Source organism: Choloepus didactylus, chromosome 4 (assembly GCF_015220235.1).
Source record: "Choloepus didactylus isolate mChoDid1 chromosome 4, mChoDid1.pri, whole genome shotgun sequence".
NCBI classification, from domain to species: Eukaryota; Metazoa; Chordata; class Mammalia; order Pilosa; family Megalonychidae; genus Choloepus; species Choloepus didactylus.
This window is the reverse complement of record NC_051310.1, coordinates 135540044-135673404: the sequence shown is the minus strand read 5'-3', so window position 1 is coordinate 135673404 and position 133361 is coordinate 135540044. Positions and strand designations below refer to the sequence as shown.

The following is a 133361-nucleotide window of genomic DNA, read 5'->3' as shown; positions in this document are numbered from 1 at the left end:
GCCTTAGATAGTGATATCCATTATCCAGCACTTAGCACCTTTATAGCCTAATTAGCCAAAGACCAGGAACAAGCCTGTAGTCTGGCAAAATCAGTCTTGCTGACTCACAGTGCGGGAGTGTACTCCCAAACTGTAAAATACCGCCCTCAACAAGAGAGCTCCAGCCAACTCTAGAAATATTCGGATTATTAAGAGAAAAACTTTCCCCATGTGTCTATGAATGAGCTATTGCAAGAAATATCATTTTGAGACATTGGAAACTAACTTCCAGAGAGCAGAGTCAGGGCTCCAGGGGCTCCTGGTGTCTAACTCCTGTATGACTCCTGTACCCTGGGACTTTGTTAGTCACCCAAGGGAATGACCTATTCCATCGGTAGCCAGGAGTTCCTCTCTCCCCAACCACTCTTCTGTCTCAGGATCTGGTTTCAGAGACTAGCCCAAAGACTTAGACATCTCGTGCCTATACCCATAGGCTTCCCCTATCACACTCCCTGTCCCCATTCAGACTTAAATCCTCCTCCAGGCCAAAGCAGTGGAAGCCTCTATTGTTACCACCAATGGTAGCAGGCATCCATTTCTCCTGCTTCTGGCTTCTGGTTCCGCTTCAGGATCTGTCTTTTTTGGGATGCATGAGAGACCAATGTAACCCAATTGCTGATTCAACCTCCACTCCTGGTGGCACCCCCGTTCCATCTGACCTCTTAGGGGCTGAAACCTGAGAAGCTGCAGGGCACCATGAGAAATCCTGACCTGTCTGCCCACTTCTCTGCCCTTCTCCCCAGCACCCATCTCCAGGTATGACAAAGATGGCTAATGGGAAAAGCACTAACGGTACTGATTTAGGCATGATTGAATTTGATCCTCTTACACGCCTGTGAGATAGCTGTTATTTCCATTTGAAGGGGCAGGAAACCAGGCACAGACAGGTTAAGTAATGATCTCACAGTCATGAAGTTAATTGGCAGCAGTGCCATGATGTTAACTGAGGTATTCTGTCTTGTGGAGGAGTTTAGCTGTACTTAAATCCAAGTTCTTACTAAAGGACTATGTTTCTATAATTAGAATATTATTTGTAGCACACAAAGTTGTGGTATACCACAAAAGATGACTCATTATTAGCAGCAGGTTGAGATTGTTTAAGCCAAATGTCATATTTCATTTTGTGTTGAACTCACTAGTCCAGGCATCCCTAATTTTTCATCATGAGGAGTTGATAGATAGTATCTACAGTTGATAAATCAAGAAAAAGAGGAATAATTATATTATATACAGTTTCAGTGGTAATCAACGGAAGAACTTAAAAGCAGAAACTGTTAAAACCTCTGGGTAATGGGTGTGGAAGTAGTGGTTGTGGAGGGGGTGGCGAAAAATGTTTGTTTTTCATTTTAGACCCTCTGTACAGTGTGAATTTTTAAACCATGTACATGTATTGCTTTTATAAACTAATCTATACTAGTTTAAAAGTAGAAAAAGGAAATATAAAGTATCCTCACCAATGAGTGATTGCTTAAAATGCTATATGTAATGCCAGGCAGCCAGTAGTAAAACATCAGGTACATCTATAAGAAAAAAAGCAAATTGCAGAACGGTATGGTTAGGATAATATTTTTTAGTTAAATATGTGTGTGTGTGTATGTGTGTAGGTATATGTTTTAGTTTCCGGGTGCTAAATCAAATACCGTGCATTGGGTTGGCTTAAACAACAGGAACCTTTTAGCTCATGGTTTCGAGGCTTGGAGAAGTCCAAAATCAAGGAATCATCAAGCTGATACCTTCTCCCAGAAGACTGTGGCATTCTGGGACTAGCTGCTGGCAATCCTTGGTTCTTGGATTTTCTGTCATGTGGTAATATACATGGCAATCTCTCCTGGCTCCTCCCTTCTCTTCCAGGTTCCCTTGACTTCCAGCTGCTGGCTGCTCCTGTGGCTTTCTCTTCCTGTGGCCTTCTCTATAAGGCCTTCAGAAATAGGAGTAAGACCCATCCTGATTGAGGTGGGCCATGCCCCAACTGAAGTGGGCCACTCCCCAGCTGAAGTAACCTCATCAAAATGTCCCATTTACAAGGGTTCACACTCACACGAATGGATTACGTTTAAGAAGTATTTTTCTAGGATACATATCTCCAAGCCACCACAGTATATGTGCATACCAAACTGGAAGGAGATGGTCTGGATGAGAAGTGGGGAGGAGAGAAAGACGTGTTATATACTTTCTATACTTCTAAAAATTGTTTGAATTTTTTTACAAGGAATTTTATTTTAAATATAAATATAGATGGAATATTCTGAGGTTTCAAAGCTAAAGTAATTCTGAGTGTTTCCCTTTTCCTTTTTGTCATAAAAGACCTGAAGTGTGATTGTTTTGTGGTATGTATGAGAGTCAGGGTCTTATGCTGACTTGTAATGAGGAAATTCATTGATTCGCTGCTTCCAAGGCCTCCATAATATGTTTCAAAAAGTTCATGAATTGAATCACTCCACTCTCCTGCCTTAATATTACCTCTAAACTGACCAAAAGCCTGATTGATGCTTATTCTTTTTATATTGCTGGATTTTCTTTCTATATCTGATTTTTAATGTAATTTTATTGAGATATAATCAGATAACATACAGTCATTCAAAGTGTACAATCAGTTGTTCACAGTATCATCATATAGTTGTGCTTTCATCACCACAATCAAACTTGGAACATTTTCATTACTCCAAAAAATAAGATGAAAATTAAAATAAAAAAGAATATCCAAAACATCCCATTCCCCTCCTCCCCTCTTTGCTCATTTACTTTTTTTATACAGTTTAATTGAGATATATTCACACACACCTACAGTGTGTGTTGAATTAATTATTCACAGCACCATCAAACAGTTGTGCAATTAATTATTCACAGCACCATCAAACAGTTGTGCAATCACCAGAATAAATTGTTGAACCTTTTCCTTACTCCAAATTAAAAACAAAAGCAAAAAAGAACACCTAAATCTTTCCATCCCCTCCATCCCACCCTATTCTTCATCTAATTTTTGCCCCTGTTTTTCCACTCATCTGTCCACATACTGGATAAAGGAAGTGCGAGCCACATGGTTTTCACAGCCACACAGTCACAGTATGCAATCTATCTAGTTATACAATCATCTTCAAGAATCGAGGTCACTGGGTTGCAGTTTGACAGCTTCAGGTATTTCCCTCTAGCCGTTCCAATGTCCTAAAGGAATACCCTCCAGAGTGACCTCTTGACTCCATTGGAAATTTCTCAGCCACTGGAACCCTACTTTGCTTCATCTCTCTTCCACCTTTTGGTCAAGAAGATCCTCTCAGTCCCACAGTGCTGGGTCCATGCTCATCTCCAGGAGTCATTTCCCGTGTTGCCAGGGGGATTCACACTCCTAGGAGTCACATCCCATGCAGAGGGAGAGGGCAGTGAGTTCACTTGCTGAGTGGGCTTAGAGAGAGAGGGGGCCACATCTGAGCAACAAAAGAGGCTCTCTGGGGAGGGGGACACTCCTCGGCACAATTATAAGTGGGCTCAGCCTTTCCCTTGCAGCAACTAGCTTCACAGGAGAAGGGCCCCAGCTTGAGGGCTTGGCCCACTAAATTGGCAGTCCTCAGTGTTTGCGGGAAAATCAGCACTAGCCCAGGTGGGGGAGTCCACATCTGCATTTCTCCCCAGTTCCTGGGCAGGGGTGGGGGTGTGTGCAAATACACTGATACTCTCTGCCAATGTCACTCTGGAATGTGTTGGGATTTCACCCCAGCCTGAACAAACTCAACAAATCCTACTTCCCATTCACCACTCCCTGCACCTATGGTGTTCAAACAAACTGTATGAGTTAGATTATCTAGTGAGCTACAGAAAATACAGATCCTGCACCAGGCAAACATCTCCTCCTTTGGTCTCACACGTAAGTTGTAGTTTTAAAATCCAGTCAGTATCCTCCTTTACCCTTGAGCCTGATTTGCCTTAGTCTTAACCAGATAATCTTCGTTCATATCTCTAATTGAAGTCTGAATTGTTTTTCAGCTCTTTCAGCAGTTGCCAAATGGGGTAATATATATCTGGTTTTGAACAGATGTCACTAAGAGTGCATGGGAACAAGGTACCTGTCCCCGACCTGGACTTGGGGTCTTAAGTGACCCTGACACTTGTTAGAATCCTTTTGTGACCTTGGCAAGTCACTATTCACTTTCAGCCTCAGTATCTTTGTCTGTATCGTGGGGGTGCTCATGGTATTTATTCCACAGGGTTGTCATCAAGATCAAATGAGATAATCTGTGTGGAAGCCTTTGAAGACAATGAACATTATACAAATAGATGTAAAGAATTATTATTTTATTAGTGCAAAAAGGGTACTTAAATGTCCACTCACCACAGGGTTAGAAAACTGAAACTCCTGCCCTAATTCTTTCCATCCCCTATTCACACACTCTTTGTTTCTCCATTCCACCAAAAAAGGATTTGCTTGATGTGACAGTTTTGATTGCTTACTCTTTTCACAGTGGTACACTAGGACTCATAGGCAAGTCCAGGAACTTCTGGTGAAATATATCCTTTTTCTACCTCTAGTCCAGATTTGTCCCCTGCAACATCAGTTCACTTACACCTTTTCTTCCTTTTATACTTGGCTCCTATTAGAGCTAAAGTCCATGGCTTTTACAGTGTTTCATTAAAGTATTTCCGAATGAGACTGTAGTGGTTTTAAAGATGGTCACAAATTCTTTGACACTCCTCCCATTAAGAGTGGGTTCTATATCCCTTTCCCTTGAATTTGGGTGGATTCATGGTTGCTTCAACCAGTGAGTTCAGAAGTGCTGCTATGTGCTTTTTGAGGCTCTTGGAACCCTGTTGTCATATAAGAAGTATAACTACCCAGGGGCAGCTGTGCTAGGAGGCCAAGTGTAGATACTCTGTCACTAGTTCGTGCTGAGCCCAGGCTTCTAGCCATTATACCAAGGCACCAGAATATGAGTAAAGCCAACTTAGACCTTCCAAGCCACCCCATCTGCCAGATGAATGCCAAGTATTCTGCATCAATGCTTGGGGGAAGTGAAGAATTCTCCTTTTGAGCCCCGCCTAAATCCTGACCTACAAAATTGTTTAGGGGTAGTTTGTTAGACAGCAGTGAATAACCAGAGCAGGGACCCTTGACCTCTGTTATCTACTCTTTTCAGAATCACTTCTGGGCAAAGAAAGCAAAATTATGGGCCAATTTATCTTTTCATTCTTACTGAATTTTTTTCCTTTCTTTAATTAACTTTAGATTTAAAAAATAATTTATGATTCTGTCAATCAGAAACAGTGAATATACATTCATTTTTACCTATTCTAGATTCATTGATGCATATTATTTTCTTCTCCTTTGTAATCTAATTTTATTTTGATATTTTCATTATATTGATAGTCATCTACTCTGTTTAAACAGCTATATCATTCCATATGCCATAGTAGACTTAACACCTTTGATGGGTTTTGAGTTTTTTTCCCCAGTTTGGGGTATTGTAGCACAGACTGCTTTTTCTTGTCAACATCTATGTCAGAGTCAATGTCCTGTTGTTTCCTTTGGGCATATAACTTGCAGTTAGGTGACACCTTCTGATTAAATTCTAGTCAATAAAATGTAAGTTTAGTGATACGTGCCTCTTCTAAACCTGCCTCATAGAAAGTTGAGCAAGTAATCCTCACTTTCTTTCCCCATCCACCAGGTAAATGGAGAGGACTCTGAGGATCTAGAAGAGGGCACGGCACACAGTGAATGTCCAAGTGGAGCAGAGCTGCCCCCTCCCCCGCCCCAACCTGTCGACTTCCATAGGGTTGTGTGGTGAATGATAAATAGACTTTTATTTGGTTAAGCCTCAGAGATTCTACAGTGCACCTGTTATAGCAGCTAGTGTTATTTACCTTGGCTTATTTAATTATTATAAATACTTCTGCTATATCATGTGCATTTATCCAGATGATAGCGTAGGATTCCTTTAAGTAATTAGTAACTTTTTGTTTGTTTCATTTTCAGTAAATTAATTTTAGGGCTCCTGCTAGCATTGATGGGCATTTGAGTTATTTCTATTGTTTGGCTATTATGAACAATGCTGCTATGAACATTTGTTTACAAGTTTTTACGTGGACATATGTTTTCAGTTCTCTTACATATATACGTAGTTGTGGAATGACTGGCTCATAGAATAACTCTATGTTTTTCATTTTGAGAACTTGCCAAACTGGTGTCCAAAGTGGTTGCACCATTTTACATTCCTACTAGCAAAGCATGAGGGTTCTGATTTCTCCACTTCCTTGTCAATACTTAAAATTTTCAATTATAGTCTTTTTGGTAGGTGTGAAGTGGTATCTCATTGTGGTTTTGATTTGTATTTCCCTAACAACTGATAATGTTGACCATCTTTTCATGTGCTTTTGGCCTTTTGTATATCTTCTTTGGGGAATTCTATTCAAATTGTTTACCCATTTTTCGTTGGGTTATTTGTCTTTTTTGAGCTGTTAATGTTCTTTATATATTCTAGATAATAGACCTTTATCTGATATATGATTTACAAATATTTTCTCCCATTCTGTGGACTGGCTTTTCACTTTCTTGATAGTGTCATTTGAAGCACAAAAGTTTTTAATTTTGATGAAGTCTCGTTTATCGTTTCCTTTGTTGAATATACTTTTGATGTCGTATCTAAGAAATCATTGCCTAATCTCAGTGCCTTTGTTGAATATCAATTGGCCATAAATGTATGGGTTTATTTCTGGACTCTCAGTTCTATTCCGTTGATCTATATGTCTAGCCTTGTGCCAGTAGTTCATTGTAGTTTTGATTTGCATTTAATTTATGTTTTCCTGATGACTAATAATCATCCTAAAAAACTCCTTGTTGCTCCTTCCAGTCAGTCTCCTTCCCCACCCTTAGATATAACCACTGTCTTGATTAGTTTCCACCATAGATTAGTTTTGACTGCTCTAGAACTTTATATAAACAAGAAACCACACAACATGTATATTCTTTTCCATAAAGCTTCTTTCATTCAGCATAATATGAGATTCATCCATGTTATTATGTGGTATCAGTATTTTATTCCTTTCAGAAAAAATTTTTGCCACAGTAAAGATTTATTTCAAGTTACTTCTTTTTCATATAATTCCTATGTGGAAAATTCTGGCCTGTTTTCCCCATTTCTCATCTAATTGCTAATTGCTTTAATTTGGGGTATAATTTTAGGTATATCCAATTTTGGATCTCTAACTTTTCATTTATTCCTGTTTTTTATTATGCTCATGTAGTTGCTACCTTGCAGTTTCTTAAAGTCTCTTGAAGGGCCATGTGTGAATTGTTTTTCCTTTCAAAGCTCATATACATTGACATTTTTTTTACTAGCTGGCTTGTTTAAGTGTATATTTATCGAAACATCCTATTTACTCCTACTGTAAATTACATTTTTGCTGTTGAGTTAATCAAATTTTGCTTAGTTTAGAATACTTAATAGTTTCTGGAAAATTTGCCAGAATTATTCATGGTATTTAGGGAAACATTCTAGATAGAGAAGGAACCCAATTCCCTCTCTTCTCTTCTTTTTAATTTTTTTTAAAATCTTTATTTTATTTATTTATTTATTTTAAGGTATTTAACTTTGCAGATGAGTCTGGAAGCATTAGTTGGAAAGGTATGCTTTTGCTTCTCTGGTTACAAGAAAGAGTTGAAATGCACAGAGAAGCTAAGGTGAGTTTGTGGTATTCTGAAGAACAACTTTCATGCCATCTGCAGATACCAGGCTCCATTCGAAAGTCAACATTCCCCCCAACCTCCCACCCCTGTCAATAACTAAAGCTGCTGAAGAAGAGTGAGTTTGTCATATAGAAAATCTCACTTTTCCACCTTTACTCTTTTCTTTTTTTTAAATTGTATTTATCAAATAAAAAACATTTACAAACAAAACAAAGCAAAGCAATGGGAAAAGCAAATATCCTGAAATAACTTCATTCCTTCCAATATATTCCTACTATACCCAAAGAAAATTAATGAACCATAGTCACACCTGAGCATTCCCATATCATTAAGATCATCCTCAGTATCTTATGTGTTCTTACTAGATTATTGTTCCCCCTTCACTAGCTGCTGTCTATCTCTAGGTCCCCCATATTCTACAATATAAGACAGTTATTTTACATTTTTCACAGAGTTCCACCTTCACTCTTACTCTCAGTCTCCACTGGTTCCTTTCTTTTCTGTCCTTTCTTTCATTCTTCCAGACAAGGTCTGTCTTGGGCAGAGTTGTCAAGTTTACTCCCCTGTCACTCCCTTTTCTGTCTATTCCTCCTTTGCTCCTCTATGCAAGCCTCCCCCTGCCCAACCCACATGTATTATTCAGGGTTCAACCGGAGAAACATAGCCAGTAGGAGATATGTATTAAGAGATTTATTGCAAGGAAGTGACCTACATGCTTGTGGGGGCTGGTAAGGCAAGTCCAAAGTCTGAAGGGCCTGCTGTCAGGAATGGCAGACTGAAACTCTTGGGCATGAACTGAAGCTGTTATCTGCAGAACTTCTTCAGGGAAGCCTCAGTTCTGCTTATAAGGCCTTTCTACTAGGCCCACCTAGATTATCTTGGATAATCTCCCTTAACTTAAAATCAATTGATTATGGACTTTAATCACATCTACAAAATACCTTCTTGGCAACACAAAGTTTAGTGTCTGATTGAATAATTGGGGCCTTTAGCCTAGCCAAGTTGACCTGCAAAACTGACCATTACAATCTATGTCCTGGAGGGTTTTGACTTTACTGGCTTAACTGGTTACTAAAATGTTAACTGAAGGGAGATGTATGGTTCCCAGAGGTATTTTTATTTTACGAAGATCTCTTCCAGAGCCAAAGGAGTGAAAAGATAATGAAATAAAAATAGCTAAAGTATATATAAGTTGGGGTGGTATAGGAGTGGGAATGAAAACCACTACCTGTTCAAAAGGCCACTCTGCCTATAGATATGGTCACTCCTCGTTATTCCTCATCTGCTCTTCAATCTCCTGGGATGTCAACTGTTCTTAATCTATTATTTTATCGCCACACATTCCTCCACCACCCCACCAACACACGTACTCAGCATACCCACCACCACCTCCATGTTTCCTTCCATGGACAAACCTTGAGATCTATACCTAACATATCTATATTTGGGCTTCCCCATCCCACAGACCTATGCATATATTTATGGATGAAACTTTAATATGCCTCCTATGGAGGTCTTTATGAAGATCAAATTATTCATTCCACTATCCATCAAATATTTATCTAGAGCATTGGCAGGTGGTACGTATTAAATGAAGAGATTAAATTCCTGGGCCAAAGGTCCTTGACTCCTAGTGCAGAGGACAGAGGCAACAAGCCCAGAACCCAGGGGAAGAAGCAGTGTATCCTGATTGGTGGGTTTGGGAAAACTTAACAGGGCTCTTCAGCTGAGACTTGAAGGTTAGAAAGGATTTTGAAGGGTAGAGAAGGGTCTTTCAAGTTGAGTGAACTACAGAGCAAATGCAAGGATGCCTGAAGTTGCAGGGGGTATTCAGAGCCTGCTTATGGGTTTGGATATAGAATGTAGATGGTTGTATGGTCATGTTTGAGATACCAGGTGATCACTTTCATTTAAGCGAGATTGAAGCCTACTGATAATTAGGAGAAAAGAATAAGGCTTAGGACAGACTTAGAAGGGGTGGTCAAAAGGTAGACAAAGGACATAGATACATCAGAAAAATCAAGGGAAGAGAGAGTTTCAAGAAAGACAGGGGATTTAGCAATGCTGAATGCTGCCAAAGTAGGGAAAGAAACAATATTATTATAAATTATGTTGGTCCCATGGGGAAAGGACTAATGGCTTGCTACCTAGTTTTCTACTTTCCTTCTTGTTAGGCTACTCCTTTCCAGGTCCTTTGGCTGGAGAAAGCAGAATTTTCTAGGGGCTCTTTAAATTGAGATACATGTCTGTGCTCATTGGTGCAGGCTTCCCCAGCACCCAGTATAGGATATATGATACAAAAAGTAAACTCAGGGAACTCACCACTGTGTTAGTCCCTGAGTCCCAAGATCCCTAGCTGGTCCACCTTCTCTTCACCATCCAGAGTCCTCTTATGCTATACTTAGCATGAAGAATATGGAGTAATGTGCCTACTTCATCTTGCAGGGAAATGGAAGTATTTTTCTACTTAAAAAAAACACAACAACACATGGCTACTAGAAAATTTAAAATTATGTGCATGGCATTTTAAAAAATGTTTTAATTATAAAATATATTTATTTTTTAAAATGCAATTTTATTGAGATATATTCACACACCATATAATCCATCCAAAGTATACAGTCAGTGGCTCATAGTATCATCATACAGTTGCACAGTCATCAACACAATCAATTTTAGAACATTTTCATTACTCCAAAAAAGAAATAAAAATAAAAAAGAAAACCCAAAACATTCCATAACCCCCCTACCCCACCATTATTATTTTTTAAAACAGTTTTATTCACATACCAAATGTATAATCTTAGGTGTATACCATTCTAAATATAAAGTCAATGGCTCTTAGTATAATCACATAGTTATGCATTCCTCACTACAGCTAATGAGAGAACTTTCTCATTTCTTCCAAGGAAAAAATTCCCATATCCCTAATATCCCCCTATTATTGACATTTAGCTTTGGTATAGTGCCATTGTTACAATTAATGCAAGAATATTACAGTGTTACTGTTAACTATAGACCTTAGTTTATATTAATTGTATTTTTCCCATAAACCATCCACTTATTAACACCTTGTAATAGTGACGTACATTTGTTCTAGTTCATATAAGAGCTTTCTTATATTTATACAATTAACCATCATCATTGTCCACTCTTGATTTTGCTAAGATATACAGTCCCAGTTTTTATCCTGTAGCTTAACTTCTAGTGACATACATGACTCTAGACTTCCTTTTTCAGCCTACATTCAGCTTTGTTAATTATATTTACAGTATTGTGCTACCTTCACACAGTATTTGGCTACCCATTTCTGAACTTTTTTTGAATACTCTGTAGTCCTTAAGCATTGATTGCCCAATTTCTGTCCCCTTTCTATCTCTTGATAACCTGTGCTCTCTAATTTAAGTCTGAGTTTGCTCATTTTGTTAGTTCATATTAGCAAGACCATACAATATTTGTCCTTTTGTTTCTGGCTTATTTTGCTCAACACAGTGTCCTCAAGGTTCATCCATGTTGTTGCATGCATCATGACTTTATTCTGTCTGACAGCTGCATAATATTCCATCATATATATATGTGTGTGTGTACTATGTGTGTGTGTGTGTGTGTGTGTGTGTGTGTGTGTGTATGTATATATATATCCCACAATTTGTTTATCTGCTTATTAGCTGTGTCTACCATTTGGCAATTGAGAATACTTCCACTATAAACTTGGGGTTGTGCATGGCTTTTTAAAAATTCTAGTACCAAAGATTTGAATTCATTTGGTCTGGTCTAGGACCCATGCTTTGGTTTTTTTAATAGCTCTCCAGGTAATTCTAATGTTCCATCAGAAATGAGAATAAATCCAATCTAGTAATTTCAGAAGTGAGGAAATCAAGACCCAAGTTAAATGAGTTGCTCAGGGTTACATGGTTAATTAGTACAGAGCACTTTTTTCTTTTAAAAAGCTTTTTCTCCATAGCACTTTTAACATTTGGTTTTACTTGTTTTTTGGTGTTTTTTCAATGTTTGCCTTTCTGGGGGATCCATAAGAGCAGGAACTGTGTCTGTCTCTCTAGTGGCTCGCACATAGGAGAAGAACACTACGTATTTTTTGAAGCTTTAAGAAATGAATGATGTGTTCATCTGATTTCTGTGTCACTGGTTTTTTCACTGTGATGTTCCTTTTCTACAGACACAGGAAAGAATTGTTTATTGAGTGCCCATTGTGAGTAGAAGTATTATTCAGGGGAGAGGAAAGAGCAAGTGCAGACAGAGCTAAGTGGGCATGGTACATTTGAGGGACTGAAAGAAATTCATTGTGGCAGGATAATTCAGTCCAATGGGGGTTGTGGCTATAATGATTTACAGAGGTCAGGTCATGAAGGGCCTCCTCATACACCATGGTAAAGAAACATAAAATTTATATTTCAAATGTATAAGTAAATCTAGTGAGAATCTGTTTTCAGCTAAAGTTGCCAAGGTGGTAGAAACTGCATAGCTAATTATGCATGGAGTTCATGGATTCTTACTTCCTTTACACACATTTGTCGTCCCATTATTAATAGCAACCTGATAAAACTAGAAGCTCTTTACATTGTTTATTACAAGAAGAAGGTTAGTGTGTCTAGAAAGCAATTAAATTCAATATTTTAGATAACAGCTTATCATGTAGTAAGCAGTACAAACATTTATAATCCAGTTATGAATAGCACCCTGATAAAACTCTACATTGTTTACTACATAATAAGCTATTATCTAAAAATACTGAATTGTTTTTGTAGACGCACTAATTACTTCTGAAAAATTTAAAAATGACGCAGGGATTTTAAATATAGGTTATAGGTATTCCTCCTTTTAAAAGTTTTAAATAATTTTTTTGAAGTATAACTTACAATAAAATGTAGTCACTTTAAGTGTACAGTTCAATACCTTTTGAACAATGCCTACACCCATGTAACTATCACCACAATCAAGATATAGAACTTTTCCTTTGTTGAAACAGTTTCTTTGTGCCTTTGACAGTCAAACCCTTCCCTCCTGGCCCAAGCAATCACTGATTTGCTTTCTATCACTAAAGATTAGTTTTAACAGTTCTAGGGCTTCACATAAATGGAAACATAGAGAATATACTCCTTTGTGTCTATCTTCTTTTGTTCAGCATAATGAATTTGAGATTTCTGTGTGTTGTATGTACCAGTAGCTTGCTCCTTTTTATGTGCCACAGTATTTCCACTTTATCTGTTCTCCTCTTGATGGGCATTTGGGTTGTTTCCAGTTTGGGGGTATGCTTCTTTTTAAAAAATATTACTAACTTTTATAACAGTTGGAGCCACCAATTTACTTATAGCACAGAAGAGGGAGAGGGAGAGAGAGAGAGAAAGTTATGAAAGGGACATTGAGGATCTCTTAGTCCCACTAATAAATGTACCCTTTAAATTTGGTTAACACAGAAACTAAGGCAGAAGCAGGGAGGGCTAGCAATTTCTCCCTAAGCCCTTCCTGTCAGCGGCCCATCTTCCCATTTCCTGTCCTCTTCCTCCCTAAGTGGAAGGGAAAATACAGCTACTCTTGAAGATTTTGGGAAAATAAGATTTGATAGAAAGATGACTCTAAGCAGATGAGATACCTAGTTACTCAGAGTCACGTTGGCTGGAACAATCTTGAGTCATTTTTTAATTTCTGATATAAGTCAGAAATGTAAGCCCAGTTGTAAGACCCTAGCAACTTTGAGGGGGGCCTTGTTGAGGGAAGAAAGGCCATCCTATTGGGAGGCCATCAAATGGTAATGCCAGCTGGGGAGGGTCACGCTCATTCTCTCTTTACCTGCTTCTCTCTCATCCTCTCTGTTCTGGTTTCCCGCTCAGCAGTTATCTTGTTCCAGTTGTGCTTACTTCATTTTTTCTTACCCATTCGCTTTCCCAATTTCCTAGCATATTTCTGGAAGTGGTGTGAATGCTTGCAAGCACCCATTGATTCTGTGCGAGACTGCTAATTGCTTCCTAATAGCCATTCCCCCCTTCTTGCCAGTGTTCTACCTGAGCACTCAGTTGTTCCATGAAAGACTACATTTCCTAGCCTCTCTGGCAGCTAAGTATGACATGTGGCTAAGTTCTGGCCAAGGGGATTTGGGTGGAAGTGATATGCACAATTCCCGGCCATGGCATAGAGAGGGTGTGTTCTTTCCCTGCAGCTGTTCTCCTTCAACCTGCTGCCTAAAACATGGACATGGTGGGTTCCTCTAGGACCATACAGATGAGACCCACACCCAAGGGATGACAGAGCTACAGTTACAAGGAGTCTGTAAGAGAGATTTGTGTCGGTTTGAGCCAATAACACTTTGGTCTCTGTTACAACAGCTGAATACGTATCCTAGCTAATACAAATTCTACAATTGACAAGAGACTGAGCTATGCAATGAATGCATAAAGATGAGTGAAACAACTTGAGTGAACCAACTTGACAGTACATGTCCTATGAGAATTCACAACCTACTGGGAAAGGGAGATACCTAATAACTATAATATAGGATAGACTATGGTAACTGCCTTATTAGAGGTGGAAACAGAGCCCTGTGGCAAGGATTAATTCTGATTGTGGTAATAGAAAAAAACTCCTAAATAAGGTGACATGTAACTTGGGATTTGTGGGATGAGCTGAATTCTGATAAATGGAAAAGGATAAATAAGGCATTCCAGGTGGAAGGAACAGTATGCATAAAGGCACAAAGACTTAAAAATGCACAATATCCAGAAAATAATAATCAGAAAAGACAGCATGTCAGTGAATTTAGGTGAAGGATATCCCAGTTAGGTAGGAACCAGACTGTGATGGTCCTTAAGTGTTATATTAAGCAATCTGATTTTGAATGTGTTAAATTTGAGGTGCTTATGGAAAGGATGGTCTGCAGGCAGCAGGAACTCAGATTCTGGAGCTCAGAAGTGAGGAGAGAGCTGGAGGTGTAGATCTGGGAGTCATCTGTATATAAGGGACAAAGTGAGGTAGACAAGAAAGTGCACAGTGAGCAGAGATCTGAGGAGGAAACTCAGGCCGTATTTTTAGGGGTATGAAGAAAGGGAAAATGGCAGAAAAGGAGTCAGTGAAGGAAACTTGGGAATGATAAGATAGGTAGGAAGAGACTAAGGGAAAGATGGGGTCATGAAAGTCAAGGAAGTCATAAATGGCCTCAGTTTATTCCCTTGTCATTTCAAAGTTGTCCTTCATTGTTAATCTTTCATTGTTTCCAGTATTCCTCTCTTAGCAACAGATCCCTTCAAGAATGCATCATTTATCCCATCACTTTCAGACTGCTTCAATACATCTCTCTTTTCCCTTGGCTTGTGTATTTGTTTACTGAATGAGCTGGAATCTGTAGGGTATGAGTAGAAACTAACTGGGTAGATGCTGTGGTGTGCTGCCCAGATGCCTTCTGCAGGGCACAGGCACTCATCCTCCTGGCATGTCAGTTGCAGAAGGCTCACAGCTGAGTTCCTTTCTGAGGGGTGCTCACTTGCCCAAGTTTACACCTCTTCCCAGGGGATGCCTCCATCCAATGATTAGTTGATACAAGCATCTAAAAGTTCAACCACTTGTCTCAAATTGGAACAACTCGAGGAACCATCACTGCTCTAGAGCTTTCCATGGGATCAGCTGAAGTCTCTGATGCAATACCTGAACAGTTCAACTCTTCTTCTCCCTACTTCCTTAACTTCTTTATGGGTATTATTCCTGAAAGTACTCCCCAATAACCTCCTGCATGCAAATCTCTGCCTCAGAATCTGTTTCTTGGGGCATCTCAACTAAGACAGATGGTGCCAAGGATTTTGGAGCTGAATTATCCACTGATTGGCTAGCAATGGTGATCCCACCACTGGCACCAAATGGAGCAGCACTTGGCATGCTGCAAAATTGTGCTATGGCTAAAACTTTCACTGGTGATTTCACTGCAAGGTGTAAAAACTCAGGACTTTGAGATATTTGGCAGAAGTACTAATTATAGGGATTATGGAATTGAATGGCTCTTACTGTATGCTATTGAAGTGTTGGAGAAAAAAATAATGCAAGACTGAGACCAACTAGCTTCCAATTTAAGGTGAAATGTGAAAGCCAGAGGCATCCTTGGCAGCATAGAAGTAGATTCAAATCCTGCAGCCAGATGGCAGCAAAATTGAAGATCAGATGCAGGACTTCATAAGATTAGAAAAGCTCCAGAGAAAAGTGAATTCTCAACCCTGCCAAATCAGTGACACCAAGATCAAGGGGATCCTGATTGGAAGGGAGTAGGACCTTGAGACTTGAAATGGGGAAATCTGGGTTGATGAACTTGAAAATCTTGAACCCCCAGATTCCTCTGGACCCCCTGGGCCTGAAGAAGTGGTCCATTCCTTCGTGCTACAGGCAAGTGATCTCTCTTTTCTTAATGATGATGTGGAGGCCTTGCCTTGTAAGACAGCATGCACCCACTCCCCAGAACCAATCCCCATCTCCCTTCCTGGTTACCAGGCCAATAACTATGGTCAAATGACAACACAATCCAGGACTTCCTTGAGCTGCTAAGAGAAGAATTTGGCCACAGACTGAAGGAACTGCAGGATCTATTCAACATGTTTAAGCTGGATCTGGGAGAGTATAGAATCTTTTGAGAAACTTGGTGGTGATGTATCTTCTGTAGACCAGAATTATCAGTAAGGTATAAAGTTATAAAACTTGGCTTCCTGATAGCCATGAGGATGATAGGATCCTAAGGTAACGGAGGCCAGGTGATGGTGTTTAAACTGTCAAAGCAAAGGCATGCAATTATCATAATGAATAGAAAGGACAGAGAGGCAGCCAGAGGAATCTGTCACACAGAGAGCTGAGGAGATGGCTAACAGACCAGGGGCCTGCAGCAAGATGGATAGATAACCAATAAAGAGTATTGCTCAATCTGAAAATAAAGAAGAAATCAAGGATGGGTGATCAAGGAGGCTGAGGGCAGCTTCCCCAGTGACTGGGTAGATCCTATGATGTTGGAGGTAACTGATAGAAAAAAAAGATGCCTTATGCAGATGACAGCAAGCCCCAATAGGAGGATCACCATGTAGACCTTAGGTTCCAGAACAAAAACCCCACCCTCTACACACCTCAGTCCCCACCCTGATTTTGAAAATCAGCTCCTGGTGTGCTACTGGGCCCTGGTAGAAATAGAATATCTGATCATGAGACATCATGTATCTGTGTGCCCAGAACTTCCTGTTATGAGCTGGTTCTGTAAGACCCAATAAGTCATAAGGTTATGTGGGCCTACCAGCAACCCTGTATAATTTAGACGTGGTGCATCTAGATTGAGCACAAGCAGGCCAGAGAACACAAGTAAACTGCATTGGTAGGTGGTCCAGACCCCTGTTTACATTTACCAATTTCAGCACTTTTACAATTTTATCCCAGATTGCCTAGTTGAAAAGATACCAGCAAAACCTTGTCTCAGTAATTGTCTAGCTAGAAAAACAGAAATTATTCTGAATATTTGAAACAAAGAATTTAATACAGGAAATTGTTACAACAGGAGAAGGTGAGGCAGTACAGAGATTAGCAATGGTAGGCAGCCACCTCCCCTTAGCTAGAGAGGAGGTGGTGTTCCTGGAACCCAGAGGTTGGGGCTATCTGAAGAGCCAGTTCTTAATTTATGGCCTCTCCAGTCCAAATCCACACTTCATTGCCTGCTCTGCAATAATGGAGATGACCTCTATGGTAGGCATAATTCTCAGATCGTCTCCAACAATCCCCCACCTTGGTGTACCTGTCCTGTATAATTTCTTCCTCTGGAGTGTGGGTGAGACTGAAGGTGATGGATTTTGCTCCTAAGATTAGGTTATATCAGATGACAAAGGGAAAAGGCTTTTACAACTGTAATTGAGCTCTGAAATCAGTGGACTTTGAGTTCATCGAAAGGAGGATTTTCCTGGGTGGGGCTGAGTGATCAGGTGATCTAAAAGGGACTGGGCTCTTCTTGAGAGAAGAGACACAAAGCATGAGAGAGTCTATGGAGGGGGCTGCACGGCAAGCCCAGCCTCTAGTTGCTGAGCATGGTCCCCAGACAACAGCCAGTAAAAAAATGGGAACATCAGTCCTACAACTATAAGGAACTGAATTCTGCCAACAACCGGAATGAGCTTAGAAGTGGATCTTCTGCTAGTTGAACTTCCGGATGAGGATGCAGTCAGCTGATACCTTGATTTCAGCCACGTGAGACCCTGAGCAGAGGACCCAGCCAGAACGTGCCAAACTCCTGACTCAGAGACTGACAAGAGAATAAATCTGTGTTGTTTAAAGCCACTGAGTTTGCTGTAATATGTTAAGAAGCAATAGAAAACTAATGCAGGCCCTGTAAATGTTTCTGCTTTGTCAGCTGGCATAATATTAAGCTTTGTCAGTAGAGAGCACTGGAGAGACATTGCAGGAGGAAGTTTCTGTTTTGTTTTTTTAAAATCTCCTCTGTTCCAGTGTGCTCCTCTCACCAGTTCTCCTGCAGAGTGTGCAACCTCTGCAGCAGCAACATCTGGGGGCCTCCAGTATGCAGCACCCCCCAGTGGGCAGTTTTCCCTAGCATCCCCGCGGTTGGCTTTGCAGCAAGTTATGAGGTGCAGCACCTCCCTGTAAACATCTTCCCTCAGTACCCCAGCAAGTTCCACCAGCACAGCCTCTCAGTGAACTTCTCCACCATCCAGTGAGCCACGGCTGCTCCATCTCTAATAAGATTTGGATCTTAGTCTTGGTGGGTCTGGAGAGGATCTTCCTCGGATGCTCTATCCCAGTCCTAGGGTTGTGATGGCTCCCTATATCTGCTCTTCCTGTGTTTTTTAATGTTCTTTATTAATTTTTATTAGAGAAGTAGATTTACAGAAAAATCATGCATAAAATCATACTGCCGTATGATTAATATTTTGCATTAATGTACATTTGTTACAACTGATGAAAGGATATTATATAATTAATTATTATTATAATTAACTATTAACTATAGTCCATGGTTTACTTAGCGTTAGCGATCTCTTTATTTTTTACTAACCAACCCTGCTGTCTTGGTTTGCTAAAGTTGCCGAAATACAGTATACCAGAAATGGGGTTGGCTTTTACAATGGGGATTTATTAACTTACAATTTACAGTTCTTAGGCTGTGCAAATGTCCAACTCAAGGCAACAACAGGACATAACCTGGACTCTGAAGACAGGCTGCTGGCATTGGGGCTCCTCTGTCACATGGCAAGGCACATGGTGATATCTACTGGTCCTTCTCTCCTGGATTTCATTGCTTTCAGCTTCTGGCTTCAGTGGCTCCCTTTCTCAGCTTCTCTGGGGTTCTTCTCTGTGAGCTTCTCTTAGTTTCATATCTCAGCTTCTGTGCCTGCTTTATCCTCTCATAAAGGACTCCAGTAAGGGAATTAAGACCCACCTTGAATGGGGTGGGTCACATCTCAATTGCAATAACTTAACCAAAAGGTCCCACCTACAGTAGGTCTGTAGCCACAGGAATGTATTAAAAGAACATGGCATTTTCCGGGGTACATAACAGCTTCAAACTAGCACACCTGCATTACTCCCATGCCTATTATAGTCATAATTATTTATATTAAGCTTTCCCTATTCAAATTACTGTGTGGTTTCTTTCTCCTAATGGGACCCTGACTAATATACCCGGCAAACGTGGAATCATGGAGAGACTCTTCATTGAGGGGCTGGGGCCAGAGAGGAGAGCCAGTCACTGCTCCAGTTGCCATCTGAGGCAGAGGGAAGAGGGAGTATTACCCTGATTTCTCCTTTACTCTCCCCTTTCCATCTTTCAACCTCCATTCCTACCAATGTCTCCCATTGGCCAAACCTAGTTGGAAGCCACCTGACACAGGAACCAGGGAACACAGGCCCCAGTGATACAGAGCAGAGCAGGGGATGGCCGAGGAATGGATCTGAGGGCAAAGAGGATTGGCAGAAGCCTGCAGTTTTCTCATTTATATTAAAGATTGAGCTCTACTAATTTTATTGATGAAATATAGACTATATTTATCTCCTTAATAAGTAAATTAAATTGGAGTCTATTTCCACTCCCCAGGAAACACATAATGGAAAATTTTCTGAAACCTTAGAAGGGAAAATGACATCCTGAAATCTTCAGCTGTTAATAAATATAATGCCTTTAAATCTGCTCTTTTCGTCTAATAAATTAAGTGAGCGGTTTAGGAAAAATACTTTAAGATGAAGGCAACTGAATAATTAATTTTAAAGACAGCGCTTCATAAAATAATGCAAAAGATGCTGACAAGAAATTTACTGGGGGACCAAAAACTAAGGCAATAATTTAAAAATAACTTGATCCACTGGCATAAGTTGAAAAAGGAATTGGAGATTGAACTCTGTTATTATTGACCTCATCACATTACAAAGACATTGAATTTTTATATATCATCTCACCATCTGGTCTGGAGATACTTTGGAAATTGTTCATATTTAGCAATGAAACACTTTGAAGAGTACATTGTAAGTAAGAAATAAGGACTATTTTTCAAAGATGATGTGAGTACTATTTTTGGCAATTTTAAATGAAGCATGATTAATTTACTCTAGCTAATTTAAATAAAACTAACTGAAAAGGAAAGTCGAGTTTTGGAATTATTTATGCTGCCTATAATCATTAAAATCACACTTGCTGCATCATTTAGAAAGAGAATAAAGCGATAGTGATTAGTGGCCACCTTGATAGATAACGCCATAAGATTAACAAAGGAATTTTGTGAAAATCCCCAAGTGGAAAAACCACTGAACAATATAAGCATATGAAAAGAGAATTTTAAGAAAATTTAAAGTTTGTTGAATGAATAAAAATTTGGGCACCAAGTTTACTAATGGTCCCAAAGCACTGATGGTATTTCAATGATTAGAAAACTCAGTATTATACATTTTCATTTACTGTTAGACAACATAATGCTAAAAAAAAAAAGATGAAGAAAATAAGAAACCCTTTCCCCCCATAGAAGCAGAACACTGAAAGTGTTTTGATGGTAAAGAAGACATTGAGGTCTGTATTGTCTATACTTCACATCTTGCTCTTCTAACCTTGCAGGGCCGGGAACTTCAGTTGCCAGCTTAGCTAGTAGAAATTTATCCCTGAGAAAACTAGCTTATTGGATGATATTGATTTGTGCCAAGTCCTCTGGTATTCATTTTTTTTAATTATTAAATTCAGTTTTATTGAAATACATTCACACACCATACAATCATCCATGGTATACAATCCACTGTCCACAGTATGATAACATAGTTATGCGTTCATCACCACAATCTATCTCTGAACATTTTCCTTACATCAGAAAGAACCAGAGCAACAATAAAAAATAAAAGTGAAAAAAGAACACCCAAATCATCCCCCCCATCCCACACCATTTGTCCTTTAGTTTTTATCCCCATTTTTCTACTCATCCATACACTAGATAAAGGGGGTGTGATCCACAAGGTCTTCACAATCACACTGTCACCCCTTGTAATCTACATTATTATATAATTGTCTTCAGGAGTCCAGACTGCTGGGTTGGAGTTTGGAAGTTTCAGGTATTTACTTCTAGCTATTCCAATACATTAAAACTCTGGTATTCATTTAAATCAATTATTCTCTCTTATCGTAACAGGGAGGTCTCATTAAGAAACCACATTAAGATTGAAAGGTTACTTAAGAAACCTGAAGTCCACTTAAAAAAAATTAAGGTTGGTGAATATATGTATTCAAAGCATTAATAACAGAAATAATATTTCTTCTGGCACACAATAAGTGCTCAGTTAGGCTGCTATTATTTGCAACAGTGCTTTACGTATGATTCTTTTCATATGTCTTAATGGGTGTTTGCTTTTTACAAGAACTATGTCAAGTAATGGGTCCAGTATTACCATGCCTCATTTACTGATGAAGAAAACAGAGGCTCAGGTTAAGTGATGCAGCTGAAATCTCATAGCTGATATAGTTGACATCTGTTGTTTTTTGGTGGCTTAAATTCCTTCCTCCTTTTGGTAACAGGACTCTGATTTTCCTTTAAGGAACTACCCCTGTGCCTTCTTACAACTCTTAGCAGGACCTTCAGTCAAAGGACTCTGCCTTTCTTTGTTACATGTGACCCAGACTGGCCCATCAGGGTCCTCTTTTCCTGCCTGTCTGCATCCCACCCCAGCTCCCCCAACCCTGCCCCAGATGCTGATATTAATCTACAGGTGGGCATGTGGTCCAAGTAACCTGTCTTTTAAAAGTGGTTGAAATGAATGCTGGGAGAGAGTTGGCCTCATTCAGGAGCTGTAAGGACCATGAAAATCTGGAGCCATTTTCTTACTGCACTGAGAGTGCTGGAGTAAAGCTAAAACAGAGAAAAGCAGAGTCGAGGACCAGAGGGAGAAAGAGAGAGAGATTCTGGATTTCATCTGAGGAAATCGATTTAGCTATCCCTGAAGCGAAATCTATTCCTGGACTTCGTATTTCTGTGACTCAACAAATTACTTGTTTTGCTTTAGTAGATTTGGACATCTTCACTTGCAACCCCAGATTCCTAAATAATACAGCTAGTGAATATCTTAGCTGGACCTTAAAGGCTTTTGACTTCAAAGCCTTTGCTATTTCCACAGCCATATACTTCATGAAGGTGTCCATGACTATAAGTGTCAAAACTGATCAGGTGCTTCTGTGGGAGATTTGAGAACCTGCCCTCTTTTCATGGAAATAAATTCCTAGGTTCCCTTCAGATTCTCTTTTAAAAAAGTCTATTACCTGCTTTTTTCCACATTGCCTCAAGAAGAAAGACCGTTGACACCTGTGATAGTCAACTGTGCTGTTCACAAACATTCGGCTTCTTCCACTTTCCGAGCACATGCTAGGATGACGCTCCCCTGCCCTCTTGAAGTTGGTTGTGACTACGTGACTAGCTTTGCTCAATGAAATGTGACATGTGTCACCTCTGGGTGACAGTCTTCAAGAATTACTGTGCAATTTGCCATGTTTATTCTTCTCATTGCAGTGACTGGGGATGTTCTTGATGGTGGAGGCTGTCAGCTTAGGTCTCTATGTGAAGACTTTGTGGAGCAGGACCCTTTATAAGATGATCATGTGCAAGTGTGTTGAACCCCTGAGAGGTGAAGGTTGTTAGTGGAGCATAGCCTTGCCTGCCCTGACTGATAAAGTTTCTGATACAGTATCTAAGCTCATGTTGAAACAGGCTTTTACTTATTAACATAAATAAAACAGAGAAGGGAAATTGAATTTCCATCTGTCACTTAAATTATTTTAATGATTTGAACGGGACTTTGTTTTTATTTTCATATGTAAAATGTTTATAATGTGTACATTTTCTGAAAATTTCAAAAGTCATTACTTTTAACTTCTGCATATATTTTACTGCATATATATTTTCTGCATATATTTTTGATGGCAGGGTTAGGAGAACATGTTGATGAAATAAATGCATGTAAAAATATGTTACATAATTCAAGAAAGGAGTGATGGAAATTGTAGCAGAGTTGTAGTGGGTGGAATTATTTTAGAACTTTGCTAATGTGAAAGAATATTCCAAATGTAAGAAAGAGAAAAATGTTTACAATTGTTTGAGAACATATTATCTTTTCAAATTGGTTAACCATAGGCAAAATGGTAAATTGATATTCTTTAATATCCAAACTTCCCTGATTTTTTGCTGTAATTTTATTCCTTCCTTTTTATTGTTGTAGGAGAAATTCCTGTTTGCAAGGGTATCACCCTATGTGAATGTTTTCATATTCTCAACATTTTAATCCACTAGAAGCCTAAGCTCATGAATTGAAACATCTTTCTCCTTTCCCATCCCTTTTCTCTGTAACCCTTGGAACCTCTGTCTTTCTCTCTCAAATCTTTTTGTCCCCTATTCTTCAATTCTTCTGATTCTGGAAAAGAATTTAGAGATAAAAGGGAGGGTGAGAGTGAATTTCTGTGAAAGAAATAGGTCAAACTGGGAGTAGATTTTTATCAAATCATAGTGTTTCTAAATATAGGGCATCCCTGAAAATAATAGGAAAATAAAATATTCATGGATAAACATTTACTTTTTCTTTAATTTAATCTCCTACCTACCTCCTCCCTTTCAGTTAGCAAAAATATAGGCTATAGGAAAATTGAAGGAAAACAGCAAAACTGAAAGGTAGATAAACAATTTTGATATATTTATTCCATTATGTTTGCTCTTCTGTCTTTTGGATTTCAAGGTCCCATAAAGATATGGCCTTATTTTTTTTCTTCTCTCAATATATAATGTATTTGACTTTCTGGATATTGTTTCTTTGAATTTCCTAGAACTAATTTCTTCAGAACTATTCAATTACATTATTTTTTGCCTTCTAAAGTTCTTTTGGTCTAAAAGACTGTACATCACTTTTCTTAGGTTCTTTTAGTAACTATTTAATGTTTTAGTTTTATCTTCTCCCTAAAACTGTTAGCATCTTGAAGCCCTTGAGTCTGAAGTATATTTTGCTACTTTGGTGTTCTGTCCTGCCTGGGAGTCTTTCCTCATTTTGTAATCTGCTGATTATATCCTACCTTCCTTCTAGGCATGGCTTAAGTTCCATTTCCTCTATTAATTTTTAAAAAATTTCTCTAGTTACTTCCTGCTTATGCACTGTACAACTGTACATCTGTGGTAAGCCAAATAATGCCCCTCCCCAAAGATATCTCTATTTGATTACCTTACATGACAGGTATGGATAAATTGAGGATCTTGTGATGGGATGGGGCAATTATCCTGGATTATCCAGTTGGGTCCAATGTAATCACAAGGATCCTCTAAGAGGGAGGCAGGAGGATTAGAGTAGGAAAGAAAATGATATGATGGGGTGCCATGAATCAAGGAATATGGGCAACCTCTAGAAGCTGAAAAAGCAAGGAAACAGATTCTTCCCTAGAGTCTCCAGAAGCAACCAGCCTTCCTAGAACTTTGACTTTAGCTCCCTCAGAGTGATTTTGGACTTCAGACTCCCAGAAATATAAGATAATACATTTGTATTATTTTAAACCACTAAGTTTGTGGTAATATGGTACAGCAGCAATAAGAAACTAATACAATATTATTATGTCTTTTAAAATTCTCTAGGTCTGTTCCACATAATTTAGCACCTTACTATCATGCTCACTAATTCTGCTATGTATACATGATAGGATGTAAGTTCCTGATGGACACGAACCAGTTTTTTTAAATCTCTTTTTAACCCTCTGTAGTGCCTAGTGCAGTCTTTGGTACTGAGCTATTTAGAGAGGATTGTAACTTGGGTATATAAAAGGGAATGGCCACTACCAGTGGGGAAATAAAGGGCATTTTGAAAGAAATAATAACTCAGTGAACTGTATTTACTTCCTTGGCATCAAATTCCATCATTTTGCTTTTGAGCTGTGTGTCAAAGTGGTATTAGGTGCATAGTAGCTGCACTTGATGCATTGAGCTGAAATCTGTGGTGTTAAAAAGGAAAAGGAGAAACAGAAAAGGAACATGGGTCTGGTAAAAAGCCCTTGTCTGTTTAGCTGATTTTATCACATTAAGTAAAGTTTAAATGCTGAAAAAGAACATTCATCAAGTTTCTAAGATGAAATTTTTCTTAAAGCAGAATAGAAGGGAGAGAAAATGATAAAAACAGGCAGGATATGACAAATTTCATCTATTAAATTCAAATGACTAGTATGTTAAAAATCTATGTGATATGCTTAATACTATGTTAAGAGGTAAAGAAAAGAGTTACAGACATCTCATTGGACATAATCTTTTCTAAAGGGCCTTACTATCTGGTTGGGAAGTAATACTAACACACAACTAAGGTTACTAGACAGTTTATCATCAAGTGCCATATTGTTTGATTCAGACTATGGAGATTATAGAGATTTGGAATTGGGAGGAGAGAGTCAATCAATACTTCATTTATTCACCAACTCTTTATTAAGAACCTATTATGCTTATCTGTGAATGACAGTTTCTGTAAGGAGTTTGCAGTCTAATAGAGGAGGTAAACAAATGACTGACTAATGCAAGGAAGAAGTACTAAATAGCAGGAGGATGCTTTGCAGCTGAGAAAAGGCTATTACTGTACTTCTGAATGGAAGGGGAGGGGAGATTGTGAATGATTTTAAAATAAGGGTATTATTTAGGCTGAGCCTAGAAAGATGAGTAGGGCTTTAAACAGAATATTCTAGGCTACAGCATCAGTAAGATCACCACACACATGAAAGGGCATAGTTTTAGGGGAATGCTTGGATGGGACAAAGAATTTGTAAAGTGTAGTGCATTGGTTTCCTATTGCTGCCATAACGAATCACCACAAACAACACAAATCTACTCTCTTACAGTTCTGTAGGTTAAAAGTTCGATTCAAGTTTCACTGGGCTAAAATAAGTGTCAGCAGGGCTGAATTCCTCATAGGGGCCCTAGTGGGGAACCAGTTTCTTTGCCTGTTCCAGCTTCTAGACTAGGTCACCCACAACCCTTGACTCCGGGGCTCTATCTTCAAAGTAGCAGCACTGCATCTCTGACCTACCATTCTGTAATTACTTCTCCCTCTTGACTAACCTCTTCTACTTTTAGAGACCATTGTGATTACACTGGGCCCACTTGAATAATCCAGGATAATCTCCCTATTTTAAGCTCAAATGAATAGCAACCTGAATTCCATCTACAGCATTAACCCACTTTTAACATGTAACCTAACATATTCGCAGGTTCCAGGAATTAGGAGGTGGATATCTTTGGGAGTGGGGTTAGGGGGAAGGGGTATTATACTGCATACCACAGGTAGCAAGGAGGAGCTAATCTTGACAGGAAAGAAGGACAGAAGCGGAAGGGGTGTGAATGCCATACTAATGACAATGGGAAACTTGTGCAAGCTTCTTAGGCCTGACATACAGTATTTCATTTTTTGAAGAGAGCCCTGGGTGCAGTGTAGAAAAATGTTTGGACAGGCAAAATCGTAGAGTCACATTAAGAGGCCACCGCCAAATTAGAGAGGAGGGTAAAAGTTGATCATTTTATTTGGTCTGAGGCTGCATCTACTTATTTCTAAGTGTTTTTCATCAAAATCATGACATAAATCCTCTGGATCTCAGCAAGTGCAGTTTCTGGTCATGTGGCTGAATATGTCCAGTAGATACTGCAAAGGAAACCTTAAATCATTCATCTGCAATTAAGGGAGACCGAAATTGTGGTAAACACCCCATCAGCAAGGCTGAAGCTCATAGAGAGCAAGATATCGATTTTTTTAAGGGTCCAAACAGCGGGCACTCAGTTGTAGTTTTTTTTTTTATTAAATTCAGTTTTATTGAAATACATTCACACACCATACAATCATCCATGGTATACAATCCACTGTCCACAGTATGATAACATACTTATGCGTTCATCACCACAATCTATCTCTGATCAGTTGTAGTTTTTAAGGTTTTTCTTTAACGAGGGCAAAAATCAAATTGAAAAACTGCTGCGTTAGGGCTGGATCCTTTTTTGACCAGGCTTCAGTAAACAAATCCTGACTTCTCTCCCGCGTGCAACACAAAGCCCTTCCCGTCTTCTCCACCCACTGGAGAACAGTCTCTCCCCGATATCACTGACATACTGTTGTAGGATCCAAGCTCCACATAGTTCAATCTGCTAACAACTCTTCCCACGCTCGATAATGACGTCAGCGCGGGGGTCCCGGGAGCACCGAGGGGGCGGGCCCACGGTCAGGTGCCCCGAAGCCGCCTTATTCCGCCTCCGTCACTTCCGGGTCCGACTACCGCTTTTGTCCGGTCGCTCGCTGGAGGTATTCGGTGCCGCTTTTCTGCTTCTGACGGTCTAGCGGCCTGCTCCTCGCCTGTTCCCAGCGAGACAGGCATGAATGTCCCTGGGCCGCCGCCCCTGGACGGGGTCCTGGCAGGAACCCCTGACGGCCTCGGGGTCGGGGAGACTACTCCGGGTGCGTGCTGTTGGCGGGGTTGGCGGGCGGGGCGGTCGAGGGGTGGGGGCCGTTAGTGGAGAGGACTCCCGGGCGGTTCCGCGAGAGGATGCTGTACGCGGTCGCTGCGGCCACCCGCTGACGGGGAGATCCCGGGGCTCGGACCCCTGCCGGGAGCTGGGAAACCGCACTGGCCTTCCTGCCCAGGATATGGCCGGCACCCGAAGTCCGGAGAGAAAGCAGTGTTTGGGGGTGCGGTTGGGGCGATTCATGGTGAATTCACTTTGAGTTTGCTGCATCTGGCGGGTCATTAGTTATTCGTTATACGGTAGTGGCTGGAGATGAATTTGTCAGAAGAATGACCTGATTGTAATTCAGAGAATTGATGTATCCGATATTGTCCACCCATTAACGAAATACTGTTTTGCTTGGTGACATTATTGTATTCCTATTTCTCCAGAAGTTTTTTTCAACCCAGGTTTCAGGAGAGGTTTAAGACTTAATGCGCTAAGACTTCCATTGAATGCAATGAATTAACTTGCTGTGTATCTGGAGCGTACTCTTGGGAGAATTGAAAAAAATAGTCACTCATCGTTTTCCATGTTCCATGGTTCGAATAAGGAACACTAGACGAGAAAGGCTGCAGGGCTTTGGATGTGCCATTTCTTTTACCTCCTGTTCTAGAAATACAGGGGTTACCCCAAAATAGTGTCCTCAGCTCTTTCCGGGTCATGCTTTTCCTCTATGAGTCTCCCGCTCTTCAGACCCTCATGAGTTGCTTCTATAAATATGATCCCCTTGTATTTATTTGCAGCTTGGGACCCTCTCCTAATTCCTGTTTCTCCTCTAGTCTGATGGATTCCCTTACATGGTTGTTCTGCACTAACCTCACATACAGCATATACATAAATAAAAGCAGATGTCTGATGTTACTAGCAGTGCCAAGTAACTCTCACTTACCTTGACTGTCCCTCTCTCAACTCTTTCTCTGTTTAGTGTAGAGGATTGTACTACACAACATCATTCTCCCTTTTTGTAAATTTGCTCTTACAACCGCCATTGTATGGCTAGTACACCTCCAGTCTTACTCTTTCAACCCATCCTTCTCATTGTCATCACACGACTGCCCCCAAGATAAATCTCCGATCATGTCACTCCTTTGCTCAGAAACCTTAAATGGCTCCTTACCACTTACTGAATAGCAGTCCAGACCCATTAACTGGAAACTGAAGAGCCCTCACAGGTTGGCCACATGGTCTTACAACACACTGCTGCATATAACCCATCCTCTGGCCACCCCAAACTGTTACCACTTTCTAGAGCAATCATACATTCCCACCTTTCCTCATACTGCTTCCTTTACCTATATTGCATCCCTTCCGCTCTTGTCTTAGAATTTGAAAATAGTCCTGATACATTATTGGCAGGAGTGTAAATTGGCACTGCCTCTTTAGAGGGCAATTTTGTGATGTCTTAAAAAAAAAAAAAATATATATATATATATATATATATATATATATATGCTTTGTCCCGGCAATCTACTTCTAAGAATTTAACCTGCAGAAACCATGACACAAATATACAAAGATAAGCAAGGAAGCTCACTCAGCATTGTTTGAAATAGTGAAAAACTGAGAAGAACTCATCCATAGGGACTGGTTAGACAAATTATAGTAGAATTCAATTCTGTTAAAAAGAATGCTATAGATCCATATATGTTGAAGTTCAATTTACCAATTTTTTCTTTTTCTTTGCTCATACTTTTGATGTAAAGTCTAAGAATCCATTGTCTGATACTAGGTCCTGAGGATACTTTCCTCTGTTTTCTTTTAAGAATTTTATAGTTTTAGTTCTTATATTTAGGTCATTGATCCAGTTTGAGTTAGTTTTTGTATATGGCATGAGGTAGGAGAGCACTTTCCTTCTTTTGTTTGTGGAAATCCAATTTTTCTAGTACCATTTGTTGAAGAGACGATTCTTTCCCCATTGAGTGGACTTGGTACCCTAGTTAAAAATCAGTTGACCATACATGTGTGGGTTTATTGCTGTGCTTGCAATTCTATTCCATTGGTCTGTATATTTGTCCTTGTGTCAGTACCACACCATTTTAATTACTGTAGCTTTGTAATAAGTTTTGAAATTAGGAAGTGTGAGTCCTCCAACTCTGTTCTTTTTGAAGATGGCTTTGGCTATTCAGGGACCCTTGCCCTTCCATGTGAATCTTAGCTTTTCTGTTTCTGCAATGAAGACTCTTGGAATTTTAATTGGAATTGTGTTAAATCTGTAAATTGTTTTGGGAAGTATTGACATATTAATGATATTGTCTTCTAACCCATTGTATTAGTTAGGGTTCTCTAGGGAAACAGAATCAACAAGAGATATCTGTAAATATAAGATTTTGTAAAAGTGTTTCACGCAATCATGGGGATGCACAAGTCCAAATTCTGTAGGTCAGGCACCTCCAATGAAGATGTTTGATGAACTCCTCAGGAAATGCTTCGCTGGCTAGCCGAAGAAGAAGTGAAGGTCCTTTCTCTCTCCATTAAAAGTCTTCAACTGATTGGATTAAATCCAGCTGATTGAATTCTCTCATTGTGGAAGACACACCCTTCATTGATACATTCAGTCACAGGTGTAGTCAATTCATTGATGAGTTAATAAACCAGCTACAGATGTCCTTGCAGTAATGGTTAGGACAGTGCTTGCTTGACCGGACACCTGGATACCATCACCTGGCCAAGTTGACACGTAAAACTAACCATCATACCCATGAAGATGGAATCTTTTTCCATTTATTAAAATCTTTTTAATTTCTTTCAGTAATGATTTGTAGATTTCTGCCTACAATTCCTTTACATCCTTGGCTAAATTTATTCCTAGATGTTTTATTCTTTTAGGTAAATGGAATTGTTTTGTTGGTTTCCTTTTTGAATTATTGCTATTATCTAGAAATACCTCTGATTTTTATGTGTTGAGCTTGTAGCCCATCACATTGCTAAATTCATTTATTAGGATTAATAGCTTTCTTATAGATTTTTTGAGATTTTGTGAATATAGGATATCATCTGAAAATAGGGAAAGTTTACTTCTTCCTTTCCAATTTGGTGCCTTTTATTTATTTTTCTTGCCTATTTGCTCTGGTAAGAACTTCCAGTACAATGTTGAATAATGGTAGTGACAGTGGACATCCTCGTCTTGTTCCTGATCTTAAAGGAAACTTTAAGTCTTTCAATAAGTAGGATGTTAGCTGTGGGCTTTTCATATATATCCTTTATCCTGTTGAGAAAGTTTCTATTACTAGTGTTCAAAGTGTTTTTAACAAGAAAGGGTGCTATATTTTGTCACATGTGCTTTCTGATTCAGTTGAGATGATCAGTGATTTTTATCCTTCATTCTGTTAATGTGGTGTATTACATTAATTGATTTTCTTAACGTTGAACCAATCTTGCATACCTGGGATAAAACCCACTTGATCATGGTGTGTAAGTCTTTTAATATGCTATTGGATTCGGGTTTGCTAGTATTTTGTTGAGGATTTTTACATCTATAATCATAAGAGATATTGGTCTGTAGTTTTCTTTTGTTGTACCTTTATCTGGCTTTGGTATGAGACCAATGCTGGCCTTGTGGAATGGATTAGGGAATATTCCCTGCTCTTCAGTTTTTTGGAAGAGTTGGAGCAGGATTGGTATTAATTCCTCTTGGAATGTTTGGTAGAATTCCCCTGTAAAGCCATGTTGTCTTGGGTTTTTCTTTATTGGGAGTTTTTCATGACTGAGTCAATCTCTTTACTAGTAATTGGTTTATTGAGATCTGTTTCTTCTTGAGTCAATGTAGGTAGTTTATGTGTTTCTAAGATTTGTCCATTTCATCTAGGTTATCTAATTTATTGGCATACTGGTCATGGTATTCTTTCATAGTCCTTTTTATTTCAGTGGGCTTGGTAGTAATGCCCCCCTTTTCATTTCTGATTTTAGTTATTTGTATCCTCTCTTTTTCTTTGTCAGTCTAGCTAAAGGTTTGCAAGTTTAATGATCTTTTCAAAGAACCAGCTTTTGGTTTTGTTGATTCTATTTTTTGTTTTCTATATCATTTATCTCTGATTTTTGTTATTACTTCCTTCTGCTCTCTTTGAGTTTAGTTTGCTCTTCTCTTTCTAGTTCTTCAGTTTTGAGGTTAGGTCTCTGATTTGAAATCTTCCTTCTTTTTTAATGTAAGGATCTAGAACTATACATTTCCCTCTTAACAGTGCCTTTGCTTCATCCAATAAGTTTTGGTATGTTGTATTTTCATTTTCATTTTCATTTTCATTCACCTCAAGATATTATCTAATTTTGCTTCTGATTTCTTCTCTACCCCATTGGTTATTTAAGAGTATGTTAATTTCCACATATTTGTGAATTTTCCATTTCTTCCTTTGTTTTTGATTTCTAGCTTTATTCTATTGTGGTTGGAGAAGATATGTTGTATGATTTCAATATTTTTGAATTTATTGAGACTTGTTTTGTGACCCCACATATGGGCTATGCTGAAGATCATTCCACATGTATTCAAGAAGAATATGTATTCTGTTTTCATTGGGTACAGTGTTCTATATATATCACTTAGCTCTAGTTGGTTTAGTGTTACCATTCTAGTCCTGTACTTCCTTACTGATCTTCTGACTAGCTGTTCTATCCACTATTGAGAATGGTGTGTTAAAGCCTCCTACTGTTAATGTAGAGCTGTCAGTTTCTCCCTTGAAATTTGCCAATATTTGCTTCATATATTTTGGGGCTCTGTTGTTAGGTGCATATATATTTATAATTTTTACATCTTCCTGTTGAATTGTACCATTTCTCAGTATAGAATGATCATCTTTGTCCCTCATAACTGTTTTTGACTTGAAGTCTATTTTATCTAATATTATATAGCTACCCCAGCTCTCTTTTGGTTACCACTTGCATGGTGTATATTTTCTATCCTTTCACCCTCAGCCTACTTGTATCTTCAACTTTAAGGTGAATTTCTTGCAGACAGCATATAATTGGGTCATGCCTTTTTATCCATTCTGCCAGTCTCTGCCTTTTGACTGGAGAGCTTAATCCATTTACATTTAAAGTCACTACTGATAATACAGGACATTCTTCCGCCATTTTGCTATTTAGTCTTTTTTGTCCCTCATTTCCATTAAAGCCTACTTTTATATGTATTTGCTTTCTTATGTTGTGCCATATTGACTGCCTTATTGTTTTTATCTGGATATATTTTTCATCTGTTTTCCATGTAGTTACCATGGGGTTAAAATTCAACATCCTAAATATATAATAATCAGATTTGCTTTGATCCCAGCTTAACTTCAATAGCATGCACATATACTTTTCCTATACCCATCTGTCCCTTCACTGTTTTTTTTCTACTTTTTACCCCTTATATCTTTGTATGTCCAAAAACTTAGATTTATCATTACTTTTTATGTGTTTGCGTTTTAGCATCTATAGGGAGTAAGAGTGGCGTTACATATCCAACAATATAAGACAATAATACTGGCATTTATAGTTACCCAAATGGTTGCCTTTACTGCAGTTCTTTATTTCTTTCTGCTGCTTTGAACCACTGTCTAGTGTCCTTTTCTTTCTGTCTGAAGAACTTCATTTAGCATTGCTTGTAGGGCAAGTCTAATGGTGATGAACTCCCTCAGCTTCTGTGTATCTGAGAATGTCTTAATCTGTCCTTCATTTTTGAAAGAGAATCTCACATATAAAATTCTTTGCTGGCAGTTGTTTTCTTTCAGCTCTTTAAGTATTTTAACTCACTGCCTTCTTGCCTCTATGGTTTGTGAAACCATGAGTGAGAAATCAGTGCTCAGTCTAATTGGGACTCCCTTGTAGGTAACACGTTACTTTTCTCTTGTAGCTTTTAGAACTCTTTCTTTGTCCTTTGCATTTCATAGTGTAATCAGTGTAAGATGGAATGTATTTTTCTTCATCGTTTATCCCTGGTGTTCTCTGAAATTCTTGGATGTGCATATTAACATCTTTTGCTAAGTTTGGGAAGTTCTCTGTCATTATTTCTTTGAATATTCCTTTTGCTCCCTTTTTGTAACTCTTCTCCTTCTGGGACTCCCATAAGGCATATATTGGTGCTCTTAGTGGTGTCCCATTGCTGTCTTAGGCTATTTTTGCTTTTAATGCTTCTTTTTTCTTTCTGCTCCTCAGCCTGACTCATTTCAAGTATCTTGCCTTCAAGTCCACTGATTGTTTCTTCTGCCACTTCCAGTCTGCTCTTGAAACTCCTGGACAGTTTTCATTTCAGTTATTGTAGTCTTCAATTCCAGTAGTTGTTTGTTGTTCCTTTTTTAAAATTTCTGTGTCTTTACTAAGTTTCTCATATTGCTCATTCATTGTTTTCCTGATACCGTTTATTCTTTCTCTCTACTTTATTTCATCTCCTTGAGCATTTTTAAGATCATTTTTCCAAAAGTTTTGTTTGGTAAGTCCACATTCCTGTCTTCTTTGTTGGTGTTTTCTACATCTTTATCCTCTTCCTTTGGATGGGCCATCATTTCCTGATCTTTGTTTGTCTTATACTCTTTTGTTGTACACTGTACATTTTAATATTTTTAATATTTAAAATATTTTAAAATGTCTGTGGGTTTTACTCCCTGGGATGTATGTTTCCTGGTATTGTAACCAGGTGGTGATAAGAAAGATTTCCTTGAGCTTCAGCCCTCCTATCAGGAAGGTCTGCCCAAGGTGAGTGCAGTGTGCAGGGTTTTTCCTGTCTTTCTGGGCCTCTGTCTTGTCCTGGGCTTTTGCTTCTTAGTTTTTTGGAGCTCCCCCTGTTTACAGGAGTTTGGTTGTCCCCTTTGCTTCCCAGAAGACATACCTGCCTTTTCCAGGTATTTGAAGCCTTTGTTCCAGACTGTCCGACTGTATAGTTTTTTACATTCCTTTTGTTGTCTCATGCTGCTTTTGCCTGGAGGGCAGATTCTGGGAGGAGAGTCACCCAGAGAGAACTTTCCCAAGACAGTCTTTCTCAGCTTAACACAGGACCAGTCATCCATAATGAGGGCTCAGACTGGCTCTAAATTGCCCTGGGGAGGGGGTAAGGAAGGATGCCAAAATCTTCTCTAATGGTTTCCCAAAGGTGAGCTTTCCTATCCTGCCCAGATACAGCTCTTCAGCTAACTGTCCCCCACAATCCTGAGGAAGTGCTGTGTCTTTAAATCTCTACTACCTCTGCTGCTTTCCAGGGAGGGTTGAAAGAACTTGTGCAACTGCCTTTTCAGAGACGGGTTGAAACAATAGCTGCCTTCAGAGCTTGGTCCTAGGGATCTGAATTGGCTAATCAAAAGCCATGATCAGTGATTGGCCATGCCTACCCCCATTCTTCGAGAAGAGGATTTTCACGTCCCTTTCTGTAACCAGAGAGCTAGCCAGGGACTGCACCCTGTGGTGGCCTGCCACGAGAGTGCCCTCATAACCTGTTTTTCAGAGGAAGCACCCAGAAGGTAAAAGTGAAAAAAAAAAAAAAAAAGAAGAAAAAGAAAGAAAAGCATTTCTGTATACCTGACGGTTGGCATGTGTTCTGAACCCCACTGTTTGCCTCCTTCTCTCCTTCATACGTATTCCCTGTTGCCCACTTTTAGTAACTGTAGTTTAAAAGCTTCCTAAATTTGAGTTTTTGCTTGGATACAGGTTTAAATGACATCTCTCCAGATGAAGGGTTAATAGAGGACTTGAGTGCAGAAGACAAAGCTGTGGAGCAACTGGCAGAAGGATTACTTTCTCATTATTTGCCAGATCTGCAGAGATCAAAACAAGCCCTCCAGGAACTCACGTAAGCTAACAGAAAACCGAATGTGTACTCATTTCCTCTGTGGCATAAATCAGAATTTACTGTAGAAGTATAATTGTTTACTGTATTAATGTATAATGCTGGCTAATATTTATAATCATAATCTAGCATTTCTGTGTCTTCAGTGATAGATTGCAGTAGAGGATGTATATAGAATCTAAATGTGAAAAATGAAATGAATGCTCCTAGAGTATTTGATCTCTCCTAAGAAGTACTCCAAAATCCTATCTAGACTGATTTGTTTTGGTGTTTTACCATTATTTTATGAAGATATTGCCTATTAGGGATGTTGAAGGGTTAGTATACCCCTGTCTCTGAGTAGAGTTGAGAAATTGCCTCCATATAAGTCAAGTTTGTTTTCAGTTGCTGGTTCAAATGAGTTGCCAAAGATATGTAAGTATCTTTTTTGAGGTGAATTATTTCATTCCTGATAGATAACTCTACTTGTTAAATAAAGGATAAGAGAATATGTTAAGAGAGGACCAGATAGAGTAGAGTAGAACCCATTGAGTAGGCTCAGTACGTAAAAACAATACACTCAGATTTTATCAGCTCCCACTCATATGCGTCAGACTTAGCTTCTGTTTCCTACTGGTAAGAACCTCTCTGGATTTCCCAGATGGCCTGTATGTCATTGTTTTCTGTGGTGATCACTTTAAATTGGCTGTGAACTGCCGCTGCTTCTAGGACATCCCCTTTGAAAACTTACCTCTGAAGCCTTTGGAAGTTATTCACGATATTCCTTTATTTTCCTTTTAATATCCATGGGATCAATAGTGATGACCACTTATTTATTTCTGATACTGGTAATTTGTGTCTTTACTCTCTTTTTTTGGTTAGCCTGGCTAGGCGTTTATCAGTGTTACTGATTTTTTCGAAGAACCAGCTTTTGGTTTCGTTGATTTTCTCTGTGTTCCTATTGTAATAGCCTGTTTTTGCTGTCCTGCTGGGTTCTCCTATCATCCATTCTGAATTTCACCTACTGTGGTCTCTGATCAAAGTTGAAGAGGCAAACCTGTGACCTGTGGGATATGCCAAACACAGTGCTGGATGGTGGAAATGTTGTCACTGCCTGTTCTGGTTTGCTAATGCTGCTGTTATGCAAAATACCAGAAATGGATTGGCTTTTATAAAGAGGGTTTATTTGGTTACAAAGTTACAGTCTTAAGGCCGTAAAGTGTCCAAGGTAAGGCATCAGCAATAGGTACCTTCACTGGAGAAAGGTCATTGATATCCAGAAAACCTCTGTTAGCTGGGAAAGCATGTGGCTGGTGTCGGCTTGCTACCAGGTTGCATTTCAAAATGGTGTTCTCCAAAATGTCTCTGTGTCAGCTTCTTTGGGCAAACTCTGGGCTAGTACCTCCAAAGCATCAGCAAAACTCTGCTTTCAATGGCCGTCTTCAAAATGTTTCTCTAAGTTGAAGCTTCTCTGAAGTCCTCCTACTTCTGAGCCTTTGTAGGGCTCCAGTAAATTAATCAAGGCCCATGCTGAATGTGCGGGGCCACATCTCCATGGAAATTATCTAATCAGAGTTATCACCTACAGTTGGGTGGGTCACATCTCCATGGAAACGACTTAATCCAATGATTCGAACTTAATCAACACTCATATGTCTGCCCCTGCAAGATTGCATTAAAGAATATGGTTTTGGCAGAATATAATATATCCAAACTAGCATACTGCCCTTCATTCTCTTCATTGCTATTCCTCTTTTTCCTCACTGTTCTCCATTTAGCTCAGTTTTGCAGATAAATAATATCATATTTTTCTTTGTTTATAGCATTATTGAAAATATTCAAATAGGTAACCTCTCGTTGTTACTTAGCCATGTGATCCTAACCTTGATTGATCTGTAGAATTTTGGGGAAGTTGGCTTCTTTTCTGTATTAGAGTTTTGAATCAGAATTTTAATGAGGCCCTTTAGAAGTTATCTAGTCTGACCTTCTTACTTTATGAATGAGGAAATTTAGGCCCAGAGAAGTAAACTGAATTTCCAAGATCACACAACTGGTCATAGGTGAGAATTGCTGCAAATAACAAGAAATAAAACAATTTTAAATGATTCCATTGTTTTAGTTGTTAGAGTCTGAAATTGAGCCAAGAGTAAAGATACTTAGTTATCAGAATGTAGCTTTGGAATATTATTTTGAAAAACAGATTATGCTAAATCAAATAAGCCTTGAAGAGTCAATACATTTCCAACTTAATTTCTAACTTTTAATATTAACCAAAATAAATGTGATTCCATTTAACGAACTGGTGCTTACAGTATATAATGTTTATTTTGGCTATATACTTTTGTTTCAGACAAAACCAAGTTGTATTATTAGATACACTGGAACAAGAGATTTCAAAATTTAAAGAATGTCACTCTATGTTGGATATTAATGCTTTGGTAAGTGTGATTTAGTTCATGTAGCTTAATGATCTCTTACTTTAAAAATTGCTAGGTTTAGCCTCCCAACATAACTTTGTACTTGAGTATGTTTAGAATCTTTTCCTCTTAATTTTTCAAGTTTGGAATTTCTCTTTCAATAGGAAACTTTGATTTACTTTATTAGAACTTCCATTGTCTTGAATTGTTGTCTTTAGACTGTTGAGATTGTAATAGGAAATTTAACTGATTTATGAAGTCTGAAATAGATCTATAAAAGAGAACTGAAAATAAGGGAACCTTTGGGTACTATTTTTAACCTTAAAGAAGGACCAATGCTGTTTAGCTATCAATTTACATATATATTTTTTCAAATTAGCATTTTATTTAACTGTATGGCATATCCACAATGCCATAATAAATTCATACTGTGAACTGAAATGGACTCTTTGAGAATGATCAATTATATCTTTCAGTATAAATGACAGTAGAAGAATTCCATCACCATCTCTAGCTTTTGATAAGAGGAACTGATTCTTTTTATTTTAAGAAACAGGGAATTAAAAAAAAAAGAGGAACTTGTGGCTATCTTTCTCCTCCCTTTGAACGTTAGAAATGGCTTGATTTGCGTGATTTTGTGGCCATTCATTTATGTCTCAAAGAAATGGACTTTCCCTTGGGCAAATGTGGCTTATTAATGTTTTCTTTTTATAATAAGCAAAAGCAAAGTCCATATTCTCTAGCATAAGAAAGAGGCCTGTGATAGTGTATGCAAAATCTTCTCTCTATTCAGTAGTTCCTAACTTTTGGTGTAGGAGGTGGGCAAGACTCACCCACTTTTGTCTTCCCCACCGAGTTCTTGTTGCAGCAGAACGAATGAATGTTGAATGAATGTTGAATGAATGAACCAAGTAGAATTAATACTGTTGTCACTGTGAAGGGGCAGGAACTAAGGCTTCCTCTTCTTTCTTCTCTCAGCCCAAAAGTGGCTTTGATTAACAGCAGGGAACTCAAAACTGGAAAGCCCAGAGAGGTCTTAAAGGGCATATAAGTTTTAGAGCTCATCAGACTGTAATTCATCTGGCAGCCACATTAAGGTTGCTAATCTCTCCACTGATCTCTCTCTCTTTCTTTTATTTCTGTTACCTTGTTCGAGAATGAGGTTCTTTTTCCCTTCTTTCCCAGCTACCTGGGCCTGTGTCTTCCTCCTGTTTTCTCTTGACATGGGACTTTGTTTTAGACCATGCAGGATGGCTGAGATATAAAGTCTATCCTTAGATTTTCTTCTTGGGAAGAAAAGTGTCCTCTGCTTAGTCTAACCTCAAAAGCCCAAGGAATGTGACTAAACTTGGTCTACATTCCTCTCAGGGCTCACTTTTTTTTTTTTTTTTAATTGCTTGCTTTTTTTTTTTTTTAATTAAAGTCAGTTTTATTGAAATATATTCACATACTATACAATCATCCATGGTGTACAATCAGCTGTTCACAGCACCATCATATAGCTATGCATTTATCACCCCAATCTACCCTTGAACATTTTCCTTACACCAGAAAGAATCAGAATAAGAATAAAACATAAAAGTAAAAAAGAACACCCAAATCGTCCCCCCCATCCCATTTTTCATTTAGTTTTTTGTCTCCATTTTTCTGCTCATCTATCCATACACTGGATAAAGGGAGTGTGATCCACAGGGTTTTCACAATCACGCTGTCACCCCTCGTAAGGTCCGTTGTTATACAATCGTCTTCAAGAGTCCAGGCTACTGGATTGGAGTTTGATAGTTTCAGGTATTTACTTCTAGCTATCTAATACATTACAACCTAAAGTGTTGATTATATAGTGCATAAGAATGTCCACCAGAGTGACCTCTCGACTCCATTTGAAATCTTTCAGCCACTGAAACTTTATTTCGTTTCATTTTGCATCCCCCTTTTGGTCAAGAAGATGTTCTTAATCCAACGATGCCGGGTCCAGATTCATTGCTAGGAGTCATATCCTGCGTTGCCAGGGAGATTTACACCCCTGGGAGTCAGGTCCCACGTAGAGGGATGGGCAGCGAGTTCACCTGCCGAGGTGGCTTAGCTAGAGAGAGAGAAGGCCACATCTGGGGCTCAGTTTTTTAAATGGTCAGAGACACTTGATTTAAACTGTCCTGTGAACCTTGGCAAGGTCTTTGCCTGGAAAAGGAACTAGAGAGTTTTACTTTCCTTGAATGAGACTGATAGTATTATTGAATAGTTGAAATTTTAGGATTTTATTGCATATTTTAAAAGCAAAGGGCCTGTATACAATATAAAATAAATGTCTGCTCTATGTTTAGTAACTTTGTAAAATCAATCCAAACTGAATCATGGATTTTAAAAATGCTGCTAATAGTTTAAATAAGATTTGTGTTTTGGAATTAAGTGGGATACTTTAGGCTTTTAAAAAATTGATCAATTTAGGAAGAATAATCTGTAAGCATTGACTTATTTATTTATTTTGATATTTCAGCTTATTTTAACTTGAATTTTTACTTACTTTTCCATGTTAAGTTCACTGAAGCTAAACACTATCATACCAAGTTGGTGAATATAAGAAAAGAGATGCTGATGCTTCATGAAAAGACATCAAAGTTAAAAGTGAGTTTAAAATTCTTCTTTCACATTCTTTATAAAATTAGAGGTTTAATTTTTTTTGTTTTTCTTCAGTATTCACTTTTTGACTTTTTATAAATCCATATATAATAATATACTTAATTCGTGGTATATATTTTCTTTTAAAAAACTTGTCCTTTTTCATACCCCACTCTGGGCTTCTGTACTAAAAGCTGGGCTGGTGGCTTACGTTCTCTGGCCTATAGGCTCATATTCTCTCGATTTGTGGCTGTAATTCTCATTTAATAAGAGCTTGAACTAGCACATTTTTGGAATCAAGGGAACCTTAGATTACCCAAAACTAATTTAAAAGTTAAATATGAAATTTACTAATATGTATTGATTACCTCAGATCAAAGCACTGTTACTTTTAAGTGAGGCCATGACCTAAAATACTTGATTATTCTTTTGGCTTTTAAAAATTTTTGACACAGAAAAGAGCACTTAAACTGCAGCAGAAGAGGCAGAAGGAAGAGTTGGAAAGGGAGCAGCAACGAGAAAAGGAAATTGAAAGAGAAAAGCAGTTAACTGCCAAACCAGCTAAAAGGACATGAAAGGTTGACTGTGTCTGTGTTTGTGTTTTCTTTCCCAACCCCAAATTTTTTGGATTTAAGATGACCTAAGTGTAGAATGATGTTAAGGTAGTGCCTTATACCATTGTGTTAGGTTTTAAAATCCATTTCTCAGCATTGCTGGGTCTCTATATCTTCATTTCAGCCATTCAACAAGACTTCTGTCTATGTAGCAGACATAATGTTACTTGGTTTTTATATTTATATATATATTTTTTTCAACTTTTGTTTTACTTAATTCTAAATTTCATTATTTTGGCCTTGAATCATTTATAACTGGAAAATGGTTTGATTATTGTAACAATCTGCTCTACATGGTTAAAAATTAGTATAAAATTTTTGGCTTCTTAACAGGTGTAAATTTAAAAGTTCCAGTTTTGCATTTTAGGAGTTGACTTGCCTTTCTGGTAATACAACATTGGTTTTTGGTAATTGCCTTTCCATGTCTTGGTTAAGAAGAAATGCCAACGTTTAAACACATGTGCCACTGGAATAGAGGTGGTATAGGCCTTTGTGAAGAACGTGAAGGAAAAGTGGGCGCACGTGAAATAACAGCATCTTAGAGGTAGGGTAAGTGAGCAAGATGCCAAATAGCTTCCACTAACCTTATACTCTGTCTGCTTCCTGGAGTCTGAAACCACAGTTCACCTTCTTGTTGTTATTTAGTTCTTACATAGCTTCTGGGTTCAAAGTAGATTACATCTATTCTTAAGATTTGCGTAGGCTTGTGGAACACTCATTCATATATGCTTTAATATTTATAATACTTAGTAACAGTTGTGACACACTGAGATAAGATGATGAACCCAGCTTTCCAACTTGAAAGTGTATTCACTAGTTCTTTGTATGTTCTGATTTGCTGTGTGGCCTTACGTGTAGTTTCTATTTCTGTGCTTTTTAAAAATTCCTAAAGTGGAATGATCTATACCAACTTCCTACTTTATAGATAATGACAGGAATGGTAGAAAATTAGTAAATAGTTTCTTCACAAAAGAAGGCAGCATGATAACCTTTAGTGTTTTCTAGAATTTTTCTCCCAGTATTATATGTAGCAACCTATTACATGAGGGAAATATTATGAAGTTTCATTGTTTAAAATTCAAAGCACATTATTCACTGTTTTAGTATTAATATTCAACTGGTCTCCAATCTCTATTACATAGGGAATATATGGGACTTATAAAGGTATAAGATTAGAATGTGTATCTTTTATAATTCACATTACATTTTTGGTAAGCTAGAATCACTACCTCTATCACATATCAGGTTAATGATTGAGATAGCGTTAGATTTAAGTTGACTGCTAAAAAACCTGGTCTGTTTAAAGGTTTATGGTTTTTTTGAAAGAGCCTTTCCCTTATTTAATGGATGAAAATGGTCTCAAAATCCACATAACTTCCATCTTTTGTTTAAGAATGTAAAGACATTTACTTAAAAAGTGTTGCCCTCAAACACTTGATAAAACTGCCCATGGCAGGATTCATTAGAGCTTGCAGGACAATGTCATCTAAATTGCTGAATGTACTCATTTTTAACCTGGTAAAGTCTGTGCATTGTTTCTCAGGGTGGTTTGTGTTACTGGCTGGAATGATTTTTTAAAGTGCTGGTTCCTGGACATCACTCTAAATCTACTGAATCAAATCTGCTTTTTGTTTGATTGTTTGTTGGAAGTTTCCTCAAGTGCTTTTGAAGCGTTCTGAAGTTTAAGAGCCACTGGTCTATGTCAGAGGATTTCTCACTAGGCTGCATATTATTATCTCCTGGGGAACTTTTAAAAAAACCACAGATGGTCCAGGACATTATTATTCAGTAATTATGAGTTAGAGCCCATAATCTGTATGTTAAAAAAGAGCTCCCCAGATGATTCTGATGCAAGGAACCATTGGTCTAGACTATCTAGTGATTTTTATTTGTAAGCAGTGAAATAATTTAAAAATGTCCTAGTAACTCTTCAGATTAATGTTATGAAATAAGAATTGAGACTGAACTCTAGCAAACAGGAAATAGGTACAGAATTCTGGTTAATTAAATGAACTTTTGTGACTGATATTAAAATAAATGTTTATTGAATGAATGGCAAGGCACACATACTTTTAGAGTTACATTATATAAATTTTGAAGACTTAAAAAAATGTCTAAACTGGTACATATATACATATACATGTGTATATTATATATATGTATATATATAAACATTCAGTATTTTAAGGTCAATTATGCATCAGAGTACTGTTATCTTGGTAGTTAAACTTTAAAACATTAGTTGTATTTCATTAACATAGAAACGCATTATTGACCAAATCTGAATGGGAACCCTCATAATTAGTCTTCTGTATTTTTGAATGAAATAGTTAGTTGGTGCCTGGGAGGCTTTTGGTTTGGGGTTGAAAAAAATTGCCTTTGTTTTGAAACTATACGACATGCACTGAACGAAATGGTGAGAATTCCTTTTGTATTTACTTGGGAGTTGTAATCAGGTAAATATGCAGATGTAGAATATAACATAGATTGTGTCTGCAGTGAGTGTGGATGTAGTTTTACAAGTTTGCCAATTATATACCCTCATATATTAGTGTGTTTTTGAGCTTGGGTAATGAGGACTACTTTTTACACATTTAATAAAATACAAGGGCCTCTGAATTACTGATATTATTTATCAAGTGCCACTCTATAAGTACTACATGTACTTTCCTTCCTGTACACTTTTCAGACATGCTACTCTTTTGCTCTCCTCTCCTGCTGTCTTTCTCTTAATATACTGTGTCACAATATGATAGGTCCACTCATGAAGTCCTTTTCAGAAAGGTGATAGAAAGTGTTGTGAGAGGATTCCAGTTGAAATAACCCAATGTCATAAAGTTGTTCACTGTTCTTTGAGAATAAAAATGATAGCTAGCACTTTTAGTGGTTTGGTAGAAAGTGTTTTATAAGGATCCCTACATGTATAGTCAGTAAATAATGGAAATTTCCAATTAATAAAATATTTTAGGCCAGGGTTTTTTTTTTTTTTAAAACCTGGGAGTCTTTAGACCCCTGGGCGAGGAACTTCTGTGGATGGTTATTGGAGGGGCCATGAACTCCCATAAATTTGTTACAAATCCATGTATTTTTCCAGGATTGGGTCTATAGATTTCATCAGATTTTAAGATAAATATCTCCATCTATATGCTCCAAAGCAATGGATCTTAATTGCTTCAATTGTACATATTAAAAAAAAAATACTTAGTTTCTATAATTTGCTTTTGGATGAAGATATTTCCTATTTTATATGTTCATTCAGATTAACCAGATGTTCTGTTGTGCTAACTCATTCATATTTTAGTTAGCCTCATACATGGTTGGCATTTGGGTGAGACTGGGTTTATCTTCAAGGCCAATAAGAGAGTGAAGGGGGTAGTCTAGGGAGACAGTTCTTATGACCTTCATTTAAAAGGCACTTAAAGCAGAAATTCCAAAGGCAGTGGTAAAGAAGAGAAATTAAAGAGAAGCTAGGTAAAATATGGAGGGGTAGGGGTAGTGGTAATAGAGGGGAACTGAGAAGGCCAAGACTGAAATGGAAGGGAAAGGCAAATCTATTCTTCATGTACCCTGAGTAAAGAACACTATAAGCCTGTAATGAAGAATAAATTAATAGAATCGACCTATTTTAGGATAAAAATAGTGAAAGTTCGCCCCCTACTGCCATTTCATTGTAAACTGAAGAAAAGGCTGTAGCTGTTCATTTTGGTTTAGACCATAAATATATTCCTAATATGCTCCAAGAAGCCTCCAGTGTTCAAATCCAGTTGAGAATGGACTTGAAAAAATTACTCTGAGCATATACAGGTGCTGCTCACTCTTATTCCTAGACTTGACTTTTATTGGTCTATTGGAAAAGACAATAAAAAAATATATTGAACACCTTGTGGAAGGGAATACTAAGAAATAAAATCATTTCGATAGACCTGAGGGTTCCTCACCTCCTCTTTGACTGTAAAAGTTTAAATTCTGAGGGCCCTAGTAATATAGTGATTAGGATTGTGGGCTCTGAAGTCAAACTGCCTTGGTTCTCATCCTGGTTTAATTTGAGACTGGACAAATTATTTAAACCCTGTCTACCATAGTTTCCTAAACTGTAAAATTCCTAACTTCATAAGGCTGTGAATTTTCATGATATCTTTATAAAGACCCTTAGCAAAATAGAGCTCATAGTAAGAGCTCAAGAAATGTTGGGTATTATATTATAGTATCTGGAAGTCACATATCTACATGGGAGGCTAGTTATTTTCCCCCAAACCTTCCAGGCCTTTTTGTACCTGTTTTTGCTCAGGGGTTTCCACTGCCTAGAATCCTTCATCCTTTTATGTCTGCCTGTTGGACACCTGTTCATTCTTTACAACTCAAATTTCACCTCTTTAGGGTTTTTTCCTCCCCTTCCCCCTGAAAGAATTCCTATTTTTATTTTCCTGTAGTATGTCATTGTACTTTTTCTTAGCAGTTACAGTATTAGTTATGCATTCATGTGTTTCTCAAGATCATGGATGTTTCTTAATCATCTTTGTATTTCATGGTGAGTTGCCTCGTCTGGAGTTAGTTTTCAGTAAATATTTTGGAACTGAATTGAAGCTAGTAGGAAAGAAGTAATATGTATATATTAAAAATAACTATTAAAAAAAAACACTGGACTAGATAAATGCCAAGTAAGGAATACTACAATAAAAAATTATAATTTCTGCAATTCAGACATAGCTAGGGAGCCTTGTAATCCTTGGAATATCCAAGCCATTGCTTTCATGCCTATTACATATTTAATTAGAGTCAGACTAATGATAGCAAGGCCTGAGGTCTTGGGAATCAAATGAGCTAAAAATAATGAGTGGGCTGTACAATAGACAACACATCTACTGTCTAGATTTATACCCTCTCCACCAACTACTGGATGCTCAGTTCTCTTAAAAATTGCTTCAAGTAAGAGGAGGGCAGTTTTAGAGCAGTCTCAACCAAAAGAACACATCTCAGGCCTTTTAACAACCTGATAAAGCACAAGTGGGATAATGCTGCCATCTGGTGGTATTTGCTCCCCTAGGTCTACGAATTCTGTATTGTTTTTATTGGTTTGATCAAAAGTTTGGCATAAGTATAATTTTTAAGATGAATCAGGATTTTCTGTATGTTCTGAACATTTGTTTAAACAGTGAGATGTTTGCAAGTTCTCTATCTGAAACATTTGATCAAGTTTAGAACTACATTTTTCTGACTTTGAGACTTCTAGTTTGATGGTGGATGTTCTGGTTTGCTGATGCTGCCATTATGCAAAGTACCAGAAATGGATTGGTTTTTATAAAGGGGATTTATTAGATTACAAATTTACAGTTCTAAGGCCATAAAAGTGTCCAAACTAAGGCATCAACAAGAGGATACCTTCACTGAAGAATGGCCAATGGTGTCCGGAACACCTCTGTCAGCTGGGAAGGCTTGTGGCTGGCATCTGTTGGTCTTTTGCTCCCAGGTGTGTTTCAAAATGGCTTTCTCCAAAATGTCTCTGGGCTTCTATTTTTGTTCTTCTCAGTTCCTGTGCTTCCTTGCTTCTTTCTCTCAGGGCACTTCTTTTTAAGCATCTGGGGGGTCCTCTCTTGGCTTCTCTGAGGCAAACTCTGGGCTTCATCTCTTAGCTCCAAATGTCCTTCTGTCTGCATCTCCAAGAGTCTCCAAGCATCAGGGTCATTGTTGGCTCCTGAGCTCTCTTAAGTATTCCAGTGATGTGAACCAATCAAGAGCCACCCTGAATGGGCTGGATCCACACCTCCATGAAAGTAATGTAATCAAAAGGTCTTAGCCACAGTTGACTGGGTCACATCTCCATGGAAACATTCAATCAAAACGTTCCAACCTAATCAAAAGACTAGTAAGTCTGCCCCCACAAGACTGCATTAACGGACATGGCTTTTCTGGGGGACATAATATATCCAAACTAGCACAGTGGACCTGACATTAAGAAAAATTTCTCTTTTTCCTATTTTCTATCTCCAGTCATGGCATTAATCTATTATCATCAATCATCATCAATCATACTCAGAATTCTTTTCTAAGAAAAACATTCCAGGCCAAAGATCTTGATGTGGACAAAGTCCCTGGGCATTCTATATTTTTAATTCACTTGACCCTACCATGTTGAACCTCAGCTGATTGGATCTTGGGTGGGCATCTGGCCAAGGGTAGCCAACTGATGGGTTAGTCAGTGATGAGTCGGCATGGGAAAACTCTGCCTAGATGGGGGCTATAGAGAAATCTCATTGGCCAGTCAATTACTGTCTTGGAAATTTGCATTAGGACACTCACTCTTAGAGAATTAGGTTATTCACTTCAGTCATTGAAAGAGAAGTGAGAAGACACACAGAACAGTGGAGTGTTAAGTGAGAAGGAGTAGGGATCTGTCTGCTGATGGAGGACGAAGTAACCAGACTGCTCCAAATACCTTGGATTCTGAATGAGTTTCCTGCCCAAGGCTCTGTGAAACCTGGGTGGTGGGCTTTTTTTGGATTCCTATGGGATTTAGTTACTTGATTAAGATACCTCTTTTCTACATTTCCACAAATACTTTTACAACACCACCCTCTCCCACCCTGCCCATTCATGAGGTAACCTTGACAAATCTCTTTTTATTTCAGCTATAAGCATCTAACGTTATTGTTGTCTTTTAGGTCATTGCAGCCTGTTATATTTTCCAAAGTGTTTTAATATGCATTATCCAATTTAATTAAAGGAAGCAATTAAGGAGCTTTTGTATTTCAATGCTGCTAATTCAGGAATTCAAAGAAGAAGATGTCAATGACCAGCACCCAGATGCATTTCTGTAGTCATCTGCTGTTTTCCTTGCTTTCTGGGTTTTCCCTTTGTTTTGTTCAATTTCTTTACAAAGAGTGTTCTCGTGTCTGGCTGGATTTCTAATCCCAGATTTGCTTTCAGTTTATTCCCAAGTTTAACTTTCAGAGTTCCAGCTCTTAATTCGTGAATTCCAAAGTCATAGAGGATAAAAGAACTCCAGTAGGAGCTGCCTACAAAAAAGAAGTGAGTAGTTGTGTGGACACTAGGAGCTCCTGGCTATATATATATATATACACGTATATATGTATATGAGGGAATTAAATTTTAGCTAAGAAACAAAACTTGTTTCTTTTTTGTTCTTACAGATGCATAAGTTTCTTTTAGAGCTGACAGATAGGAACTAATGTCAACAGAAAACACTAAAGTTATGGGGAAGGTTTTGGTTCCTATTGGCCTGCCCTGCCGCCCTGCCCAGCTAGGGGGACGAGGGAGTTACTGCTTCAGGTGTTTGGCAGTAAGCCAAAAGACAGGGGCAGTGTTCAAAATCCAGACAGACCAACTACATATGGAACATTGATCTTGAGACGGAAGTGAGAGGAACATGAAGTGTCATGACCTGGGCAGAACTAAAAGCAAACATTTTCTCATTGAAGTGTACAGAATGTGAAAATCTTTTCTTAATATTCTTGGAAGATTTAGGAGATGTCAAATCCAGCTCTCTGTTTGGAATTTAATCATTTGAATAGTCTGACCTGAAATGCAACTAAATAGATTTTCATTGAACATCTATCACATACAAAGCATCATGCTATGTGTTCCAGGGGATCCAAAGATGAAAAGAAGAAATAAAAGAATGAACTTTACATTACCTCAGGATGTACCATGTGCTTTACATATGATATTTCATTCAATTTTTATAACAACCCTATGAGTAAGGTATTTTTATTCATCCATTCCAAGTCATGAGGAAATTGAAGCTTAGAGAGTTGGTGTAACATGCTCACCACCGGGAACTGGCAGAGCAGCGTTATTGCACAGGTCTGTGTGGCTCCCATTCATCATACTTTTCCTCCCTGTCTCCAAGAGAATATTTCCAGTTTCTCATGCTCTGAAAATCTCTGTATACCAGGTGCTTTATACATGTTATAACAGCAACCTTAGGAGGCAGCTATTGTTATCACCATTTTACAGAAGAGTGAGCTGAGACACACTGAATCTGAGTAACTGCCTAGGATCACACAATTGTAAGTGATGGGACAGGAATTTGGTTCCGGAAAAAAACCCAAAGTTACCACATTGCAGGGGAGTTTTTTAGGGCTGGAGATAGAAATAGGCTTTAGGAGTTTTACCTTAAATCTCTTGATAAAACTACACCTATTGGGGGATGTGGATGCATCATTTCATCTGCTAATTCTCTTAATCCAGTCTGATAATACTGGAAGAAGAAATGCGAGGGAGGAATGAGTTTCCCTGTTGGGAGAGAGCCTAGTGGTAAGGATGCACAGAACTCTTTGATTTTCCTGCAAACCTGCTTTAATTCTAGAGAGAGCCTGAAGCCCCATATGTCTCAGGATGAAAACAAGCAGCAGTAAGACTGGAACTGGGTGGAATGTGGCTTAGGAGGCCTCCCTTGAGAGAATAGTGATTGAAGAAACAAGTCAACCTCAGAATGGCCAGGACATTCCCATAAAGCAGGGTCGTTTTGAGACATTTTGTCACCACCACCACCTTGAGAAAGCTCTTAGTTGCCTTTCTGGGCTTGCACCCTTACACTTAGCTCTGTCTCTTCTGCAACTTCCCGACTTTTGGAGAAGAGCACAGCTAGGACTAGAAGCCAGGTTTCTCACTGGGGAGCCCTGAGCAATTCAGTTTCCCCCAGGGATAGATGTGCAGGCAGGAGGTGATCCCTAAGACTCTTCCAGTTTGTGAGTCCCTTGGCTTTCAAGGAGTATTGGCTGATGGGCTGTTTTCAGCCAACAATAACACAAAATCATCTGCTCAATGCATTGGTAGCACTGAGGACATATACTTGTCGCAGATGGATTTAACTACTAAACATCCTGGACCTCAGAAGGTGAATCTTGAGGTCTGAGAAGTCACCCTCTCAGAATGAGGGAGCAGGGAAGAGATTGCTTCTGAGTTAGGGCAGATGCTCCTTTCCTGTCTGGATTGAAAATATAATGGCAAGGAGAAAGGAGGTGAGGCACGCATTAGTCACCCTGCCCCTCTGTACTCTGCCCTGGAGCCCTTGCATTCTACTGACTTACCCACCCACCCACCCCCACCTCCAAGAGAGATGCCATCCTGAGCAGCAGCTTGTACCACTTTACAAGTCAGACCTGTTATTAAAGATGCCGACAGCGTTTTCAGCAGGCTGTGTCACATCCACTCTATCTTTGTTCTGGGCTCGTATATGGTGGCCATGAGATGATGCCTCACACATTTTCAGCCTCAGAGAGCACAACTGACCAAGGGCCCAGCTGCTGTGCTCTTGAGACCCAACTGCATTTGCACAGAGGCATGCTTCCCATCGGCTGCTCTTAGCCAGTAGCCGAGTGTGGCAGGGATACTAATGCAGTTCTGCTCCTGAGACAAATGGGACTTCTCTGATGGCTGATACTGGCTCAAGGACATCCCCATTGGCTTTGGTGAAACACTGCTCAGCAGTCTAGGATGCTTCAACCTAACCTTCCTTCTCTCTTCTTCACTTGGGATCAGATTTGCATTGCAGGCTGGTGGCTCTTCCAGTCTTCTCTGACTTCCTTCCCATTTTCTGTTAGGTATTTCCCCTAATAGAATTGTTGCATGTTTAATCCCATTGTGACATCTGCTTCCTCAAAGGATCTGGACTAACACAACATGCTGGTGAGAGGGGCACCAGGGTTACTAAGAAGTTCTTTGGGTTCAGGGATTATGGTAGGAAAGCAATTACAAGCTGAGCTTACTAGCATCTTGGGAATAATAGTGGCCAGGTGGTGGCACTTAACTGCTGGAAGCCCAGAGGCCACAATCTCCAACCAAAGACAAGGTTGGAGGGGCAACCAGGCTTTACCAGCAGGGGATTGTGGAAATGGTTAATGAAACATGGCAACCAATACGGGTTCTGCTTAACGTTTTTAACAGGGGTCTACAAACTTTATAGGTAATGGGTGAGATAGTAAATATTCTAGGTTTTGAAGGCCACATATTCTCGAAACTACTCAACTCAGCTCTTTATAGTGCAAAAGCAGCAATAGATAATACATAAATAAGTGTAGCTGTGTTTCAGTGAAACTTGATAAAAACAGATGGTTGGCTGGACTTGGCTCATGGGTGATAGTTTACTGACCCTTGATCTATTAAAAAAAAAAAAGGCACAGTAGGAGGAGTAGGAGGCTGGGGGAGCAGGATCAGGAGGGGGAGGCAGGTCAGTTCAATAAAAAGTAATGATTTTGCTCAGTTCCCAGACCGGAGTCAATTTTCAGATCTGGAACCCATTGACTGAAGAGATTTCTGGAGGAAGGACCCTGCAGCACTGGCAAGTACATGCCACGATGATTCCCCTAGTCCTCCTCAAGGGGACCTATGGCTATTTACTTGGGTGACTACACACTGGGGAAGAGTGGATAATCAGGTATTACCCTATTGAATATAGGGTTTGAGTTGACAGTGATACCTGGAAACCCAAAGGAGCGTAACAACATTAGAGAGAGGGAGCAGGTGAAAAATGGGGTTCTGAATAAACTCCAGCTTACAATGGGCCCACCGAGTCTACAGATCCATCCAGTGGTCATTTCCTCAGGCCCAGGGTGCATAATTGGAAATGGTAATACTTGGCAGTTGGAATAACCCCACTTTTGTATCTCTGGCATATAGGGTAAGAGTTCTCACAGTGGAGAAGGACAAATGGAAACCTCTGAAGCTGCCACTCCTACCTTCCTGACCAAGATAGCAAATCAGAAATAATATTGTCACCAGAGATGATGACAGAGAGTAGTGCCATCCTTAGAGACTTAAAGGATACATGGTGGTCATCTCTCTCTCATCTCTGTTTTATGTTCTGTTCTCGCCTCTGAAGAAACAGGACAGATCCTGGAGAATGACTGTAGACTACCACAGACTTAACCAAATAGTTGCCCCAATTGTAGCTACTGAATCATTGCTAGAGCATAGTCTTAGGTGCATAGTATGCAGCCACTGGTTTGTCAAATGAATTCTTTTCCATTCTAATTAGATGAGAGGACTACTGGCAATTCACATTAATGTGGAACAGACAACAATACTTCACAGTTTGTCTTAGAATTATGTTAACTCTCTCACCTTCTGTCAATATAGTCTGAAGAGATCTGTACCTCTTAGACATCAAACTGATATCACATGGATCCACTATATTGGTAACATCAAGCTGATTGGTCAGCAATAGGGAGCTTGTAGATTGGAGGCCTTGGCAGGCTGCAAGCCTGTCAGAGGACAGGAGATAAATCCTATGAGAAGTGAGGAACAGGCCACTTCTGTGAAATTTATAGGGCACCAGTGGATATCCTCTTCTAAAGTAAAAGACAAATTGCTGCATCTTGCAGCCCCTGCCACAAAGACGGAAGCACAGTGCCTGGTCAGGTCTTGTTGGGTTCTGGAGACAAAACATTCCACTCCTAGGGATACTGCTTTAGCCCATGTACTGGCTGACACAGAGGGCTGCCAGCTTTGAGTGGAATTTGCACCAGGAGAGGGTGTTGCACCAGGTTTAATCTGCAGGGCAGTCAGCCCTGCCAGCAGACCCTATGGAGTTGGAGGTGTCAGTGATGGGAAAAGTGGCAGTATAGAGTTTATAGCAAGCTCCAATGAGAGAATCACAGAACAGGCCCCTAGAATTCTGGAGCAAGACATGCCGTGCATGGCAGAAAGTTGTATATTCTTTGAGAAACTGTTCTCAAAGTTATTCATGGGGTACCGAGTGAACACGCATTCAGGTCAAATAGTCTGGAGCGAGAATATATATATGGATGTCTGGGTAATTACCAATGGCCTGCTCAGGGGCCTGGAGGGAAAATAACTGGAAGATCAGAGACAGAGAACTTGGATACACATGTGGATAGATGTGTGGCAATGGGCATGAAATGCGAAGATATTTCCCTCATGTTAATGCCCACTAGAAAGCATCTTTTATGGAAGAGGCATTAAACAATCAAGCAGACAAAATGACTCTGCCAGTTGTCGTTAGTCAGCCTTTGTTGGCATGTTGGGCAAATGATCTCAGTGGCCACAGTGGCAGAGATGGAGACTATGTATTGGCGCAACAATATGGACTCCCACATACCACAGTCAGTCTAGCTATTGCTGCCTGTGAGTGTCCAGTTCACCAACACTGAGACCCCAATATGGTGTTATTCCTCAAGGAGAGCAAGGAACCACTTGGTTGCAAGTTGACTACACCTGTCTCCTTCCATCCTGAAAGGGCCAGCAGTTCATCCTCACAGGGATAGATACCTATTCAGGGTTTGATTTGCCTTGCCTGCCTACAGAGCCTCATCAGCATTTCTATCTGGAGGCTTAAGGAATGCCCGATCCACAGGTATAGAATCCCACCCAGAGCATCCTTCCGGGGACTCACTCCAAGTGAAGGAGGTGTGAGCATGGGCCATGATAGCTGGCCTTATAAATTGCTTGAACGGCCTTCTAAAGATGCAGCTGAAGTGCTAGCTCTGAGAAAGCACTCAGAAAGCATGGGGCACCATCCTTCAGGGCTTGGTGTCTTTGTTAAATCAGAGACTTCTATATGGTGCCATGTCCCCAATAGGAAAGATACAAGGGTCTGGAAATCAAGGGGTGGAAGCAGGAGTGGCTCCACTTACCATCATTCCCAGCGGCCCACTGGAGTCATTGTGGGGGATTTTGTCGTTCCTTTCCTTGCAACTTTGGGGCTTGCGTGGTTGGAGGTCCTGGCCCCCAAAGGGAACATACTCTTGCCCGGGACATAATAAAGATTCCATTGAACTATAAGTTATGCGTGATGGTGGGGCATTTTTGACTTTATATGTCCAGGGACCAGCAGGCAAGAGGAACTGCCATACTAGCAGGAGTAATTGGCCCTGATCATCAGGAGGAGGTAGGAGGGGATGCTTTTACACAGTGGGGACAGGAACGAATGTGTGTGGCACCCAGGTGATTTACGTGGGCACCTCTGTATTCCCTAGCTCCATTAAACTGAACAGACCCTCTGTGTGATCTGCATCACACCTTTGAAATTGGGTCATTTTAGGGACAACAGACTCAGCAACCGTAGACTAAGAAGAGTGTGATTATCAAGAGTTCAGACCACTCAGGAATAAGATTTTGGGTCATGCTACCAGGTGAGCAAACGACCTGCTGAGGTGATAGCTGAGGGTGAAAAGGATTTAGAATGGATAGTGGAGAAGAAAGACGGTATTAGTTGTGGCCCTGACAACAACAGTGGTGATCTTGGGGGGGGGGGGGGGGTGTGTGTGCTGCAACTCATCCAATAAATTCCCTCTTCAGAGTTGCCCCTCAGGAAGAAAGGCACACAGAACTATAGAGGAGCTGTTCCCTGGCCCTGTGTGGAAAAGTACATCAACATGGTGCAAGGGTGGACTGTAGTGGCCACGAGAACGTCTTCCCTACTTTCAACTACAGGGAATCTAATTGACCAACGGCCCCAGTTGCTTCACTCTGAAATCCATTGCCACATTTGTACTGAGATGGGCTCATGGGGATACTCAGGCAGGCCTATCCTTAGGAGCAAGACCAGCTACATAATTTGCAGGGCTCAGTGTAAAATGAAATTGCAGTCCCTTGTTCAAATATCAAAAATTTCAAGATGGTGTCAGGAGAGCATTAAACCAAAAATGGAACCCTGTACAACTGTACAGGTTGCACACCCATGAACCCAGTTCTGCCTGGGAGATACAGGACTTGTCTGGCGGCTAGCTTTGGTTTGAAGTCTCTGTCAGTGTTGCTAAACCTTCCTTAGACTATACAGCTGTTTAAGATGCTTCTACCCAACTTTCATTCCCTCTCTCCTTCGTTTGGGGTCAGACTTTCATCACAGACCGATTGTTATCCTAGCTTTCTCCAGCTCTCTTCTCATTTCCTCTCCCAGGAGTTTCCCTAATGAAATCCTTGCATGTTTAAGTCTATCTAGGCATCTATTTCTTGGAGAACTTAGACTGGTGCACCCCCTTAATCCTATTATACTATCATTTATGTATATAAAAACTTTTCAACCTAGCTTTGAGTTTCTTCTCCCCAACAATAAAAGCAATTTAGGTTACCGTATCCTGGATCCTAGCTGGATCCTAGCTCATCCACAAAATAACCCAATTTCAGAGGTGCAGTCGAGAGGTTAAACTTCTTTTTATCTCATTTTCATCATGACATCTCCCCTGACTGACAAGGTTGACTGTAACGTGGGCATGGGGTTGTAGCTAGAACTTCTGGGAGAGGAAGATACATCTGGGAGAGAAAGGTGAGAAATCATTTAGAGGAAAGAGAATGGCAGTAATAAAGAGGGAGAATAGTAGAGGGAAGTTGAGAGGAAACTAAGAAGCTCAGAGAGGAATTTGCTAGTAGGAAAGACCTTGGGTAGGGGCCCCTCTGGATCTTCTTTACTTGGCAGTCCCAGACCAATGCTATTGACTGGCAGAAAGAGACTATTTGCTTTTACTCAGTCACTGCTTTGTTTGGGTTCCCAGCAAAAAGTTTTTCAGGGTTGTGTCAATTGCCCAAGTATAATAGTTTCCTCTCTAGAGAAATTCTTACTGGTCAGAATCTTGGCTAGGAAACTTCATAGCTACCTAGAGTTCCTTTCTAGACTGACTTTTTCAGTGTTATTCAAATCATACATAGAAAGGAGATAGATGAAGAACTAGTAGAAGAATTGTTACCTGCTCCAGAGGCTAGGAAAGTCTTAGATTCCTGTATCATCCCCAGCACCCCCAATCGGAATTTTTTCATTGAAGATTAATCTCCCAGGTGCTTATCCAATATGAGTTATAAATTTATTGGTTTTTATTTTATTTTTAAAATTAATTTTATTTAAGAATTTCCAAAATTTACAAATGCTCTATATCCACTGTTTTAGTTTACTAGTGCTGCCATTATACAAAATACCAGAAATGGATTGGCTTTTATAAAGGGGATTTATTAGGTTACAAATTTACAGTTCTGTGGCCATAATGTGTCTGAACTAAGGTATCAACAAGAAGATACCTTCACTGAAGAATGGCCGATGGTGGACGGAATACCTCTGTCAGCTGGAAGGCACGTGGCTGGCATCTCTCTCAGTTCCTGTGCATCCTTGCTTCTTTCTCCCAGGGAATTTCTCTCTAAGTGTCTAGGGGTAGTTTCTCCAGGGCAAACTCTGAGCTTCATTTCTTAGCTCAGCATCTCCACACGTCCTTCTGTCTGCATCTCCAGTGTCTCCAAGCATCAGCAAGCATCTGGGTCTGTGTTGGCTCTTAGCTTCTCTTAAATACTCCAGTGAACTAATCAAGCCCTATGCTGAATGGGCAGGGCCCATACCTCCATGGAAATAATTTAATCAGAGTTCTCACCCACAGTTGAGTGGGTCACACTCCATGGAAACATTCAGTCAAAAGGTTCTACCGTAATCAAGGCTAATAAGTTTGCCCCCACAAGATTGTATAAAAGAATATGGCTTTTCTAGGGGACATAATATATCCAAACTGGCACACCCACCAAACAACAACTCCTTCTTTCCCCCTCCCCCATCTCTTGGTAATTTCTAATCTACTTTCTGCCTTTCTGAATTTGCTATTTCTAGATATTTCATATACATGAAATCATACAGTATTTGTCTTTATGTGCCTTCATTATTTCACCCAGCATAATGTTTCCAAGGTTCATCCACGAAAACTGTCTTAGAACTTCATTCCTTCTTATGGCTGAATAATATCTCATTATGTGAATGTACATATTTGGTTGATTCATTCATCTATTGGTGGACACGTGAGTTGTTTCCCCCTTTTGGCAATTGTGAATAATGCTGCTATGAACTTTGGTGTACAAGTATGTGTTTGAGTCCCTCTTTTCAATTTCTTTGAGGATATACCTAGAAGTGGAATTGCCAGATCATATGGTAATTCTATATTTGACTTCTTGAGGAACTGCTTTCTACAGTACTTGCACCATTTTACATTCCCATCAACTATGCACAAGGGTTTCAGTTTCTCCACATCCTCTCCAACACTTATTTTCCATTTTTAAAATAATAGTGATACTTTGTGTGAAATGGTATCACATTGTGGTTAATGATGTTGAGCATCTTTTCCATATGGTTATTGGCCACCTGTATATCCTCTTTGGAAAATTGTGTAAGTCCTTGGCCCATATTTAAATTGGGTTGTTTCACTTTTTTTGTTATTGAATTGTAGGAATTCTTTATATATTCTGGATTTTAAGCTCTGTTTCAGTTTTCCTTGGCTGCTTAAGCAATACCATGCAATGGGCTGGCTTAAACAATTGGAATTTAATGGCTCACAGTTTTGAAGTTAGGAAAAAGTCCAAATCAAGATGATGCTTTCTCCACAAAGACTGTAGTGTTCTCAGGCTGGCTGCAGGCAATCCTTGGTCCTGGGCTCCTTTGTCACATGGCAATGCCATGGCAGCCTCCCTTGGCCCCTCTCGGTCTCTCCTTTCTCCATTGATGTTCAGCTTCTGGCTGCTCCCTCTGTGGCTTTCTCTCTCTCAGTTTTCTTCTGCTTATAAAGGACTTCAAAAATAGGATTAAGACCCATCCTGGGGCCACACTTTAACTGAAGTAACCTCATCAAAAGGTCTTAGTTACAATAGGTTCACACCCACAGGAATGAATTAAATTTAAGAACATGTTTTTCTGGGGTACATACAGCTCCAAACCACCAGAAGCCCTTATTGGATATATGATTTGCAACTATTTTCTCCTATTCTGTAGGTTGTCTTTTCACTTTCTTGATAATGCCTTTGATGCACAAATGTTTTAAATTTTGATGAAATCATGAGTTTATCTGTTGTTTCCTATTTAAAAAAAAATCTAAAATAATTTTATTTTACTTATAAATGAAACAAAATGTTGTTCTCATAAACTATTAAAATCAATAATGTTACAAACAATGAGATTGAAAATACTTCAGTATTGTTTAATTTTGGGTAAAATGCTGAATCAAAGGGTTCTTCCAAATTCAGTTGATTTTGGCACTTGATTTTTAATGTCTGTCACAGCTGGAACAAACTCACAAAGACACATATATCCAAGTGTAGCATGCTATTGGCTGGGCTCGTTAAAACTTTGATACCCAGTTTGCAATACTACTTATAAAAATATTTTCATAGAAATCTTCCCCAAACCCATCAGTTGTTCTTGCAAACTGAATGGAAGGTGTTATGTCTTTATATTTTTAACAAATAAGTTCATTTTGTTTGAAAGATTTTTAAGCAGTTTAAAATTCTATTTTCTACATTTAAAAATCTACAGAAATGAGTTTTTCTAAGTGCCTCACTTATATAATTTTGGTCACAAAATAGTACATAATAATGGAAATGTGTTTATAAACATCTGTTTTCAAAATGTTCTTTCTCCAGCAAATTGTCTTTTCAGAACAACTACTTTCATATTCATTGTTAAAATGTTGTCTTTATTTTGAAGAAACACAATGTATTTTGATATCTTCCAGTAATCTAGAATATTTGTTTTTGTCTGAGAGAAAAATGTGAAACTGATTTCAAAATTCAACAGCTCTTTTAAGTACTTTGTGAAAACACCAGGAAGCCTCCTTGTGATATAAAATCTCCATCTTACAGAAAGAGTCACTGGGGTTCTAGGATGGGCTGTGAGCTCTTTGCACCCCACTTTTCCCTCAGGGGCCTCAAGGCCATTTGCTAGTGTCCTAGGAGGAGCTCTGTGTTACTCCCACCCTGGTGGTGGTGATGGGAAGGGGTGGGGGCTGTTGGACTAAATCCTGTCTGCTCAATGTTAGAGCCCAAATCCTTTCTCACTGTGTTAAGATAAAAATAAAAATCAGCATAAATTCTAATATAGTCTCTCTATATTCCAAAGAACCATCTTGCATACCTCACTTTGGAGACAGCTGTTTCATAATAAAAGAATTGAAACAACCAAAATATCCAATGATAGGGAGATAATTGAAATCAACCCTTGGGCATCTACATTATGGAATACTAAGTAGCCATTAAAATGATGATAGAGGTATAAGGGTACATGGAATGAAAAAATGACAAAACAGTCCTGTGGTATGGTCCCAGGCTTACAAAAATGTTATATGAACGCACATGCATCAAAAAAGTCTCAAGAAATATATCTCTCAAAATAATAACAGTGGGTGTGCTACCTGTGATTGTTCTTTTCTTCCTTTTGTTTATCTGTATTTTCTTGAGTTTCTATTAATGAACATTTCACCACTGTAACTCTTGTAAGAAAGGGCCAAATACTTGAATTTAACTATGTTTCTTCTTGGTAGTGGAAGGAAGGCCATATTTGGCAAGGAAGCCAGCTTTATTTCTTTAAACTTTCCCACTTCAAACTCTTTGAAAGGGATCCACAGTCTGAGGAAAACATTTTAGATTTTCCAATAATATTCCCAAAGCATGGTTCATGGCTGGAACTGGTTCCAGCACTTCTTGGAGATCCTTCATTAATATCATGAACAAAATCAAAAGAAAGAAATATTTTTATTTCAAAAAGCTTTGGCTATTTAGAGGCTATTAAAACACAAAATAAGGTGTAGTGTCAATGCATCTATCTGTGGCAGACTGAGAGATGCTTCAGAGAGCTGCAGGATAACTGGCTATGGGCCATGCCAGAGTCGCCATCTGTGAATGAGCCCAAGCAAGGGCTGCACAGCACCTGCAGACACCTGGGCTGCCCAACTCGTTCTCTGTAACTCCTTGGCAACTACACGGCACCTTCAGTGCCCCACCCACGCTCTCCAAAGAGCCGTGTCTATTGTTTCTCTAAACTGCACAGCAGTTTCAAGGGCATGTTTTTTTGGAGAATGTTTTGGAAAGAGGCTTCTTTCACATAACGTCTCACTGCCTACCTCTGCCTCAGCCCAGACAGATGCCTTTGCTAGTAGAGAAGAAATCAGGGAAAGTTTGACTTCCTACAGTTAGCAGAACTCCAGGTAGAATCCTTTCTAGAACTGATTTTGGAGATCTCGTACTTTGCTGGCCCGGGCTGGTTCGTCTGTAGTCCTCTCCTGGGATCTGCATTTGAGTGAGTTTGGAAGCTCAGGAGGAACCTCCTTATTTCCTGGTTGCAAGCTGAGAGTATGGAGAGAGACTCCACCAAAATCCTGGGTAGTTTTGGAGGAAACAGGTTTTGAGAAGCATGTTCTTGGGCAGCTGCTTGTTTTCTATTCCAAAGGTAGCATGGTGTGTACAGTGGTGAGGGGGACAGTGGTCATTTGTGAGGGGTGCAGTGTGGCTTTCTCCACCCCCTCCCCAAATTCTAGAGAAGAACAGATTTTTATAGTTCTTCAAGCTCATGAGATACATTTTATTTGCACTGATGGGTGCCTCAACCATCAAATTCCCTGGGCAGGATGATGACACCGTCCCATTAAAGAAGCCACCGTGAAAGGGGCTGCATCAGGAAGAGACTAATTTGGGTTCATGGGACAGAAGGACCAACTCAGCTGGGGGGCAGGTGACCAAGTCCTTCAGCTACTTGGCTTTGGTCATCACATCTGTCACAGATGGACCCAATTTGTGAGCAGTCTTTTTCCATCAACCTAGTTTCCCTCCTGGGAACTTAACCATACTCCTTGTCAGCTGGCTGAGGTTTTCTTCTGTCCATTCAGGTGCTGTTTTTTTCTGTTCTTTTCCTGTTTTCTAGCCAATCACCCATTTGTTCCTCAATTTCTTTAGAAAGTCCATGATCATTAGATTGAGTATGTGTACTTTCTGAAGGCATGCATACAGGAAATTCAGGTTTGGGGTTTTTTTTTTCTTTAACTTTCTTTGGTTCTTGAAGGGTTTCAAGTTCAGTTCTAGTCACTGCCTCTTACTTTTCCTTCAGTTTTGTTTCTTTATATTTGGCATTAAAACTGCCCAGCATCCTGGATTAGATGAGGCAATGTTTTAGTGTAAGGCAAAACCAAATTAATTTCCAGCTTGCATGGAAGCAAATCCTGCTATTGTGGTTTCATCAGCAATCTCTCAGTTTTTTCTGAAGTACCAGGTTTTGATGTGTCCACACTCTTATCCCTGTCTTTTTTTTTTTCTTTTTCCTTTTTCTCTTTTTTTTTTCCACCAAGCAGTTCATCCAGTTGTTTCTCCAGATAGATGGACCAAACCAGAGCATAATGACCTGCAGAAGAGTAATGAACAAGAGTAATGCCAGCTCAGCATTGCTCATTTTACTCACCAGCCTGTAGTACAAGATGGACTGTCACCAGGTGGCAAGGCCATTTATCAGAATATCATCATGCTTCTGCCTTCACTCATCATTCTTTAAAACTTCATAAATGGTCACCGATTGTCTAAACTGAGTTTCTGCATTTTCATCTTTATTCTTGTCTGGATGTAAGGTTAGCAAAAGCTTACGGTTTGCTTTTCTGACGTCTACAGATGAAGCATCCTGCAGCACCCCTAGGAACTGGTAGAAGTTGAGCTGTGCCTCTTCCATCATGCACGCACCTGGCCCATGGCTGCCAGCACCAGCACGGGCACCAGCACTGGCCCAGGCACCTGCACAGGAGGTGGGCAGCAGCAGGGGCTGCAGCGGGCATGGAGCTGGCATCTGAGGGGTCACTGCCTCGCAGCCAGCGGCCAAGACTGGGTGGCCAGGACCGGGCTTGGGTTCGGGCTTGGGTTCGGGGTCGGCTGGCTGGCTCTCCTGGGCCTGCGCCTGGTACAGACACTACACATAACAAAAGCTTCCCTCTGCCTCCTATTGTTTCTTTTGGTGTCATATCTTAGAATTCATTGCTGAATTCGAGGTCATGAAGATTTGTTATCTTCTAAAAGTTTTATTATTTTAGCTCTTATATTTAGGTCCTTGATTCATTTTTGAGTTAATTTTTGTATATGTCCAGAGGTAGGGGTCCGACTTCATTTCTTTGCATGTGAGAATCCAGTTTTCCTAACACCATTCGTTGAAGAGATTATCTTTCAGTTTATTGAAATAATAATAAATAATAATAATAAAAAACAGCCTCTTTCAGCTCTTTTTTAGTCCTTATACGCCTACCTAGTAACTATTCAGTTGAACTCAGTGCACTTATGGGTACAAGACACAGTGCCAAGTCCTGGGGACAAAAAAGATGAAAGACACAATTCCTGATCTCAGTGGGTTTATATTTTCTTGGAGAGACTCAGTGTGTCACATTATACATAATTTTATTATAGGGAGTAATAAGTAACCATGATATAATGTACCAAAGGAACAGTAATTATGGGACTCACTGGTGGCACTAAGGCAGGTTTGAGAAGAAAGAAGTAACTTGATCTACATGACATTGACCAGGAGCCAAACATCAGCTCCAAAGGACTCCCTCCTTCCCACCAACTCTTGCTCTTGAGGCAGAAAGAACACTAGCTTTCTTTCTTTTTTTTTTGCCCCAAAGGAGTCTGAGATAGATTGTGCTCTCCCCAACTTTTTGCTTCATCCTTTGTGCTATTGCTCCCATTCCCAGGTTCAATTTTATGGCAGTAGGGTCACTTTGCAGTGCAGTACATCTGCCCATACTGTAAATAGTTAGCTTTTCCGCATCTCAACTAATTCCCATATTTGAGAAACTACCTTCTTTCTCATGCACTGGGCCCAGAATTCATACTGTTCCATTTGTCTTAGGGCAGGTTTGTTGAACTTCTTTCTCTTCAGCACCTGGTATAACATCTACATGAGCATTTGATAACACACCAGAACAACAATAACTATAATACTAGCACCTGCCATTTGCTGAATATTTATTCTGTGTTAGATACAGTACCAATCACTTTATATGTAGTAATTCATTTAATTGTCATAAGAATCCTGTGAGGTAGGTTGCTGGGGACTGAATCATGTACCCCCACAAAAGACATGTTCAATTCTTAATCCACATTCCTATAGGCGTGAACCTGTTCGTAAATAGGACTTTTGAATATATTATTAATGAAGGTGTGAACTCATTTGTGAATAGGAATTTCAAAGATCCTATTTAGATGAAGCCAAATTGAATCAGGGTGAGCCTTAATCCATATGGCTGACATTCTTATAAGGAGAGGAAATCTAAATAGAGATACAGATGACTGAGCAGGAGAAGTAGAAACCAGAAGGAGAAGCCACGTGACAGAGTCAGAGATGCAAACCAAGGATACCTAAGGATTGTGGCAAGCCAGCAGCAGAATGATACAGACTCCAAGAGAAAGCATGGTATGTCAAGACCTTGATTAGGACTTCTAGCCTCCTACCCTGTGAAACAATAAATTTTTGTTGTTTAAGCCAACCTATTTGTCATAGCAGCCCTGGCAAACTAAGATATTAGTACTTTAAAAACCTGTTTTACTGATGCTGGAAACTGTGAAAAATTAAATACTTTGTCTTTGAGAGGGATACTCTGTAAACCTTTGTTTTTCATAGTTCCAAAAGTTCTGAGGTATTTATCACCTATGAGACATAGTGTTTATTCTTCCAGCACACCCTTGAGGAAGGACAAAGTTCACCTCTGTTTTATAGATGAAGAAATGCAGGCATAAAGAATTGCCCAAAGCTGAGTTTGGGTCTAAGTTTCTGAGAAAGACTGGATTCCAGGTGTGGTGTATTTCTTTTTTCTTATGTCCTAGGAGACCCCTCTGGATGGAGATTCTAAGCGTGTGTGCCAGTTTGAATGTATTGTGTCCCCCAAACGCCATTATCTTTGATGCAGTCTTGAGGGGCAGACGTTTTGGTGCTGATTAGATTTGTTTGGAATGTGCCCCACCCAGCTGTGGGTGATGACTCTGATGAGATATTCCCATGGAGGCATGGCCCCACCCATTCAGGGTGGGCCTTGATCAGTGGAGCCATATAAATGAGCTGACTCAAAGAGAAGGAACTCAGTGCAGTTGTGAGTGATGTTTTGAAGAGGAGCAAGCTTGCTAGAGAGGAACGTCCTGGGAGAAAGCCATTTTGAAACCAGAACTTTGGAGCAGACGCCAGCTACGTGCCTTCCCAGCTAACAGGAGTTTTCTGGACGCCATTGGCCATCCTCCAGCGAAGGTACCCGATTACTGATGCGTTACCTTGGACACTTTATGGCCTTAAGACTGTAACTGTGCAGCCAAATAAACCCCCTTTTTATAAAAAGCCAATCCGTTTCTGGTGTTTTGCATTCTGCAGCATTAGCAAACTAGAACAGACTGCCAGAGCCATACCACATCCTCCCTCTATGGCCCTCTAATATATATTATATAGCTGATATATTGTGTTAGCAGAAACCTTTGTTGCTCTAGTATTGAGGATTTTCACTATCACACTGTATTGCTTATATCTGCAGGAAACAATATAAGAGGAAAGACCTTTTATTTGTGGAGCCTATGGTAGACATCAACATTTTTCGCTGCCTGGTATTCAACTCCCTTCCTCATTTGGGGAGACTGCCCCATTTTAAGAGCCCTGATAGAAGCCAGAGGAGCCAGGTACACTCTCCTTGCCCTGGCAGGTGTGATATTGACCTTTGACATTGATTGGATCAGTTGGACATTCCCACTGAGGACTCAAATTCTCATCTCTCTTTGTATTTGTATCACTTGCTCTAGAGTCAGTTATGACTGCAGTGGGGGTGTCCTGGGGACATCCAGGCCATTTCTGATAAAAGATGGTGTTGTGCTTTCTGTATTTTGATTCTCTAGAGCTATCTTGATTGTTGTCCACTCTTTCTGCCATTGTTTCTCCATTTGTTTTTTTGCTTCTGTGAACTCCTGAGAGCCTTTCACTATCCCTTTTTTACTTAAGGCATCTTGCAAGAACACTGATTGAGATGAGCCCGTTGTAGTTTATGAAACACCTGCATATATATTAGCGTTTCAGTTCTCAAAAATGACTTTATTTTCTGGTTAACGGGAGAGAAAAAACTCGAGCAACCCTGTGGCCTGAGAGCAATTTCAGTTAATATTTTATATTCAGGTTGGATGTGAGGAAAACAGACTATGTGGGAGGAGTTGGGGTTGCCTTTAAAAACTGGGCATAAGTCATGAGTTATAATCATTATCATCTGTTCATCCACCCTTCCCCACTCTGGTTCCAAAACTGTCTAGTAGTGTGGCAGGACTGTGTGTGCTGCTTGGTCCCTGGCACATAGTAGGAACTCATCACTGTTGGTTGGATGAAAGAATTAATGGGCATGAAGTCTCTGGGGGATTTGAGTCCAGTCCCACTCCCTAGCTCCCTACAAGTCTCACTGTAGATCAATGGAAGCCATTGTTGCCTTTGCCGGGCTGCTCTTTCTGCTAGGGAGAGTTTGCTCAGGCTGGATCTGAGCCCCTTCTCTAGCTACTCCTTTCCCAGGGGAGAATTTGCTGCAAAGAAGGTGTGCCAGTTTGAATATATTATGTGCCCCTAAATGCCATTATCTTTAAGGCAATCTTGTGTCAACAGACCTATTAGTGTTGATTATATTGTAATTCTTTGGTTGAGTGTTTCTATGGAGATGTGACCCACTCAACTGTAGGTGATAATCCTGATTAGATAATTTCCATGGAGGTGTGGCCCCGTCCATTCAGCATGGGCCTTGATTAGTTCACTGGAGCTCTATAAAAGCTCAGACAGAAGAAGCGAGCTTGCTACAGCCAAGAGGGACACTTTGAAGAATGCACAGGAGCTGAGAGAGGAGCTGCAGATGAGAGACAGTTTGAAGGTGGCTGTTGAAAGCAGACTTTTGCTCTGGAGAAGCTAAGAGTGTACAAATGCCCCAAGAGCAACTAAGAGTGACATTTTTGAGGAACTGCAGCCTAACGAGGAATGTCCTGGGAGAAAGCCATTTTGAAACCAGAACTCGGGAGCAGACACCAGCCATGTGCCTTCCCAGCTAACAGAGGTTTTCCAGATGCCATTGGTCATCCTCCAGTGAAGGTACCCAATTACTGAAGCATTACCTTGGGCACTTTATGGCCTTGAGACTATAACTTTGTAACCAAATAAACCCCCTTTATAAAAGCCAATCCATTTGTGGTATTTTGCATTCTGGCAGCATTAGCAAACTGGAACAGAAGGGATGAGGGTGGGGCTTGCTGAGAGGGCAAAGAAGAGGGTGCTATTTAAAGCTGTAGTGCTGGCAGGATCAGGATCAGCCCTGATCTTCCTGTGGCGCCTTCTCTTTCCTGTTGTCCAGAAGGGCTCTTTCTGTCTATTCCCTATTTCTGCCCATTTCTGTTGGGAGCCCTTCCTGTTCAAGAGCCTGTATGCCTTCCTGGAGCACTGTCTGTTTACTTTGCCTCCGCTTGTACATTCTTAAATTGAGGTGTGCTCCTCTGAGTGCCAGCCCCTCCTATCACTACTTCTTCCCATCCTTTAATGATGCTGCTTCTAGTTTCCCAGTACTTCAAGTGCACATTCACTCCTTTGCAAGCCCCATGTAGATAGGAGCTGAGTCTGATTTATTTATCAATATATGCCCAGGCAGCAGACATTATGCTTGACACTGCAGGCAGAGCTCAGGGAATATCCATCAGATGAAAGAATAAAAGGACGAGTGAGTAAGTAAACTCTCAGACCCCTTCCTCGCTGTCTGATGGACAATTTACCATACCTGTCCTAGCTTTTTATGCTACTACCTGCTCTTGGTAGTGTTCTCTGTTGCAGTGGAAGGAGTGAGGTTTTAGGTGAGGTAATAGAATGAATACATGAAGAAGCCCCAAGCATGTGGGATCAGCTTAGAACAAGTTCCTTAACTCTAAATCTGATTCCACAGTCACTAACCTCAAACCATTCAGCAATCAGCACATCTCCTGTGATCCTTCCCTGCCTGAATCCTTCTCATCAAAACTGGGGCTTCCTAACTGGGGTGGGGATGTTGGCGGGACTGGAAGGTGGGGTGGGGCATTTTGGAAATATGGGAGGCATTTTTGTTGAAATGATTGGGATGCAATCTATTGGCTTGTCGACATCCCATGCTGTGTGGAAAGTGCCAATTAACTGTCCTGACTCCTGCATGTTTTCTGGTGTCCCACACCTCTTGCCCCAACATTCAAGTACATGGAAAACCAATTTTTTGGGGGTAAAATAAATTGGGTTCTAAGATCAGATAATTATAAACACCAAACATTTTTGCATGGTTTTAAAATATGGAAATTTAAAGAAATGGATCTATTGGGAGAGCCTAGAGAAGATTGTACTTTATTTTGTTCAGCGATTCCTTACCCAAGTTGTTCACCATTTCAGAAAATCGTGTCACGGAAGCAGTGTTGCTGGTGGAATTGTGTTGCCAATAAAAGTCAATAGTCTGCATTGTAGCTATGACACTTGTAGTGATTTTACTATAGATGCAATTAGTCCCTCTGAACATAGAAAATGTTGATTGAAATAAAAAATATTTCAAAACATTAATTATTCACAATTCACATGGCTAAATAAGTGTAAAAGAAACTTACATAATTAAACTTTCAAGGAATATTTTTTGTAGTGTTAAATAAAAATAAAACAGCCACCTGCACTGGGAGTTGCCAGGAGCGGCCCCCTTTCCTTTGGAGATACCACAGGGACTTTCTAACAGAATGGAGCAGTCTCAACAAAGTTGCAATTTTTGCAAAATTTAGTGATTAGCTGGTCTAGGTCAGGTAGGGATATCCTATTAAAAATGGACAAATATGCTGTACTAATATATACAACTGCTCTTCACTTTATAAGACCCCTAAATAAATTGGAAACTTAATGTCAGCCATTCAAAGCGTTCACTCATTTGCTTCTGCGTTTGCCCTATATAAGCTCTCCTTTTCCACACCCTGGATGGCGAAGCTCCCTTCTGCTTTCTAGACAGGAAATTTTACTATAGATGCAATTAGTCCCTCTGAACATAGAAAATGTTGATTGAAATAAAAAATATTTCAAAACATTAATTATTCACAATTCACTTTATAAGACCCCTAAATAAATCGGAAACTTACTGTCAGCCATTCAAAGCGTTCACTCATTTGCTTTCGCGTTTGCCCTATGTAAGCTCTCCTTTTCCCACACCCCGGATGGCGAAGCTCCCTTCTGCTTTCTAGACAAAAAATTGCATGTCTTTACTGAGATGGCTCAGTAAAGCTGTGAGATCCTGAACTGTATAAAAAGCTTTTCTTTTATCAGTAGCATCTATACTTTGATGCTATTAAAGCTTAAAATTGCAGTAAGATTTTTGGGGGCACCCTGTATTTAGTATGAAAACGGGCCGCTGGATCTAATAGTGTGGAGAACCACCTAAACTTTGCACCCATCTAGAAGGAGCAGCCACTTGAAAATCTCCAGTCATGAACGTGGAAGGGAACGCGGTGTGGAGACTAGCGGCTAAAAGCCAGCTGACCCTAGTCTGTGCCCTACGGTCAGAGCACGGCCCCAGCGTTTACCAGGGCAAGTCGCTGAAGTTCTCTGAGCCTCTGTGAAATGGGCGCAGGAAGAGCTGTTTCTGGACAGTAGCGGGAAGTAGGTGAGAAGCACGAGGATGGCGACAAGACCTAAAGCAAACTCCAGAGCCTCTATCTGCAGCGCCCAGCCTCCACCTTCACCCTCCGGGTTACGCAACGCTGCTGACACCCATGGGCGGCAGCGCCCTGTGGCCTTCCTGCCCTCCGCTGACGCGCGCGAGGTCTGGGGGCAGCGCTCTGGGGCGGGCTGGGGTGGGGACGACTCTACCCCGTCCGCCCGCCCCGCGAGTCGCGCCCGGGCGGGCTGCCCCTGCCACCCTGGCTCTGGCCTCCGGGTCTATGCGAGCGCAGAGCCCGGGTGCAGGGTACACTTGGTCTTGGTGCCCAGGCCGCGGCGCCGGGCGGGGCGGGGCGGCGGGACCTTTCCGTCCCTTTCCGGGGGGAGCCTCGCTCTCCCCGCCTCCGGCCTCCGCCCTGGGGAGCTGGGCTGGCGGGCGGGGCCCCAGCCAAGGCCGCGCAGCCGGAGCGGGGAGCAGCAGCTGTTGCTGCGCCAACACTGTGGCCCGAGGCTCCGCTCGCCCCTGGGTAAGAGGCATCCGGTGGCTGATAACTGGCCGTCCGCCAGGGAGGGGGGACAGGTGGGGACACATGGTCCTGAAACCGGTTGTTGTGTCAACTCCGCCCCACAAATGGGACTCTGCCGAGCCTGGATTCCGCACTCCAGAACGGTTCACACTTCGCTTCCCCACCCGCTTGACACCCGCAGCTCCTGCTGCTTTTGTCTAGGAATCCGGGTCTAGGGGCTCTTGCTCCCTTCTCAGAGTAGTGAGGGTCCCGGGCGCAGAGAGGTCGACCTGGAAGGGGTTGTTAAAACCCAAAACATCCACGGTCTTGGTGTGTGGGAATTTCTTGGTTTCTTAGTGTGTGGGAATTTCTGGCGGCTTCCACTTGTCGACTTTGTCACTCGGCACCGTCCTGGGGCTGGAGTGGGTGCTCAGCCTCCGGAGGTGAAGGGCTGGCGTCGGCGGCCTGCCCATAGGGGTGACATATTTATCCACCGACGCTACCCTGGAGACTGACGGGACCTCACGGGGTTAGCTGCGGCTGGAACCAGTGGAGGAGGGCATTTCGGGGAACTGCTGAACAGGAATTGGTAGAAACGGGGGAAAGGGTCCTCTGGGAGAGTAGAGGGGCTCCTTTCCTTTGCTCATCACCTCTTTTTTTAATTATCAAAATCCCAACCTAGTTCCTTGATGAAAGGTACAGTGAGCAAAGCCACTGGATTTGCCTGGGTTGCCCATTGCTATAGTGCAAGGTTCTGACCATTTTTTGAGCCATGTATCACTTTGGCCTTTCCATGAACAGTAAGGAATCCTTCTCCAAACAGTGCTTTTAAAGGTATAAAATAAAAGGCAGAGTATTATAAAGGAAACCAATTACAAAACACTTAAATATTAAAAGATTTATGATATAGTAGTATGTAAACTTCTTTACTAATGCATTAAACAACAAGATCTAGCAGTGCACCTAATGCTACTATAATTTTGAAGTAGTAATAAGCATAAACAATATTTCAAGATATAGGCTATGCCTGTAATATGATAAGAAAATATCTATGATTTCTTTTGGTGCCAAAGTCATAGATACTGCTAGTACTACTGTGGCTTGTTGCCTACATTCATAGTTGAAAGTTAAATTTCAGTTGGAGATGAATGAAAATAAAAATGTGGATTTTTTTTTCCCCATCCAAGTTCACGGGCCCCAGTTTAAGAAACCCTGATAGTGTAAAGAACCCAGCTTCTAGATTCTGACACTGCTATTGACTAGCATTGTAACCTTGGCATTTGAATTTCTTTGAGCTTCTTCATTGTACAATGGGGATAATAATGCCTTCCCATGTATTTGAAGCATTCAGCTCTGCCCCTAGCATAACAGGGGTGAAATAAATACCATTTATCAATACTTGCCTTTCCCCTCAATGGACTGCAAGTTCATGGCTGTTCCCATTGTATCCCCAATAAAAATTAGAATTCATCAAGGAGACAACTGGTGGTTTGGGAAATGACTTTAATTTGGGGGTTTCTTTTTCTACTGGCTAAATAAATATATAAATATAGCTGGAGCTGAGATGCTCAAAATGTCAGCCAGGGACCATGGGTCTCTGTGTGTGTAGTGGGCTGCGGTTTGGCCTGAGGAAATAAAACTGGGTTTTGTTAGGAAAACAACGTTCCTTTACAGAACAGTTGCTCCCTCCATCTTGCCTGTGTCTAGGCTTGTTAGTCCAATGTGTTGTAACACAGGAAATGTCTTATAAGGAATGGAGACAGACTCATGACGAGGCATTTCTGAGCTTAGATGCATGTTTCCCCTTTTCTTTTCACCCATCCCTGCCCTATCATCCCTCTGACATACCTCCGTTCTGACCCTGAAGATTTGGTAAATAGGAGAAGTCAGGGTAGATTGCTAAGGGCTCCCTCTAAGCCAACTATTTGCTTCTTCTCAGCCTTAAAAGTCTATATAATTCAACCAATAGAAAGAAGAAAGTGGATCCAGTCAACCATCCCCATGATTTAATCTGTGAAAGTGCTAAATTGGGGCAGGATGATGGGGAGTGAACTTTGTGAAGAACAGGACATTTAGAACAGGCTGGGGCTATCTATGCTATCTATGCCTATAATTTTGAGAAGGGCAAATACTTGGTATCTTTTATTTGTTCTTAGGTCTTTACACTCTCATTCTCCAGATGCTCTGCTTGGTCCCTAGGATCCTGCCTGAAGCCACTGAGGCCTTATTCTCCTTCATGATTCCAGTGTTAGGGAAAGAAGAACTTAGCATCTTCAGCAAATGACCCAGGCTAGCTCTGTGCCCTGAACACAGTAGGAGTTTATAAATGTATGATGGGTAATGGGGTGGTGATGTTGATGATAACCCTAAGTACCATGGGGCACTTCCCTTCTAACCACCTTGAGTTTCCAAATTTGGGCCCCAGCCGAGCCCTCAGGGAGCTTTCATTCTATCCAGATGGGAACTAACACAGCTCCAGCCCTATGTATGTTAGTGGAGAAGAAATATCTGTGTCTTTATCTCTGGATCAATCCTTGACTCCTGGAAGAGAAGCCTCAATAGTAGGGCCCATATGATTTCACTCTATGATACTTTCTTGTTCCTTCAACAGTTTACTCTAAGACAATCTGTGAAGTATCCATAGGAAAATGATGGGTTTTAACAACTACCTTATTTAGAGTATAGATTGCAGGTTCTCCCCAAGATGGTGGTGGGTACAGTAAATACTGTATGTGGATGATACTTGAGACAGATGAGGGGGGCATTCCATTCTCCAGCCATTTGGATTTGGTTGATAATCATGAGGTTTTGAAGGTCTAGGTGATCAAATCTAAGATTGTTTTGAGTCATGGAGTAGGAAGGGCCTTTAAAATTAACTAGACACATCCACTTATTTTTACATTTTTAAAATTGTGAAGTATAACATATATACAGAAAAGTGATAACTTTCAAAGTATGATTTAAGAAGTAGAGAGCAAATTTCTAAGAATGTTATGGGATACAGTTCTACCATATCAGTTATTTCCTGATTGTGAAGTATAACATATATACAGAAATTGATAACTTTCAAAGTATAATTTAACAAGTAGCTGTAGGGTAAATTTCAAAGCATGTTACATGTTACAGTTCCACCATGTCAGTTATTTCCTTCTAGCTATTCTAGTACTAAAAAAAAATTATTTATATAAAGATTCAGTGTTCATAATCCTTTGTTAAATCTTATTTTGTCCGTTGCTACCCCTCTCTTGTTTGATCACTGTCTCAATCTTCAGGGATATCTGGGCAGTGATCACTCTAACTTGTTCATATTGAAAAGGGGTGTTGACATTATGTGGAAGGGGGATGCATCTGGATGATGTTCTTGGAGTTGCCTCTGGGTTTTGGGAGTCATCTGGCATAGGAACACTGTGGGGGATTTAAGTTTCTGAAAAGTAAACTTAGTGAGTGAAACTTTTATAGAGTCTCAGATAGGGTCCTAGGTATTCTTTAGGTTGGTTAGGGCTTGGCATACTGTGGCCACTGGGGATATCTAGCTGGAGCTTGCATAAGAGTAACCTCCAGGATAGCCTCTTGACTCTATTTGAAATCTCTTAACCACTGAAACCTTATTTTGTTATTTTCTTTCCCCCTTTTTGGTCAAAAAGGCTTTCTCAATCCCTTGATGCCAGGGCCAGGCTCATTCCTGGGAGTCATGTTCCATGTTGCTAGGGAGATTCACTCCCCTGGGAGTCATGTCCCACATAGTGGGGAGGGTAATGAATTTATTTGCTGAGTTGGGCTTAGAGAGAGAAAGGTTACATCTGAGCAACAGAAGAGGTTCTCTGGAGGTGACTGCTAGGCATAATTATAGGTAGGCTTAGCCTCCCCTTTATAACCATGATTTTACTAGAGCAAGCCTCAAGACTGAGGGCTTGACTTATTAAGTAGGGGATTCCTAATTTCAGATAACCTATATTCTGTCCAAGATAAACAATCTGTGTTTCACATTATCTTCACTTAGTTGTACAATCATCATCACTCTCAATTTTAAACAATTATCATAACCCAAAACACCCCAAAGCTCTTATCAGCCCCTAGTTATATATTCCTAGTATTAGTGTGGTACTGGTAAGGTATTCCTATTAAATATAGTCTATCATATGCAATGTGTAGTTTTTCCCATATTCCATTCTGTTGTTAACTGTTTGTAGCAGTGTCTTACCTTAGAAGTAGCTCATGCAAGCACTTGTGGGATACATACCTTTAAACAAGCCCTTTTCTACGTATTTTATATTCAGGGAAATGGACTTAAAGTGGGTAAGTGACTTGCCCATGATTCCAAAACCTCCATTTCCTCATTTATAAAATGGAGATGATAATACCTACCTTTCAGATTGTTGTGAGAAATTATGTAAAGCAAATATCACAATGCCTGGCACATAGCAAACCTTAAATGATTTTTGCACGTGTATGATGCTTTTATTATGTCTAGGTTAGTTCACCTACCCACTAGCTGCCCAATGAATCATGGCTGATAATGGTCCAGGAGTGGGACTGGGGGAAAAGAATGGGAGATAAGGCCTGTTATAAACTCCTATCATTCTTTGCCACAATAAGTCGTAGCTCTGATCAATCTAAGGTGTTAGTAGAATAAATATCTCCACTTGAGCTTCTCCATTTCCCTTTTCCCCTCCTACATGCGGTCACAGAGTTTTAGAGATAGAAGGGACATTGTTGAAGAAAACATGGCCCGGGGTGGTTAAGAAATAGCCCCACTTGGCACTACCTGGAGTGTGGGCTTGGTTCTTTGATTCACCACATGCCCTCAGACAAGACTTTACCAGGAAGGGTAACTGAGCCTTTTAGTTGGAGAAAGAAAAGACATGAGCTGTTAGGGAAACTAGACACACCTGTTGCCTCGTCTACATTTCATTCTGTCCCAACCATTAAATGATCGAGTCTAGAGTCTTTCCAACAATGTTCAAACAACAGATGCATAACTTGTCATTAAAGGGCCTCTTCTCATTGTGTTAATACCTCACACACTGGATTCCAGGGAATGATGTGCCTGCTAATTGGCCAGTCCTAATTTAATGATACTCCACCCTTCAGAATCTCCTTGCATGTGGGACTCTGAGCAGGAATCCCAATGCTCCCGAGGCTGATGAATAATTTTATTTTTGTTCAATAGGTCCAGGAAACCAAGGTCTATATTGACCCTGCTGTGTGACTGGGAGGAAATTAATTTCGCATCAGGCCTCCCTCTCCTGTGTGGTGTATTCTGCATTGGATATGAGCACACAGGCACATGCAGATGTTGAAAGGAACCCTAAAATATAGTTTACTAGAAAACAACTTTGAAAGACAGAGTTGATCAAGCTCCCACAGGTCAAAGCAAGCAAAGAAACAAGGCTTTTTTTTTCCTTCTACATAAGTCAGTGAAAAATAACTTTCAATTGAAGAAATCCAATTGACTTATTTTTTTCCTTTTCTTTTACAGTTTTCCTTCTGTAAATTTAATTTTTGTTTTGTGCTTAGCAATTATGTTGGTTTGGTGAAATTGTCAGTAGCTTTCTCTGATTGCAGAGTTAAGTAGAGACTAAGGAAAACTGTAGGGAGTTTCTCGGCAGCAAAGGGAGCCACTGTCAATTTGCAATTGAACAGTAACTCTTTGAAGAAAATTCCTGTCGTTCATCCCTAAAGGGTTAGGGAACTAAAGAACCTCAATGTGGCTTGGAACCCTGAATCACCAGAAAGCTGTATTGGATGGTTCCTCTTTCCCAGATGACTTAGTCCTGTTCCCCCACGGGAGCACTTGCTTCACAGCTTAGTATTTAGAGGAATGCTTGGCGTTTTAACAGCTCTGGAGGTCGAGTTCTAACGTGGCCCTGTAGGGCTAAATGAAGATTGCTTCATTTTCTTTACTTGTTAACAATATAGTAATCCAGTTCCTGAACACACAAGGCGATGGTAACTCTGCCCATTACTCAAGAGCAGGTGTGCCAAGAGGAAGGGCTCAGGCTGCGTAATCCCCTCGCGGAAAGGTGCTCAATTTTCAAAGAGGGCAGTTTCCTGCTTTGGAACTTGACTGTATACTGAGTAATCCAATGCTGTTACTTACTCCACTTCTCTTCATTATAACCACCAGAACAATGTTATGATTCATGTTCTTCCTTCTTAATCCCATAGAGCTAATGTGTTGCAAAAATTCCTTCAAAAGTTGTCTTGTACTCATGGCTTGTGCCTTCATATCTGTTCCCTTTTCCTAGACCAGTCCTCACCGATGCCTGAATTTCTGAAGCAGCCACTTCAGAAATTAACACAGAAAGGCTCATTTTCTTCGTCATGGCTCCCTAGTGCCTAGTTAAACACTCAAAAATGCTGAAACCAACTGAATTGCTCCAATTCATCCTTTCATCTTCCTCCAGGGAGATCTTTATAAGACCTCAGTTTCATTAAGAACCGCTGAGGTCTCTCATTGCCATTAGCAGGGACCACAAGCTCAAATGCACACCAGGGAGCAGCAGGTAGCGTAAATGACTGATATCGGCTGGGGGTGGGGTGGGGTGCTGGGGCCAGCTGGAACCAAGTGCAAGGTCAATACAGATGATGGCTACTCAGCTCCAGCCAAGTTTGGCGCTGTGAGAATGTGAGCTCCGTGTTGTCAGAGATGGCAACAATCTGGACTTTTTTTTTTCGGTTAGAGCTCCCGAATTTTTAATGTCAGCCACTAATTCAAAATTTATAAAACACTGTGAGCCAAACAAAGCACAACTCTGGTCTGCATTTGGCCTGCAGGTTGCTGGTTTGTGACTCCTATTTGGGGTTACGAGTCTCTAGGATTAAGATTCCAAACTTTAGTAATATATGCCTATCCAATCTTATTTCTCTTGCTTTCCAGTGCACACCTGCCTTAGACTGCCCTCCTCCTTGCCCACAGTTATGTGATGCTCATTCTAACTGCTTCTGCTTCCAAAAGCTCAATCTCAACTGTCCAAAACTAGTCCTCATGGCCCTTGCCATGACCTTCCTGTTTCTGCCAACATCACTCCCTCTTCTTAGCTGCCTGCATGTCAACTTTGACTTGTTTTTCTCCCAGGGGCCTCCCCACCTCTCACCCAATCATTCTCCTTCCCAACCCCTGTCTTATCAGAATCTTTATTTGCATTTATAATGCCAGCACCTAATTCAGTCTCTTACCACACTGACCTGGACGACTCCATTAGCCTCCTAACTAACTTCCTGAACTGGTTTTCTCTCCCCTGCAATTTAGCTTGCTCCCTCACGCCATTTTCTTAAAGCTGCCCCCTTCCTTCTGTCATTTCCCAGAACTTTGTTTTTCCATATAAAGCCTTGATTTCCTAGCCTGGCCCTTTACAAGCTGGCTATGATATTTCTTTCTGGTGTAGTCCTACATCATCTTGTCCAGTTAACACTAGTCAGATCTGGTTGGTCTCCATTGCCCATACACACTCTGGGCCTTCCCACCTTATCAGTCATGGTCTCTGGGAAACAGTTGGCACACTCAAACAGTGTTATTAACGGGGGTTAATGAAATTACTATTTACATAGGTGTGGGCAGGGTTAAGGGAAACCAACAAGGGTAGTAGAGCATCATGGGACCTGAAAAAGCAAGCAGAGGGAGTGTTACTAGAACCGTGAGAAAGAGCTGTAGTTGAGGAGAAGACCACTGAATGGGAGCCACGGCCTTCAGCTGAGGCTGAGGCTTGACAGGGAACAGGTGGGGGAATAAATATCCTGACTTTACTCTCTGCTCACTCTCTTCCCCTACTGATGGCTCCTGTTTGCTGAACCCAACTGGAAGCCAGATGGCAAGGGAGGCCAGTTGATGTACTCCTTATAGGTCTGCACTCAGGGCCCAGAACATGGGCAGAGAAGAGCAGAGATTGGATGTGAAGTGCAGCCACCACCTCTTTGAATCATTTACTTATCCTATTCCCTCCACTTGGTGTGCATCCCCCACCCGACCTTAGCATTTCCACTTACCAGAATGCTGCCAATCTTGGAGCTCCTGCTCAGATTCTACCTGCTTCATTGATTGTTCCTTCTTTCATCAAAACACCTACGGTATTTCATTCATATTGATTACATGGCTTTTAGCTTCTGCCACTGAAGCTAAGGGTAGTAAGATGTATGTATCTTTATCTTTCTACTTTGTGTAGGGATGTTCTGAAAATTTAGCTGCTATATGTTTGTGATAAGTTCAGTGTAGGTATAAACCTGAATTTGCATACGTACCTGCAGAAAACCCAACCTTGAATACCATCTAGCTGATGGCACTTCCCTCTTTATCAAGGTTAAATGGCTAAAAGATATGTGAAAACTTTCCTTGGTGATGACATCTCAAGTTTCAATAGAATGGGTGGTAGAGTGTGACAAAGGAAAGGAAGGCAAGGTGCTTTATTCTTTCAGAGTAATTATTACATTAAAAAATCATACTGTAGCCATGTTATTTAATTGCAAAAATTTGCCCCATCCACCCACCCAGTCTACAGCAATATGTAATTAAATGCCACCTGACTCTTTGGTGGATATGTAAGGAAAAGGAGAAGAGCAAAAATATAATAAACATGTAAAATCTTCCATCTGACTGAGCAGCTGGCACATGCATTTTAAAGTAGGACTCAAAATATCTCCAAGAAAGGGAAGCAACCAGTTGCCTTCCTGGTTTCACCAAGTGTCTGGTCCAGTGCCTTGGATATTATTGCATATATTATTTGTATGTACTTCAGATTAAAATGAGATCATGTTAAGGAACTAGAGTATTTTATGGGGTTCTATTTGGCATTTTTCTGGCACCCAAAGCAGTGCTGTTCTGGTGACAGTAATGACTTCCTTCCAGAGATTTCACTAGATGTTGCCTGCCCCTTTACAGATTAAATCAGAGGGCAAGTGATTTAATCCTAGCAGTGCCACAACGTAATAAGAAAAGTGATGATGTTTGCTCTGGTTCCCTCCCTTTCCTTCCTGTCTCCTCTAGTTAGAATCCTGGTTTTGTCCTTTATTGACTGTGTGGCCTTGAGGATGAAACCAGTCTCCTTCAGCCTCACTTTTTCCAGTTGTAAATGGGGATGACTGTGTCCTCCTTGACAAACTAGCAAGGTAGCTGCACATAGGGTGTGGGGCAGAGATGAGCATATTTCACAATGGAGATCATGATCTAATTTCTGATTGTCCAAGGCAGGCATGTCACATAGGAGGGGGCTTGGCAAAGCTCGGGGTTGGTACAAGGAGAGATGGCTTAGTTCATTGGGTACCTGCAGGCTGGGTGAGCAGAGTGCCCTGGTGGATTGCTGTAGGCACTAGAGGTCAATTTATTGGAAGCAAAGGAAGTTTGAGCTTCAGCATCTCTCCCCTGCACAGGCCCCCATGGGTGCAAGGAGTTATGGAATGTTCCAGGAAGGGAGAGGAAGCCGGGTTGTAATCAGGAAGCATTTCCGTGTATTTCTGGTAAACTGCCTAAACGAGATCTCAGAAGAAAGGGTCTGAATCTCCAAGGCTACAGGTGTTTATTGTAATTTCTTTTCTTATTCTAAATAAATATAGACTTTTGTACCTAAGTTTGTATTCATAATTTTGTTTTCTTTTTCTTAAAGGGGTCCTCCAAGTTGTATAGGCGTCAATGCCCCTAAAACCTGGATCTGCCCCTGCCCAGGGGCCTGTGCTTCTGGGAGGTAGCATGTGAGGCCACTTGGCCCTGCTAGGACCGAGCAGAGATCCAGAGCTGGAGAAGACTGGGGCCCCCCACCCCTGAATCATTAGCTCCTGCTAATGCCTCTGTTGCTGCTGCAGAGAGCATTCAGAAAAAATGTGCTCTATTCAAAAACTAATTTGAGCTCTGGCCTGCTGCTAACTCTGTGTGACCTTTGGATGATGACTTCACCTCCCTGAACCTCAGTTTCCCCATTTGTAGAGTGGTTAAATTTCACGAGTGGGCCCTATGAATTGCAAAGTGCCTATGCACCTGTTAGGGATGTATGATTATTTGTTGGTCTGTCTTGCTATTTCTGGAAATATGTCCAGACATTAACATTTCAGTGAGTAAAGAGGAAAGCCAATGTCCACTCTGATACACTGTGAATTTTGTTTTCTTTTGCTATTTCATTTTTTCTTTCATTTTAAAATTTTTATTGTGGAAAATTTCAAACCTATATAAAAATAGAATACCATTAGGAACCCCCCATCCCCACCATAAATACTGTTCAGTAGGCTTCAAATTATTAACTCATGGCCAGTTTTGTTTCATGTATACCTGCATTCACTTCACTTCCTGTAATATTTTGAAGCAAATTCCAAATAATTTCAACTGTAATAATCTCAGCATGTATCTCTAAAAGATAAGAACTATTAAAAAACGATATCAATACCATTGTTGCATATTGCTATCCCCAAATCTTAGATTTTCTTCTTCTTTAATTTACTTAGTAAGTTAAAATTTAATACCATGTATTCCTTCCCAACCCAGTCCGTGGGACTCAATAAAGCTACTTTAATTTTGAATGAAAATAAAATTCACCTGGTAGGCATTTTTTCTCAATAGGCTCTTCAATCTCACTGTGGTGAGAACTCCCACGAGGGGTCAGTTTGAATTAAGCGCTGCTGTTTAATTGACGATGTGACTTTAGGCAAGTTCTTTAACCCTACACTAAGCCTCAATTTTCTCATTGCAAAATGAGGATACTAACACCTCCTTTACAGGGTTGTTGTGAGGCGTCTCTGAGACAGCATAAATAAAGAGCAACTAGTTAATACTCAATAAATGTTAGCGATTATTGTTATGATACTTTCTTCCTACTTTTTCCTGTCAAATCCTGTCCTCGGGAAATCATTTGAGAGCCGTAAATGACTAACGATAGCCTGAGGGCTGATTTAATTAAATAGGCCTATAAAGCCCCAGCGGGAGGATCTAGTGGAGGAAGAAGCATCTCTAGGAGCCCCAAAAGCCTCCCCACCTATGCCCTTGGAGTAAGCCTACCTGTGCCGTGTAGACGAGGCTCACTCATGCCTCAGAGACTGGAGCCCACCGGGATCTGGACCATCAGGAAGTAACAGCACAGAGTTAAGTTGGCCAGGGGAAGCCGGTGGCCGAGAGGTTTGGTGGGAGGCATGGGGTGGGTAGCCGAGAGTTGGAGGGTACTGGTTGTCTGTTTTCCAGTTTGGTTTTGGAAGTGTTCTATGCAGGTGACCTGTTAAAGTTCGGTCCTGTAACTCAAAGCAAAGAGACCTCCAGCTTGTTGTAGGCTTGAGATAAAAACCATTGTGAACCATATAAAAACCCTCTGTTTCCTCTAGAGCACACTCACTGAAGTGCTGACTTCAAGCCTTGCTGGCTTGGTGGATTTTTAATTAAGAATGTGCTGAATAATCCTGTTTATGATCAAACAGAGGCGGGTTTGTTTGAACTCAGCCAGGTGTCATAGCTGTTCATAACCTGGTGCTGGCAGTCAGTGGTGTGGAGTCACAAAGAGCTGCTAGACCAGGGCATGGAGCCCGCTGCCACTGATGTAAGGAGGAGAAGCCCAGGCAGCTGTCTTATCTTTCAGACAATCATCAGGTATTGTACTTCTCTCCAGTTAGTCTATGAATATATCAAAATGTTTATTTTGATTCTTGAAGGAGGTGCTCAGTTGATTTAGGATTATCTGAGAGATTTTTATCCAATTTAAAAGCATGACAAATTTAATTATAAAATGTATTACATGTGCTATATGTTAAATGAAAGTTAAATTTGCCTTTTTTGTTGGTTTTCTAAAAAGGGATATGTGGGGGTGTGTGTACTCCATGTAAGAAAGCAGTGATGAAGTGGCTGTAGTTTTTGTATCATTGGTAGTTAATTCTTATTTCTTAACCTAAGGTAGCTGTTCACACTGCCTTCTGGGGAAAGTAAGAAGTCATATGACATATGCTGCTTATTTTGTTGGTTTTCTATTGCTTTTCTGTTGACTTCAAGGTCAAGTTGGCTTTTTTTTTTTTTCCTTCCTTCTGGTTGTTCAGATTGTGTTACTGTTGCTTCTTTCAATTGTCTGTGTTGTTTTTTTTTTTTTTTTTTGTTGTTGTTGTTGCTATCCACTTGGTTTAGGTTATTGTCAGGAATACTTACTGATTCCAAAGTGGGTTATTAAAAAATTACGGTTATGCATTATTGCCCTGGAATTTTTCTAGTCTTTGACATGTATCGTGCCCCACCTTCTACACAAACAGTGTTAGACTATGGTTCTGGTTTTTTCAGATCTGGAAGTTTAGATAATGTTACACTGTTAGAATGAAAGAGTTATTGAGGTTTGAAAATAGTGGTAAGGAGTCAGATATTTTGAAACTTGGGACATTTCCTCTCAGACATTCTTCTGTGTTTTGAAATTGTTGTTCATAGCTCAAAAGGGAAATCTGGCTGCAAAGACCAGGGCGTTCTGCTTGATGACTGTTATTAGTGAAGTCGTTAAAACTTGTTCAAAAGACTGTGTTTATAAATACTGAATCTGGAAATATGCTATCAGTAACTGCGGAAATAAAGCAGAAACTAACCTTCTTGGCCAAGTGAGGGAAATATTTGTGTAAATGCTTCCTCTTTCAAGAGGAGCAGCATTTGTTGGGCTGGGAGGAAACCAGGTCAAGTAACCTCTATGGAATGGCTGGAGACCGGAAACCAAGCCAGGCCACTTCCTGCAGCATCTTTTTTTAACTCTTTCCATGGGTCTAAGATGTAGGTGTCAGCACAGGACCGTGAAAAAATAGCTTCTCTTTTCCAGGAAGTGAGGAGTTTTGCTGTGATTCTGTCATTTTAGAAAGAAAGTGGGATGCAACTTTATATTCACCATAAAATATTTTCTTCCTTCTGTATCAAACAACAACATCTACATCCTATAGCCTACCTGCATTCCTCAATTTCTAAATAAATACATAAAATCAACCCAAATAATTTTTTAAAATGTAAAATATAGGGTTCATGAACAAAAACTTGGGAAAAACTGAGAAACACAAAAAAGAGGAAAAAAAATCATTTGTAGTTCTCCCAAAGCCATTGTTAATATATGGTATATTTCCTTTCAGTTTAATACACTATTCATTTTAAATTCTTTCCACAGGGCTAAAATATAGGTGTCAGTACCATCAAAACATATTTTCCCTTTTCTGGGAAGTGTGGAAAATATTTCTGGATTTTTTTTTTTTTCATTCTTATGAGCAGGTTGTTGCTGTTGATACATGGTTGTCCTAAAGATTACAGAGATAGTATAGCATGGGATTTAAAGTAGAGGCTCTGGCACTAAAGTGCCTGGGTTCAAATCATAGTCCACCACTTATGTGCTGTATGGCTTTAAGAGAGTCACTTAACTGCACCCTGCCTCAATTTTATCATCTGTACAATAGAGATAATAATGGTAGCACTTATGTAAAGCACTTAATTCAGGTTAATTATTATCATTAAATATTTTAGATTATAAAATTAATGTATACATATGGTAGAAACTTTTTGTAAAATACGGGAAAGCAGAATAAATAAAAATCACTCATTCTCAACCCAGAGAAAATCGCTCACTCAGTATATTAGTCAAGGTTCTCTAGAGAAACAGAACCAACAGGGGATAGCTGTAAATATTATGAGATTTTATAAAAGTTTGTCATGCAACTGTGGGGAGGCAGAAGTCCAACTTCCATAGGGCAAGCTGCAAGCTGGTTTTTGATGAATTCCCCAGAGAAGCTGCCTGGCTGAAGCAGAGTTGAAAGTTCTCTCTTCTGACCAGAGAAGGGGAAGCCCACCTAGGGGATTACAGAATGCTGGCCAGATGCTGACCTCTCCTGAAGGAAACTGCTCCCATCCCATAGCTGTCTCCACCTTTGCACTCATAGTCTGGTCTGTTCCCTTCCAGTCTGATCCAGCCCAAAGATGAGCCTGCTGGTCCCTGTGGGGTGCAGCCCCAGCCTCCGGCTCTTCGCCTGCCTCCTCAGGCTGGGCACTCAGCAGGCCTGCCCACTTCAGCTGCACACGGGGGCCAGCCACGCTGCCAAGGACCACTATGAGGTGCTGGTGCTGGGCGGGGGCAGCGGTGGGATCACCATGGCTGCCCGCATGAGGAGGAGAGTGGGTGCAGAGAATGTGGCCATTGTTGAGCCCAGCGAGGTAAGTCTCCCCCTTTCGAGTGCATGAGGGTGTGTGCGTGCGTGTGTGTGTTAGGGTGTGGGGTGGGGCTGACTGTTAGGCCCTGGGGCTTTGCCTTTTGCCTCCCTGCTATTAGTGCCTCGCCTCTGCCCTGCCCAAAAGAACTGGGAGAAAGTTGAGGGAGGGACAGATTTTCAGCCCTTTGTGTTCCCTTCCTATCCCTAACCTCAGATGCAGAAGAAAATCAAGTCACTGCTCTTCTGTCTCTGTTCCAGGCTGGAGAAGAGGTGATGAGATGGGGACAGGAGTCTGTGGGTTTGAGAAATTTAAGTGCAAGAGGTGGAGGTCAGGGAAGATGATGCGAGGGGAGAGAGAAGGTTATAAGGCAGAAAAAAGGCACGGACACTTGGAGGAAAGACTAAGTCGGAAAGTGTTTTAAAGGCACGATTTCCTGGAAAACATGTTAAGATTGTCCAAAAGCTGCAGAAAAATATTCAAGATTTTTGGCAGTTAGCCTGATGCTTCCAAAGGAACTGGGTGTACACCAGCTGGGAAGTGTATTCTTGGGAAGGAAAAACGAAATGGATCCAGTGTTTATATGGGTGGGATTAGGGGTAGGGCAGGAAAGACCAACTCTTTTGCAACATGTTTCCCCATTACTGAAGGAGGCTACTCTGGGCTTTGTTGAGATCACTGACTGTGACCTGAGGAGACCAGAGGGTGCTTCCTGTCACTTTTCTTTTGAAAGTGGCTTCTCTTCAATTCAGTGACGACATTTCCAAGGATGAACTGTATTGGGTAGCCACGCCTTCTGGTATTTGGGGTATCTTAGCAAACCAAAGGGCAGGTCTCCTGGGGGGGGGGGGGCTTCTCTTTGTAATGAGACCAGTTCTTCTGAGGTTCAGGACACAATTCAGGAGGCCAGACTCATGTCTGTCCTGGGGAAGCACAGTACAGGAGACTCTCGGGGCCCAGGGAGGTGGAAGTGGAGGAGTTGCCAAAGGCTCGGGATTTTGGCACTTTCCATCCTGTGCTTGGTTTAGTGATTGCTGGAGCTGATGCTTGTTCAATGTCTTAAAATTCTGAGCTTGTGTATTTGTTTCTCTTCCTGTTCAAAAAGGATTTGACATCAATGAGCTCTCACAATTGGAGACCTCTGCCTCCCTCCTCTTTGAGCACATCTATTATTGGTTGTGGGAGGATTGCAAAGCCATTTCTCCTGTCCCCTTCACTTCACTGTGTGTTCTGGGCTGTTCTATCCAGCCAGTTTGAGGCACTTTGGTAATGTTAACAGCTCTTCATCCCCTAGTCCACTCTATGAGTAAACTGGAATTCTAGGAGGCCATTAAACCAATCTGCCCTTTGCCCCTGAGTCTAAAACTTTCACAACCAACTTAGATTGAGAGTGGACCAATTGAAGCAAAAGAACTCCAGAGAATAGTACAAGTTTGGGCATATATTGCATGGTGGGCTAGGGTCTCTGAGAAAGGAGAAGTGGGTGTGAATAGGGAGTGTCTGCAGTCTTCCGTAGGCTTGGGAAACACAGGTGAGAGTTAAAGTTTTGAGGATTCCTCAAGAGTGGCTGTAAACTTTCCAGACTTAGTCCCCACATACTTCTGAGGAACCATATTTAGGCTGCTGGGCTTAACTTTCCTATCTGTGTACATAAATGTATCCATAATGTGTATGTATGCGTATATGTATATATAACATACATATTAAACACCAATTAAACTTTCATCAATAAATAATGCAATGGCAAATAAAGATAATCTATGGCATGTTTTGGTGACCTTGGCGGAAGCTCTTAAGTTGGATGACTATCCTTCAGAGCTTAACATAATAGGAGATGACAACGGAAGGCGGGGTGGGGGGTTGCTAATCTTCTGGGGACTTTTCTATGCAACACTCCAAGGGTCAAGAGAGAGTAATTGAGAAAGCTAGCTCATGTACTTTTAGCTATGCCCCTTTTGATGAGCCTTAAATGAAATGAATCCCTAAATACCTTGTTTCTCAGAGACATTTCTACCAGCCAATCTGGACACTGGTGGGGGCTGGTGCCAAAAAGTTGTCCTCATCTGGTCGTCCTACAGCGAGTGTGATTCCATCTGGAGTAGAATGGATCAAAGCTAGAGTGGTTGAGCTGAACCCAGACAAGAACTGCATCCACACAGACAATGGCAAGGAGGTAACCATTGGGGGCCTTTGGATTTTTATTAATCAGAGGGCTTGTGTTAATGTACAGCCATTCTCAAACTGGACAGCTTCATGGTGAGAGGGTGGTGTGTGTGTGTGTGTGTTGAACACTGCATGAGATGAGAAGGTGGGTGGTGAATGGACGATGGGATGGAGGGAAGGAAGGATTGAGTGGTACTGAACTAGTAAACAGACAACTAAGATGAGTATTTGTTGAATACCCACTACATGTTCCCATTGCCTAATACAGTCTTTTGCATCTGAATGTTCATTGAATGAATGCTTTTGCTACATGTTGAAATAGCATGCACCTTCCTCCCCTTCCTCACACTTCATGGTTTCTAGCCCCTTCCTACCCCTCTTTACCCTGCTCTGAACATCATCTGGCTGGTTAGGGCCCCATGAAAGGGGCTCTAGAAGAGAAGGCAACTCTCCAGAATAGCCCAGCATAGAGTGGGATCATTTTCTCCCACTATTTGATGCAGTCTAAGGTAGTTTTTGCCTTTGTAGTGACAGTTAGTACAGTGTTGATTCATGCTGAGCTTGAGGTCAATTCAGATCTCTGGGGCTTTTTTGACATGACCCACTGTCAGGCCAGGCTTCCCCCATCCTGAGTAAGGCAGTTTTAATTTATCTTACCTAAGGGTAAATACACACACACACACACACACATACACACACACATATACATATATACATTTAATATTTTATATATTTACTTATTTTTAAAATAATAATTTGAAATAATAATTTAAAATTTTATTAAATTATAATTTCCTTATTTTCCCCAGCATCTCCAGGACCCCAGATTGAAGTAAACACAAGACGGTTCTCAATTCACAAGTTTGAGGGGTTTGTTGGAGTTTGGGTGTCTTGTTTCCCTTGCCAGTCGGTGACCAGCTCACCGGGCAGGAGACCTGTCTCTTATAACAACACCCCCACCCCTTTGGTACAGCAGTGTCTGCCTCATTGATTAGACCTCTTCATGTAAAAGGAATAGCTCAGAACCACCTGTGACCCCCTACTTAAGGCTCATAAACTTGTCACATCTCTTGAGAATGAGAAGGACTAGTAGGTGCTCTCATTTCTGAGCTCTGCTTGTAACTCCTAGGGCTTAGACACTGGAAAATTGTAGTGTCTTGTTTTGGGGGTTGGCGAGAAGTTGGTGTAAGCTGGTGAGAATTTCTTCTAGGATTTTATTGAGCAAAAGTGTTTGTTCCAGTTTGCTAATGCTGCCGTTATGCAAAATACCAGATATGGATTGGCTTTTAGGGGGTTTATTTGGTTAAACATTTACAGTCTTAAGGCCTTAAAGTGTCCAAAGTAAGGTATCAACAATTGGCTACCTTCACTGGAGAAAGGCCATTGGTGTCTGGAGGATCTCTGTTAGCTCGGAAGGCACATGGCTGGCATCTGCTTGTTCCCAGGTTGTGTTTCAAAATGGCATTCTCCATAATGTCAGCTTCCAATGGCTGTCTTCCAAAATGTCTGTTTCTCAGCTGCAGCTAGCAGTGAACTCCTTCTGTCTGAACTTTTGTAGGGCTCCAGTGAACCAATCAAGGCCCATGCTGAATGGGCGGGGCTTCACCTCCATGGAAATCATTTAATCAGAGTTATCACCTGCAGTTGGGTGGGTCACATCTCCATGGAACAACCTGAATCAAAGGTTCCTGTTACGGTGCCCGCGAGTTAAAGTACGAGACAGCCAAACAGAATTTAAAGAGCCTTTATTAGCCGGCCGGCGACTGCTCAGCTTGACCCCCTCCGCACAGGGAATTCAGTGAGCAGCCGCGACCTGTATGCGCTGGTGCCTTATATAGGCAGAAACTGTATCCTAGAAACGCAAGCAAGCTATTCTAACAGAAGCAGAGTTGGCAGTTAGCGCTTGATCACAAAAACAATTTCACAAAGAGTTTTACTTGGAACTGGAGCAGTTATTGATTATTAAAGGGTTACAAAGAGTTTTACTTGGACCTGGAGCAGTTATTGTTAAAAGGGTTACGCTTGGCTGATGCGTGCAACCGCAGCTTTGCCTCCCCTAAACGGTAAAGTTTTGCTTCCTTTAACTGGTACAGGCACTGTCTCACTCCCCCCTCCTCATGGCCTAATGCTGTTTACACAACACTGTTGCTTTGCAGGTGTTTTAGGATTAAGGGAAAGGGACCCCACTTCAGTTCCAATTTAATCAGCGCTAATATGTCTGCCCACACAAGATTGCATCAAAGAACATGGAGTTTTGTGGGGTATAATACATCCAAACTGGCACAGTATTCTACAGCCAGATATCAGAAATTGGTACATAACATCTCATGTGAGATATCCCCTTGTTGGTTTTGGTTCATCCTCCCAACCTGCCTATAAATTTTGGAGTTAGCTTCATTTGAATTCAAGATTTTAATTTTGTGACATGTCCCTGAAGAGATTTTTTTAGATTTTTAGATTTTTTTAAATTAAATACATTAATCAACATTTTGCAGCACCTATTATTCCCCGTATCATTCAATTCTTAATTTACACTTTCCGATGTTATTCACAAGGTGAAAAACAAATGAAGGCACTGCTGAAATCAGTCTGTGTATCTTTGCTACCCACCCCAGGGGTCTGTTTGTCTGGAATGAGTCCCACAAGGCCTGGTCCTTGCTCATCCTCCAGACTTATCTGGTTCTACTCTCTCCCTTGCTCCTGGTCTTGCCACACTGGCCTCTCATTTCCTGCATGGGCTTCCTTCTTGCCTCAGGACACTGGTACATGCTGCCCTACCTGCTCCGTTAGCTGACTCCTACTCATCTTTAGCTTAGACAAGCCTTCCCTGACTTGCCAGACTAGCCCAGATACCCCCTGACATCCTAACACAGTACTCTGTGATTTAGTAGTTATTTGTGTTATCTGGTAATGCGTGTCTCCCCTACTAGACTGAGTTCCTGCAGGGGAGGAACTGTGTGTCTCTCTTGTTCATCGTTGCATGTTCAGGACCAAGCACAATGTCTGGCACATAGAAGGTGCTCAATACATATTTGTGAGTAAATTGTGTCTCCGTTTCTTCATCTATACATGGGAATAATAATACCTACTTCACCAGGGGTTGCGAGGATTAAATAAATTAGTACTCGAACAGTGCCTTACTCAGGGTGAATGCTCAAGAAATGTGGGTGTTACTATTTTTAAAAGAACACATGGAAAAAAGGAAAATATTTATTGAGCATCCACTACATGCCAGACATAGTTCTTGACTGCTGACTAATCAAAAAGAGGATTATCAGCTATGACGCCATGTTGGTGTTCTTCTTTTTCTAAGTTATTATGAGACATCTATTTAGTAGATGAGGTTAGAAATTTGCAAGGAATAATAAGTTCTCAGCACCAGAATTTACCTCCCAAGCCCTCTGTATTAAATTAGAATACTTGCCCATATTCAGCCTTCTGGCGAGGTCTACTCTGTTCTCTGTGATAGCTCAAAAGCCTTGCTGACAAGCTTTTGCAGTTCCTTGGGTTTCAGCCCTCTGGCCTGGAAACTTGAATTCATTCAAAAGGCTTGAGGCTTTCTTTTTGTTCTCTTGCTACCTCACAGTTTATTCTCCCTTAATGATATTTCCCCCCTATAAACTTAGCTTTCTCTGTTGCTAGTCCTTAGAAATAATCAACATTCTGGCCTATTAAAACCATCGAGGCTTTTCTTGTGGACAGTGTTCATGTCTCTCACCTGTAGATCATCACCTGCAGACCCCATGCCCCCTCTGACCTCAATGCTCCAAATTATGCAACACAGTTGAATCATCCATTTAATGGGCCCAATACACTTTCGTACAGACCAAGGACTTTCAGGGAGCCAGCTCTCTATGGAAAGGCAAAGTGTGCAGATGAAGATGGTTATATTGTCAATCCACTTTGATAAACTTCATTTTTCATAAGCAACTGTCATCCATCCATCCATCCTCCATCCAACAAACATTACTGAATTCAATTCAGTGACTGTGTTAGATTCAGAGATTGAAAGGAAAAAGACATAGCACTTATTCTTTAAGAGTGTTCAGCGTAATGGGGGAAGGGTATTACTCTTACTTAATATGACAAGTGCTATAAAGCATCATGTAAACTGTGCTAAGGGAGCACAGGGCAGGGGCCTGGTGGGGAGGGCAATTAGGTCATAGGAAGGTCTCACTGTGATCTTGGAGTTGAGTCTCCTGGATTCCAGGGCAAGACCTCTTCAGGTCCTTACTCCCCTCGGCTTCCCAGCCTAAGCCAAATATTCTAGATGTTGGGGTCTTTGCTTTTCAACCATGATTTGCTCAGCTCTCTTGCTATGCTTCTCCACTTGGTACATGATTGTGGTTACCACAACCTATTTCTCCTTTCTGTGATCTTGAGTCTCATTTCAGTCATCCTCCATCTCCAGTTTTCTAAGCATGTTCTGTTATTTACCATTCTTCTTGTTCACACTTTCTGGCCTCAATTTGTCTTCTCCTTGTTAGGGTGCCCGCATCCTTAACCCACTTTTCCATCACAATATTTATTGGTACTTTTGCCCTTAGCACAAACAATCACAATACCCATAATTAAAAAGGGGATTTATTCGTCTCATACAGATTATTAACTAAGATCAGGAACACTATACTACATCCTTTTCAGTGACCCTCAAGAGACAGTTAGTTTCCTAATTGTGATATTGGTCCAATCCATATCACAGGTCAGATTTTCTTGGGATTCATACATCACACCATGGATTTTTAAAGAAATTAAGAAGTTGTTCTCCTACCCCTCAACGTGAAAAAGTGTTAACACAAGCACTGTGCAAATAACCCTGGCTTCTGTGCTATCATTCTCCACTGTGTAAAAAATATAGGATTCCCAAGGTTCCAGGGGCCCGGCAGATTACACAGTATTTGTGCAGCAGAGAGGTGTGAGGCAGTGGAGAACAGTGGGCACCATGGCAAACCAGAGCATCTTCCCTTCCTGCCCTGCCCACCACCCGCCGCCCCAGGTCATTGGCATTAAGGAATTGAAACACGGTGCTGGCCACGCACATCTGCGTCGGCCCATAGGCTGCCCATTTTTGGTTTCTGGTCTAAAATAACATTGTTTTGTATTGCAGATCTCCTACAAATATCTTATTATTGCTCTCGGAATCCAGTTGGACTATGAGAAGGTACTGTTTTAAACTGTTTCTCTGTTACATTGCCAAGATCAAACACTGCATTTGGTTGCTTTCTATTCACTTGGACAAGAAAAAGTTCTAAGAAATCTGCTTCTAGTTTTGTTTCTCAGCAGTCCTTTTATGGTTTTAAAACAGTCTTCTCTAAGATCCTGTCAATGATAACAATATATTCCAGCTTTTGGCTTCAATCATAGTTCAGCATGTCCACACCCTAATGGTGATTCTTATAAAACAGCAGGCTTTTGCACACTTACAGAAAAATTGCCTTACTGTATAGGATGGGGTTGGCTGTATTAAAGATTAAATTTCCAGTTGGAAGTAAGATTTAGAGTATGACTTCTTAAGCAGATTTACAGGGCAGAACACCAGCAAGTAGCCCATCAGGCACCATGGGAACCCTGGGTTTTGTCTTGTAGAGACTGGAGCTTCTGGTATGGCAACCGAGGCAATATAAATGCTGCAAAGCTTTTCTTAGGTTTCTCTTTTCAGTGAGTGAGGGAGCTGGATGCTGCTGAAAGTCATGAGACTCAGGTTTATTTTTTGAAAACATAATGGTTGAAGTCAGTAATTATATTTCCAGAAGCCATTTGGAGACTTTGGATAAATAAACATTGCCCATAGAGCATAGAGATAACCAGGTCACAAGCTGCAGGAAGGTGATCCAGGCAAGGGCCTCATCTGGGTTGGCTCAGGAAGGGTCTCTGAAGTGTGTTCCTGCATAAAAGGCCTGAGTCATGACAAGTCTAGGGTGGGGCTAGGAAAGCATCTTCACATATGTTCTGTGAAGGTCCAGAGAAGCCATAAGTTAGCATGAAGGCTGTGAGATGAGTTTGAGTCATAGAGTCATGGTTCATGAGTCTCATATAAGTACAGACAAACCATATGGAACAGACTCCATAGAGGAAGGTGCCAATCACAACTACTTCTGGAAGGTCCATGCCTCTCTGTCCGGCGCTGCCCCGCTCGGTCCCCGGTTCCCGGCCGGCGAGGGGAAACAGGGAAGGAGAGAGAGAGATGCAGACTGCGCGAACTAACCTGGTCATGAATCACGACTCGAACCACACGGCAGTTGTGAAAGCAAGCCCTTTACTACAGCTAGATGAACATTCTGTGTTACTGGTTCCCACACGGGGCACGGCGCCTCGTGGGAGAGCAGCCTCGATGTGGCCGTCAGGCACGGCTCCTTGTGGGCTGTCTCACCCTACCCCGTCCGGGTAAGACCTTTTATACACAATTAACAACCAATAAGCTTCTAGGCTAGTATCGCGTATACAGGATTTCGATTGGTAGGAGCGGGTGGCGGATACATGCGTCACTATGCGGAAACAGGATGCAGGCGCCATCTTGGCTCACTCGATGGGCGGGGGGTAACTCTAGAGCAGGCTGCAGCGCATACGCTAGGCCCGATTCGGGAGGCGGCTTTCCACATCTCCCCCTTTCTTATTTATTTTTGACCCAGTGTCTCCAGTGATGAGCGTGCTCCCGTGAACCCAAATGGTTCACAACCTCTTTGGTGCTTTGGGGAGTCTGGACTAGGCCTCAGCCATCCAGCGGCGGAGCCTCTAGCACCAACCAGAATGCTCACGTCATATGGAGACCGGAGAGTCCGTAAGCTGGAAGCAACGTGACTCTCCCTGCAGTGCTTTGCCTGGCAACTGGGGAACAACGACGGGGGCAGGAACAGCAGTAACCAGAGTCGGGGGTGTCACTAGGTGTCTCTGTGCAATGGCTAGGGTCCAGTCTGGCCACAACTAGGACTCTGCCCTAGAGACCCACCTGAGACAAAATTATGACTACTGGTGTCGCCTTTTACACCCGAGAAACAGCCATGCGATTCGCTACAAATTTTGCTCCAAAGCGCCCCACCTGAGGCGACCAGGAAGGGGTATGGTTAATAAATCGGTCACTATCGGGGGTAACAGAGGTGGGAGTCATAGCCATCATAGTGGTAACACGCAATTGCTGCTGCGCTTGAAACAGGCGTTCTAGCAAACATTTAACAACGACTAATCCCACCAATAATCCCACTGCAATGAGGATCCAATTAGTTAAATTGGGCCAAGAGAACCAGGAAGAAACACTGTGCAATAGTTTCTGTAGAACCTCGCCTAACCCGGAGAGATCGACTTTAACGGGTTTTAACTTGATCCCCCCAATTGTGTCTAAACTAGATTCCACCTGTTGGGAGAGATTAACAAATTCAGGAAAATATGACCTTTTCAGCCAATCAGAGACTCTGGAAATGCTTCCGGTCACGTTGGCCCTGACAGGAGTGACACAGAGTTTAACCGTAAGCCACCGGGTGTCACATGTTTGCTGAAGCACTCTCCAGAGTCCATCTATTTCCAGTCCAAGTTCATCTATCTCCGCTTGGAGTTTCTGAATGGCCTGGAAATTTAAGTTCAGCATCTGATTGTGGCGGCGTAGCACGTCTCGGGTAAGGTTGACCAAGCCATTTACCGTTTCCATCGTTATGGCGAGCTGCCGATCTGTCCATGCTTGTAGCACAGCCTGCCCGATCGTTGGGACAAACAAAGAGGAAGCTACACTGGCAGCATTCGATAGCCATTCTTTTATGCCTCTTGGACGCCTAGACTTAGAGAAGGGGATATTGTTAAGTGAAACAACTTGAGAAACAGGGCCAACCCAGTCGGTTGCCTTGACGGGGAGCCAGACATAACTTGGGCGATACACTAGGATAGCGGGGCGGCGAGGCATCCGGGTCTTTGGAACGGTTGCAGACTGTAGGAGCAAGCCCTGGAAGGAAAAGGCACCTTTGAGTCTCCTTTTTACTCAAGATCCCTTCACAAGACTGGCGGCTCTTCCCTGTAACGTTAAGAAATTCAAGCAAGACTCCCTTACTTAACTCGCCATTACCAGTTTCACAAGTAGCATTTGCTGCAACTGTGGTGTTGACAACCTTGACAGAGAGGTTAGCAAAAGAGAGGATCAGTGTGTCATTGGTGAGGGGGAAGGACTCGTTGAAGCTTGTGGAGGAAATATAGTTCCACTAAAAAGAAAAAGGCAGATTAGAAGGATTGCTATAGGAGAGCAAAGAACAGAGTTACCGATCCTCTTTTTGGGCAACCGCGGGGTGGTCAGTCCTACTATTATCGTCTTGTCGGTCGTCGCCATCATCAGCAGGGTCGGAGGCTTGGTCTAATGGTTCAGGTTGTATATTCGTTGGCGTTTCTGACAGCTGTTCCTTGGCTTCTTCAGGTGATGTCACGGTTCTCACCAGTCTTTCCGGAACCCACACTGGTTGACGTCCTGGTTCCTGGGGAAAAACACAAACAGAGCCTCTGGCCCAGCTGAGCACCGGGTCAGGGCCTTTCCACTGCCCCGACAGGACATCCTTCCAACGGACTAGACCTCTATGCGGAGGACTCGGGGTGGTGTGTTGCAGGGCAGGTGTCATTCCTTGTGAATTTTCGTTTAAAAAATTATATGTGAGCAAGGCTACAGACAGTCGAGCTTTTGGGGACAGGCCGTGGCCTATACCCTCTTTCTGTTTTTTAAGCAAGTCTTTGAGAGATCTGTGCGCTCTTTCAATGATTCCTTGCCCCTGAGGGTTATAGGGGATGCCATGTTTTAATTGGACATCCATGTTGTCACAAAATTTTTGGAAGGATTTACTAGTGTAGGCAGGCCCGTTATCCGTCTTTAACGTCTTTGGCTTACCCCAAGCTGCCCATGCAGCAAGGCAGTGTGCAATGACGTGGGAGACTCTTTCTCCTGGTTCAGCAGAGGCAAATAAAACTTGGGAGCATGTGTCCACCGACACATGTAAGTACTTGATCTTACCATACTCTGAATGATGAGTGACATCCATCTGCCAAGTATCCCCTGGGGTGAGACCCCTAGGGTTGACCCCAACCGAGGGGACTGCTCTCTGCTCTGCACAATTGTTGCAGGCTCGGACAATATCTCGAGCAGCTGCACGTGGTATGCTGAACCGCTTAGCTAGGGTACCTGCGTTGATGTGAAACTTGGCATGGAATTCTCGGGCTTGTTGATACGGTACCAGCGTCGGAAAGATGTGCAGCTGTCGAGTGGCTACATCTGCGCTATGGTTCCCCTGGGCCATAGGGCCAGGCAAACCTGTGTGGGCTCTAATATGGGTTATGTAAAAAGGGTGTTGCCTGGTCCATATAACCTCCTGTAGTTTGGCAAAGAACGTCCTTACTGTAGAGGAATGTTTAACAATGCCCACCGTTTCTAAAATTTGTACAGAGTTCACAACATAAGCAGAATCCGAGACGACATTTAAGGGCTCGGAAAGGCTTTCCAGGACTGCAATGATAACCTGCAGTTCTACCCATTGAGGCTTTTGTGGTTGGAAGAGCACTGTTTTAGGAGTGTCCCCCTCCACACAATACGCCCCTGTTCCAGAGCTGGAGCCGTCCGTGTATACGGTGGGGGCGCCTGCTAGTGGCCTAGGAGAGGTTACTTTGGGAAAAATCACTGGGTGCCGGGTGACAAACTGCAAGAGAGGAGCCTTAGGGAACTGATTGTTAATGGGACCAAGAAATGTACACCGGAGAATGGCCCATTGATCTATGCATCCGGTGAGTATCTCAAGCTGCTGGGAAGAATAAGGCACCCTGAGATTTTTGGGCTGCTGACCGAAATGCTGCACAGCCCTTTTAATGCATTCTAGGGCCAAGTCTGCAACCGCTGTAGGATAGTGCTCTAGGACTTTTTTGGGGGAAACTCCAGGGTGGACCCAGAGCAGCGGCCCCCGCTGCCACAGTACCGCAGTGGGCTGTAATTCTGTCGGCAGCACGCAGGCTTCAAAAGGCTCATCAGGGTCTATTCTCTTCAATGCAGCGCCACTGAGCGCCTGTTCCACCTGGCATAGTGCTCGCCTTGCCTCTGGAGTGAAGCTTCGAGGTGAGTTTATATTAGAATCCCCCTTCAACAGGTCGAACAAAGGTGTTAGTTTGACATTGGGTATTTTTAGGTATGGACGGATCCAATTGATATCCCCCATGAGTTTTTGTAGATCATTGAGAGTGTGTATATTGTCTAGCCTGAGAGACACCTTTTGGGGGGAAACATGAGTGGGTGCGACTTTCGCCCCCAGGAAAGTGGTAATGTCAGTCATTTGGATTTTTTCAGGGGCAATCTCTAGGTTAGCTTCTCTAAGACTAAGGACTAAATGTGACAAAACTGTTTTAAGAAGATCTGTGTCTCTATGGGCTAAGAGAATGTCATCCATATAATGGATGATTTTCACTTGAGGGAACTGCTGCCGAGTGCTAGCTAGCTTCGCAGCGACATACAGCTGGCACATGGTAGGACTATTAGCCATGCCTTGGGGCAGGACTGTCCATTCAAAGCGTTGACAGGGCTCCTCTTGATTACTAGAGGGCACAGTAAAGGCAAACTTAGGGGTGTCTTCAGGGTGGAGCGGAATAGAAAAGAAGCAATCTTTCAGATCTATGATGAAAATCGACCAGTGCTCCGGTAATGCCGAGAGGAGGGGCAGTCCCATCTGAACGGGCCCTAAAGGCTCCATGCAATCGTTAATAGCTCTTAGATCATGTAGCAGTCTCCATTTACCAGATTTCTTTTTTATTACGAATATAGGGGTGTTCCACGGTGACGTGGAAGGGGCGATATGGCCCTTTTCTAGTTGTTCTGATACTAGGGCGTGCAACGCTGCAAGTTTTTCCTGTGGCAAGGGCCACTGAGGCACCCACACCGGAGCCTCGGTTTTCCATTTTAGTTTTATAGGTGTGGGTGGGAATCTCTCCTCAGTGGCCCCTATGAAAAACCCAAGCCTCGTCTGTCAGACTTGGGGGCAGCTTGTATAGGCTCCGCACGTCCGTGCAGTGAAGCTCCTAAACCCTTGCCGGGGGTATACCCCATTTCTTTTAGCAGTCGCTTAGAGGTTGGGGAGTAGCCGCTAATTAAAGTAACGTCCATTTGGGTCAGAATGTCTCTTCCCCACAAAGACACAGGCAGGGCTAATACATAAGGCTGGAAACTGCCTTGGTGTCCTTCTTCATCGGCCCAATGAAGGGCAGCTGCACTGAGCATGGGCGCTGAAATTTGGCCTATTCCTCTAATGGGCTCTTCCGCCCTGCTCGTTGGCCAGGTGGGGGACCATTCTTGTTGTCTTATGATAGACCGATCGGCCCCTGTATCGAGCAGGCCCAAGAAAGATCTGCCTTGCACCTTAATGGTTAGCATAGGTCGAGACTCCAGGGACATATGGAGTCCCTCAAAAATCGCTCCACTGGATCCGAACCCTTTTTCCCCTCTCTGTCTGATTCTGCTTGGAAAGACTGCATGTAAGCTGGGTAAGAGCAGGAGCTGCGCCAGCTTATCACCTTCTGCAATGACTAAGGTGCCCCGCTGAGATTGAACCATAACTTGGGCACGGCCTGTGAAATCTGAATCTACAAGTCCTGGTATAACTGTTAATCCTTTCAGGGCCGTGGATGCTCTTCCCAATATGAGCCCTACAGTACCAGCCGGTAAGGGCCCCTTGAAGGAGGTCCCTACTAACTGGACACCCATGGAGGGGGTTAGTACGAGTCTGGAGGTGGCACAGAGGTCCAGTCCTGCTGAGCCGGGGGACGCACGAATTTGATCGGATCCTGTGTTGTCGAATGGCATGCAAGGGGGTCCGTCGAAAGGGCGGACCCCCTCTTCCCGTTTTTTGGAATCTGCTCGGGGCGGCCAGAGAGGCGTCTACCCTGCGCATCGAAAACCGATTTACAGTCTTCTGCGCGGTGGGGGCCTTTGTGGCAACGGCCACACGGCCTGGTTGCTGCACCTGGTTCGCCAAACCGTTGAGTGGCAGGGGGCTGACGTCTATTGGGACAATCTCTCTTAAAGTGCCCTGATTGGCCACAGCCATAGCACCCGTTAGACTTTGCCCCTAAGGTTCTCGGGCTTTTTGTAGCCACCTGTAGGGAGCTGGCTAGCATGGCAGCTAGACCTGCATTAGTTAAAGGGCTGCCAGCATCTCTACAGAGCCTGACCCACTCTGTCAAATTTTTTGCTCTGTTTTGTGCCAGGATAACTTTGCACTCCTTGTTGCACTGCTCAAAAATCATTTGCTTAACCACAGTCTCTGCTACTCCTGGATCTGAGAAGATTCTCTCAGCTGCGGTTTGCATCCTGGCTACAAAATCCGCAAATGGTTCTGTGGGGCCTTGGTGTATATTGCTGAGTGAGGCCTGAGCCTCTCCCTCACCTGTTAGCTTTTTCCAGGCACCCACAAAACAGCGGAAGATCTGGGCATAGACCTCTTGTGGGAAACCCGTTTGGTTCTGGGCATGGGCGCCTCTCCCCAACAGCATGTCAGCATTCCACCCGCCACGTCTCCCCGCCGCATTCCTTGCGGCCTGCTCTTCAGCTAACTCCTCAAACCATGCTTTCCAATCTATGAATCGGCCTGACGGCAAGCAAGCACGGGCTAGCTGAAAAATATCTGCGGGTGTATGATTTAGAGCAGAGAGGTTCTCGATCATGTTCAAGGTATAAGGGGCATTGGGGCCATACTGATGGACGGCCTGCCTCAATTCCCTCAATAGTTTGTAATCATATGATTCGTGCCGATTGCCACCTTGGGGATTGATAATAACCGGGTACATTTCTGAGACTGGCTGCGGCTCAAGTGGCTGGTAGCCACCCAGCATGCCAAAAGGTCTAAATGTTGTGAAAGGGTTCCATCTCCAGAAATGTCTCCCACCACTACCTAATGGCAAAGGGTCCTGAGGGCCTGTATACTCGGGCGGGGGGTACGGCAAAGGTTGCCCCTCCCCTGACCGACCCATCGGGGTTTCCGGGTCTGGCAGCAAAGGATAATTACATTTACTGGGCATGGCCACTAGAGGGAGCTCTCGGCAAGGTCCTTTGGTGGGACCGCCCAAGGCGTCAGTTGGGAGCTGGGGTGTCCCTGGGGGTGCAGCGGTAGACATTGGCGGGGCGGAAGGCCGCACGGGTGTGGCGGAAGGCTCCTCCCACTCAATTAGCGGGGATGCTTCCGCCTTCTCGTCAGTATCGCTATCTGACTCTGAGTCAGAGTCACTGGACTCCGGCGGTTTGCCCTTACAGGAGCCGTCCGCTGACGAAACTGACTGGGTTTCTTGGAGCGCGCACCGTGCTTCTTGCAAGACAGAGGACGGGCTTAGGCCGGTAGCCGATTCTAGTTCAAGGACCGCACGGACGGTCTCCCATATGGGTACTAGAATCGGGTCCATACACACGCCCGTCTGGCGCGCTCGGTCTATGTCGCGACCGAGCTTCATCCAAGAGGGTAGGCTAAGGCTGCCGGTGCAGGCAAACCAAGGGGCAAAAGTATCAACATCATCAAGAAAACGCTGAAGGGAGCTTTTCCTGACCGAGATACCCCGTTGTTTCAAAAGGTTCTTTAAGGGAGCTAAGAGAGGTGAACTTCCGGACTGCCCCAAGATTGCAGTCGGCACTATACTTCAGTCACTCGGAGAGCTCTTCCGAGTCCCCCGGGGTCACCTGAAAACCCACGGGCCCTAACTATCATGTAATAAGACGCACTCACCTTCTCGCGTTGATCAGGCGCGGGAAGTCCGCCGTAAGCTCGACGCGCAGCGCTGCTCTCCTCACAGAGGGACCGTCGAGAGCGAGGCAGGAGGAGGAGCTTCCCCGTACGGGCCACCACTTGTCCGGCGCTGCCCCGCTCGGTCCCCGGTTCCCGGCCGGCGAGGGGAAACAGGGAAGGAGAGAGAGAGATGCAGACTGCGCGAACTAACCTGGTCATGAATCACGACTCGAACCACACGGCAGTTGTGAAAGCAAGCCCTTTACTACAGCTAGATGAACATTCTGTGTTACTGGTTCCCACACGGGGCACGGCGCCTCGTGGGAGAGCAGCCTCGATGTGGCCGTCAGGCACGGCTCCTTGTGGGCTGTCTCACCCTACCCCGTCCGGGTAAGACCTTTTATACACAATTAACAACCAATAAGCTTCTAGGCTAGTATCGCGTATACAGGATTTCGATTGGTAGGAGCGGGTGGCGGATACATGCGTCACTATGCGGAAACAGGATGCAGGCGCCATCTTGGCTCACTCGATGGGCGGGGGTAACTCTAGAGCAGGCTGCAGCGCATACGCTAGGCCCGATTCGGGAGGCGGCTTTCCACACCTCTCAAAAGAGTCACCACCAGTGTTGACTTGCCAAAGACAGTGCATCTCCACAGCGCTGTCTCCCAACCAACCCCCAATACTATGTTTGGAGGAATGTTTGACGAGACCAGGGCTGAGAGTTCTTAGCAGCATCTTGCAGAAAATTAAGAGACCATAATGTTTAAAAGTAGCTGTGTTGGAGTCTCTGCTGTGTACCAGGGACCATGCTAGCAATCTAATGTTAATTCCTCACAGCTACTTGTATTTTTACCTCCACTTAATGGGTTAGGAAACTGAGCCTAAGCGAGGGTAAGTAGCTTAACTGGTTACTGTATTCCCTAGAACTCCCTTATTGCAGATGCCAGAAAACTACCCAAGTTAGTGCAAACAAAAGAGGGGATATATTTGATGAGGATACCAAGGTATCTCTGAAACTCCAGTGCAGGAATATAAGGTGGACCTCTGGAGGGACTCTCAGGTCTGGGTCCTGTTGGAACCCAGGCAGCCTCTCTCTGTCTGCTTGTCTCTGCCTCTTTCTCCCACCAGCCTCACGGGGTCCTGGAAGATTGGTGTCTGCTTGCTGGTCTGCTTGGTGTGTTAGGACAGTGCTCAGCTCCCCAGTGAACTGTGCAGCCAAAGGGAGAATCATCTCTAATCTCTTTCTCTGACTCACACTCTCCCTCTCTCCCTTCCTCCCTGCCTCCCTCTGGATTCAGAGTTCCCAGGGAAGCAACTCTGATTGGACGAGTGGTCATAAACTGCCCTTAATGATGCAAGTCATCCTAAAAGGAACTTGGCTACCACTTTTCTCTTAACAATGCTTTTCTCTTAACAATGCTTCTTCAAACTAGAGAAAAACAATGAAGGAAATAAGAGGTCAGTTGAGGTTTGCTTTGGGAACCGGGAGGTATGGCAGTCCTGTGGGAAGAGCTCTAGGCTGGTGGTCAGGGGCTTTGATGTCTAGCTCTGAAAGATTCTGGATGGGCCTCTTCTTCAGTGTCCTCATCTGTTACATGAGCTAATATTTCCCTCCCTTCCTCAGAGGAATATGGTGAATATCCAGTATTAGCCTAGATTTAAAACTTTGAAAATATTAAAAGCAAGGTGATTTTATCATCATCATCATCATCATCATCATTTAGACTGCTAATATTACAACTACCTAAAGTCTAGCAGGAAGTGTGGTCAGTAATCAAAACAGTAATTCTTGACATTGCGTATGGATAAATAATGAACCCAGGCCCCTGATGGGGGGGATCAGAGAACATTGTTTCCTTGAGACCTGTGGGTTAGAGCAGCTCTGCTGTGTCTGGAGGGGCTTGGGAGGGTCACTCTACAGCCTGGAGAACAGCCTGAGGAGGCCCATCTTCTGATGGTTATTTCCTGATGGTTGATGTCAAACCAGTTCTTTCTGGGAGAACAGTGCTTAAGACCCTTAATTCAGTCTGTGACATCTTAATCGCACTCTATAAACCTTCTAATGTTTAAGAAAAGTATCCAGTTAATCTTACTGTCAGCAATAAACTAACATTTATGGAACACTGACTGTGTGTATCAGTCACGTTTCGAAGCATTTCACACGAGTGCTCTCATTTAATCCTGGCAACAATGGTGTGAAGGAGGAGCTTTCTCAGGCAATGAACATAAGCTTCTCAAACCTCAGTGTGCCTTGAGAGTCACCAGGAGGGCTTGTTAAAACAGATTTCTGGGCCTGTCCCTAGAGCTTCTGATTCAGTAGGTCTGGGGTGGGGCTTGATTAATTTGTGTTTCTGGCAAGTTCCCTGTGGTGCTTATGCTGCTGTTATGGAGAACACACTTTGAGACCCACTGACTCAGAGATATTAGGTAATTTACCCTGGGTCACAGTGTGGAAAAGCTAGGATTCAAACCAGGTCTGTCAGATTCCAAAATCCATGCTTTTAATTACCAGACTTTATTGTCTTTACCAAGCACTGGATGTGGTACAACTTGATAAAGAGTAATTTAAATTTGCTACTAATGACTCAATAGAAATGATCCTTGGTTCTTGCCTTTCATTCTTCTTCCCAGTAAGGCAACTGGTTCTCCAAAAAGGAAATACGGCAGGCCTTTTGCCCTTTCTCTGATGGTAGAAAGCATTGTATTCAAATCATGGTCTCCGAAGCCGGGGATGCACAGGGGTCTCCTATAGAATGGGCTGAGCCATTCTACAGCTTCACAGGTGACCATGCAGCACAGCTCAGGTCTTAGCAGATCCCTCCCTCACCTGCCTGCTCCACTGTGGCTGAGTGTTGGGGGGGTAACAGTAGGACTGAAATACTCGAGAGGATGTAGAAATGGCAAAGAATGAGGACTATCAAGCCATTTTCACTTTTGTTAAAACATAATTTCTTTATGTGCTTTGTTGCAGATTAAAGGCCTACCTGAAGGTTTTGCTCATCCCAAAATAGGATCCAATTACTCAGTTAAGACAGTAGAGAAGACATGGAAAGCTCTGCAGGATTTCAAGGAGGGCAATGCCATCTTTACCTTCCCAAATACTCCCGTTAAGTGTGCTGGAGCCCCACAGAAGATCATGTATTTATCAGAAGCGTATTTCAGGAAGGTATGTTTCCTTTCTAGGGATAGAGACACGGAGGGCAGTGAGAACTAATTCCATGATGGCCAGAATTCCATTTCTACCCTTTTTGAGTTCTAAATTTTTATTACATATGTACAAAATTATGTAATTGAAAGTTTATATGATAGGAAAAAGGAGTCACTCATAATCCAATTGCTTTAATACAGCTGCTATCATCAATTTGACATGTCCTTCCAGGTTTTTCCTTTACACAGTTTTTTTCCTGCATGGTTATGATCATACTGTACATACAAATTTAGGTTGTTATGTTATTAAATAGTAACAGTTTTTTTTTTGCCTTCTATTCTTTTTTTAAATGTAGTTTTATTGAGATATATTCATACAGCATAGAAACCATCTGAAGTATACAGTCACTGGTCCACAGCACCATCACACAGCTGCACACACAGACCCATGATCAAATCTAGAATACACTCCAGAAAAGCAACAAAAATAAAAAAGAAAACCCTAATCCTCCCATACCTCTTAACCCCCCATATTATTGACCCATGTTGTTGGTGTGGTACATTTGCTACTGTTGATTATAGAGTACTAAAATATTACTGTTAACCATAGTCTATAGCTTGCAATAGGCATACTTCCTCTCATATACCCTCTACTACAAACTCCTTTTAGTAGTGTTGTACATCAGCTCTAGTTCATGAAGGAACCTGTCTACATTTGTATAGTGTAATATAGTTTTTAATGTGTGTATAAAAAGTCCACTGGAGAGATATGTTAAAGATTGTTTAAATATTTCCATATAGTCAGAAAATTAGTTGCAATTGTTCATACAATACACAATAATATCGTCAAATGCTCTCATTCAGATCAAGGTTATCAATATTTTCTGGTTCTTGATACATACTTTTTGGGGGCACACATAATAGGCCACATGCCAATTCTGAAGGCAAAAAAATGGTCATGTGGAACTCAGAACCTTGGTGGGAAGAGATTTTTGGGCAGGAGAGACCTTCTGTGCAGGAGCAGGTGTCTGCAGCTCAGATGTACTTGGCATGAGGTTGTGAGGGAAGCTTTTCTCAAGCTCCTGCCCTTGCCCGGGAGGTGACATTTGGTTTACCAAGGACTGGTTTGGTTTGAGACAGTGGCAGGGTTCAAAGTAGCTTGCAGTTCTGTAAAGGGACAGATAGGGTGAAGGGGAGGGAAAGATGGGGATGAAGAGTTGTGGAGTGTGTGCTTGGTTCCTGGCACTGGGCAAGCCCTTCTCTTGAGTTAGATAAACCTGCAACAGCTCTGTTGGGTAAGGAAAGAAAAGCAGTCCTGGTCATCATTTCTAATGATAAGAAAGTTGTTCTTGGTCATAAGCGGTTGGCACAGCCTTTTGAGGTTCTCACCCACCTAATTTCCTTTCAAATGAGACCCAGGTGAGCAAATCCTAAAGGGACCTGAACAAAGGAAAAGAGTAAGAGAACAGCTGTTTCTTCCCTCATGGAAATTCTCTTTGCAAAACTCTTTTCTCTCAAGTCTTGCATGACATGAGAGGAAGTTTCTCTCTCAGGTGCCAGCAGATCTTTGGCATTTGCAAGAATACTAGAGTATTTAATACTAGAGGATTGAATTAGTATTACAATACTAGAGGGTAAGAGCCAAGGGGACAGGAACTTTGTTTTTACTGCTGTTCCCTCAGCACCTAGAACAGTACCTGGCCAACTGTAGAACCTCACTGTATATTTGAGTGAATGAATACATGAATGTATGCATCAATAATTCAGCCCTATCCTATGTTTACCTGGACTTGATCTTCACCCCTAGCCTTCAACTGAACAGGGCCCACCTCAAATGTGCACTTAATTGTCAGAAAACAAGAAGGAAGGGGTGTGTTCGTCCATTCATCACATCAGCAGGGAAGAGTGATAAAAAGTGGGCAAAGTTTCTTCTGAGGGTTTTAATCTGTGTCTAAATTAAAAAAAAAAAAGTGGCTGGATAAATGCTTTGGTGTTTGTTTTTTCCCTTTTTTTCCTTTATCTCAGACAGGAAAACGATCCAAGGCCAATATCATTTTCAACACTTCTCTTGGAGCAATTTTTGGGGTTAAGAAGTATGCAGATGCCCTGCAGGAGATCATCCAGAGCCGGAACCTCACTGTTAACTACAAGCAAAACCTCATTGAAGTCCGAGCTGATAAACAAGAGGCTGTTTTTGAGAACTTGGACAAACCTGGAGAGACCCAAGTGATTTCAGTGAGTGGTGAAGTTGAGCTGTCAGCCTGGAGCATTGTTTACTGAATGGTGCCATAGAAGCAGGCAACCCTGCAGCTCCCTGACCGCCCGACTCCCTGTCCATCATCATGGGTGCTGGGGAAGGCTGGTTAAAATGACCACCTGGGTTCTGGCCAGAAGGTGGACCAAAATGGGTGGGGAAGTGAAAGAAGCAAGAGACTGTGTCTGTGGGAGGTGAGGAGGGTTTATCCACTAGTGTTGAGTGAATTTTTATCCCTTTCCTTTGTCTCCACTTTTCTTGGCACCTACTTACTTGAAGTAGCCCAAACTATTCCACAACTTTAGGTATTGCCTCGAGTTCAGGGAGCCTTCCTTAAATGCAGGATCTGGCGGTTGTCTTTAGTTTGCAGCATATGAGAAAGAGCCCTGCCAGTGAGCAGGAAGCAGCCCCGCCTGTCGTTCCCAAATGACAGGGATGTCTTTCATCTGTGCAAGTTGCTGTCTTGAAATATCTTTCTCCTATGTGTAAAGGAACCGCTTAAAAATCCTTTTACGTTCTAGAAGAACTATTACCTTTCTTGAAAAGATCTAGCCTTTGTGTCTTGGCTTCTTCTGTGAAGTGGGAATACTACTTTTGTTCCTCTTTGCCTCCTAGAGGCACTATAAGGATCAAGAACAAGATGTAAAAGCATCTGGAGAAGCATGCTTGGGAGACTTCTTTGTTTATATCATTCTGGTAAGAGCTGTTAGCAATGAAAAAACATGGCACAGTCACATGTTCTTCATTCAGCATTTTTAGAAGAATGAAGGGTTCCATAAAGTGGAATTTTGAAGGAACCAAAGATTAATCTTCTAAGCATCAAAACTTCAAAATTTAAAGCTTTTAGTTCAAGCTTCTTCTAAAATGTCTTTCCTTTCTTAAATAAGGTGTTTTCAACATTACTTAAAATTTTACTGATAGCCCAGGGTCATAATTTTTGAAAACTTTTACTTGGAAATGATTTCAAGCTTATGAAGAAGTTGCAAAAATAAAAATAGTACAAGGAATACCCTTTACTCAGATTCACTTACTAGAATTTTACCCTATTTGTTTTATCTTTTGATCTTTCTATCTTTATCCCTATCAATCAATCTATCATTTTCCCCAAAGCATTTAAGGTAAAACGTATATTATGGCCCTTTACCCCTGAATACTTCAGTGTAAATTTCCCAAGACAGGGGTATTCTCTTGCTTAACCACAGTACAGTTATCAACCCAGCAAATTTAACAGACACAATACTTTAATGTACTATTTGTATTCCAAGTTTGTCAATTGACCAGTAGTGCTTATAGCATCCCTGCTCCACCCCTCTCCAGTATAGGATCCAGTTAATGGTCAGGATTACATTTAATTGTGATGTCTCTTTAGCCTTCATTTGGAAAATTTCCATAACCTTTCTTTGTCTTTTATGACATTGTAATTTTGGAAAAATACATCCCCTCTCCCCTCATGATGTCCTCCCTCCTCTCCTCTTCTTCCTCCTCCTCCTCTTCCTCCTCCTCCTCCTCTTCCTCCTCCTCTTGCTTTTCTTCTTCTCCTTTTTAAATAGAGCATTCCTTATTTGGACTTCTCTGCTGTCTCCTTGTGATGAGTCTCATGTATGCTTAGACTGGAATACTACGCAGGTGGTGTGTCCTTCTATGACATCACATTTGAAAACATACAGTGTTCATCTGCCCCTCATTGGTGATGTTAATTTTGATCTCTAGTCAAGGTTGTTCAGTTTCTCTGCTGTATGATTACTATTCTTTTTTCTGCCTTGTCACTGATAAGTTTATGGGGAGACACTTAAAAGCCATGCACATAGCCTATTCCTCCTTAAAGTTTCTCCCTAGATTTAGCATCTGTTAATGGTTCTTGCCTGAGCCAGTCTTTATTATGGTGGCTGCAAATGATGGTTTCCAACTCCAGCATTTCCTTCATGTTTACTGGGAAACCCTTGGCATTCCACTGTAAGCAAGACCCCTCACTTCTCCCTTAATTAATTGATGAACAATATGGACTCATGAATTCCTGTTTTTTCCCAATGGTTTCTAAGTCATTGCTTTTATTATATTTATTTTTAAATTATTTTTTAAATGCAATTTTATTGAGATATATTCACATAACATACAGTCCTCCAAAGTGTACAATCAGTTGTTTCAGTATCATCTTATAGTTGTGCATTCATCACCACAATCAATCTTTGAACATTTTCATTTCTCCAAAAAATTCATTACTTTTATTAATTATTTTGGGACTCATATTTTGTCACAGTAGGTGCCCCTTCAAGTTGGCTCCTGTATGCTTGTCCCCACCATAATTTTGAGCATGTCTTTACTTTCTGGCTTGATAAAATATCAAGGCTCATCTAGTGTCTGCCTGCCCCAGCTCAGGCTCATAATTTTGAATAGCTCTTACATAGTTACACTCACAGGGCCTATTGTTTTTTTTTTTTAATGGCAAGTTATCACATTACAAAAGAACCCCAAATTCCTCTTTACTTTGATTTTCTATGTGCTGTTTTTGTAGATTTCCAGTCGTAATCTTTTCTGGCTGTCAGGAAGTTATGACTTTGGAAGGTCGCTCCAGTCCAGCTTTTAAAAAACTCCTGCTTCTAACCTTTTATTGGCTAGAAAACGTGATAACCAAACTTGTCAATGTTTAATGTAAAGTAAAAGCAAATGGACTATAAGTGAGAGCTCCAAACACACTTTTCTGAGCAGAGTGTATGAGTTTGAATGCGTGAACTTAATTTTGTTATTTGGCCTCTTTTACTTTGGTTCTCAGCTATGTTCTGAGTAGTTAAGGTTGTAGATAGGGACTTGGATGAATGAATGGTATTGTTCTTCTAAAGGGGTTTATAAGATTTTTAAAGAAAAGATACTTGCAACCTTTTTGATTTATAGGATTTCAGGGCAGATTTTCTTTCAGAGTCAACTCTACTTTAAAATTTAAAATTAAAAAAAATCTACCATGAGGCTTTAAAAGTGCTAGCTCTCAACCCTGGCTACAAGTTGGAGTCACCTGGGAGCTTTAAAACAGTACAGATGTCTGAGTTTTACCCCAGAGATTTTGATTAATTGGTCTGGGCTGCAGACTGAGGATTTGGAGTTTCCAAGTTTCCCCAGGTGATTCCAATGTAGAACCAGGACTGAGAACCCCTGCTGTAAAGAATTAAAATGCACAAAAGCCTGTGATATCTGATCTTAATAGATAGCTTATGAAATAATCTGAAGTTCCTAAATTTTTAAAAGTCTAAACTTGTTTTATATCACAGAGTCAAGTCCTTAAAGTAGAAGGAATTTTGGAGATGATCTAGTCTAACATCTTTCTAGATTATCTAGGTGAAGTGACTTGTCCAAGTAATAACCTATTTTTCATTGTAAATGAACCCAGTCCTTCAAACCAGAATTTATATGAATGTTGTTTACAGGGTTGTTGTGTTAGAATCACTAGGGGATTTTGTTAAAGTGAAGATTTCTGTGCTTTACCTAGACCTACTGTGTTGGGGTCTTGGTGTGGTGGGTTTCAGGAACCTGCATTTTCCGCAAGTCTCCCAAATGCTGCTGATAAACATTAAAGTTTGAAAACCACTACTCTGAATAGATTATTTATGCTAGTGATGGAGAACAAAGTTATTTGTCATATACAGTTTATGGAACTGAATAATGGATAAAGAACAAGCCACAACTAAATGTGAATGTTAATTTTTCAGTAAGTCTATACAGCCAGCCCTAGCAATTCTTTTGTGTAGGCTGTTAGCTTAAGTAAAACTCCATGTCTTTATGATGTTTATGTGGAAATATCTGACTTTTTGTCTAGAAAAGATGTATGGATACTGTTCTTGTGAAATTCAAGTGCATTAATTCAGAGATGAATCTAGTAAGGTTTAGATCTCAATTCGAAAAAGTTGTTCTAGTTGACAGTAGAAATGCAGGCAAGGCCTTAATCATTTGGTGGACAGCTATTATCCTGCAGTCACCTGTTCAGTCTCCGCATTCATTAGCAAATCCAGCCATGAGGACCCATGCCATCAGGGAGCCACCCAAGATCAACCTGAGGAGAAGCACCTTTGTTTTTCAGTACTGCTTGTGCCGTAAGGGTAACTAAGCGTGTGCTTGCTTGAGAGTTAGAATAAATACAAGTCACTAATTCCCACTGCCATCAGTGATTGCTGAACCTAGATAAGAGTACTGACCACCTTATGGAAACTAGGGACTATTGATTATCACAAGGTTGGAATTGTATTAAAATGCTTTTTTTTTCCACCCTGATAAAATGTTATGTGAGCATTTGAATCAATTTTTCTAAAAGTGGACCTGCAGCAATTGCTCTATGAGTTCATTAAAACTAAATAAAGATAATAAAAAGGATGAAATCAATAAGTGGAAGAATATTACATAAAAAAGTTAAATACACCTTTAAAAATATTCAGGATGGTCAGTGCACTATTGCCAAGGGTAACCTTGATATATTTTATTTTTTTTTGGAAAAAAAAACCACTGCCCCTTGTACTGTTCAGTATACCCAGTACTGAATCAGACCCCTCTTTCTTTCCCTAAAGTGCTAGTCAGTATTCTTACCACCCCTTAATGCATCTTAAATAGGTGTTTTGACAGTTTCTCTCTATGTCCCATATTTGGGAAAGGTGTGCACTTACCAGCTCCTAAATTGGTCTTTACAAGTTTCAGGAACTCTGAGGACCTCCTTGCAGAATAAAACTGAAGTACCAGACTTTACATGTCAATAGCTGAGTGTCAGGGAGACAGCAACTGATATACATCACCCCCTTTCAGAAGGTTAGTGAGAGGCACTCCAGTAGCTCAGATTCCCCTGTGCCTACTGCCAAAGGGATCACTTGGATTCTGCATGGGGAGACCATGCTGACAAAGAGAACAGTTACTTATTTTACCACCAGACTCCATGAGAGTACGTAAGATCTTGGAGAGGGTGTGGATCTATATAAGTGCTCATCTGTACATGCTCTGTGCAGCCATAATGCAGTGTATGGGATAATGAAGATGAGGGAGAACATGTGGGGCTGGGGAAATATTGAAAAGACACCAGTGTGAATGTTCCCCTTTTGTGTAGTATGAAATGCTTCATGTCACACCACCAATGGGCCCACCAGATGTCCTCAAGACGAGTCCTGTGGCTGATGCTGCTGGCTGGGTGGACGTGGATAAAGAGACTCTACAGCATAAGAGATACCCAAATGTATTTGGGATTGGGGACTGCACCAACCTTCCTACATCAAAGACTGCTGCTGCAGTTGGTAAGATAATGAACTACGTTTCTCCCTCAGTGACATGTCTGTTTTAGTTTCCTTGGCTGCTTAAGCAAGTACCATGCATTGATTTGGCTTAAACAATGGGAATTTATTAGCTCACATTTTTGAAGCTAAGAGAAAGTCCAAATCAAGGTGTTATCAAGGCCATGCTTTCGTCCTGAAGACTGGCATTCTGGGGCTGGCTGCACATGGCGGCCTCTCCTGGCCTCTCCCTTCTCTTCTGGGTTCTGAATTCTGTTGACCTTCAGTTTCTTGCTTCCTGTGGCTTTCTCTCCTATCTGTCTGAATTTCATTCCACTAATAAAGGACTCCAGTAATAGTATTAAAACCCACCCTGATTGAGGTGGGCCGCACGTTAACTGAAGTAACCTCATCCAAAGGTCCCACTTACAATGGGTTCACAACTACAAGAATGCATTAAGTTTAAGAACATATTTTTCTGGGGTACATACAGCTCTAAACCACCAGACGTCATAACAGAAACAAAGTTTGACACAAACAGCTTTACATTAATAATGAAGAAATTCTGTGGCCTAAAAATAACTTTGACCTCCCTAATACAGAAGCAGATTGTCAATGAACCTAGTGTCATGTAAAGAAGAAAGTATCTTTTCAGTGCTTTGCACCAGAGTAGCATGATCTTATGTGCCTTTTCTAGGTCAGAGGGGTTGTTTACAGGGGAAGAGGCATTTGAGGGGAGGGCCTTACTTTTCCAGCTCTCTGGAATTCTGCTATGTCTCATACTGCCACGCTCATATCCATGGCACTCTAGACTATTTTTCCTCTACCTGAAACACCATAAAGCTAGGGAAGCATTTGTTTTCCCAGAAAACACGTGCAAGTCAATGAAAGCTTGCAGACCAGGAAATTGTTCTGTTAAGACAAATACAGTGGAGCGTGCCCTGATCGGTACACGATTAAGGCCTCAGCCTGCAAAACTAAATTGTTAACCTTGATGTTCTGCACTGTCAGTGATGGGGAGCATTGCCTTTTAGAGTGTGTCCTCTACAGACAGGACTTATCTTCTCAGGATGCTATGAGACTGCACCTCACTGCTGAGGGTATGGTAGCACCGTGTGTGAATTACAAACCCAAGGAGCATGTTACTTTACTTTCACTGACTGTTTCAACCTATGAAAGCCTTTCCAGGAGACCCACTAGATGTTTTTTTCATGATTAACAGTAATTTCCCCCTAAGTTTTTATTTCAAAAAATCTGAAATCTATGGAAAATCTGAAAGTACAACGAATACCCAATTATTAATATTTTGTGACATTTGCTTCACTCATATTTTTATGTACATTATTTTTGCTGAGTCACTTGAAAGTAAGTTTTGACATCATGTTTCACCCTTAAATACATCAACATGTATCTCCTAAGAAAAAGTACCTTCTCCTCCACATTCATAAGACCATTTTCACTAAGATATTTAACATTGTGTGATAAAATTATCTTATATACAATCCTGTTCAGATTTCTCCAGTTTTCCTAAAAATGCCCTTTATAGAGTTTCGCCCCTTCAAGCCACGAGACAAGAAAGGATCACGCACTACATGGTTGTCATACCTGTTGGGTGTCCTTTAATCTGGAACAGCCTTCATGACTTTTAATTTTTTTTACTTTCATGACATTAGCATTTTTGAAGAGTCCAGGCTAGTTATTCTGTAGAATATCCCACAATTTAGAATTGTCTAGTTTTTCCTTGCGGTTAGATTTAGGTTACACATTTTTGGCAAGACTCTCCACAGGTGATGATGTGCTCTTCTCACTGTGTCACACCAGAGGCCCGTGGATTAGCATGTCCATCACTGAGGAGGTTGGATTTCATCATTGGGTGAAAGGACACCCACTGTTCTCTCCACTGGAAAAATATGTTTTCTGTTTGTAATTTATCGGTGGGATGATACTTCAAATACTTTACAGTTCACCCAACGTAAATCTGCTGAATTTATGTGGTAAAAATACCTGTGGTGTATGTAAGGCCCAGATTACCCAGTTTTTAGCCTATTTTTTAAAAAGCAAACCATTTAATGTTTTGAGTAGATAATATTAAATGTGACTAAACAAAAAGTGGTAAGTGAAAAGTCTTGCTCCCAGTCCTGCCTTCCATCTGCTTAGTTTTCCACATTCCCCCTCACCACTTTTATTATTTCTTTTTACCTTCTGGGGTTTCTTTATTCAAATACCAGAAAATAAGAAAAACTTTCTTATTTTATCCCTTTTTACACAAAATATAGCCAGACCATAATACTGTTCTGCACGTTGCGTTTTTCACTTAGTATATAGCTCAGTACAGAGAGCATCCCCACTACTATCTACATGTTCTTTTTTTAATCTATTCTATTGTATGGTTGCTCCAAAACTTATTTAACTAGTCCAGTCTTGATTTACACTTGGGTTGTTTCTAACCCATTTGTTACTTCAAACAGTATGCAGTGAATGCACTTCTTTATATGTCATTTCAAAAAATGACAAGGAAAGTCTATCTACTCTTCTCTTTAATGTCCAAATAGTAATAGTCCCAGCTCTTCCACAATAAGTCTTCAGGAAGTCTCATTTCTCACTGGATCCCCCTCCCCACATCCTAGGAAATGCTTACACTTGTTTCACAAATCTGTCCTTGGGTTTACTTGCCACCCAGTCAGGTGTCTTACCTCAATCCAGACTATTGTGCTTCCCCAGCTTGCCATGCTGAATTTGGCTTTCCTGGGCTCTGCTGCTCTCCACCTCTGGATTTCCCCTTAATTACCCACAGTACAGCCCAGAACAAGATGTGACATTTAATAAAAGTTAATTGAAGACTTGGGCATAGTGGAAGGGGATTGTAATGTAGGGAAATGCAACTCAAGCAGGCCTCCTCCCATGCAAACCTTAAACCTGGTCCTCGGTGTGGCTGTTCCCAAGGTCCTCAAGCCTCGCCCCTCTGCAGGCAGCACCCACTGGCTGCTTCTCTCCCATTCTATTGACCTGGATGCCTTGTTGCAGAGGCCTCTTCAGGTTTTCCCAGTTCAGATCCCAGACCCTCGATGGTGCCCAAAGAAGAACAAAGAATTTTCCAAATGGGAAATACAGTCTTTAGACGTGTTGCTTTGCCCACAACGAAGAGAGCCATTTAATATTTTAAAGCAGAGTTGTTTACTCTTCATTGTTTTGAACCTCTTCATTCCAGAAAAAACACTGGTCTTTAGATCTGAGGTGGCATCGGCCGCCATAGCCTATGGGCCAAATGCAGCCTGCTGCCTGTTGAAGTATGATCCGCTAAGAATGGTTTCTACAGATGAACACTTACAATCAACAGGGACCTCTAATTCTGAACCTCATTAAACAAAATGTTATCCTAAGAAGAATTCCATTCTTCTCATTAGAGACCTATATTACCCCAAAAGTGTACTTAATTATTTTTATATTTTGACTTTTTTCAGTAAATTTTTTGTGGAAATTTATTTTCTCTCTCACTGTGTATCTTTGATTTTTTCCCCTTGGCCCACAAAGCCTAAAATATTTTCTGTCTGGCCCATTACAGAAAAAGTTTGCAGAACTCTAATTTGGGGGATTAAAAATAACCACTTTAATGTTCATTTTATAGCAAAAAGGTAACCCATCTTTTTAAAAACAAATGCAGTCTTCCACCTCTAGAGACACAAAGTGCTTGTATCTTTAAAAGGGTAATCTTAATTCAAAATTGATCATGGACTGGTATTTGAGAACAATAAAGAATTATTGTTAATATTTTTGAATGTGAAAATGCTATTGTATTTATATTAAAAAAATTCATCTACCAGAAATACACACAGAAATGTTTATGAGTGAAATGGTTTGATGTCTGCTCTAAAAATACTCCAGAAAAAAAAAAGTGGCATGAGTGGTGGCATAGATGAAACAAGAATGTCAGGGTTTATGATACTATGTTTGAAATTTTTCAGAATAAAAAGGCAATCATACGTGTGTATATACATACATGCATATACACATACACACACACACACATTTGGTCTAGCCTCAGCCAGGGCAGTCCATTACCGAGGAAAGTTCAGTATTTTGCCTAACTGCATACACTTGGGGCTACCAACGTAGGCTGTGAACAGGGACGCTAGGATGTCCTGGATGGGCACACAGACCAAGCTGACATCCACTGACCCCCAGGAGGAGTGAGGTTGGAATAGAGCTACCCTTAACTTCCTCTCCCCTGTTGCAGAGAGCTGGCGGTCTCTTCAGTTTCAAAGCCACAGGGAAGTCTGTGTGGGCCTTTTGAAATTGATGAATTGAATGAAGAACCTCCTCCGGTAGTCGGAACTTCAAGTAGTCAGAAGAGTTGCGATCTAGTCACAATCCAGAGGGAGTGGGAGCGGAACCTTCTTAACTTGTTCGTATTAAAATTAGTTTTCATGGAAAATCTGGCTGCTGTTATTTTTCTGACTTGTCCATTTCTCTTATAGCTGCCCAGTCAGGAATACTTGATAAAACAATTTCTCTGATTATGAAGAATCAAACACCAGTGAAGAAGGTATGTATGAGACAGAATCACTGTCTCAATTATCATCTTCCATTCTGTGTGAAAATAGTTTTCCCACAATTTTGCCACTTTCTTAATTAGTTTCTCCAGTATGGACACCTCAACTTTGCCTTTATTACTGTATTTTATAATTTATATATTTCATTGTACAAAAATTAGAAAATACAAAATAAAGAAGAAAATTGAAACTACTCAGAGCAAATAATAGATTCTAAAATGTTTATTTAATACTATGAAAGAAGCAGCCTTTCCAACTCAGTCTCATTTTAATTTTAGTATGATGGCTACACATCGTGTCCACTGGTGACTGGCTACAGCCGCGTGATTCTTGCGGAGTTTGACTACAGTGCTCAGCCGCTGGAAACCTTCCCCTTTGACCAGAGCAAAGAGCGGCTTTCCATGTACCTCATGAAGGCCGACATGATGCCTTTCCTGTATTGGAATTTGATGCTACGGTAAGTGCATAGACTGCCATAGACTTCTTGCCCCAAAGGGCACAGCTTTTAGCATATGGCACCAACTTGTGCAGGGTGGTTGCTTCAAGGAGACCTTCCAGATTCAAGAGGAATCACAAGCAAAAGCAAAATTGGCCAAGGGGACCCACCTTTCTCTTCCATTTCTCATGGATTAGGGATGGTGGGCTGCAAAGGATTCCAAAGCCTAAGCCAGGATCCCGGGTAAAGAGGACTGCTCCGGGTGAGGAAGCGGAAGTTGGAAGTTGTAGCACATCTACCACACCACAAGGGGTGCAGCCTCTTCATTATTAGTAGTGACCAAGTCTACCGTCTTCTATATTCTGGCCCTCTTTTGCTGCTGGATAAAATTAATAATAATGATAATGATGACAATAATAATGATAAATCACTTTTTTTGCATGTCAAGTACTTTCTCATCTGCCACTTTACTTTTGTTTTTAGTATGCTGTAGGAAAAATAAAACATAGTGGTTAAGAGATCTGTGTTTGAGTCAAGCCTCTGCCATGTTCTAGCTGTGTGTCCTAGGTCAAGTTGCTTAAACTCTGTGTTTCAGTTTCTTATTTGCAAAATGAAAATAACATTATGTAATTCTTAGGATTATTGTAGGGACTAAATAAGATTACACATAAATACACAAAGTCATGGTAGGCATTTAATAAGTAAATAGAGTAACCCCCTGTGAGATAGGCAGGCCAGGATACATACACCAGTGGTTCTCAACCAGGGGTGATTTTGCCTCTCCCGGGAGATACCTAGCAATGTCTGGAGACATATTTTTAATCATCACAACTGAAGGGGTGATGTTGGCATCTTGTGGGTAGAGGCCAGGGGTGTTGCTAAATGTCCTACATGCCAAGATAGTCCTCACAACAAAGAAATACCTGGCCCAAAATTTCAGTAGGACTGAACTTAAGAAACCCTCACCTCTACTTAATTTATGAGCAAATGAAATTAGAGGGGATAGCAGTTTGCATGTAGAAGAGAATTAATACAGGTTTGCTGAATGGAGTCAGCATGTCCACAGCCACACAGCAAGTCAATGCCAAAGCTAGAACTGGAAGCAGGTCATTCCCTCCTGTCATGGGATCTTTCTATCTTACTCTCTACCTCTCTATTTTATTTTATGTGCTGATAAGCATGCTCTGTGGGCAGCAGCCTGGCTTCCCTTTCAACATCCTGTGGGCCAAAGTCATTCCATTTCTGTGTTATTTCTTACAGAGGTTACTGGGGAGGACCAGCCTTTCTGCGGAAGTTGCTCCATCTGGGTATGAGTTAAGGATGGCTCAACCCTTGCTCTCCTTGGACAGCTTCTGGAACCAAATCACAGTCGTCTACTGACCAAGAGCAGCACGAAGGATTTGGACCTGAATCCTGCAAAGAGTTTACTCCTGGGTGATGGTGACCAAATGCTTCCTTTATCAGTATCTTGAAACGGTCACCATGTGGGCTTCCCTAAATGAGCTTGATCTTTTACAAATATTCAAATGAAAGGACAGACTTCTGTTTTCTAAATAAAAGCTTGCTGTTGATCAAGATCCCATGAGAAAATTTTATCTTGACTAGTATGAATGAAAAGTTATAATACTTGGGAAAAAAAGATGGTGGTGGTGTGATAGCTTATTGTTATCTACGGTGCATATTCAACATCTAGCTGGCAAAATTACACCAGAGCCTGTTTGGATTTACAGTAAAACAAGAGTCATTCTAGGGACAATATTGTTTCCAGCACAGCATGTGGCAGCCATGAGCATGTGCTGTTAGAACACTTCTTGTGGGAGAATGGCTGTCTGTCAGCCCCAGGTGCTGCCCCTCTGGGTCGTTCACCACGTTTGTGCCGAGGTCACGCTTCCTGTGGGCTACTCCCAGCCAGTGACCCGACCCAGTGGGGTACTGCTGCCAGCCCATTCCTGTGGGCTGTGGGGCTCTGCCACTGGGTAACACTGGCCTCAGGACTCCCCAGCAGCTTGGCTGGAACTTGCTTAGATCTGTGCTGAGTCTCAGGCTCTTCTACCCAATTTTCCTTCCTTCCCCCTCTCCTCTCGCAGATGTCTGACTTGTGTCACGACCTAAAGGCCTGCCCCACCTGCTCCTGCTCCTTTCTCTTTATCCTTCACAGGCATTGCCCTTACTAGATCCCTTGCAGATCTAACTCTGCCATGGCACCTGCTTCTTAGAGAACTAACACAGGGAGAGAATGGGGTTAGAGCTATCCTGACGCATGGAGCAAGCTTTGCTCAGTTGAGTCCCAATTTTGGCCAATGAAGTTCTGAATGAATTCACACTGGAAATATTGCAGGAAATAGTTCCAGTTTATTTAGAATTCAGCAACGGCTTTAAAATAATTTGTTCCCATTTGGTTTATTTGTAGACGTTTACAGTTGCACTTCAATCTGGCATTTTAAAGCTGTGCACATTTCATATTTATAAACTCCACCAAAGGGAAATGCATAGCAGTTTATGTAATTCCTTAGATTTTTATAGCAGTTTAGAGTTCAAAGTCTTTTATATGTTACCTAGGGTTGCCAAGTCTCTCTGGTTTCCTGGCATTCTTTTGTCGACTTTAGAAACTCAGCTCAGGCATTCGTTACATCAACAAATATTTACTGAACACCTATTCCCTGTGGGCACTTTTCTCAGCCCAGGGGAGGCAGTGGCAAACCATAGATGAAGGGCCCTGCCTAAATCCGGTGGCTTCTGTGATAGTTCCCACCTCTTCTTTTTCTGGGGTTCCAGAGAGCTTGCTGGGTGAGTCCCTGGTGATTTGGGAAGTAAGCTTTCTTTAGAAATGCATGCTCTGGGAGGGAGCAGGGCACCACCTAGCAACACACCCCTAACTTGGCAACATGAAGTAAGTAGATGATGTTTTCTTGGGTGACCACACATCCTGGTTTGCCTGGGATTTTCCTGTTCAACATCTGTTATCCTGGCATAATATTAATAGCACCTCCATTCATTCTCCAAACTATCCTGGTTTGGACAATAGATTATATGACCACTCAAGTGGACACACTCATGTGCTAATCCTCCATCTTTGTCCCCCCACCCAGACTCCCACTGGTCCAGAATAGAAAAGTAGTGCTACAAGGTTTGCCAATGCATTTAGTTCATGTACTGCTTGTGAAACCAGCCGGGGTGGGATCATTCTGCCCCGTCCTGAGTCCTGGCAAAGAGTCCCTGTGACTTTACGGGGTTCCTGCCCAGAGACGGCTACAGTCTGGCTCCTGATGAGCCGCTCACTCTTGTAGGAGCAGGTGTGTGAATGAAGGAGCATGTCTGGGAAAACCTGGGAATAGTCCAGCTAGGACTCTCTCCCTGGATATGGACAAAAGTGCTGGCAAGGCCAGTTCCTGTGTTTTCAGAGAACGGGGCTTGTCATTCCCAGGAATGACTGAGGCTCCAGGTTGAATTACTTTGAAATCTTTTGCAGAGTTAACTCGAGCCTCCTAAGTTTGTTTATGATAATGCATTCTGAACAAACTTCCAAGAATCAGGGAAATGCTTCCCAGTTCACATTGTGCTGGCAGAATTTATTGCCAAGGCTGGAGGGAGCAGTCACCACCAGCGGCCAGTACACTGCTCTCCAGCTTTCATTAATTTAGGCTGTGAAGATCAAAGTGTGCTGGATTCCAGAAAAATTTAGCCTTAGAAACTATATCATGTTAACCACAAATGTAGGTTGGCCAGGGGAGAAGCCTGCTCCCAGGGCTGCCTCCATAATTATGAGCTGGCCCCAGGAAGAGGAGGTAGGAGGAGGGTAGGGACAAGGGCAGGAGGTTTCTCCAAGGATGGAGCCTCGGGGTGTGGGTGCAGGTTGGAGGTCCTGCCCCATGGAGGGCTCTGGAGTCAGGAGCAGATGCCTTCAGAGTCCAGAAGTGACACTGAGCTGGGACTGCTGACTTGGGAAGTCCCTCCACTATCCCCATCCCTTGTCCTTGGAGCTTTCTCGCTCTCAATTCCTGCCTTGGGTGAGCTTTGGGTATAATAACAGAGCTGAGGTTGCAATTTAGGTATAGGGAAGGAGCTTAGACTTAAGCTGACTGAGGGAATACAGGGTTTCAGATTTAGCCAAAAACTGTTTTTTGGTATTGCAAACATTTTTTAGTATTTTTTTGGCCAAAAATAATATATGCACATTTGTAGAAAATTCAGAAAACAGAGATAAACTAACAGAATAAAAATCATTCTCAGTTATAACTAACATATTGATATCTCTTTTGCTATCTACGTAGCATTATTACATAAAAAGTTTTTGAAACAAAAATAGGATCATCTTTTAATTACTGTTTTGTAGTAACTTGTGTTCTAAAACTAACAATAGGCATTGAAGACCCAGTGATTGTTTCTGGAGAGGAGGAGATGATGATTGGGACATCACTCAAGGTGGATAGGGCATTTGGACCAGCCAAGAAAACTGTTAATTAATCAATGCAACAAATGTTATATAAAGTATTTAGTAGGGTGTTGGTACATAGTCAGCACTCAAAAACTCTTCATGTAGTCCTTACAACAACCCTACGAGTAGAATTATCAAGGACATGGAATATTATTCTTTTTGAGGATGGTGACTTGGTAATCCAATGTTTAAAAGAATCCCCTTGATTTTTTTTACTGCACTGGATAACTCCAGTCTGGTTATAAAACAAATCCTCCCCTTCATGTCCGAAGACCACAGGCAGAGCTTTCATTCGGAACCGGGTCATTGTGATCATTTCATGGAGGGAAGAAACTCATAGGGCTGTTGTACGGACTACATGAGAAGAGTTTTTGAGTGCTGACTATGTACCACTATCCTGCTAAACACTTTACCTAATGGGTTAATGAACACTGGATGTGGTTAGGTTATCTGCCAAGTAGCTAAGAAAATTGCCTGCCTATATGCTAGGAAAAGTCAAGGTTAATACCTTGCGACAGAGAGGTGAAAAGTCACAAGAGGCAGCTGAGAAACATGGATGGTGAAACACTGGTCAGTTTTACCCCCTAATATTGATGTTTTAAAAAGTAACTTCCCTGAAGTATAGTATGCTGTCAACAACCCCAAATTAAGTTACACGTTTCCATATTTGCAGGTAGTCAAGCTCCTATGATTGCATCCCTCAGGTACAACTCAGGGCCGCTCCCAGGCCTGCAGTGGAACAGAGGTTGCAGAAAATGAGGCACTTCAGTTTGCTGGGTCCAGGTCTTCTTGAGGGACAGTCCATCAGGACACAGACCGAGTTAGGATCCTGGCTCTACCACTGACTAGTGCCTGAGAGTCCAACGCAAGAATTTTAATCACCATTTTCTCACCCGTGAGGTGAGGTAATAATATGTGCCTCATAAAGATGATGAAAAGATCAAATGAAGACTCAACGTAAAACTCTTAGCAGTTTGGCGCACAGGCAGAAACTACCGTTACTGTTGTTACCTGCAGTAGTCTAATGAAGCATGCAAACTTCCCCTTAGACTAGAAATTCCTGCCTGTCTGGAAGAAATGAGGTCATCCTTGCATTAACTAAAGGGCACATGGATTCTGTAGCTTGCCATGTCCACTTCTCCCTGCTTCATTTCAACAAACTTTCAGAGTTGGCAAATTCCCAGTGTTACAGATTAGCCTGTATTGGGTAGTGGCTAAGAATCTATTATTTGCTCTGAGTGGTTCCAATTTTCTGGTTGAATCCCAGGTCTGCTTCTCACTGTCTGACCTCAGGGAAGTCAGTAAAACTCTCTATCTGGGAATAATAATAGCATTTACCTTATTGGGTTATTGTGAGGATTAAATGAGGTAATATGTCAAACCCTCCTTACGCAGCGTTCACCAAATGCTAAGCACTTTTCCACGTGTAAGCTATTATTCATTGCCTCAAGTCAATCACAGTCGCCTGGCTGCTATCTTGTGACTTGTAATGAAGTTTCTCATTAGAAAAAGGATGGACTTCTTTACTGGAGGCAGTTGGTCTGATCCAAGGTATGTGGATTCTGGTTAGTTTTGATCACAGAAGGCTCTTTGTGTTCAACCTCTTTTGATCTCAATCAATCTCTCCAGGGTATATAAATACAAACAACAGACATATACTATTGGATATACTATTGGTTATAGAGGCTCCATGACTGCAAAAATTCATAATTAATTACTCCCACAAACATTTTTTGACATCTAATATACATAAGGTCCTGGGGATTCAGAGATGGAAGCACTGGCTCTCAGTGGTCTGATTGCTTATGTGTCTATCATATGAAGTGTCAAAATAGATGTCCCATCTGTATGTTCTCATAGCATTCAGGATATGACCACTGACTTAGACCAGGCAATCAGGGAAAATATCCAGAGGAAGGTGAAATTTGAGCTGAGGCTCTGTATTAGTTAGAACTCATCTGATTGCATGTGAAAGAAATGCAAACTATAGCCAGCAAACTATAACCCATAGGCCAAATCCAACCCACTGCCTGCTTTTATAAATAAATTTTCGTCAGAAATAGTCATGCTCATTCGTTTACGCATTGTCTAGGGTTGCTTTTGAGTTACAATGGCAGAGTTGAGTAGTTGTGATGGAGAACTATGGAAAAGTTTTGCCAACTCCTAGAATATTGAGAAATAGGTGCTTTCAGAACTTGAGGAAGGTGGCGTGAACAAACATGGAAAAGTACCGCTGGTTTTCAGGATATCAGGAGACTGCAGAAATTGCAAGAATATGGACCTCTGCAATCTCAGGTGCCTGCCACTTCAAAGTAAGTGATTGCAGAGGATTGTCTGGATGCTTGTGCAAACCTCGTGTCTACAGATGGACATGCCCACCACAGCCAGAGGGAAACAGGGATTCTCGTCTCTTCTGCCTTACAATCTGGCACGAGTGCCCCTCAGTGGACTCTAAATGAAAAGGTTGTGTTTTTCCAGCTTCTCCCCCTTGATACACAAATGAGTGTAGATAGCAGTTCAGGACTTTAGGATGATTAATGAGGCGTGAGGGATTTGGAGGCTGGGATGACTCCCAGGCTTGGGTGACTGTGACACATGGCAGTACCACCCATGGAGAGAAAGAGTAGAAGAGGAGGGGATTTTGTAAAGGAGAGGCACTGTTGGGAGGTGAGATTCACAAACCCTTGCCAACAGACCCAAAGGGGTTTTATTCAGACTCCTTCATTCAGTGATATTCATGGAGTAAAATCAGAGTATAAAACACATTTGAAATAAAAAGCAATTGATATTCCAAGCACGGGATTAACAGAACTTGCCACAGCTGATGAATTTCTAGTTTTCAGGCTAACAAAGTTATAAATCTTCCTTTTGGTAGGTTTAAAGGAGACTTTCCAGGAATTGGAAAGCATGTCAATCTGTTTAGCCCAAGTAGTTCTGTGAACACAGGGAGAGGCCTGAAGCAAAGCAACAAAATGACAAGAGTAGACTGGAGGGAGAGATGGTGAGAGTCAGAGGAGGAGAGGAAAGAAAGAGGTGCACCTGGTAATGGTCCTCATCACAAAAGTGAGAGATCACCTGATCCCCCAGTGGGGTGGGAGGATGTGGAGGAAGGGACGTGAGGACCACGGCCCCTGTGCAGCCCAGGCCTCTGCCCCACTTGTTTACAGTCTCCACGGTCAGTCAGGGCACCTTCTTCTTCCCAGAGTAGGCTCCTACTGTTGACTGGGGACCGGCTTTGAAATTTAACAAGACTGTGGCAGAAATCTCTCCTCTACTGTACTCCTTCCTTATTTGAGCAAATAGAGGCAATGAGACTCAAGGATGTCAACTGTGTGCCTTCTCACTCCAGCAAAGAGGACTTTACATGCTTTACTTCCCCCGATTTGTTAATAGTCCAGCTCACAGATACGCCTTTACGTCCTACTAATCTACTTTATATCTGACTAAGTAGTGGTTGTTTTCTAAATGAGGAATGCCTTCTAATGGTTTTTAGGTGCAAATACAGTATTGGAGGTGCTTAAACATCATTAACCATAAAAAAGCAGAGTAATTTGAATGGTTGTGGTTAAGATGAAACTTTTCTGGAATCCTATTCATAATTCCAGAATTGTCATTTGTGCCTGGAGACAAAATGTTCATTGTCAAAAGGCCTAAAAGGTTTTCAAGGTCACATAGTGTATGAGAAGCAGAGCTGGGATTTGAACCCTGGCCTGTTCTCATAGGGTCTTGGGAAAAATTTCAATATCAGAATTAGTTCAGTGCTGTCCTATTTCTGCTCAGGAAGTAAAAGAAAAAGGATAGATATATTAGTTCAAATTCTTTCATTTGTCAAATAGCATGAGAGTAAGTTCATTGGCTTATGTATCTGGGAAGTCTGGGAGGGAGATCAGGTATGGCTGGATCCAGGGACTTATGTGTTCTTAGGACTCAATTTCTTCCTCCCTTGATCTCTTAGCTCTGCCTTTCTTTGTGTTGGTTCCTATCTCAGGTATACTCAACTCACATGTTGACAAAGTGGCCCCTGGAAGGGGCTTAGCTGGTTCTTACACTCCACATTTCAGAGACAGAATCTCTTTTCTGATTCTATGGTGAAAGTCTGGGGAGAGTTTGATTGATCCCAGCTGGGTCTGTGACCTTTCCTGAACTGATGGTGTGCTCACCTTTCAGGGAGAGGGTTGGGTGAGCTCTATGTGAACTACCTGGACTGAGAATGGGGGATGGAGTGGGTCTCTAGTGAGATGCTGGGGTTGAAAACCTATGTTTACTACAAGGAGAAGAAGGTGGATACTTTCTGTCGTCTTCGCTGTTAACGTTGACTAATTTAAAATTCATTATTCAACCATATATTGTATGAGGCCTGGCTGGCTGCCAGGAGCCCTCAAGTGAATCAGATGGGCTGTGGCCGCAGAGGAGTTCACAGTCTAAGGGAGCTCAAGTTCTCAGGGAGGGTCTTCTTAGACACTTGCATGCATCACCCTGACCAGGAAGGGGAACTGCAGCTCCTTCAGGGAGGATGGGGGTTTGGCTTGCTGACACTAGCGATTCACGCCAGCATTTGCTTATAATAGCCCTCTCAGTTTCACAAGGCGTCTCCGTGGACTCTGTGGCAAAACCATGGAAGTAATGGGCAATGGCCGTCGAAGGAAAGGGGACAGCGCTCCTGGTGGGTTTCTGGAGCCCGGGCTGTGCGCGCCCCCTGCTGGGGACTGCAGAGCATGCGTACCTGGAGAACCAGGATGCCTTTCGGGGCCCCGGCCTTCATCTTCTTGTATCAACTGTACTTAGAAACGCTTGGTTTGACCAGTTAAAGTAGTGCCAAGCTGTTCACGTTTACCACCTGTGCCTGATTTCAGCATAAGTAAAGAAGCCCAAATTTCCGGTCCCAGGAACCCCTGCCCAACTCTCCGGCCTACCATCCCACAATTTACAAGGAAGCACAAGGAGGTGAGCCACTCGCTGTCTTTCCTTACACCTTTGCACGTGCTTTCCCTCTGCTGGAATGCCACCCCTCCTCCCCGTTCGTTCAGTCTCATTTCAAATGCTAACTATAGGAATGAAAGATTTCCTCTTCTGTGCCCCAATGGCATGTCCAAGTCCAGCTCACGCTGTTGTGCTGATGCCTCACACTCAGGTCTCCTCCACGCCGTGTGCGGGAGAGCAGGGGCTTTGTTCTCCCAGACGAAGGGAAGGGCAAATTGCCCGGCACTCGGTAGGTGCTCAATAAATGTTTCTTACGGGAAGAATGAATGCATAAACGAGATAATGTGTGGGGAAGTGCTTACAACTGTGATATACAGATGAAGTATTTTATAATTTTACTCCAGCCCCATATTTAATTACAAAACCTTTATGAGCAAAATAGTTACAAGCTGAGTTTTAACTTCAATCTCTAGTTTCTCTCCTAGTGTGAGATGATGCTTTGGAGAGAAGCCAGCAAATAACATGTGGGGTTTATGTTTTTAGTGGGTCAGATGTAATGTATTTAAGGGCAATAGCAGGGAGCAAAACTAACTTGAGGTTAAATATGGTCGCGTTGGTTAAATTCTATGAGTGCTGGGGGGGGGGCAGTAGCATTCCCAGCTGACAACGAGTTTGCTCAGCCACAATCATATCACAACAATAATCAAAGTAATATTAATAGTTACAGTTGATTGAGCACTTTGTGTCTGACGTGTTAGTGCCTTTTGCATCCATTTTCTTATTAAATCCTCACAACCACTCTATGGGAGGGCATTCTACCCGTGATTTACAGAGGACTCAGGCTTAGAGAGAAGCAAAGTACCCTAAGGTCATGTGACAAGGAAGCAGCAAGAGCAGACCAGAGCCACAAGAGGGCGCTCCTCCCTTTTCCATATTATACTAAGGTGCTGGCTTTTTCTCAGGTCCCCTTTTGACAAATGTAAAAACCCATATAAACACCTTATTTGTTTATTACAGGGGATGTGCAGCATGGGGAATGGGATGTACACTCGATGAACACATTTCTGGAACTGGAAATTATGCTACATCTGTTCAGACAGGAGGCAGAACTTCTTAATTTAGGAGACCTGAAAATCTGGATGTTGGTCACTGACACTATATGGGGGAAAATGTAGGGCAACAAGAGGCCTCCATGAGTCATGGCTGGCAAGCCACATTGTGTGTATGTGTGTACACGCAAGGTTGTACACTTACCTAGGGCTTCCTCCCAGGGTAGTCCTGGTCTAGGTACTCCCTTGTCCTGATAACACTGAGGACCAAATCCCCAAGCAGCTGTTTTCTGCTGCTTCAGATAATTTAAGGGCACTGGGATGCCTTTTTCTTCATTTCCCTTCCTCAGTTTCCCCTTGCTCCAAGCCCTTGAGTCTGACTGAGGATCCTGATGTTCAGCTCTAATTACTTCATTCCTGACCGTCTGTTGGATCAGGCTCAGATTCCTTGTTTGGGGCCCAGAATGCTGGGCTAACGTTCACTCATCTCCCCTAGTGTCCTCTGAACACGTGACTTGCCAACAGTTCTGTGCATTTGCTCATGCAGTTCCTGAACGTGGTGTCAATTTCCCCAATACCTCTACATACTAAATTCTTTTTATTCTTTTCTGAAGAGTGGTCCTGGAAGAGACTAATTCTGATTGCTCTATCTGAAACTAACTACTCTATCATCTAATTAGCAATTCCCACACCACTTAAATCTACCTTGATTTAGAGTGATAGTTTTTAAACCTTCACTAAGGCATTTTGTATCCATTGATTTCCCCCACCAGATTTTAGGCTTCTGGTGGGCAAAGACTGTGTCGACTCTATGCAACAAAGTCTTTCTATGTACCATGTTGGGTCTTGATGCAGCAACGTAACTGCATATCTGTGATTCCCGAACATGGTGGTACATCACAATCTGTTTTTCAAAATACGCCTCCTACGCATTGCCTGGGCTTCTGTGCAGATCAGCCTGAGCTGAAGCCCAGTCATCTGTGTGATATGAGCAGGTGGTGCCCATCGCTATGGTATCTACCCCAGCTGCGCCGATGCCTCCCCCAGACCATATCATGGATTCAAGGGGTGGGAGAAGGGGGCTCCCTTTGACTGAGGGAGAAAATCTTGGGCCTGTTGGGAGGGGCTGGTAATGGGCACTGCCACACCACTGCCTCACCCAGGAGTGGCCTTTAAGGACAGGGGTGAGGGAATTCCTTCCAGTGGGCAGAGCCAGGAGCAGTAGCATTGTTTGTCCATTTTGTATGGAGAGCGAAGTGACCTGAGGTAGTATCTGTGGACTCCTGGGTAATGGTTAGGGTTTTGCAAGGAGTGTGAGTGGAAGATCATAGACCAGGTATCTGGGGAAGAGGCATGAACCTATGGGAGTGGGTAAAAAGTGTGTAGATTTTTATGTCTATCACTGAAACCCACGAGAGAGCAAGCACAACAGAGTCACTCAGCAGCCAGGTGGACAAGATAACTTGTCTGGTGGATGCCTGTCAGCTCCTGCCCTCGGTCACCCTGGTCCTCGCACAGTGGGCCCATGAATGGAGGAGCCACAGTAGCAGGGAAGGAGGCTGTGCTTGGGCCGCACAGTGAGGGCTCCCTCTGACCAAAGCTGCTCAAGTTACTGTTGCCACTGAATAACCAACACGTGGTCACAGAGACCAGCGATGGGCTCTTAATATGGTACCACTTCTCCAGAAGTCCAGCTGGACATTTGCTGGCAAGTTGATTACATCAGACATTTTTCATCCTGTTGGAACAGCGATTTGTCCTTGTTGGAATTGATCCCTCTACCAGATATGACTTTGCTTTTCCTGTGCCTCTGCCAGCACTGTCATCCAGGGCCTACAGAATGCCCGATCGCTGACATGCATCTTTTCAGACCAGAGACCTCATTTTGGTGTAGAGATAATGGAGATGTGAGCACAGGGTCCTCTGGACCCACCACAGACCATATCACGTGAGGGCCAAAAAATGGTGGGGATGGCTTCTGCGGCTTTTACAGCTCAGCTGGAACCAGCTTGCCTTAGATAGCTCTTAGATAGGGCCCTCGGAGACACCCCAGGGACTCTGGATGCAGGTGTTTCCATAGAGCAGGACAGAGGGCCATATGAAGTAGGAGCTCAGGTCTGGGCGGGTGGGCTCGGTGGGACACTAGACGTCTAGGAGTGGGACAATGTGAGAGCATAACAGATGCAGAGGTGGTGTGACAAGGCATAACAAGGGTGCCCCAGTGGCAAACACAACCAGACAAAACCCAGAGACAGTTCCCTGGGTCCCCTCTGGGTATCCCTATCTGTAAATCTGAGGTGGGCCTTAGGAATCTGTGTTTTTAACAAGCTCTTGAGGTTGGTTGGATGCTCTCCTGTGCTTGGGAACTGTGTGGGAATGGGGAGAGGATAGAAAACGGAGCAAAAAGAGCCACTGTGGGTCCTGGCCCCACTACTTGCCCAGGTGCCCTCCCTTCTTCACAGATTGGGGTGAGGATTAAAGAGTTGCTAACTTATTAGTTTATACTATTTTCCCCTTTATAAAATTGGGATCATGGTATCAAATGAGGTACCAGTGAGTGCACCATTATTAAATTTGTTAATATATGTCAGGTGCTTAAAACTAGTGCCTGAACGTGGAATATGACTCCCGGGGAGGAATGTAGACCCGGCATCGTGGGACGGAGAACATCTTCTTGACCAAAAGGGGGATGTGAAAGGAAATGAAATAAGCTTCAGTGGCAGAGAGATTCCAAAAGGAGCCGAGAGGTCACTCTGGTGGGCACTCTTACGCACACTTTAGACAACCCTTTTTAGGTTCTAAAGAATTGGGGTAGTTGGTGGTGGATACCTGAAACTATCAAACTACAACCCAGAACCCATGAATCTCGAAGACAGTTGTATAAAAATGTAGCTTATGAGGGGTGTCAATGGGATTGGGAAAGCCATAAGGACCACACTCCACTTTGTCTAGTTTATGAATGGATGAGTAGAAAAATAGGGGAAGGAAACAAACAGACAAAGGTACCCAGTGTTCCTTTTTACTTCAATTGCTCTTTTTCACTCTAACTATTATTCTTGTTATTTTTGTGTGTGTGCTAATGAAGGTGTCAGGGATTGATTTAGGTGATGAATGTACAACTATGTAATGGTACTGTAAACAATCGAAAGTACGATTTGTTTTGTAAGACTGCGTGATATGTGAATATATCTCAATAAAATGATGATTAAAAACAAAACAAAACAAAACAAAACAAAAAAAAACTAGTGCCTGACAAACACAAGAGGATTCCAAAAGTGGTAGCTATTTTTATTTCTTATGCAAATAGTAATTATTGTTAACAAAGGTTGGGGCACAGAAAACAGACTTTGAAGGACAAAGATGTATTGAAATTCTTTCCGTCCACCATTTCCTCTCCCTTCATTTTATTTGGGAATAATTTTAAAATCACAAATAGTTGCAAACATAAAATAATAAAAGAAGTTCCTATACCCAGATCCACCTATTGTAATATTTTACTTTCATTTCCCTCATCACTTGTGTTTTCTCTCTCTCAATATATAGATTTTATATACATAAAATTTATATACACATACATACATTTATATGCATATATATGTATACATACACCCATATACTACATATATAGACTATATCTGTATATACATTTTTTCTGAATAAATTGAGGGTAGGTTACATACATCATGGCCTCTTGTCCCTACTATATTATACTAAATGCTACCATAGGGATATTTTCTTACATAACCACAGTACAGTTATCAATGTCACAATTTTATATTCATACACTACTTGATCTAATCTGTCCATATTCCAATTTCATCAGTTGATCTAATAATGTCTTTTATGGCATATTCCCCCTTCCAATACAGGATCCAGTCTTGGGTCAGGTGTTGCATTTATTGCCATGTCCTTTAGCTTCCTTTAATCTGGAACATTTCTACAGATTTTCTTCATTTATGACATTGACATTTTTGAAGGACTCCTGCCTCCTCTTTTTTTAATGGGACATTCTGCATACTGTGTCTGCCTGGTGTTTGCTCGTGATCAGACGGTGGTTGTGCACTGGTGACCCAGTACTGCCGGAGGTGCAGGGGCACCGGAGCTGGTGCCGGATGAGCCAGGGCTGCTTGTCCTCACTTCCTGGGGGGCGACAGGGAAGCCAGAATGGAAATGAAGTCCTAAGTTTCAGGAACTCTTCGGTGTTATTCCAGGTAAACAACACAACTGGATAAATGGGAACTGGGCAACTGGATACATAATCAGAAATCCAAGCCAAAAGAATCAGGCAGAACAATATCATTTCAAAGTTAAGGGTGGCTGCACATTTCAATGATGAAATGTTTGATTTCTGAATAAATAATGACATTTGCTGGTTATAAAATACATGTGGCTGTGTACTTGGGTATGTTTTATGTCTGAAGTTGTTATCATTGTATCCATTTTACAAATGAGGAAACAGGCTTCGGGAAGCAAGAAACTTGCCCAAGGTCAAATGGTAAAGCTGTGGAGTTGGAGTTGGAATCCAAGTTGGTTTGAATATCCTGTGTTGTCTCCACTAGTGCTTTGCATAATAAGTTCTCAAGTTCTAGTTTGAGGACAGTGGGCTGTAAATAAACCAGTTAAGCCATTGATAAATACTGATTCTCTGTAAGTGCTGCTAACTCCTTTGACTTCTTTCTTTAATCTTCACTCCTGACACACTATTAATAAAATCTTTTGGGTTCAGGGTCTTTTGTTACTTCAAGAGGAGATGCCTGATCCAATGCACTTTTCTTGATTCCTCCATTTGTGTCTCCTTTGGTCTCTGTAGATGCATTCTTCAAACCTCAGCTCAGGAAATAATGTTCTGGAGTAAGTGTGCTATGTTGGAGAAGGTTCTGGGTAGAGGGATGGCATGAGTGAAGGTGCAGAGGTGGAAACTAGGGAGACCTGGAGCTAACACAAAGAAGGTCGTAAGCCCATCTCAGGAACGTTATGACCAGGTCAGAGCAGCTCCCCACCGAGCCAAGGGCACTGTCAAAGCATTTTTCTCTGGGTCCCGAGAGATGCCTCTGGGGTCCAGAGAATATTAGACTTGTGTATGTATGTGTACAAGGTGTGAGTAGAATCTTGCTTCTCTCTCTAAAAAGGCAAACCATCATTTTAATTATTATTTATTTAGCTCTATTCTGGGGCCTCAGCATTGCCATTTCTTCATAATAATAACAACAATAATAACGTAAAAAACCCAGCAACAATAATGATAATTGCTTATCTCACTGGGGTACTGTGAGGATAAAACGAGATAATGAACTCAAAAGTGCTTCGTAATCCAAAAAGAACTATCATTTTCTTGGCAAGTTGCTAAATACCTATTATCACTGCAATCCAGAAGTTGGGCAGGACTGCAGACCCGGCCATCAGGTGGGTCCTACACTACTGTGTGGGAGAGAGTTTATGGAATGTCAGTCTTCATTTTGGGCAGAGTGTACATAAAGCCTTAAGATTTACTCTCTCTCTCTTGGGAGGAGACAACTAACTTGTAATGTGTATCAACCATGTGCCAGGTGCTTTACATATACTCTCTTATGTTATTAAAAACAAACAACTTATTATATATGGCCATTTTCACTCTTTTCAACTGAACCATTTACGAGCAAGCTGCATACATGATGCCTTGAAACCTCTAAATATTCCAGTGGGTGTTCCCCCCAAAAAGGCCTTTCCTAACAACCACCATACAACCCTCCAAATCCGAAAACAGCACTGATAACGTTTCCATTCAATCTACAGGTCCCATTCAAGTTTTGCCATCTGTCCCAACAGTGTCATCTTTTCCTTTCTGGTCTAGGATCCAGTGCAGGATCATGTGTTGAATTTGGTTGTCATGTCTCTTTAGTGTCCTTCAATCTGGAATAGTTCTCAGTACTTTCCTGACTTTCATGTCCTTGAAAGATTTTAAGAGTACCAACCTTTTATTTTGAAGGCCAACCCAAACCCTGGTCTGCCTGATGTGTCTCTATTCCATGCATTCCTTTTTTTCAAAAAATTGTTAAAATTTTTTTTTCTTCCGGTTTTAACCACTTCCAAGTATCCAATTCAGTTGCATCAGCTGCATCCACAATGTCATATAAGTCATGCATTCTTGGCAGAAGCACCACTGAAACGATGCTGGTCTCTTGTCTGTGCATCACGTCAGGAGGCCCACGATGCCAGCTCTTCCCACGCCTGGTGATATCAACCTTGATCATCTTGCCAACTTGGTTTATCTCCTATTTCTCTACCATGAAGCCACTGTGTTTTTCCACAGTGAGTAATAACTATTTTGTGGGGAGTTACTCTGAAATTACACCACTGTCCTGTTCTTCATTGAACATCTACTTATCAGCCTTAGCAATTATTGATGACTCCCTCTATGATGGTGGCCAAATGATGATTTTTTTTATTTCCATGATTCCATCTACATTTATTAGTTGGCATTCTATGGTAAGGAAGAGCTTTCCCTTCTCTCCCACTTATATATTTATTTATTCATTATTTATTTCATTAAGGTCTCATGCATTACCATTTTATTCAATGGGTTGTAACCCATCATTCTTATTTATTTTAATGTTCAACTTTTCAATGTTTGGGTTGTGGGTTCCTGAGTCCTTTTGCCATGTCTTCATTGTTCTTCGAGCACTTCTTTACTTTCTGGCACATGATATTCCTGATATACTTTCCTTGGCCCAGATTTGGAATTCAGACATTTCTCTAAGGAGCCCTGGTTTCTTTCAGTGAGAAATGGAGAAACCAAGGCCTGAGCTCATTTCAAAATTAATACATTTCAAAATTAATTGAATTAATACACATGAAGCACTTAGAGCAGTGTTTGGAACATAGTTAAAAGCTCAACAAGTGTTGCATGTGATTATTACTCTCTTAATTAACCATATCCACTTCATAGGCATTGTTTTATAGATTAAAAAACTAAAGCTTGGAGAGCTCAAGTGCCTTTCCAAGGTCACACAGCTAATAAATAGAAGGGCTGGGATTTAAACGCAAGTCTGCTGGACCGCTAAGCTCTTTTCATTACACCGCTACAGTCAGCCTGCAGTGGTGCTCACTGGCCAAACTTGAACAACCTGATGGGTACAGAAAGGGCAGGAAAGGTCATGGAATCTCCGTGCTCTCTGCCAGCAGACCTGGTGGGGAATATTTTTCTCTAAATGTGGAAACATGCAGAAACTAGGAAGTTGAGCTGGGGCAGGGCTTGCTGGAGGCAGAGTGTCACAGACCATCAGACTTGGTCCCTTACCTATTATTTTAATAAAAGGGCAGGACCCACTGGGGATGGTCTTCAATGGGAACGTGAGCAGACGTCCAGATTGCTGTTTGCTGATCACAGACATCACCTCTGCCCCTTGCACTATGTGGTCCCGGTGGGTTTTCGGACAGTGAAGCCTTGGCCCACTTCTGATTTTAGCTGCTGCTCATGGTTCTGTGTGAGCTCAGACTGAACTGATTGTGTCCTTCTTTATGAATACTCACTGGTTCTTTCTGTTTGCTGCCCCAAGGCCTTCTCTGAAGCTAGTAAAGCTCAGGGCAAGTGTAACCCAAAAGGGCAGGATGTTAAGCTTCTGGGGACTCTCAACCAATGGGAAATGGGGCAGATGGATAAATGGCTTAGTGTTGCATCCGTCAGACAGTTCCTGGAGGCATCCTTTATGTATCTCAGAGGTCCAGTGAGATTGTTCCTCAGTGAACTACTTGCTTTATCTCCTTGGCAATTTCACTCTCCTAGTTCCCTCACTTCTGCTTCATGGAGTGGGCTCCCATATGAACAGCTCTGCTTTCAGGGAAACCCAAAGGCTGCATGTAATTGGTGGACAGTGCTTTGTGGAGTGTTCATCTCTGTTCCTGGATTGTGCCGAAACATAAGCAAACACTTTTATGTGACTATTTTACTCTCACAAGTCTTCTTGAATGCCCCAGACCCAATGATCCTTTCCTTCTCTGAGTGAATAAAACTCAGTTGAAAATATGGGTCTATATATTAGAGCACATTATATTAATGTTATAAAATGATATAATGTCTAGGTAGTATAAATGGTACAAGTTCTTTGAGGGCAAGAGCTAATTGTGTTGTGATATTTCTTCTTTCCTCTTCCATCTTCTTTCTCTACCACATTGTAATTGCTACTTGATCAATGTGAATTAAAAAAAAAAAATGAGCCAGTAAAGGTGACACCAGAGACAGGAGAGAGACGGTGTATTTTCAGGAGTTAGCTGGGAAGATGATTTTAGGGACCTTTTTCAGAACTCTCAGCTATGATCACACCCAACCCCAGCTTCAAAAAGTTTGAGGACTCTAGAGCCCCTTGTGTTAGAATCTCATTGTCTAAATTTTAGAGATGGCAGACGATTGGCCAT

General features: G+C 41.6%; 2 protein-coding genes and 1 pseudogene across 4 annotated transcripts; 2 read left to right on the top strand and 1 right to left on the bottom strand.

Moving 5' to 3' along the window:
- Positions 1 to 27466: 27466 nt before the first annotated feature.
- Positions 27467 to 62930, top strand: BLOC1S6 (biogenesis of lysosomal organelles complex 1 subunit 6). 3 transcript variants are annotated; one of them, XM_037834081.1, is made up of 6 exons: positions 27467 to 27658; positions 35317 to 35458; positions 37785 to 37872; positions 40387 to 40473; positions 40923 to 41045; positions 61446 to 62930. In XM_037834081.1, exons 1-5 carry the CDS (start codon positions 27577 to 27579, stop codon positions 41040 to 41042), a joined length of 519 nt encoding a protein of 172 aa, XP_037690009.1. In that variant the 5' UTR covers positions 27467 to 27576; the 3' UTR covers positions 41043 to 41045; positions 61446 to 62930. The 3 variants fall into 3 exon arrangements, with proteins under 3 accessions (XP_037690009.1, XP_037690008.1, XP_037690010.1); XM_037834080.1 differs by having other exon boundaries at positions 61136 to 62930; XM_037834082.1 differs by lacking the exon at positions 61446 to 62930 and adding an exon at positions 41415 to 45779.
- LOC119532802 lies at positions 60465 to 62715 on the bottom strand (annotated as a pseudogene).
- Positions 62931 to 68848: 5918 nt separating the features above from the next.
- On the top strand, positions 68849 to 116143 carry SQOR (sulfide quinone oxidoreductase). Its single transcript, XM_037834078.1, has 10 exons — positions 68849 to 68984; positions 82829 to 83079; positions 85076 to 85246; positions 90344 to 90397; positions 101917 to 102111; positions 104118 to 104327; positions 109421 to 109604; positions 114056 to 114123; positions 114409 to 114587; positions 115827 to 116143. The coding sequence occupies exons 2-10, from the start codon at positions 82846 to 82848 to the stop codon at positions 115882 to 115884; spliced, it is 1353 nt and encodes a 450-aa protein (XP_037690006.1). The 5' UTR covers positions 68849 to 68984; positions 82829 to 82845; the 3' UTR covers positions 115885 to 116143.
- The last annotated feature ends 17218 nt before the right edge of the window (positions 116144 to 133361 follow it).

Excerpts from the sequence above, each read along its gene's own strand:
- BLOC1S6 (XM_037834081.1), top strand. The coding sequence starts at position 27,577 with ATGAATGTCCCTGGGCCGCCGCCCCTGGACGGGGTCCTGGCAGGAACC. Across the intron at positions 37,873-40,386 it reads TGTTGGATATTAATGCTTTG|TTCACTGAAGCTAAACACTA; the intron begins GTAAGTGTGATT and ends TTCCATGTTAAG. Across the intron at positions 40,474-40,922 it reads AAAAGACATCAAAGTTAAAA|AAAAGAGCACTTAAACTGCA; the intron begins GTGAGTTTAAAA and ends TTTTTGACACAG.
- SQOR (XM_037834078.1), top strand. The coding sequence starts at position 82,846 with ATGAGCCTGCTGGTCCCTGTGGGGTGCAGCCCCAGCCTCCGGCTCTTC. Across the intron at positions 83,080-85,075 it reads CCATTGTTGAGCCCAGCGAG|AGACATTTCTACCAGCCAAT; the intron begins GTAAGTCTCCCC and ends CTTGTTTCTCAG. Across the intron at positions 104,328-109,420 it reads GAGAGACCCAAGTGATTTCA|TATGAAATGCTTCATGTCAC; the intron begins GTGAGTGGTGAA and ends CCTTTTGTGTAG.